The sequence below is a fragment of the Microtus pennsylvanicus genome, chromosome 6 (genome assembly GCF_037038515.1).
Source record: "Microtus pennsylvanicus isolate mMicPen1 chromosome 6, mMicPen1.hap1, whole genome shotgun sequence".
Taxonomy (NCBI): Eukaryota; Metazoa; Chordata; class Mammalia; order Rodentia; family Cricetidae; genus Microtus; species Microtus pennsylvanicus.
This window is the reverse complement of record NC_134584.1, coordinates 72,427,043-72,571,221: the sequence shown is the minus strand read 5'-3', so window position 1 is coordinate 72,571,221 and position 144,179 is coordinate 72,427,043. Positions and strand designations below refer to the sequence as shown.

The following is a 144,179-nucleotide window of genomic DNA, read 5'->3' as shown; positions in this document are numbered from 1 at the left end:
TTTAAGAGTTATTTTTTTAAAGATTTATTTATTTATTTATTATGTAGATAGTGTTCTGGCATGTATGTCCACACACCAGAAGAGGACACCAAATCCCATAATAGATGGTTGTGAGGCACCATGTGCTTGCTGGGAATTGAACTCAGGACCTCTGGAAGAGCAGCCTGTGTTCATAACCTCTGAACCATCTCTCCAGCCCTAAGATTTATTTATTTATTATACATACAGTGCTCTGGCATGTATGACACCAAATCTCATTAGAGATGGTTGTGAGCAACCAGATTGTTGTTGGGAATTGATCTCAGGTCCTCTGAAAGAGCAGTCAGTGCTCTTAACCTCTGAACCATCTCTCCAGACCCCTATCATTTGTGTTTTTTATCATAACCATTCTTACAGGTTTAAGATGGAATCTCAGGTCATTTTGATTTGCATTTCCCTGATGGGTAAGGATGTTGAACATTTCTTTAAGTGTTTCTCAGCCATATGAAGTTCTTCTGTTGAGAATTCTCTTTAGATCTGTACCACATTTCTTAATTGGATTATTTGTTTTTTTATGTCTAGTTTCTTGAGTTCTTTATATATTTTGGAAATCAGCCCTCTGTTGGATATGGATTGGTGAATATCTTTTCCCATTTTGTGGGATGCTGTTTTGTCTTACTGACCATGTCCTTTGCCTTACAGAAGCTTCTCAGTTTCAGTAGGTCCCATTTATTAATTGTCAGTCTCAGTGTCTGTGCTGCTGGTGTTATATTCAGGAAGTTGTTTTCTGTGCCAGTACATTCAAGGTTACTTCCTACTTTTTCTTCTATCAGATTCAGTGTAACTGGATTTATGTTAAGGTCTTTTATCTATTTGGACTTGAGCTTTTTACAAAGTAATAGATATAGATTTATTTGCATTCTTTTACATTCTGACATCCAGTTATGCTAGCACCATTTGTTGAAGATGCTTTCTTTTATCCATTGTATAATTTTGGCTTCTTTGTCAAAAATCTGGCATCCATATGTGTGTGGATTAATATCTGGGTCTTCAATTTGATTCCATTGATCCAGCTGTGTGTTTTTATGACAATACCATGCTGCTTTTATTACTATAAAAATAATATTACTTTTATTACTACTCTATAGTAGTGCTTGAAGTCAGGGACAGTGATGCCTCTGGAAGTTCCTTTATTGTACAGGATTGTTTTAGCTATCGTGGGTTTTATATTTTTCCCTATGAATTTGGATATTTTTCTTTCAAAGTCTGTAAAGAATTGTGTTGAGATTTTAATGGGGATTGCATTAAATCTGTAGATTGTTTTTAGTAAGATGGCAATTTTTACTGTTAATCCTACCGATCCGTGAACATGGGAGATCTTTCCATCTTCTGATATAAGCAAAACAAGCGCCGCTTCAATTCTCCTGTAGCCGACAAGCTTGTTGTTGCCTCATTGCCCCAAAGAAGTCACTAGATTAAAGAATGAGTCAAGAGTAACAGTACATAAGGTTGGGCTGGCACGCTCTCTGTACATCACTAAAGGCCTCTTGTGAAGCAGCCACAAAAGGCATACATAGGTAAATAGTGACAGGTGTTGAGACGTGACTGACCCCAAGGTGTATGTGATCGAACAAGAAGCATGGAGAAAATTCTGCACTGAAGTTTCAGTGAAGTTGGAGTGAGACTCAGCGACGAGGCTAGCAGAACTCAGTCTGATTCTCAGCAAACGCTGCACTGTACAGTAACTGATGGAGGACATTGTTGGGGTGGGGTGCGGTGAGACCCTGCATTTACAGCTCCTTAGTTCCAGAGCTGTGGACACTGTTGGGATGGGGTGGGACCCTGGCTTTTCAGCTCCCCAGTTTCAGAGCTGACGATGTTGTTGGGGTGGGGTGGAACCCTTTGTTTACAGCTCCCCAGTTCCAGGACTGTGGACACTGTTGGGGTGGGGTGGGATGGGACCCTTTATTTATAGCTCCCAGGTTTCAGAGATGCGAACATTGTTGGGATGGGGTGGGACCCTGGTTTTATAGCTTCCCAGTTTCAGAGCTGACGATGTTGTTGGGGTGGGGTGGAACCCTTTGTTTACAGCTCCCCAGTTCCAGGACTGTGGACACTGTTGGGTTGGGGTGGGATGGGACCCTTTATTTATAGCTTCCAGGTTTCAGAGATGCGAACATTGTTGGGATGGGGTGGGACCCTGGTTTTATAGCTTCCCAATTCCAGAGCTGAGGATACTGTTGGGGTGGAATAATGGTAAAAATAAAACAGCGCCATTCCCAGAGTGGTGGCAGTGGGCAGAAGGCAGGAAAAGGAAAAATCCGAAGGACCCTGTGCCCCCAGTCGAATGCACCTCACAGCGTGTGCAGTGCTAGCGCAAGAGGACTGACTCTGGGTCGTCCAGTCACACTTTCAGCTATGGAAAGTAGCAAAGGGCCCAACTGTAGCCATGGAAGTTGTGGTTGGGGGATGGAAGGGGAAAACTCACCACCAAAGCATAGCGGTTGGCGTTCAGGAAGATGGAACACATGGTTGTTGTGGAGAAGGGCAGAGAGCCTCCCGAGTCTCAGGCACCAATGGCACCAATGGCACCAGTGGAATGGTTTGGAAATGAAAGGCTGCAGGTCCCTGAGAGGCTACAGTGGGCAGCAGGCAGCAGGCACGAGACCACTGCAGGCCATGAAGGCAGCCAGGTCCCAGGCAAGGAGCCACATGGTGGGTTAGAGACTGAGATGGATAGCTATGCCATGCAAAGTGAGGTTGGATATTTATTTAGTGGGTTATGGAGGAAAAAGGGAAGAGGGGGAAGGGGTGAAGGGAGAAGTGCAGACTGGGGGGCGGGGAGAAACAGAGATGGGGAAGGAGAGGAGCCATGGCCCATGTTTCTCTCTGGGAGAGAAACAGAAAGGGCAGGACGCTCAGGCTAGAAGCAGAAGGAAGTAGGTGGGGCTTGTCTCTTAAAGGGACAGGACAGACCATTACAGGTGGGGTGGGACCCTGGTTTTACAGCTCCCCAGTTCAGAGCAGCCTGTTGAGATTGCTGTCTGCAGTTCTCCTTCACAATGACCCTCCAGCTCTTAGTCTTCACTCATTTTATAGCCTGTATAACTGTAAACTCCTCAGGACGGTTGTACTCTTTTGTTCATTTAAGGCATTGCTGTATCATAGAGCCAGGGTAGCCCTGAATTCAGACTCCCCCTGTGTCAGCCTCTGAAGTGCCGGAATTATGGATGTGTCTGGTTTCACATCAAGGGATCTTAATACCATACCTGATGCACAGGTGGTGTTAGCAAGGATTGAAGGTGCTTATCAAGTTTTGTCAGCTTCCATCAGGAAGTGGAATCTATTTCTCTTCCTCTGAACCTGGGCTGGTGTATGACAGTCTTGACCAATTAAGTATTCTAATCATTACGTTTCTTACTATTATGGAAAAATACCTGAAAAAAAAAGCAAATTAAAGAGAGAAGGGTTTACTTGGGCACACAGGCCGAGGGTGGAGTACATCATGATGGAAAGGAAGGGCAACAGAAACATGAGACTGCTAGTTATCCTGCATTTGTACTCGGGGAGCGGAGAGACAGTAGCATCCACACGCTGTCTCCTTTGTATTCACTGTGGAATCCCGAACCGAGGCTGGTGCTGCCCACATTTGGGGTGAATCATCCCATCTCAATTTACCCAATCTACAAAATGTATTCTAGACATGCCAAGAGATTTCTCTAATAAGTGATCCTAGATTCTGTTAACAGAATTAACCACCAAAGTATGGTAGAAATGACAGCCTTTTAGCTCTAAGCTTAGTCTTAAAAACAGCTTGTCTCACACGGTTTTCCACCTCCTCTGACTCCCTGATCATCCACACCAACTTCACCGCTGATTTAGACTGGGTGTCTATGGGATTGTATGTGTTCATTGATATCCAGAGGCCTAGGTATCTTCCAGTTGAGGAACACAGGTCCACAGCTGAGAGACGGGAAGCTGCCTGGCATTCCCCGGATGAACCGAAAGCACCCATGCTGGATGAATTGGTCATCATTCAGTTGGTGAAAATGAACTTCCCCGTAGATGCCTGAATAAGTGCAGCCGCCAATCCCTCACCAGAGGACTGTGTGACCACCATTGTCTCTATGGGCTTCTCAACGGATCAGGGTTCAAAAGCTTTGTGGGACACGAATAGTTTAGCATGGGCTATATAGACTAGGGATCTTCAGTCACACTGATAACCTAGATGTAGGAGCTGCCATGGGAACCTCTGAGGTATGCTCAACCAAGTCTGTGCCAGTGGACTGCAAAGTTGGGGATGGTCCTGGGAGGTGTCAGCTCTTTGCCGTCATTGGTCACATGGGCACCTCTGTCATGTGTTCTCACCATGTCTGCCACATCAAGAAAGAAGGCAGATGTGTGATCTACAATAACCAGAATGTGTGTGCTTCCACAAAGCCACCCAAGGACCTGGGCTACAGCTACTGCTGCCAGAGGGTGGTCAGCTAGGAGCCTACCCTCACCCTTTACCACTTCAGGCAGGGGACAGGCCATCTGACGTGAGAGACAGGGACTAAGGAATGGACCTCACTCTGCTAGGCACCCTTTTTCTTTTTGTCCCCAGCAGCAGGAAAGAGCTGGAGGCCATACAATGGCCTCACAAAAAGAAAGAGTACTCAATAGACTTTGGGCACAGGGCAGAGATGGGACAGGAAGGTAACCACTGCCCGTCCCCAACAGGACTTTGCTGATTCCTTCTTCTGCCCCTTGAGTCCACACCACTCTGCTTCTCTGTAATGGCCCTGCCCTACAGTGAGGAGGAATTTTCTTTGTGTGCCCGAGTGTAGCTTCAGGCAGCCTTCCTGGGAGGAACTATTGTGCCTCCCCCGCCCTCCTCCACTCATGTTTGCTCCCATGTAGTTGGGCAAGGAGGGATATGAAGAAACTAGGGATCCCCCCCTTCTTTCCTTTTACCCCCTCTGCCTCTTCCAGGTCCTCTGGGGAAATGCCAAAATATGTAATGGGAATCAAAGGACAATGACAAAAAAAAAAAACTAGAAAAAGAACTTGGTCTCTTAAGACCCTCAACAATTGCAGCTAACCTGCTACGGAGCCTTGCAGGAGGCTTGTAGCTTTCCCCTCTGGGAATCAGTGAGGCAGGTGAAGTCGTTTTGACCCTCCAGACCTCCAGAAGTGTAGGAGCAACATGATGCTTTTGTGTCTGCTTGCAGTTAGGAACCCAGTCAGGCAGTCATGGCTTGCTTGGGTTTCACATACTGTAAGTACAGGTTCTACACAATGCCTTCGTGGGGCTCTTCACAGGAGAAGTGAGAGGCAGGAGAGTGGAACTACCAGCTCTTATCACCCACGTTAGCCAAAATCAGTCCCACTTTAATGTTTTTAATACTATGACCTTCTGTCCTGTTTCTAGATGATCACTTACACATGTAAAACACTAATCCATACTATGAATTACGGGGTTAAAAAATGAGATGTTCACATAAATGTCATGACAGACCCTTCACACATATGCATTAGCTCCAGGGGTTTCTCTGGGTTCCTCTAATACAGCAGTTCTCAACCTATGAGTTGCGACCCCTCCCACCAAGGGTTGAATGACACTTTCACAGAGGCTGCCTAAGACCATAGGAAAACAATTATATTATTTACCTTGTGATTTACAATAGTAGCAAAATCACAGTCATGAACTAACAACAAAAATAGTTTTATGTTTGGAGATCACCACAACATGAGGAACTAAGTTAAAGGGTCACGGTGGAATAGGAAAGTTGCGAATTCTGCTCTAGCAGAAGAGTAAAACAAGACAAGCTGGGCAGTGGCAACAGAGGAAATAGAATAATGGGACAGAGAAGGTATGAAGATGCAGTCCCTGCCCAGTTCTCTCAACAACAAGGTTGTTTCAAATTGAGGTGGGCAGTTAAGAGCCTCGGGCAGACCAGCAGCAGGCAGCCTGATCAGGGGATGCTCTGAAGACAGCATAGCTCAGGCTTGTGACTCAACTGAGGGCAAGTCTTTCGGGTGCAGTCAGGACAGAAACAGCGAAACAGCTGCTGGTCGGGCCACCCTGAGTTAGATGCTCCCACCTGAGATCAGGGGTGTGAGGGTGTGTGTAGCCCTCAGTGAGGTGTGGGTGTGTGTGCGTGTGTATGTGTGCACGCACACACAGAGAGAGAGAGAGAGAGAGAGAGAGAGAGAGAGAGAGAGAGAGAGGGAGAGAGAGAGAGGGAGAGAGGGGGGAAAGAGAGAAAGAGGGGGGGAGAGGGGGAAGAGAGAGAAAGAGGGGGGAGAGAGGGGGAAGAGAGAGGAAAGAGGGGGGAGAGAGAGGGAGAGGGGGAGAGAGAGGGGCATAGAGAGAGAGTGGGGAGAGAGGGGGGAGGGAGGAGAAAGGAGGGAGGGGGAGGGGAGAGAGAGAGAGAGAGAGAGAGAGAGAGAGAGCGGATTCCCTGGATATGAAATGCAGTCCATGTAGTGTTGGTGCTGAGAGGTCCTAGGATGTCAGTGAGCATGGTACCATAGAGCCTTGAGGTCCTAGGATGGCTGTGTCAGTGAGCATGGTACCATAGAGCCTTGAACTGAGGATACTCTGTGTCCTAAATTCTAGGAATATTACCCGCATTCAAAATTTTTCAAGTCTCAGCTTTTCCATTCTTTTTCTGACTCCTATTACCAGGAAGTCGACATTGCTGCTCTCCTCATACGCTGGTTTTCTCTTGTATTTTATCTCTTTTTCTTTCCTTCTCTCTCCCGGGGAAAAAAGTCCCTTACTCCATCTTCCAACTCATGATTTGATTATTTAAGTTCCCTATCATATTTTCCTCCTACATTGTGTTCTTTATTTTAATGGCATCAAAATCTCCGCTTTTCTTGTCTTATTTGCCTTAAATTGCTAACATATTCTTCTCTCTTATTGTCTCTGTTTTGGATCACAGGTAACTTGTGGGCTTTCTTTTAACATATTTTCACTCCTTCAGTATGGAGGAGTTTTGCTCTGTAAGCTAAGGGAGACTTTGGGACTCTTTGGTATTCTGAATCAGGAAGAGAATTTAAGACAGGGATGATGACCAGACATCATGGCTGACATCTCTTCCAATAATGCCACCACTCATTCCTCCTCCTGTGAGGATTTACCTCAGCCTTGTGGAGAAGACCAACAGGCCTGTGCTATGTCGTCAATTGTGAGAACCCATGTTTCTTTCTTGTTTCTATAGACCCTTCAGTTTGGCTTTGAGAGAGCACGCCATAGCCATGTCAGAGAGCTTGTAGGAAGAGGAACTTCTATATAAATGAGTCATTGAGTTCAAATTCTGGGATGATTAGAAGACGAATGACATGGAATGTAGTAATAGGGGTGGCGGGGCTGCATCCCCAACACCCCAGCCACCTGCCCGGCTAGCTTATGCCCCGAAATAATTACACAGACACTGTATTCATTTAAACACCGCTTGGCTCATTTCTACCTAGCCTCTTCTAGGCTAATTCTCACATATTAATTTAGCCCATTTCTAATCATCTGTGTAGCGTCCCTAGGTGCGCTTACCGGGAAGATTCTAGCCTAAGTCCATCCTGGGTCGGAGCTTCATAGCGTGCGTCTTCCCTGGAGCAGGTAGCATGGCATCTCTCTCAAGCGTCTGCTCCGGAGAGGAGAGCTGCGAAGTCTGACCTCACTTCCTCTTCCTCCCAGCGTTCTGTTCTGTTTACTCCTCCCACCTATCTTCTAACCAATGAGGGAGGACCAAGCAGTTTCTTTTTATTTAACCAATGACCTTCCTCCATCAATGGAAAGCAGCCTGGACTGTGGGCTCTAGATGACTTTCATGATCTTGGCCATGAAGTCTCCACTTTACCTCCAGGAACACAAGTCAAGGGCATCTGGAGTCCCTCACTAACTTCCATGACCCCATCTCTTCAGATGCTTGAAGTTTCTGCATCTGCACCAGAGCCTTGCTCAAAACACTGAGGGCCTCTTAACTAGTCAATTACAACATGAGCCACACAGTTAAGAAATGGACAGGAAGTGGGTGTGAGCCCTGGGCTCAGCTTCACAAGGAATGTCTGGATTGGCTGCTACCGCTTTAGGAGTAACTGTTTAGCCATACGACCAGGAGCACGACCTAGAGCTTCAGGTTGCACAGAACAGCCAGTCTGGGAAACAGCACAGCTTTTTCCTGTACCACTATGAAATGTCCCCACTGCCTCCTTCCTCTGAAAAATGGCCAGTTCCTCATCAACAAAAGCCTGCACTGTGTTGTGTTAGGAGTTCGGAATGCAAGTACAAGGCTTAGTACCTAGGCATACATATGTGAGTGTGTGTGTGTTAAACGTTTGAAACAAGCCTTGCAGACAAACATCTGTAAACAATCTACCTTTTAACTGTTTCCTTAAAGAGTTCAGACTTAGGGGGGCTGGAGAGATGGCTCAGAGGTTAAGAGCACTGACTGCTCTTCCAAAGGTCCTGAGTTCAATTCCCAGCAACCACATGGTGGCTCACAACCATCTGTAATGAGATCTAGTGCCTGCAGGCATGAAGGCTGAACACTGTGTACATAATAAATAAATCTTAAAAAAATAAAAGAGTTCAGACTTAGCTGGGCAATGAAGGCATAGTCCTTTAATCCCAACACTCGGGAGGCAGAGGCAGGTGGATCTCTGTGAATTCAAGGCCAACCTGGTTTATAAGACCTAGTTCTAAGATAGGCTCCAAAGCTACCCTCTCTCGAAAAACCAACATATACATATATACATATGGAGAGAGAGAGAGAGAGAGAGAGAGAGAGAGAGAGAGAGAGAGAGAGAGATTGCAAAACATCTAAAGTTGGGGCCAGAGAGATGGCTCAGCAGTTAAGAGCAGTGGCTGCTCTTCCACAGGACCCATATAGCAGCTCACAACTGTCTCTAACTACAGTTCTAGGGAGTTTGATGCCCTCTTCTGGCCTCTGAAGACACTGCATGCACATGGTGCACAGACATAAATGAAGGCAAATACCCCACTCATTTCCTATTGTCCTGGAGAACAGCAGTAGCCAGAAGGTTCTATAATCATCGCCTTTCCACATATTAGGGAAATATATAATATGCGATAATCTTATGACTAAGAATGCTGGTTGCATTGTCCAATGTAGTTTAGTTCCAATGCAGCAGTGTTCAAGGCAATGGCATATGATTTCCTGTAGTAATATGAGTGGCGGGGCTGCGTCCCCAGCACCCTGGCCGCCTGGCTAGCTTATACCCTGAAATAATTACACGGACACTGTATTCTTTTAAACACTGCTTGGCCCATTATATCTAGCCTCTTCTTGGCTAACTCTCGCACCTGGACTAGCCCATTTCCAATCATGTGTGTAGCACCCCAAGGTGCGCTTACCGGGAAGATTCTAGCCTACGTCCATCCTGGGTCTGAGCTTCATGCGTCTGCTTCAGAGAGCAGAGCTATCACCTCTGTCCGGGAGAGGGGAGCATGGCGTCTCTGAGCTCACTTCCTCTTCCTCCCAGCATTCTGTTCTGTTTACTCCTCCCACCTATGTTTTAACCTATCAGGGCCAAGCAGTTTCTTTATTGCTTAACCAATGAAATCAACAGATTGATATATGACACTCCCACATCAATTTCCCACATGATCAATATAAATGGGCTCAAAGGCAATTCCAAAATAGAAGTTCTCAATGGTAGCAACATTGAAATCCTTATGGCCAGGATGATTTCGTGTGTGTGTGTGTGTCTGTGTGTGTGTGTGTGTGTGTGTGTGTGTGTGTGTGTCTGTAAGTATTCATAGGCTTATTCAAAAAGTCAGCATATCCAGAGTATGTTGTGTCTCATGTTTAAGTTAAATTCAAACATGTAAATGACTTCATGGTTTTCTAAGCTGCCCAAACCTAAATAGGCACCTAATAAACACAATCCTAATATAGGTGGTAAAATAAAATCTTTTTTAATTGTCTTTTAATTATTGTGTCTTTCACATCATGTCTCTATATCCTCCCAATCTCACCCATCTCCCCCCCCCAAAAAAAAATCTTATAACTAGAGTTATTCGTAAGCAAAGGAGATGCCAAGCATAGGACTGAAATGTCTTAGACTTTCTACAGCTTCAGAATTCATCATTTCAGAAGACATCCTGGCAGTCTGAATTGTTCTCAGGAGTGAGTAGTCACTGAACACAGCACACTGCTTCCCCGGGGCTTCCCTGACTGAGAGTCCTCAAGCCATATACATGTAGGAGAATGTCATGGTGGAACTCATTACTTTGTACACTTAATACACAATAGCACAAAAGGAAGAAAAAGAAGTGAGACATCTATAAGGCTAGATCGAATATATTTTATTGTTGTCTTAGATTTGCATTATTAATATTTTCTTTTGTTTTTAAAATTTAATTGTATCATTTCTCTCTTACCTTTTCTCCTTCTCATAGGCCCCACGTCTGAAAGCTCAGTTAGTAAAGGCATTTGTTTCAAGCTGAGGACCTGAGTTTGACCCCCGAATCCACATGGTGGAAGGCAGGTTTTCAGCCCTTCAAATTCCCCACATGGACATGAAGGGTGCTCCACCACCCTCCCCAACAACACACATTAAACGAGTACAAAGAAAATCTTTTAAGAATCAACAAAGAGGGCTGGAGAGATGGCTCAGTGGTTAAGAGCATTGCCTGCTCTTCCAAACGTCCTGAGTTCAATTCCCGGCAACCACATGGTGGCTCACAACCATCTGGATTGAGGTCTGGTGCCCTCTTCTGGCCTGCAGACATACATACAGACAGAATATTGTATACATAATAAATAAATAAATATTTAAAAAAATATTTTAAAAAAAGAATCAACGTAGAGAACTCTTTTTAATGTTAACATGCCTTTGAAATCATTAGCTTAAAAAATTAGCAGAATTATGCAGCGTATTTGCGAGGAACTCTTGTTGATAGGCTGTGCCTGAGTGCTGTTTATCTGAGTTCTTTCCTTCTGGGGGCGAGAACTATTTCTTTAGGCACGTGCACTCTTCTTTTCGGCCACTAGGTGGGGCTCCAACCATAACGTCGTTATCTGAGCCCTGAAACCATTTTTGCTGCAAATTTTAGGGCAGGCATCCCTGAACAAGATCACCTACTTGGACAAATCACCTACTGCATAAAACATGTTTTTCTCTCCACCCCTAGAGCTTTCACAGAGCTCCCCGAGCAGAGATGATAGTAAAGAGTTACTTCAATAAGGGAGTATTCCCAAAGCGTTAAGAAAATTAAGACAGGAGGGAATTGGCAATCGGGCCCCGGGTTTCACAGCGGATATCTTCAACAATAATTTAATCCCCCATTCCAGGGGTTGGCCCGCGACGCCATGACCGGGTCAAGCAGACGTCTTCCACAGCCTTCTCTCTACCGGAACGTGACCTACATGTACACTAGAGGGTGTGGAAAAGTGGCGTGGAGTCTGAACAAGACAGTTCTGCACTAGCTCTGCTGTGCCTTGCTTAGCATCCTCCAGATTCCATTTGCCTCATGCATTTGCCAGCCCAGATAACTCGCCCAGAAGGTGGAGGTCCATATGACCCCCGGTCCAAGGCAAAGCTGCGGCTTTCCCATTTCCTAGAAGACTGCCCTTTGTTCCCTTTGTTCTCAAGTCTGAGTCGCATTCCCAGAGAAACACAGGATGGGTTTTTGGGTTTTTGTTTGTTTGTTTGTTTGTTTTGTTTTGTTTTGTTTTGTTTTGAGAGAGAGAGTTCATCTGCCTCTGCCTCCCAAATGCTAGGATTGAAAGTGTGTGCCACCCCACCACCACCCTCGATACTACAAACTGTTCTAAGCTTCAGTCCGATGTGCACACTTGTGTATGTACGCACACACACACCTAGATCATGTGGGTATAGGCCAGAGTATGTGATATATCCCCGCACTCTAAGTGATGCAGAAAAAGAACAAATTTGCAAGAGCCAGCATGGTTAAAAGGCTTTACTGGACTCATTGGTTAAGAGCATTTACTGCATTTGCAGAAGATATAGATTTGATCTCCAGAACCTACGTGGTGGTTCATAACCATGCTGACCTTCTTGGACACCGGGCATGTATGGACACAAGACATGAATGTGCAGGCAGAAAATATTCATGGACATAAAATAAAAGGAATACATCTTGGGGAAAAAGAAAGACTTACTGGAGGTAGCAAGGAACATGATGTTTGACCTTCAAGAGTCTGGTCTGGGGCTCTCAAGCAGTTTCTCCAGGTTCTACAAATCCATGAAAGTACCCAGAAGTCATCCTGAAAACCCACCATGCCCACTTCAACTAAACCAACGCAGACTAATTAATATTAAGGTTCTATGGATACTTTGATTGAACATGAATATAAAATGCTACTCCTTGCTTCTTTTGTTTTGTTTGTTTACTTTGCTTTATTTCCAAGGTTAAGCTAGACCCAAAAACTTCACAGACAGACCGCCAAAGCACAAAGGGACTGCTCAAGGCTATCCATGGCTTGAATTGAGTTCTTTTTTTTAAAAAAAAAATTATATATTTTGTGTTTGGGCACTCTGCCTGCAAATATGTATAAATTACCATGTGAGTGTGTGCCCATGGAGGGCAGCAGAGGGTGTCACCTGGAACTGGGATTACATGACCCCGCTCAGCCACCAAATGGGTGCAGGGAGCCAACCCTGGGTGCTCTGCAAGAGCAAAATGCTGTTAACCACGAAGCCCTACGCCTATTTATTCTTTGTGGCTTTCACATCAGGCATCTCGATCCCATCATCTCCCTGTCCCTTTGTATCCACTTTCTGCCCTTGCAACCACCCCACCAATAAAATTAAATTTAAAAGAAAAAAAAAGAAAAGGAAGAAACTTCATCGTAGATGCTACACTGTGACCCAGTGAGTCACACAGTACACACTCTAACCCATATATCTTTACTGGCAACTGTCCATTGCAGTGAGTCATTGGTCTGGTTTGAGGTCTCTGGTTTCTGCTACACTACAGTGTATACTTGGCCCTCGCTGGGACTCCTCTTGGATATCCTGTTGATGCTCTGTGTCATGGAGATCCTGAAGCTTTGGTCGCAGGTCACAGATGGGGTGCATGTTAGGGTGGGCCAACTCAACCCTTGTTCTGGGCCTGGATGGTTTCTGGGTTGGTCAGCCCACCAGCTCTCCCCAGTCCTCACCACCAGGGGGAGCTCTCCAGCACTGCTCCAGCTAGCTCACCCCTTGCAGTCAGGAGCAAGGACCAGAACCTGTTCTCCTCCCTTCATGCCCTTGAGGCCAGCTCACCCTCACCTAACCACGAGGATCTCGAACAAAGCTGCAGGATCTCCACGACACAGATCATCAACAGATTATCCAAGAGGAGTCCCAGTGAGGGCCAAGTATACACAAGAGTGTAGCTCTACTGTGTAGCCCAGGCTAGGTTCAGCTGGTGAAGGGCAGGGACAGCTCTCACACCGGCCACAGGCAGATGAGGGTGGGGACAGGGGAGGGAGTCTCTCCCTTGCCGATACCACCATATAGCAGATGAGGGGCAGGGCCAGATTTCCCACACTCACATTCTCGGGGCCAGTTCACCCACACTCCCCTGTCTACAGGGTCAGCTCTACTATGCTGCCCAGGTGAGACACAGGGCCCATTCTCCCGAGTGCTACAGTTGGGGCAGGGGGCTGCAGGTGAGGAGGGGAAGGAGGAGAGGGCATCTTTCCCTCACGCATGTCACCACATGGCAGATGAGGAGGGGCAGGACCCACTCTCCCGTCCTCAGCCCTCAGGGCTAGCTCACCCCTGCTACCTCAGTCAGGCTCAGCTCTACTGTACTGCCCCGGTGAAGCGTAGGGTCTGCTCTCCCAAATACTGCAGCCAGCAAGGGACAGGGCCACCTCTGTGCAGCACTGTCCTCTGGTGGTTTCAGGAACCACGGACATCAACACAGACATGAGCCCTGGCAGTGTGGTGGTCTGGCCACTTACCTCATCCGGCTCCTCGCTGCTTTCACCTCTGTCCACAAGACATACCCCCCCCTTTCCCTCCCATACCACAACACACATGTCTCAGGCATGCACGGGGGTCTTTTTGTCCCACTCAGTCCCTGATGGCGCTGGGCATCATGCTTTCTCCTCGGAGCCCCAGGTGGGTCTTCAAACTGAATCTTTTTTTTTAAAGATTTATTTATTTATTATGTATACAGTGTTCTGTCTGTCTGTATGTTTGTAGACCCGAAGAGGGTACCAGATCTCATTATAGATGGTTGTGAGCCACCATGTGGTTGCTGGGAATTGAACTCAGGACCTCAGGAAAAGCAGTTAGTGCTCTTAACCTCTGAGCCATTTCTCCAGCCCCTCAAACTGAATCGTAAGTGCTGAAAAAGGGAGAGCGGAGTGCCCATAGCAGGTAAGTGAACTGAAATCCCCAGGAACAAAAGCCATGTTTGTTAATGAGTCCACAGGCTGGCTGGTTTGAATGTAGTGATTATAGAGAGTTGGAATGCTGCAGATCCGGCTAAATTATCTTGAGCAATCATGCCCACCCCTGTGTCTGACCTAGCATCTGTTGCTGACTGTCACCTGAAACTACACAGATCACCAGCCTCTACCAACCCAAAGACTAAGACCTAGATTGGAGATTCCTCCCCCCCCCTCAGTTTTCTATAACCTGCCTGCCTAACACTAGTGTTTTTGCCAATGTTTTAGATTGGGTTGTTCGTTTGGGCTTTTTTTTTTCTCTCCCTTGTGTCTTGGATGATTTTATGTCAACTTGACAAAAGCTAGAGTCATCTGAAAAGGAGAAGGGGGACTCAAGATCCAGATGTAGGGCATTTTCTTAATTAGTGATGAATGGGGGAGGGCCCAGACTTTTGCAGGTGGTGCCATCCCTTGGCTATCTCTGGGTCTGAAGAAAAAAAAAACAAACAAAAACAAAACAAAAAAGCCAAAACAACAACAACAAACAAACAAAAACCAGGCTGAGCAACTCATGAGCAAGCTCTGCTCCATGGTCTCCGCCTCAGCTCTTGCCTCTCGGTTCCTGTCCTGTTTCAGTTCCTGTCCTGACTTCTTTCGATGATGAACAGTGCTGTGGAAGTGTAAGCCCCAAGTTTCTTTGGTGACAATGTTTCATCACAGCAATAGAAACTCTAACAAAAACAAGTTAGTAGCAGGAGAGTGGGGTATTACTGTGACAGACCTGACCGTGCTATTTGCAGAGGACTGTGGAAGGACTTTGGAACTGTGGGCTAGAAGAGCCATGGAGAGTGAAGACCTCCGTGGTATGTTCTTTAGGAACTTGGAAGATAAGAATGTTGAGAACAGTACTGGCAATGGAGGCCTGGCTTGTGACATTTCAGAAGAAGCCATTTGTTATTCTGAGTTACGACGCTGTGGTTCTGGTTAGCGGGCCTAAGGAATCTGATTGACAGGAGACCTTTATATTACTAGGACAATTGACACTGGTTAGATGAAGCTAAGAAATTAGCAGTGATTGAGAAGAGACCAGCAAGACTGACGTGAAATCTGGGAAGTGCTTCCTCAGAGACATCACACAGAAGCTGTGTTTCAGAAGCAGCTGAGGATGTACCTCACACTGGAAGCTGAACTTTCTAGTGTAAGTCACCCAGGTGGTACTGGCTTTGAAGACATGAAGGTGTCATGGAAAGCAGCTGAGGTTTGGCACTGTGGGAGGCCAAGAGAGGCCATTGTTGAAAGTGTAGCCTCATTGACATCTGAAGGCCCAGGACTGAAGCTGAGGCTTGGCACATGAAGAGAGCCTATGAGAGGCTATCGGTACAGCCCAGTTGCAACAGGAAACCTCAACAGTTTGGAGATTCCAGTACTGTGGGATATCCACCAAGAAGAGCAGCAGCAGCGGAGGGGTTTCACCAAACTTAGAAGACAAGCTGTGTGTGTTGCAGATGTAACTCAAGTCCCTTGGTGGAGCCCAGAAGATTTTGAGTGAATACCAGTCACTGGACGCCGAGTTACTTACATTTTGGGAGTTTGCTTTTGCTCTGACTTCATTGTGTCTGTACCCTGGTTCTCCCTCTTGAAGTATTCAATTTGGTTTTCATTTTACAGGGGCGCACAGTTGAGAGACTGATTTTTTTTAAATATTTATTTATTACGTGTACAGCATCCCTTCCATGTGTGCCTGCAAGCCAAAAGGGGGCGCCAGGTCTCATTATAGATGGCTATAAGCCAACATGTGGTTGCTGGGAATTGAACTCAGGACCTCTGGAAGAGCAGTCAGTGCTCTTAACCACTGAGCCATCACTCCAGCCCGAGAGACTGAATTTTTAAAAGAGTTTCAGGTTTTAAAAGAGACTCTGGGTTTTTTATGTGCATTGGTGTTTTGCTTGTGTGAATGTCTGTATGAGGGTGTAGGATCCCCTAGAACTGGAGTTTTAGACAATTGTGAACTGTCATGTGGGTGCTGGAATTGAACCAAGGTCCTTTGGAAGAGCAGACAGTTCTCTTAACCACTGACCTATTTCTCCAGCCCAGAGATTTTTTTTTCAAAAGACTGAATTTTAAAGTGTTTGAATTTGTGAAAACTTTTAAAGTTTGTAAATTGTTTATGCTATGATGTTGATGTTAATGTGTGATCTTGCGGATGAACAAGAAAGGAATGGTTATAGTTTAACTGACGAGTTTGGGTGTCAAGGTGACAAGGGGTCTATTGACACAAACTAGAGTCATCTGAAAGGGGGAACCTCAACTGAGAAAATGCTTCCCTAGGGCTGGAGAGATGGCTCAGTGGTTAAGAGCACCACCTGCTCATCTAAAGGTCCTGAGTTCAATTCCAAGCAACCACATGGTGGCTTACAACCATCTGTAATGAGATTTGGTGCCTTCTTCTGGCCTGCAGGCATGCATGTAGGCAGAATATGGTATATACAATAAATAGAATAAATCTTTAAAAAACAAGCAAAATCTAATAAAATCTTAACCACTCCCCCCCCCCAAAAAGAAAATGCTTCCCTAAGATTCAGCTATAAAGTATTTTCTTAATTAGATGGAGGAGGGCCCAGCCATGGTAGGTGGTGCTATCCCTGGGCTGGTGGTCCTAGGCTGATGTGGGATTCCCCTCTGTATGCTGTGAATACCATTGGTTAATAAAAAATTGTCTTAGACCTGCACAGGGCAGAATAAAAGTAGGTGGGGAAAACTAAACTGAATGCTGGGAGAAAGAAGGTGGAGTCAGGAGAAGCCATGTATCCACCACCAGGAACAGACGAGCCTGAACCTTACCAGTAAGCCACAGCCATAAGGTGATACATAGATTAATATAAATGAGTTAAATTAAAATGTAAGAGCTAGACAGTAAGAAGCTGGAGCTAACAAGCCAAGCAATGGTTTAATTGATACTGTTTCCGTGTGGTTATTTCGGGAGTCTGGACAGTCACGAGGAGCAAGCCAGTGAGCAGCTCCCCCTATGGCTCTGCATCTGTTCCTGCCTCCACATTGCTGCCCCATTTGAGTTCCCACCCAGGCTTCCTTTGATGATAAACAGTGATATGGAAGTCCTTTCTAAGTGTCTTCAGTCGTGGTGTTCCCACAGCAATAGAAACCCTAAATAAGATACCTTGATAGGCTAGGGAGATAGTTCAGCCATAAAGTACTTGCTGTTCCAGCCTAAGAACCTGAGTTAAGATTCCCCAGCACCCACATAAAATACCTGGTCAGGCAGCTCACACACATTCTAGCACCGCCCTACCTGAATCAGCAGGTCCTGGGATGTGCCCTCCTGACTCCACTACCACGGGCAGCCATAAAGCTCTCAGAGTCAGAGTCTGCCATTTTCTCAGTCATCCTGATCAGCTTATATCCCCAACCTCAAGGGCTTCCTGGCTTTGATGCCATTTCTTTCTCCTTTATTGTGGCTGAAGTGGAAGGAAGGCTCACAGAATCTCACCTTATAAATGGGCACGGCCAGCTGCCATTGCTGTCTGGTAGCTAATGCCAAATTAGAGGGCTTGAAGGTCACTGGGAATGGAACCCTTCTTCATGGACAGTTGTGGGTCTTACTTCCTGTGCCCTAGAAAACCCAGTTTTTCAATGGAACCAGCAACAGTAGTAGATAAGGAAGATGCAAATATGGAAACTGGTCCCCCTTTAATACAAAAACATAGCTATGGATTAGACTAAAGAAGAAGCTGGAGCTAAGAAGGATTTGATGATAACAGCAAGGGGAGGCTAGTTCCGCATGTGGTAAGCATGGCTATTTTTATAGATGTATTATTTTTAAAGTTCTTTTAACTGTGCTCTGTAATGTGATTTCTGGTGGAAAGAATAGGTTCTGAGTTGTGTCTCTGGCCCTGGGTGGAGACACAAGTTAGCTGCCAGTATTAAAAGCTTAGTACAAGCCTATTACATTACATAGCCAGGGCTTACTAGTAAAGGACAAAAGCATACTGCCACACCTCTCCTAAGAGTTAATCCAAGGGGCCCTGCCGATTGCCTAAACAGGAAGGCACACTTGCTCCAGAGACTAGGAAACAGTATAAAGCCTGCCTAGAATGTAGGTTGGGACAATCTGACCATTGTCCTGGGTAACTTCCCGACAGTGTCTTTCTCTGAAATGGCCCCTTTGACCTTTGCCTACTCCTACACCCTATAGTAATCTCTGGCTGCTTTCAAAACTGATCACAAGGACTGGGAAACTGAGGGGAGGCAAAAGCAAGGTCTCAATAACATTACCAAGCTCTGTGGGAAGTACTTTAGAATTTTCACCTTATATCATCGTCTGAGCAGGATCCTGAGGCCCAGAGAGATCAGCGCCTCTTACCTGTCACACAGAATGGCAGCCACAGACTCAGAACAGTCAATCTCGCCATGCTTTTGACTGTCACACACTGGCCACCTGAGGCTTCTGCTGGAGGAAGTCTTTTTCCAGCCTGGATTCTGAAGGTACAAAGGAGTTCCACATTCTTCCAGTTCTCCACCAAGAGAAAAAGAGGGAGCTAAGGATCTAAGGTCTGTCTGTATGGGGCAGAGAAAGTCTCCTGCATAGTGAAAAACACCAAGCTTGTGAATTAGTAACATACCACTCTGATACACAGTGCGTACTGAAACTCAGCCATATACTTTTGAAACCCACATAGCTATGTGACTATAGTCTTAGTATCTGACACACTTACACACACACACACACACACACAGCTATGTGACTATAGTCTTAGTATCTGACACACTTACACACACACACACACATAGCTATGTGACTATAGTCTTAGTATCTGACACACTTACACACACAATGTACACACGCACACATGTACAGGCATACATGCACATGCATTCATACACTGTACACAGAAGAGCTTGTACTAAAGATTTTCTTCATGTACCACCTGAACTAGTACCAAGCAAGAACCATGTCTGTTTTATATAGCTAAGTGATAGGTTCCGTACCCCGATATTAGGTTTCTTCACAGATACAGTAAGCCAAATAAAGCCAAATTAAGAAGACCAGGTTTATTGGATGAAGCACTCTCAGGTGACCTTCCAGTTCCCAAGAGGTGAGACATGGGAAAGGGGTAGGAGAAATCACATCACTGGTCTAGAAGCAGGGCTTAAATACCCTGTGGGCACAGTCTTGAGCTTGAGAAAGGACCCTGTATTTTTAGCAGTCTTTCTGAGGGGGCAGGGTTTGAAGAGGAGGAACTGGAGATCCCAGTTGAACAACCTGACCTTCGTGGATATATAGGCACCAGTTCAAGCCTGGCTACGTCCTGCTAGCAAGGACCAATATGGGGAGGGGGAGTCGGGAGTCAGTGGGCTCATGCTCAGTGGAAGGTGTGGGTAGAGAAGAATTCAGTTAACTGATCTCAGGAATCTGTCTTTTGAGGAAGTGGAGAAGGCAAGTTGCTAGGAGGAAATAAAAAAAAAAGATGATTAACACCGGCCCTATGAACGGGGCTAACCTTGGAAAGAGTGAAGACTGCAGAAAGATGGAACAGAGATGTGCCCTGGTTGTATAAAAGAGACAAGGATGGGTGATCCAGACATGAAAGCAGATATGCCCTTCATTGGCACATTCTGGAAAACCAAAGGGTGGAGGGTCCCAGTTATTGGACAGACCATTTATCCTGGGTAGGCACCAGCTTGAGGCTGGAGAGGTGGTACCAACACAGATGTCCCAGGAGCTGGGGGGATATGGAGTTTCCAGGAGATGGTGAGAGCCTCAGGCACGAGCTCAATGACCCTGGGAGTGAAGCCTGGGCCGTTATCTGTCTGGATAGTCTGTGGCAGACAAATCGAAGGAGAAGTGTTCTCGGAGTACCTGAGCCACCATAGTTGCTGCTTCCCAGGAGGTGGGGAGAGCCTCCTGGAAAGCTCAACTAGAGTTAGGTGATGCTTTTTATAAGTGGGCATGTGGATAAAGTCAACTTGCCAGTCCTCACCCAATTGATGTCCTCAGTGCTAGTTCAAGGGCTGGCGTATCTGGAGGGCCCCTGTGAGTTGACCTCGGCTCATGTCATGCAAGAGGAGTGGATTTGGGCTCAGATATGGGCTCAAAGATGGGTGGGGTCTGCCTCTGTGCAGTCCTGTTAGTGTTGTAAAGAACCTAAAAACAGGGACCAGTAAAATCCGCAGAACTTAAGAACTTCTGAAACTGTAGTCAGTGCTCTATCAGCTTATCAGACTCCACTTATCAATGCTAAAACCCTGAGGCCTGCTTGTCCCTGGCCATGAAGCTGTGAATAAGGCAGAATTGTCTGTACTTTTAACAAGAAACTTAACTAATGAACTAAGGTGCTACCAAGGCGCCTGTAGCCTTGGGGAGCCAGGGGGGAGAGGTGTTAAACCGGGGAAGCTATCAGTATCCTGGTCATCAAACACTATCAGATCTGAGAAGGATAAATTTTACCTCAATAAGCAGAACTGAAACACTTTTCAAATCGATTAAAAGTGAGAGGAGCTTACTGGCTACCTAGACAGGACCCAAGTTTTCTCCATGGTCGTTGGGGACCGAGGTCCCAAGTCAGTACAGTCTTCAGCCGCCAGGCCAAGGAGATCTGATGGACTGTCCTGTGGAGCAGGAATTTGGGGAGACTGGCCTACCCTATCTAGGCTAAGCAGGACCATCAATTCCCCAGTTCCGGCTTGTTCGCAGTCTGGATAGGGTCTTGGCAGCAGTTGAGGTACAAGGCAGTCTTTTCCGCTCTGTAACTGGTTTTGCCACCTTTAAAGCAAACTCCAGGCAGAAGTTCTTCTGTGGTCATCTGTCTTCCTTGGAGGAAATAGTGGTACTTCCAGGAGCTGGCATGTCTCTATCATGAAAACTTTCTCTATTAAATGACATATTGACAGATCTCTGAAGCATTTGAGGATCAGGAGATCATTATCTGTTAGATATAAGCAGGTCGGTACCAAGATGATAGATTTTCTCATACCCCAATAATAGGTTTCTCCGCCTATGCACTAAGCCAGATCAAGCCAAATTAAAAAGATCAGGTTTATTGGGAGACCTTCCAGCCCCCTATAGGTGAGGTGGGGTAAGGGGACAGGAGAAATCACATGGGGGTCAGGGAGATTCACTTAAATTCCCTGTAGGCGTGGTCTTGAGCTTCGGGGAGGAGCCTGAACTTTTGGCAGTCTTTCTTGGGGGCCAGGGTCTGGAGCAGAAGGAGCTGGAGACCTGGGCCAAACACTGAGCACTTCTCAAATGTGTTTCATCAGTGTCCCTTCAGTATCCCTTCAGCATCCCTTCAGCATCCCTTCAGTATCCCTTCAGTATCCCTTCAGCATCCCTTCAGCATCCCTTCAGCATCCCTTCAGCATCCCTTCAGCATCCCTTCAGCATCCCTTCAGTATCCCTTCAGTATCCCTTCAGTATCTTTTCAGCATCCCTTCATTATCCCTTCAGCATCCCTTCAGTATCCCTTCAGTATCCCTTCAGTATCCCTTCAGTATCTTTTCAGCATCCCTTCATTATCCCTTCAGCATCCCTTCAGTATCCCTTCAGCATCCCTTCAGCATCCCTTCAGCATCCCTTCAGTATCTTTTCAGCATCCCTTCATTATCCCTTCAGCATCCCTTCAGTATCCCTTCAGCATCCCTTCAGCATCCCTTCAGCATCCCTTCAGTATCCCTTCAGTATCTTTTCAGCATCCCTTCATTATCCCTTCAGCATCCCTTCAGTATCCCTTCAGCATCCCTTCAGCATCCCTTCAGCATCCCTTCAGCATCCCTTCAGCATCCCTTCAGTATCCCTTCAGTATCCCTTCAGCATCCCTTCAGCATCCCTTCAGTATCCCTTCAGCATCCCTTCAGCATCCCTTCAGCATCCCTTCAGCATCCCTTCAGCATCCCTTCAGCATCCCTTCAGTATCCCTTCAGCATCCCTTCAGTATCCCTCCAGACAGAGACTTCTCAAATGTATCCCTTCAGTATCACTTCAGACAGAGCAACATTCTTACCACTACCCTCCCAAAGGCTGATACTCTTTCCCTTCACACTCTATATTTGCAGTTCCCTGTCTTCAGCCAAGGAATATTTCCTGAGGTTCAAACAACAACAGAAATACATCTTATTTTCTATATATGAGATCATCGTGAGATATTTTTAATGTGCTTTTCAGATTATATCCAGACATATTTAAACATGTAACACTTCTAATATCCTGGGACCCCAATAATCAGAACTGCTGCTTATGTCTGTCACATACTGGACACGTCCAGAGGGCATCTCTCCCATACCTACAGTTAAGAATAAGAGGGAAGCCCCCTATTTCTGCCAGTGGTGCAGTACAGCTTCCTGGAAACACAAATGAGGATTGCATAACTCTCTTCCTCTTTTGAGAAAAGCTTCTCCCAGCCAGTCCCTCTGTTGTGGAGCTGATCATTCTCTAAGTACAACAGAAGCAATTAGCAAAGATGAATAACAACAGGTAGGTGTGTTACCAAGTCAGAATGAGGCCCTGTAGTCCCACATGTTCCTGGATGGTTTTGTCCAAGTGCCCACTTCAAACTTTAGTTATGAGGAAACTGCACAGATGTCAACAGGGCAGCCACCCACTTATTCCTACCAAAGGAATTTCCTTTACTGCTCAGGTCACGAGAAGATAAGGCCCTTGATTCTATTCTTGAACACAAACATAAAGGTGCGGGCAAGCTCCATTGTCCATGGGTTCTCACATTTATGAGTTCAAAATCAAACACAGACCTTCTGGAATGCAAACTTACCCTGCTCTTTTGATCTTACTCCTGAGTTTAAGTCTCTATTAACACCTCTCCCTGGGCTGTAGAGAAGGATTGTTGGGTAAAGTCACTTGCAGAGAAGTTTGATGACCCAAGCTTGATACCTAGAAGCCACATGGTAAAAAGAACTCCCTAAATTGTCCCCTTACCTCCATATGTATGCCCACAGTAAAGATAAAAATTAAATGTCAAAAGATTAATCTTTTGTTAAACTACAACTCTGCTTTAATTTTTTTCAGGAAAAAAATCATCTACATAGCAGAAAGTTCTGAATTTCTTTCTTTTCATTATCCTTTAAATAACACAAGATAGCATTTAATTACATAGTGTTTTCATTGTACTGGATATCTTAAGTAATCTAGATCTAGAGGTAATGGTAGGACAGGTCTAGCTTATATGCAAAGGTCACACCATTTCATATAAAGGAACTCAATTATGTCAGGATTTTTGGGATCCTGGATATTCATCCCCACAGAGACTGAGGTACCATTGTCTGTTCAATGGGATTTGATGGAGAGCCTACAGGTAGTGATGCTGGCGATGTAAAGATGCATCTCTATCCTGTGGTACACAGTCAGGATGATCACCCACATATTTCTAGGACTTGTGAAATTAGCTCTTGAGGTCTCTTTGGGTCACCTAAATTTTCAATGGCTTGTCTCAGAGTTCCCCAATAAGTAATTAATCTATTAAAACCCCCTAGGATGTGATCTCTCATTGCCCTCTGATTTCAATAGCACAGGCTGGTTTCTCTAGCTATCTCTAAAACCACCACTCACTATCTTTCCATGTTCTCTAAATCAACCAACACACACACAGATACACACGCAATTACACACAGTCACACACAAACACACACAGACACACACACAATCACACAGACACACATACAGACACATATATGGTTATACACAGACACACACACAGTCACACACAGTCATACACAGACACACACAGTCATACACAGATACACACAGTCATACACAGACAGACACACACATAGACACCACACAGAGATACATACAGACACACACACAATCACACACAGTCACACACACACACAGAGATACATACTGACACACACAATAACACACAGACACACACATGGGTCACACACAGACACACACACGGGTCACACACAGACATACACACACAATCACACACAGACACACAAAACACACAGTCACACACAGAGATACATACAGACACACACACAATCACACACACACATGGGTCACACACAGACACACACACAGTTCGCTGCTGAATTGTGACTAGAGTGGAAAGCAAACCTCCTGTGACTGGAAATAGGATCTGTGTGCTCTTGGCATATTTGTTAAATGAAATACTTAGTGGCCTTAGGTGCATCAGGGCTACATCTATTCAAGAAAAACAGTTAAGTGAGCAAAACAAGGAAAACACAGGGAGCTGACATGAGGTTGCTAAAGAAAAATAACAAGACATCTTTCTTCCAAAGACACAAAAGAAACTAGTGACAGCTTCATTTGAAAATAGGAATCAACCGTAGGGTGTAGGTTGGCTTGTGTATATTTTCAAACATACAGTTACTTTAAAATACTTCTTAGAGGAAAGAGGGGGAATATATGTCACACATCCAAAAGCATTAGAGAAGAAGTTCCTGGCTGTGCTGGGGGAGTTCAGGAGAAAAAGAGAGGCAGGTATGGAAAGAGAGGGAAAGAAGAAAGGACCCAGTTCCTCCGCATACCTAGCTGCTGGTCCATTCAAAAGCACAAAGAAGTCTTGCTCTTCACTCCCCCACCAAGAAGAGGGAGCAAAGACGCTAAGGTCTATCTGGATGGGGCAGAAACAGCCTCCTGCACAGTGAAGCACACCAATGCAGCACTCTGCTACCCAAGTTCCCATAATGGGGGATTCTCCCAAAGAAAGTGCTAGAGAAAAAAGACAGGTTGTTAAAACCCAATAGGGATGGCTTTCTTGGAAACACGGCGATCATTAAATAACCACCACAAGACAGGTGTTGAGGCAGGAAAGAGGTTAGGCTCAACTCCAAATCAGAAAGGGCAGTTGGGATAGCAATGGATAGCAATGGATAGACAATTACTATGTGGAAACATTAGGAGAAAGAAGAATTTGGGCTAAATTAACCTAACAAGACCCGTGCGGAAGCCAGGCCAGGGTAAACGCACATCACTTGGAAGATGGTGGACGTGAGACAAGTGAGAAGGGGCAGGACCAGGATTCTCTACTAAACTGCATTGGAAAGAATGCACAGATTGACCAAAGTTTGTGCAAGCAAAGAATCTTTTCAGAGTCAAGTGCAAATCTTAGCTGGGTTCGCCATGCTTAGGTGTCTAGATTTCAGATCATAGGGGAGCATCTGTCACCATCAAGTGGCACTTAGAGGTTACGTGTATTAGTGTCCTAAGATTTGGCCATTAACCGTATAACTAAGGCCCTCCTGCCTTGCTATCAGCACAGAAAGTCCACCTTCAAGTGGGGCTTCCCCTGAGAAAGAGGGGTCTTTGTGGAGACTCGGTCTGAAGTGCTTCTAATTTAATTGGCAGAGAGAGGGCAGCTGGTGTCTCAGACTGTCCAGAAGGGTCTCCTGTGTGGCCAGGACAGACAGCTTACATTTTCTCTGTGGGTTCCTTCTCAGCCCATCCTGTCCACACTGTGAATTCTCAGAGTGTTTGAGCTTTTCCTCGCCTATAGGGCCCTCTCTTGCCTATGAGAGTCTTTTAACTGAACCTTATATTAATTCCCTTTTTCATTTTATTTGTTGGTTTGGTTGGGTTTTTGTTGTTGTTCTTCCTCGGTTGGGGGTGGGGGTGGTTGTTTTGCTTTTGTGGTAGAGGTGGTTTATTGGTGATGGTTGTGCTGGAGACCAAACCCATGGTTTTTCTCTTGCCAGGCAAATATTCTAACACTGAACTAAATTCCACCCCACAAACCTTGTGTTCTGTAGAAAAGCAATGAAACATCCAAGTCAGCACACGGGGAATGAGGCTGCAGCTACTGGAAAATGAAGAGGATCTCTGCACACCGAAGGGCTTGCAGCTGCTGTCTCCCCTAGATCAGTGTCCACATCCTAAGTCATCTGAGGCCATTGCTTGGTGCATTAGTAGCTTGGGCTTTTGTTTTACTTGTGCCCATTTTTCTTATATTTTGTCTTAAGTTCTTTGGTCAAGCCATTTCAGATAACAGGTCCACATGTGCACATGTGTCCAGAGGTTGTTTCTCCTCTGGATAAGAAACTTTGTCCCTAAGTGATTCACTTCCGTTCTGCATCTCAGCTCATGATTAAGGAATTTATTTTTGCAACCAGATGTAGCTATGACTTCTGTGATTACGCATCTGCTGTTAGCAAACACAAAAAGAATGTTTGATGCATTGGCAACTTCCTAGTCTAGGCTGTTGGCTTTCTTGTAAAGCTGCCGGCCTCCTGGCGGCAAGGGCCTCATTTAGTTCTGGGACACTTTTCACCTGCTTCCAAAGAAAGCTTTGGACTCTGCCTACCCTTTCTTTCAGTTTTGGGACTTGGATTTCCCACATTCTAGGCAAGCTAAAGACTAAGCTATTTCCAGCCCTATTTTTACAGCATCTCACTGAATTGCCCATGATGACCTTTAACTCATTCTGTAATCTGTGTGAGCCTTGAGTTTGTACTCCGCCACTCCTCCAGGTATCTGGGATTATAGAGCAGCACCACCACGTCCAGCTTTGGCACTGCTTTGTACAAGTTCCTATTTCTTTGTTTCAGCTTTTTTGCTATTGCTACATATATTTAGTTATGTGGTCAAGCAGCTACCAGGCTTTTTGTGGTCCTGGCTTTTCTGTTATAGAGCAGTATTTTCTTTTCTTGCTTTTCAATGTTTGCCAGTGAACCAAATTTCCTATCTTTATTTCTCCTTTAAGGCCTCTATGTTCTGCTTTCACCATTTTCTCCCCGGCTCATTTGATCTCCTTCCTAGGCCGGACCCCACAGTTGCTATTTTAGACACACATAGAAAGCTAGGCTTCCATCCTCTGGGGTTTACATTGTGGCCTCTAGTCCTGCCTGTTTGCAGCCCTGCTGCCTTCTTCCCCTCTAGAAGAGTCCCCTCTGGCTAAGATTCACGCTGCCAGTAGGTCTCTTATTTTCATCCTCCAGTTCTCCAAGTCCTCCTTGTCCTGTTATTCACCTTCCCCACAACTGACTGCTCTCTGTCAAAACAAACAAATGCACAGGTGAGACTCCCTGTGGAAAATCCCTTTTCCTCCATCCTTTTCTATCCCAGAATCTCTTTAAGCTATTGTTCTATTTTGCCCTCTGCTCTGTCAAATTTCCTAAAGACTAATATTGTCAGTTGTGGTAGGACACATCTTTAACTCCAGAAAAGAAAGGGCAGAGGCAAGCAGCTGTCTGTGAATTCAAAACCCACCTGGTCTATCTAGTGAGTTGCAGGCCAGCCAGGGCTACAATAACCAGACTTTGGCTTTAGCCAAACTAGCAAACAAAAAGACTAATCTGAACTGGTTTCTAATTACCCACATCCCCAAATAGTACCTTCAATAAGAAACAAACAAGCAAAAATGAAGTAAAAGGTGCATATGGAAAATATTCAAAGACAGAATGGAAAACACTTCTCCTCCATCTGTCTGTTGGGAACATGTATTAATTGGCTGCTTAGTTTCAGGATTTTAAGTCTCCAGAAAAACATTGATTCTATATATTGTGTGGATATATGTGTGTGTGTGTGTGTGTGTGTGTGTGTGATATTATATACATTCACACATTCCCAAACCATTAAATGTACATAAACAAGGTCACTTTTGTGCATTTCTGTGTTTGTAGGCATGTGTGTGATATATGCACGTGTGTATGCAGCTATATGTGCACCTGTGCAAACATGTGTGCACGGTGTTGGAGTGTTCTCCTCTATCACTCTCCACCTTATTCCTTGAGGCAGGGTCTCTCCTTGACACCAGCTCCAGTGATCAGTCTGCCCCTGCCGCCCCATGCTAGGGCTATTGGCATGTGAGGGACCATGCCTGACATTTTACATAAGATTCAGAACCTGAGCTCTGGCCATTAAACTTGAACAGGTATTTTTAACCACTAAGCCATCCCTCTATCCTCCTACAAAGTTTATTTTATAAATAGATTGCTAAAATTTTTATATCTTAGATAGTGTTCATATTAAGCCTATTTAGATACAATTCATTATTTCTAATGTTTTCAAAGTAGCCAGTCATACAAGATTTGCCCTGACTTGTATAATCAATTCCATACTCATGGATGTTTGGATCAACCTCAAGTTCTAAAGTTGTTTTTAATACCCTTATTACAAACATGGAGAAGCTATGTTTCAAAATTCTTGTTTTATAAAAAGGTCTGTCAGACGTTTAGGCCTGTAGGCCAAAGATGGATGCCCAATATTGCAAAGGAATCTTGTGTGACTGTCCAGGAAGCCAGATGTTTCTGTCATTTCTACAGTTTCGGGAGTTTCTTTCTCTGTACTTACTGTTTACTCAGGTAATATTTTGTTCTTCTTGGGTCTCTAATGGGCATTGAAGACAAGATAGTTATAGTTTTACAGTTTTCCTTGTTACCAAATTCAGAAAAGAAACTTAAGAGATAAAAGTTTATAAGGTGGAGAAAATAAGAGTTGTTGTAAGGAGGGGCAACTTGTTCGACCCAGCCGCTTAGATTCCCAAAATAACCACACAGAAACTGTAGTAATTAAATCACTGCTTGGCTTATTAGCTCTAACTTTTTATTGGCTAGCTTTTACATCTTAATTTAACCCATTTTTATTATTTTATATTTTACCATGAGGCTTGTGGCCTACCAGCAAGGTTCTGCTGTGTCTGTCTCTGTCAGCTCAATGGCTTCTTTCTGACTCTGCTCCTCTTTCTCCCAGCATTCAGTTTAGTTTTTTCCACCTAGCTCTGTTCTACCCTATCAGGTCAAGCCAGTTCCTTTATTAACAAATGGTATTCACAGCATACAGAGGGGAATTCCACATCAAAGAGCTTAAGTTGTTTTTCTAAGACGTTTTAAGGTCTACAAAGATAATTTTAGGAAGGTAATATATGTTATCACAGAAAATGGTTTAGGTATAAAATTTTGGACTAACATAGGATAGATAATAAAGTACTTTCTCTGAGTTTTCCACAAAAAAAAATGAACTGGATATTGTAAATGTAATCCTTACCTGATAATTGTTCTTATTATATATAACTTTACTATGTTAGAATTAAAAACCTTTTCTTTTTATTTAGAAGAAAAGGGGAAAATGTTGTGGGATATTTGTATGCTGTGTGAAGATGTGTTGCAGTGATTGGTGTAATAAAAAGCTGAACAGCCAATAGCTTAGCAGAAGAGATAGGCAGGACTTCAAGGCAGAGAGAGAAGGAGGAAGAAGAGATAAATCTAGGTGCAGGAGAGATGCAGAGATGCCAGAGAACACAGAAAGCAAGCAGGATGTTACAAGGCAAAATATAGATGAATATAAACAGGTTAAGTTATAAGAGCTAGTGGGGCAAGCCTAAACTATAGGCCAAGCTTTCATAATTAATAATAAGTCTCCTTGTCATTTTTTTATGAGCTGGTGGCCCAAAGATAGTCTGTTCATAGGTCTCACAGTGGCAGCCTTACAAGGGATGAGTTTCCCTGAACAAAATTTTGCAGGTCTAAGGAGAAGGCCAAGGTCATCAGTAGTCCAGTCTTCTGGAACGTTCTCATGAATCAAGACGTAGGTAAGATATACCATTAGACTGTTAGACAGCTATAAGACTAGCATAGTGAGGGCAAAAGACAGCTCAAGGCTGTGATTCTTCATGGCAACCACTCACCCCATGAGAAACTCATACTTCTCTAAGCCGTTTTCTCCAGGGTCAGCTGCCTGATGCACCAACCATTGGAAAATGAGATATACTCTCCCTTCTTGTGGGTGATCTCCAACCTTCAAGAATCTTACTTTTTGAGTTTTTCTTAATTGGCAGGACACAAAAGACACAAATTTCAGCGCTCTTTCCCAGGCCAAGTGGGGTAGAAGCATGGGCGAGTGAATTAATGGTCACAGGGTTAGTCCTGTTATATTTTAGTTAGCCAGAGGGAACTCTGACAGTTGATGGTAATTTTCGAGGCAGCATGCAGAATTTACCCTTTCTTGCCCTCATTTTGGCTCCCAATTCTTCAATAAGAAACTCCAATTTGGTATTCCAGGTGATTTTTTTTTAAAAAAAGTTATTTATTGTTCTGTAATGATTAGGGTTTTTTCTTCTTTCCATTCCTTTTCTTTTTCTTCTTTTTTTTTATGAGACAGGGTCTCACTATCTATTTTTGGCTGGCTTTGAACTCACTAAGTACACCAGGCTGGCCTTGAACTCACAGAAATCTGCCTGCCTATGCCTCTTGAATGTTGGAATTAAAGGTATGTGTCCCTGTGCCTGACCGCTCCAGTTTTTAAATATAACTTCACAGTACTTTAATATCTTCTACTAGGTCTTGTCTTATTCTTTGCCAGCTTTTGTAGGTCAAAAATATTTTTCCTAATTTCTGTATGTTAGTTTTTTTGCCTGGATTTGTGTCTGTGAACCACACGCATCTGGTGACAGCAGTGGCCAGAAGATAGACTTGGATCCCCTGGAGCAGGAGTTACAGGTGGTTATGAGACACCACAGGAACTGAACTTAGATTCTCTGGAAGAGCAGTCAGTGGGCCATCTCTCCAACCCTCTTCCAAAGACATTTTGAGGCACTCCATTGAGTTGATATATTATTACTAATTTCGTATTGCTCCTTTGGTGAGTATTATCATTCACGGCAGTATGTGTTGGGTGAGAGACAGACAGACAAGCCATGAAGAGAGAGCTTGGGTATAAGAGTTTATTTAGTGGGTATTGGGAGCAGTATAAGAGTAAGAGGTTAAAAAAAAAGTAAGGGACTATGGAGGGGGCAAGAAGGGAAGAGAGAAGGGGGAACAGAAGAGAAGAGGAAGAAAGAGAAGGAAAAGAGACAGAAGCTGCCTCTCCCTTTGAGCCCTTGTTATGCTGAGAGGAACAAACGCAGGGAGCAACTGCTTTGGACTCATACTGAGATCCACCCCCATGTCTACCACTTCTCTGCTGGCCAGGCTTAGTCTCCTAACCTCCTAGTCCCATGGCCTTGATTTCAGGGTCTTTAGATTTATTGGTAACAGCCCAACCACCAGATAAGATTAGAAAGATCACCAGACATCTCTGAGCCCAGGACTCACCTATTCCCCTTTAGCCAAAACTGCTAGACAAATGTCAGCCAATTAGGGTCCTTAATCCTGGAAATCCCCACACTCCAATCTCTACTATGATTAAAAGCCCTACCTCGACTGGGGCTGGGGCTCTCTGCTCTCAACCGCTGTTGTCAGACAGTCGGAAAGTCCAACCTTAAATTTGAGTAAAGAAGACTCTTTATTTTTACATACAGGACTCAGTCTCCTAGTTGTTTTTTAAGGGACTCCGTTGTTAGACAAAATCTTTAAGAAGAGCCTCTCCGGCGCTCAAAATAACTCCAATTAGACCAGGTTAGACCAAATTAAAAATGTCCACATTTAACCATGTGTTCCTTTTTCCGGCAGGAGCCTAAATAGCCTGTGAGAGTGGTACTGACCCTCCCTGGGGAGGGGTCAGCACTTGGCAGGCTGGGAGTTGGAGTCCAGAGGTGGAGTCCAGCCCAAGGCAACCCCCAGGGGGAGGGTGCCTGAGGTGGAGCTTTCTTCTCCACTGGCGCCCCAAGGATGACAGCCAGGGGCTGGGGTGATGCACCCAACTTAATATTACTCCTGTGATCTGGGCATAACAAAGAATGATTTGCTATACCCAGAACCCCCTTGTTTCTGGTAAACATACCTAGGGAAGCACGCAGCAGTGCGAAGCAACCGCACCTTCCTCCCCGCCCCAGCTCTGATGACTAAGGAGTGTGGAGGAAATGATCAGAATTTCACGTGTGGCTGGTTATCAGCCATTCATCTTTGTTTTTTCCTTGTTGATGAGTCACAGAATCCAGTACTGTTTTAGTAACTAATGGAACCTGTGGTCTACCTCAGGCCTGTCAGAGGTCCTTCTTTGTGCCCTGGGCAGCAGTTAAATGCAGGAAATCACAATAAGTCAAAGCACAGAATAAGCATGGAGTGTCCAGCCACGTACGGGACCTCCATACCCATATCACACTTCCTTGGCCGGAGGCTCAGGTACCATGGGAGGCGCATGTGGGAGGACACGAGGAAAGGTCATCTTCTGAACAGGACCTGACCACTGCACTCATGGACTCTGACTGCACAAAATCAAAGCAGTCAGCATTCCTGCATGGAGCAGGCAGGGGCTCATGAGCTTCCACACCCAGCTGATGGCATATGGGGAAGGGAGAATCAGTTTTCTTCAAGGGTGTGGCCCCTGCTAGGTCCACCACACTCTAGCAAGCCCCACTGCCCCATATGCATGAGTGTGCAAGCAGCAGAAACAGGGGCCCGGGATATACTCATTGTCCAAAAGGGAAAAAAAAGTTGTGAATTTGGGAGAGGGCTAAGAGACAGGGAGTGGGTCTGGAAAGAGCTTCGGGGTGGTTGGAGTGTGTATGATTAAAATACATTGTATGCACATATGAAAACCTCAAGGACTGATAAAAACATTACATTTTTTAAAAAGGAGGAGGAAGAGAAGGAGGAGGGAATCTGCCTTTGGGTATACCATTGTCTTAAGAGTTAATCCAGGAGGAAGCTGGGCAGTGGGGACACACGCCTTTAACCCCAGCACACAGAAGGCAGAGGCAGGTGGATCACTGTGAGGTCAAGGCCAGCCTGGTCTAGCCTTTTCTAAGAAGTGGGTTCTGGGCAGCCAGGATTATTACACAGAGAAACCGTTTCTCAAAAAAAGAACAAACAAACAAACAAACAAACAAAAAAAACAACTGTTTGGTTAAAAGCATCGCCCTGGCACCCCTTTATACAAAGAGTCTAGATTGTTTAGTTAGGGGGCTTCACCCCAGCACCCTGGCATCCATTTTTGGAATGCGGGGCAGAAAGTTCTATTTCAAAGCTCCCTCCCCTGGGAGTTGCCTCAGTCCAAATTCCACCTCCGAGAAAGCCCACCAAAAGGTGACCCCTCCCCATGGAAGGTCAAGACCACTCCCACAGGCTATTTAAACTGCCCCCCAGAGAATGAACGTATGGTCTCTCCTTTTGCCTCTTTCTCTCCATTTTTGGGTGGGCACCCGGGAGTGCTGGCAGCCATTAAACATGGGTGTCTTTTATTTTGGTCTGATTGGGATTAGTGCATCAGCAGAGAGATTGGTCTTTTAACAACAACAAAAACGAAGACAAGTTAACCCAGGAGGCTTTTGAGATGACCAGTGGTTCCCCTAGTGTTACTATTGCTGTGCTGAAACACCGCGGCTACACACGACTTGGGGAGGAAAGAACATGACTTACAGTTCCATGATACTGTTCATCATCACAGAAGTCAGAACAGGAACTCAAGCAGGCTAAGAACCTGGATGAGGAGCTGATGTGGTGGCCATTGAGGAGTGCTGCTTACCGCTTGTTTCTCGTGATTTGCTCAGCCTGCTAAGACTACCAGCCGAGGTGACATGACCTGTTATTCTTTTTTTATTTTTTATTTTTTTTTAATCATGAGTCTTTCATTTTATTTTATTTATTTATTTAATTTTTTTTTTTTTTGGTTTTTTCGAGACAGGGTTTCTCTGTGGTTTTGGAGCCTGTCCTGGAACTAGCTCTTGTAGACCAGGCTGGCCTCGAACTCACAGAGATCCACCTGCCTCTGCCTCCCGAGTGCTGGGATTAAAGGCGTGCGCCACCACCGCCCGGCTTGTTATTCTTTTTTTAAAAAACGCTACAAGATGCTGCAAGATCCCCACTGGCAGTAGGCAGCAGGAATGCTGTAGGTCCCAAATGGTGGCGGCGGGCCATGTGGTGGCAGACAGCGGGCCCTGGGAGCAGCCAGTCCCAGGCAGAGACAGCTGCTGGTCCCAGAGCAGTGGTGGCGGGCCATGTGGCAGCAGGCAGTGGGCCCCAGGCAGAGTAGGCTGCTGGTCCCCGAGCAATGGCTGGTCCCAGGCAGGGAGACACATGGCGGGCAGGCAGAAGACAGAAACATGGATAGACACGACATGCAGGGTGAGGTTGAATGTTTATTCAGGGGGTTATGGAGGAGGAAGGGTGAAGGGGGGGGCAGAGAGGGAGAGAGAGAGAGAGAGAGAGAGAGAGAGAGAGAGAGAGAAGAAGAAGAAGAAGAAGAAGAAGAAGAAGAAGAAGAAGAAGAAGAAGAAGAAGAAGAAGAAGAAGAAGAAGAAGAAGAAGAGAAAGAGACAGAGAAGGGGGAAGCAGAGAAGTGGGGAGAGAGGCAGAAGCGAAGCTGCCTCTCCTAGAGGAAGATGAAAAAGATGACTTTAGCCTGTGCCAAGTTAATGTAAAACTAGCCAGCACATTGGTTAAGAGCACCTGTTGCACTTCCAGAGGATCCAGGTTTCATTCCGAGCACCCACACAGTGACTCATAACCACTGTAATTCCAGTTCCTGGGGATCTGACAACTCTATTGACCTCTGTGGGCACCCAACACACACATGGTCCACATACACACATGAGGCAGGCGAATTACCCATATACATGAAATGAATCTAAAAAAAATCACTTTTAAAGAGTATTCACCCAGTTGGGCAGGTAAATTATTTGGCCAAGATGCCAGCCCCGAGGAAGCTAGGCTCTTCAAGCCATGCTAAAGAAATGAAGAAATAAAGATCTCTTTCATGAGATAATGTACGTTTCATACACCTGCTGGGGTTTCTGAACCACTCAGAAGAGCTCAGTTTTTCTTCTCTATCTCTGTTTAAGTATGCTTTCCTGCACACTGAGGCTTTGCACTTTCTCTAACTGTCCCCTTCTTGCCATGTAGCTGCTTGACTGCTTCCCGCTGCACGTGTTAGGTTTCCATCACCCAGCGCTTTGGCAAAACGTCTAGCCACCCCCAAACGCAGGCACTTCCATGTTTCAGGGCTGCGCATGCGCCATCAAGCACCCACTCTACATAGCCACCTGGAACCCTCGAGCTCTATGTGATGTACGTGCTGCATGGTCACATGATCTATGCGTGATGCAGCTACAGCTACATAAGCCCCTGTGCGCATTGCAGGAAGTTTTGTTTCATAATCTCATATGCCAATCACCTGGTTTTAGTTTCGAGATGAGCAGACTGAGTCTATGAACGGTAACTTGATTTTTTTTTTTCTCTTTTGCTCTTTGGGGGCCCACCATCCAGCTTCCAAATACACAAGGAGACTTTTCCTAACTTATGAATGCCCGGCCTTAGCTTGATTTTTTTCTAGCCAGTTTTCCTTAACTTATAATTAGCTCGTCTACCTTTTGCCTCTGAGCTTTTACCTTTCTCTATTTCTGAGGATCTTTTCTTTCCTTCTTTTGTCTGGCTGTATGGCTGTGTGGCTGGCCACTGACTCCTCCCTCCTCCTTCTTCTCTCGCTCCTCCGTCTTTCTTCCCAGATTTATCGTATTTATTCTCTCCTTGCCAGCCTCGCTTATCCTTTCTCTTGCCTACCTATTGGCCATTCAGCTTTTTATTATAAGAACAATCAGGTGTTTTAGACAGGCAAAGTAACAAAGCTTCACAGAGTTAAACAAATGCAACTAAAAAGAATATAGCACACCTTTGCATCGTTAAACAAATGTTCTACAGCATAAACAAATGTAACACCTCTTCCCTAATATTCCACGACAGTAACCAGATGATACCCTTTGGGATAGCCTACCTCAGCACCGAGGGCTGGAAAAGGAGAGAAGTAAAATCTGTCTTCTCTATTGGAGTCTCCAACAAAGGTATTCCCTATCTAGAAGGCTTTAGATTGTTTCCTATGGTATGGTTGTGTTTGGGACTACTCCCTTCCCACAAGTCAATAGCAATGATAAAACATTTAACTGTTTGGAAACACCCAAAAAGACCTCAGATATGGGGCCTCTAATTTACATGGGAGTCAGAAACCACAGTAGAGCCCAGGGTCATGTCCAAACTGAACCTGAATCTCAGCCATTGTGGCAAGAGAAACAGTCCAAATGTGAGGTGCAGCCGGTGCCCTTAACTGAATTTCAAGTCTTCCAAGTCAAGGGCAGTTTCATTATTCAGTCAGTTTCGGACCTACCTTGCAAAGTTGCTGTGAGGATGAAAATTGCTTTTATTAAATTCTTATCTGTAAGTTTGGCACAGAGCCAGCACTTAGTAAGAGGGTGCTGACTTCAGCAAAGCAGGAGAAGGTGAGGAAATGCTCTGAGGGACTTTTGGGGCAAAGTTAATGATCCTCTGTAGTCAGACCCATGGCCATCCAGGGACCATTCCCCAGAAGGCACAGCCACAGACCCAAACCTTCCTGCATCTGGTAACATGTTAACTCACCAAAGCCTCCAGCAGCATACCTAAAGGGCGGCTGTGGCTAGGAAGTCAGCCGTGGGCACCTCCAGTCTCCGAGGTGCCTCACTGCAGCTCAGCCTGCAGAGTCCAGAATGGTCCTGCAGTGAGCTGGGCAGACTTTGTAAGGTTTGCCCCAAAGCATTCCTGTCACTGCTTAGAGCTCGTCTGTGCTCACTGATTTCCTGGGATTCCTGAGATATAGCCTGACAGCTTACACATAAGTATCCACAGTGGCTCTTTCCCTGCCCAGCTGTTCTCATTGGCACCCTTATATACCTCTATTGTACTGCCCCACATACTTGATTATATCTGTGTCCATTTTCCATGCTTGCATGCCCCACTTCCCTATGCATTCCTAAGGATGAGAGTGTGTATGAGCATCTGTGTGTCTGGTCCAGGGAGACGATTAATAAACATTGACTACATGAGCTCAGGGGTAGACAGAAGAGGACCTGTGTGCATCTGCCCATGTGTGGGGTTCTGAGGCATGAATGAATGCATTCTTCTTGCGGTCCTTAAGAGACTGCAGAGACGGTGGAAAATGATTTTAAAAGAACAATGATGGGGCTGGACAGATGGCTTACAGGGTAAGAGCACTGGTGTGATTGAGGACCCAGGTTTGATTCCCAGCATCCACAGCTTCAACTAAAGTCTGTAATTTCAATTTTATAGATCCCACACCTACTTCTGGCTTCCGTAGGCACCAGACATGGAGGTTGTATGTAAATATACGTGTAGGGAAAGTATCTATACACATAAACATTAAATTAAAAAATTCCCACTGAGCTATGCTAGTCAGGGCAGAGCTTATCGTGTGACCTTAGCTGGGAGGCATTCTAGTAGGAAAGAGGTGTTTGTTCTGGGGTACTTCCCAGAAGAGCTACATTATCTGGATTTGGGACTCACTGGACTAGCGGAAGTTAACTGCAGAGAGAATGGAAATGTGGGGCGCTCTGAGCTTGCGGCGGGAGACGCACTGCACACAGTGGGGCGGGAGATGCACTGCACACAGTGGGGCGGGAGATGCACTGCACACAGTGGGGCGGGAGAGGCACTGCACACAGTGGGGCAGGAGACGCACTGCACACAGTGGGGCGGGAGAGGCACTGCACACAGTGAAGATGCATGTCACAGAGCATAGAAATGGCTCACAGCCCAGGGAGCTGGGAGAAAGCAGAAATGGGGGCCGGGCAGGAGGAATGACAGAACACAGGGAGGGCCAGTCATACAGTGTCTCCACAGGGAATCTGAAAAGGCCCAGAAGACTTCGAGAGCACATGGCAGGGCCAGCATTTCTAGAGACTGTCCAGCAGCACCACAGAGCTGGCTGGGAGGCCCTGTGAGGAGGCGACAGGGGACAGGGCCCCCAAGTAGAGTCAGGTGTTCAGACCCAGGGGAGACCTGGGAGGCAGACCTGGGACAGCTTTGCTGTTTCATGTAGGCAAAAGTAGAGGGCAGGAAAGAAGCCTCCACCTTCCTGCCCTCACCACAGAAGGAAGATAGTATATATAGAGAGGGAAGCAGGCATAGGGGAAACCTAGGTGTAGTCAGATATATATATATATATATATATTGGACTTCCAGCTCATAAATAATGGCACAGAGACTTATTATTAACTATGAGAGCCTGGCCATAGCTCAGGCTTCTGTCTAGCTAGTTCTTATAATTTAAATTAAACCATACTTGAAAATCTATGTTTTTCCATGAGGCCACCCTGCTTCCTCCTGATCTGCCCTCTCCGCTGCCTATACTCTCTTGCCTAACTATAGGTGGTTCAGCTTTTTATTACACTAATCACAGCAATCCATCGTCACAGTGCACACAAATCCCACAACCCCTGGCAGCTTGAACACTAACCCAGGGAGGCTGAGAGGCTGAAGGAGGCTTCAGACGGGGCATCTCAGCTGCTGCATTCCTGAGGCTTGGAAGAGAAGTCCAGGCAAGGAAACCAAATGCAGCATTCATCGTCAGTGACAGCCGGAACCGCACGTGGAGAAGACTCTGCCCCAGGACACCACATGCACAGGTGATGTCCTCAAGAAAGGAGCTAAGCCAGAACATACAGATGTGCCGGAACAAAAAAGCAGACCATGCTGCCCCTAGCACTGGGAAGCGGAGGGCTTCTAGAGGGGGTACTGATCAAAACCGCACCCTGCCAAGCAAGAATGGAGAAAAGCCTGAGAAATGTCCACTCGTGGCCAAATGGGGCCACGATCACTGCGCCGCCGCACATCCTCACAGACCACTAGCTCCTTGTCAGAGCTCTGCACAGGAACCCCGCCTCTTCACAACGGTGCGTGCACTCCCCCTTGTTCCGGAAGAGCCCTTATCTGCTCCTACGCACATACTACCCTCTCTGGGCCCCACCAGCTCCCCGCTGAAACACCTGTGGTTTCTACAGGTCTGCACTGGTCTGTAGAGCCAACCCTGTGGGCCTGCACACCTACACAGCGCAGGAACCTGTGGGCACATTTCCCCCTCACGGAGCCTAAGCCCCAGGTTGGCTGAGATACAGACGAGTACATACGGTAGCCTCTGACTTAGTGACTGTCAAGTTAGAGGTACGGACTGATAAGACAAGATCCCCATCTGGTAGGAGTTTGGAGTTAGGGGTAGCGTGGGACTCCACGTCCCAGGTGACTCCGCAGACAGATTTCTTGGGAGGTTTCATAGTTCTGCACATGCTAACTTCACACTTAGTCTTCTGGGTTAGGCCGGTCTGAACACCAGGTCCAGGATGAGTAAGCAAAGTGAGACGTTTGGGCAAAAGGTGATAAGGAGAGTCAGACTGCCAGGCAATTAGGAAAGACAAGACAAGGAAAACACAGGTGGCGGCTGCTGGCAAAGGTCAGAGGCGAATGTGCAGGAGATGGAAGGTCACCATGGTTCTCAGCCATGGTCTGACAGAGACCAGACCAGTCAGATTCTTAGGAAAGGGAGCTGCAGGAAGGGAAAGACCAGACAGTGCTGAGAAGACAAAGACTCTAAAAACCAGCCTGCACCATGTGCTGATGCCCCAATGTCTTGGAAACAGACAGAGCCCTGCAGACATCTGGGCCTCAAGAGGCCTCTGGGATGGGCCAGCATCTGGAGGCTAAGGGGAAGAAAAAGAAGGGCAGGGTACCGACTTTACCCGGAGCCTTACTCTGGAGTGTGAGAAGCTACTGGCAGGGAGGTCTGCTGGGACAGGGCTGTTCTGAACCACTTCAGTGGCCCCGAATCTGGATATTTGACTGCTATTTTGCCATTTGATTTTGGTAACAATGAGAGTGACAAAGAAAGCGGCCTCCAGCCGTCACTCTTCCTCTCTCTAGTCACAGTGTGCACCTGAGCCACCAGCATGGTGTGGCTCTAGCCGTCCTCCAAGGCACTCTGGTTCTAGTGTGAAACTTGCCGTTTGCTTGGAAAGGTGATCTAGGCCATAGGCGTTTTCTCTTTGAACTGCTTATCTAACTGGGCCCTGCCTCCTGTAGCTCACTGGCTCACTGTGGAAACAAGTCAGGCAGGAAAAGATCCCCATTCTGTGTGGAGCTTGAAGTCAGGGGTTCTGTGGAAATTGCTTTCTTATCTAACTACTGTTCAAAGGTCACCAATGCTAAGGCTGTTGGGGTGGGACAGGTGTGTATCTAAGGCTTAGCTTGCCAGATAGGTCCTGTGCAGAGTACGGTCACAATCTACACTGTTGAAAGGGGCACAGAGTTCGGTATGGCCTCAGTACTGTGCACACACTTGGCAGACTCAGAAGTCCAGGTAGCTTTGCTGCCGTGTTTTTACATGTCAAGATCCAGTTCCACTAACCACACAACACTCACCTTCTAGGCTAAACAAAGCAACCTCCAGGGGCCCAGTCACCTTTCCACCCCACTTCCTATGAAGTGCCAACCATTCCTGAGTGGTTGTGTTTATGTTTTTAAAAACAATCATGTCTTTAAAAAGAGGGAAAAAAAAAGAATTTGCTCTAAGAGGTCCCGGCCTCCTCCCAGAAGCTGGTCAGTGCAGTCTCTGCTACCCTCGAGGGTGACTTAGGTTCATTCCCTGCTATTGGACAGGCATTTCCAAAGGCGGAGAGCACAAAGACAGCCTGGCCTACGCTTTTATGGATTAAACATCGAGTGTGCATTCCTAGGCCTGCTAACTCGAGGCTGGCCCTTTAAAACTGAATCATCCTGCTCGCTAACTCCTCCTCCAAGGAGGTTCCTTTTTAAATGAAAGCTGTGGCTAAGCCACGTTTTACACCCGACCAGGACCTTCTACTGAGCGGTCCTCCTGAGGAAGCTGCAGCCTGCCGGCATGGCTCAGGAATTTGTTAATGGCAAGATCCAGCCTGGCAAGGTGGTCGTGTTCATCAAGCCCACCTGCCCCTACTGCCAGAAGACGCAGGAAATCCTCAGGCAACTGCCTTTCAAACAAGGGCTCCTGGAATTTGTGGATATCACAGCCACCAACAACACCAATGAGATTCAAGATTATTTACAGCAGCTCACTGGAGCGAGAACAGTGAGTGTGTTCAAATGCTAAGAAACGGCTCAAGGGTTGCTGGTTCCTTTCAGAGTGCAGACGTCCGTGCCTTTTCTAGGTCGCCACTACCAGGACGCTGTCCTTCCCAGCATCTAGAGAGCTATGCAGGGTGGGGGAGGAACCTGAGGACAGACACTGGTCAGACAGCAGCAGAGGGACTGTCTTGACAGGGATGTGTGGTGCCTGCTCAGTGGGCTTGGCAGCCAGCTGGAGGCAGTCGGCTGTGCATCTGAAGGCTTTGTTTTAAGCACTATTTTGAGCTGACAGTGTTCATCTGACAAGGCAGGGGGCAGCTGAGAGGCTGGGTGTGACCTTCAGCTTTCTGTTGAGGAACGCGGCAGCAAACACACTTCTTCGCCGTTTGCACTCCCCTCGGTACGGTTTGTGAGCCTTCATTTTCTTTTCTCTAGGCATTATCACCTGGTTTGCTCCTTATCTAGCTCCACCCACTGCTCCACCGTTTGCCCCTTGTGCTGCCTTAATTAGAGGCTATTTCAGGCCTGCTGTTACTCAGGCCCGGTTACCACAGTAGCTTTTGGAATAGTCTGCGAGTTTCTTGCCTTCCTAGGGGGCCCGGCCACACAGCTGGAGTAGCACTTCAGAATCCTGTTGTGCAAATACACTGTGTGGCTCCCTAAGAACCTCCTCTTCCCTCCGAAAAGGCTTGCTTTGTGTCCGGGCTGCTGCTGGGATGCCCAGTCTAGCAGCCTCTGGTGCTGGCACAGTGAGCTTGTCTCACTGTTACTGGAGTGTTGGGGGACAAAGCCTAGGATCTGGCAGCCCCAACAAGCCAAGAACCTTGGCCACCTGCCTCCAATACCAATTAAAGGGACACGTGACAGTGAAAAGCAGAGAAAAGAAACTTATTCAGGGAGGTTTCACTGGGAAGATGAACACCTAAAGATGTCATCCAGTGCTTCCCAAGTCCATAAAGTTCAGGATATGTGTGTGCGTGCGTGCGTGTGTGCGCGTGTGTGTATGGCTTGTATGTCTGCCCACATTTGTGAGACGGGCCAGAAGTTAACTTTGGGTGACTTTTCAGTCACTCTCAATAACCATTTTTTGAGACAGGGTCCTTCACTGAATTTGGAGTTCATAGACTGGGCTGGTAGCCAGAAAGCCCTGAGGGTCCTCCTATCTCAGTCTCCCCAATATTGTGACTTGCACGCAGATTTTTCTGTAGACTGTGGGAGATAAAACTAAGGTCCTCGCTCTCATGGGCAAGCACCTCACCATCTGAGCCGTCTCCCCATCCTAAGACGTAGGTTCATAGCAGGTGGGAGGTGTACAGGCCAGATCAAGGGGAGGTCCCCACCCACCGTTGACTCATTGGTTATCTCAGGTACAGTTGGTCTCGTAAGGACCTCAGAACTGTGAAATCTCTTCCTGCACTGGCTGGCATCAGAACTTCAGCCTTTCGCAGCCCAGGTTTTCCGGGGAAACTAGTTTTGAGGCCCAGTGTTTAGATGGTCAAAGGGAAAGACAGAGTCTCCCCTGATGGCCATCACACCAATTCACTTACATCCCTTCCAGAGGCACATTGTAGGGCAGTGTTGGCAGAAACACTATTTTCTATTTGAGATTTAGTGTGACTTAGAGGGTTTTCTCTGTGACCTAGCTATAAAGCCTTGGAAATTGTCTCATTCAAAAAATCTGTATTCTGGTGCAGACAAAGAGTACGCTATTTTACAGCTATAGGATGAAGTCTTGGAGCAGAGACACAAATAGTGGAAAGAACAGAGAAGTGGGAACACTCCTATAGGCCCATGCAGGAACCTCGCTGGCCAATGGAGTCACCTGGGAACTTTCCAGACAATCCCACACTCACACCACACTCCTATTTGGCCTCCCAAGAGGAGAGGTGGGAGCCGGCCGTCAGTGACAGTGGGAAAGATCTGCAGGTGGTTCCAGCTACAGCAGGATTAGCGAGGACGCTGCCTGCGCAGAGCAGCAACTGTTCTGGAGGAAAACAATCTTCACCTTCCATCTTAACAGATGTTTGCACTGATTTGCAAAGCAACACTTTTGTAGTAGCTTTTTAAGTTTAAAATTTCAAAAAGGGGTGTGCGTGTGTGCATACACATGCGTGTGGTAAATTCACGTGTGTATATGTGAGTGTGTTGGCGACTAGAAGTTGACCTCAGGATGTGTTTTTCAATCACACTCCACATTAGTTTTTTTTGAGGCAGGGTCTTTCACTGAACCAGCACCTTTGCCATTTTGGTTAGGCTGCCAAGCCTGTGAGCCCGTGGGATCCACTTATCTCTGCACCCAACTCCCAGTATTGTGCACTGTTATGCCATGTTTTTCCATGGCTTCTCAGGATTTGAACTCAGGGCCCTCATGCTGACCATTGAGCCATATTCATGATTCTGTATATATCCTCCCCCCAAATAGGTTTTTAGTACAAATCCAAATACATCCTTTTGAGGGAAGCACAAAAGCTTCTAACTCACTACTTCCAGATCCTGTTGGGGTGTGTTTACCTTCTAGGGCAGTGAGAACTTGAGTGTGGTTGGCTATTCAGTCATGCTCCGTGACCTATGGGGAGTGGTACACAGTAGGAGTTCAGTGGGGCTTGACCACAGAAACAGTCTTTGGCAAGACTGGCTTTCTACAGCTCCTACCCTGGTGCTTTTGTCTGCTACTTCTCCAGAGCTCCACCTTTTTCCTTGAGCCTTTGATGGAACTTTCTGCAAATTGCCTTCATTTTTGTGTGAGGAGGCTTAGTTTTTCTTCATGGTCATAGGATGATTTTTCTGGGTAGAAAACATATTTTTCAGCATCTATGTGTCAGACATTTCTGCACAGTGGAAATACAGCCATGAAAAAACTCCTACTTTGTGAAATGTGCACTTTTGTGTGGGAGACAAACAATACAATGAATTGTGTATTTGGGAGGTGGCAATGATATGCTTACCAAGAAAATTAGGAAAGGGGAGACAGGGTGTATGCGGCAGGCTGCTGGTTCAAACGGAACCATAAGGGCCTCACTAAGATGGAGAAAGACAAAGGTAAGGTCTAGCACACCTGCCTTTAGTGTGCTCGAGTGACTGATGTCCCATGCAACTAAGGGGAGGGCATGACAGGGACACTAAGGGTTAGAATAAGAAGGGCTTGATCTGAGGCCCGGAGAAGGCCTCTAATCTCCCAAACACCAGCGTGGGCTGCCCTGCACCGGCGCAGGCTGCTGCTGGAATGTGGCTCCTGGAAGGGCCATTCTGGTCACTAAGGTCATCAGTGCAGAAACTGCTTTCCCCTCAAAGGAGTTGGCAAGTGAATGAGTGTGGCCTGAGAGGATGGAGCTGGGTTACCTCCACGTTCCAACGCAGAAGCAGATAAAAAGAGCCAAATAAGGCAATTTTTAAAAACCTTAGGAGGAATATCAAAGAAGTGAGTTATAAAGTCGTGCAGAGAGGCCTTGGATGCTGTGAGATAGCATTCTTACCCTCTGACAAGTAGCAGAATGGTTTCGTTAAGTTACTACATTCCAAAGACGTTCATATATATGTTCATTGGGTGTGACATTGAGGTGTAGTTAGAAAGAAAATGCCGCTCCTTTTCAGGAGGTGCAGCTTTGCCGGAGTAGTGTGGCCTTGTTAGAGGAAGTGTGTCAATGTGGGGGTGGGCTGTGAGGTCTCTTCTCAAGTTTCACTCAAGTGTCCACTTCCTGTTGCCTGCGAGATGTAGCAGTTCCCCACCATGATGACAGCAACTGAACCTCTGAGCCAGCCACTCCAGTTAAATCTTTTCCTTAGAATAGTTGGCATGGTCATAGTATCTCTTCACAGCAATAAAAAAACCCCAGTTAAGACAGCAAGGTAGGCTAAAGGTAATTCAAGATTGCAAAGTAGGCCCTGAAACACCCACAGTCCACAGGCTTCACCGTCAGGGAAGCTCTAATCAGTCCATCAGCCTCTGCACAAGCAGTTACTTTTACAGAAACAAGAGACTGCCGGAGGGACAGGGTCTGGGCTGAAACTCTCAGAGACAGTCTGAGACCACACAGAATTCAGGTGGGAATGGCAGTCAGAAGAAGGGGCTCACAGTAGGAAACCGGGCCAACAATGGTCAGAAGTGGAGAAGTGGGTGCTGGGAAGATGGCTGCGTGGATAAAGCATTTACCTCACAAGCACACATGAATGGCAGCCTGCTTGTAAACCCAGCATTGGGAGCAAGGACCCTTCCTCATTTTAATAAAAAAAAGAAAAGGTAGACTAATCAAGGAAGACACTCACTGTCAGCTTTTGGGCTCTGTATACACAGGAAGTGAACCCTTGAGTTGCGGAGAATGCTGGGGAGACACACTCCAGGAAAACCCAGAGCTTGGTTTTAGGGTGAAGGTTCTTCCTCCTCTAGCAGCAGCTGAGTCAACTTCCTCCTAGGAGAGGGGTGGGCCAGAGGTTTGAGTGACAAATGTTTTTCTTCCTCCTCCTCACCCGACTGTGGGGGTGGGGCCAGGGTGGAAGGCAATGTTCCTTCTGGCTTCTTGCCAGAGTGTACAGAACCTATCCTAGGGAACAGCCAGACCGTTTCAGGGCCTGTCTCAGGCTGGGAAGTGGACAGGGGAGGGTGTGGTGGGGGTGGGGGGCTCAGTAACCCTGGGAGAAACTGGGGTGTTCTGTGTAGACCAGGGATTTAAAGGTGACTGGGACCTGGGAAATGTTTAGAAATTCAGACTCCTGGAGCTTAGCTCATTTTGTCTGAATCTCAAAATTGGGGGTTGAAAGAAGGAATCTGCCTCTCATTTAACCAGACCTTCCAGGATTCTGAGTCTCAGTCAAGGAGAGAACCAGCCCCCGGGGAGTGATGTTTGTTTTCGAGGCAGTCTTACTACTGGAATGAGCTCAGACCTCCAGCGTAACATTTACCACACAGGCATGGGGGGCACAGTTTAGAGTAAACCCCAGAACCGCATAGGAAAAACCAGTTTGTACCCCCAGCACAGGGGACACAGGCGCAGGAGATCTGTCTCAGTTTTTAAAAACAGAGTGACCCAGGAAGACACCCAGTGTCAGCCTTTGGCTTCTACACACATAGGAAGAACAATGGAGATATACAAAGCTGTAGGAATATAGAAAATCGCTTGACTCTTTTGGAAAATACAGACATTCAAGAGTAAATACACAGTTTCCTTGTTTAAAGCTTGGGTGAATTTTATCTGACAAGTCATCATACTCAACAGAACCACTGGGGTTCTGCTGTTATTGGTATGACCAAGCACCCCCATGGTGAAGATAGGGAAGGAAAAGTCCTTAGACTAGGGGGCCTCCTTTGCTCTGAAGCAATAACCAGCATTCCATGCAATTTTAGGGTTCTTTCTTCATCTTTCTGCACTTTTCTCCTTGGTTAGGGGAAGGAATATTGTGTCACTTCCTTCCCAGAGTCTCCCACAGAGCCCCCTGCCTCCCCTAGCAGCCAGGCCATTTGCCAGAGAGGGTTCTGTGGATTTTCTGATTGTCAGGCAAAGGACAGAGCTCACATAATTTGAATGTGGCATAGGATTTTGGTTTAGTTATTGGCTTCCTAATTTTTAAATCCTGGTTCTCCCTGGGTCCCCTTTTCTATGACACAAACAATCAAGACAAAACACATGACTAGAGTTTATCCACAGTAGTTCAGCCTCTCTGTGCATTCTTCTCGCATTCCGAACAGCTCACTTTGACATTCTATACTTTCTAAGGAAAATAGGATGCTTGGAAAACCATTCTCACTCTGTTGTCCTCCCACCCCCACCCCATCAGGTATGATCCTGTGTTCCCCTCCCCCCATCAGATATGATCCTTTTGTTCAAGGGCCTGTTTTTTCCTGATCACTGGTACCTAAGCAGAGTCCTTTCTTCCTTGTCAGTCAGCCTTCATGTGAGGCTTGGAGATTACGGTGGGGACAGGTCCTCTCTCCTAGGGAGTCCCTTCACCTATCTGATGGCTGTCTTGACAGGGTCCTGTGAAGTGGGAATGACTTGAGAGGAATTGATTCTACAAGTACATTGGTCACATTAGCTAGCCAGCAAGACACAACAAATCAGTGCCTTAGGACCCGGAGCTATAGCGTTCAGATAGTTTGCCCATGGCAAAGGAGTAAAGGAGACTCAAAAGCAGCACAATACTGTCTTCTAGTTGAGGACAGCTCACTTGTGTTTAAATAACAGGGGGGTGCATTACTTAATAAGCATGGATCTACCTTCTAGCTGCACTGAGGAAGAAGAATGCCCTGATTGCTGGGGTTTAGTAGATGGTCTCATGTCGATTGCCTTGGCGGGCCACTTAGTCTAGGGTTAGTAGCCCGCCTGGCAGTTCAGTTATTCCAGGGTCACGGAGAGGCACTACCTGGAAGATATGGGCTAGGAGACAGGAAGAAGGCCATGCAAGGTTTGTCAGAGCCTCCGTTTATTAGGGACGAGATACAACCTTTTATAGGGTAAGGAGTTGGGGGGATGGGCACAGGGTTCTGGGCTCTTGCCGCGTGGTTCACGTTGGTCACATGGTCCTCGTTGATCACGTAGGCAGGAGGTTATCTTCAGTCAGGTCACAGTAGGCCTGGAAGTTACAACTAGGAGATGACACACCTAGTTCTCTAGATAGTTTGGAATGGGGGGTGGGTTCCGCTAACAGATAGCTCTCATTAACAGCCAATTTGGGTGTGGGGTAGGCTCTGTCAATAGAACCATTCTTAACACAATTAGGGGTGTGGGGTTCTCTGCAGACTCCCCAGGGTGATGGTTCCTGTAATGATTTTAGGAGGAAATTGGCTCCTGACAGATCCCCCTTTCTTTTATAAAGACAGGCAGCTATTAAGTGAAGGGCATCAGGTCAGAGTCCAACCAAGGTGTCAGATCTAAAAGAGAAGTGACTGGGACAAGGAGACCCCCTCCTCTCGAATGGTGAAGCAATTTACCTCTCCTGGGAACAGAGGGGTGCCTTATGATTCTTAGGTCTAGTGGGGACCAGGTCTTTATCCCCCTTACCCGTCCTAGGATTCCCAGTATCCTGTCTTAGGTTGGGGGATTTCCTGCCACAAGTCACCCATCCTTGGAGCTCCTCAAATGAAAGGTATCTAGCGAGATTTAAAGTAAACAGATCACAGGTCACCCTGTCTTAGGCCATGTGGAGGGCACTCCTCGTGCCTGGCACCATGCCATGTTGAGCCGGCCAGTACAGCCTCTGTATGGTGTGCTGTTCAGGCGAGGGTCCACACTAACTCCCGTCATTGGGCCCCTGTGTCTATCACTAATGAAAAGACTGTGAGTAGCTCCTCAAACAAAATATAATGATATAATTTTGGGCACCAATAACTCCATCTTCCAGACAAGAAGAAAGGGCATTTTCCAAACCCAGTATTCACCTTTTTATCTGGCCTTAGGTATCCTCCTTCCTAAATGCCTACTCCACAATAAGATTATGAGTGCTGCCTGCCAACAATTAGGGCAGTGTAAAAGGGATCAAAATCTAAATTTTTTAACATATGCATTAAACCCAAACATTTTACAGCGTGTGTCAGACTTTTCCCAACATCTATAAGCAGTTATAAGTATCATTAGATCAATTGCAGTAAGAGCACAATGACATACATTGTTGTCATCAAATACCACCAGTTCCAGTCTCTGAGCAACAGTGACAGGAACCCTAATCTTTCCCCTTCTTAAGTGAAGAAGCATTAATATTTTAATTAAAATGAGTTTTGTGTCCCAAAGATTAAAACTGTCTGATGTTTAGTCTGCATCTTAGTTTCAAAGCAAACCAGAAATCAAACTGCAGAAGGAGCTCAGCATTAGTGCTTTAGGGCAGGTGGGATTCCTGAGTGAGGTGAGCTGGATTCAGCTATCTGAAGCACATCCTGGCACTTATCTCAGGCGGGTCTCCCTGGACTCTCTAGGGGCAGAATTGACACCCTGCAGAGTGGTGTAGTAGGTTCTGTTATCAGGCACTCCTCTCCTTGGGGGCAGGAAAGGCCGGACCAAGGACCTCTCCCCAGTCTCCTCTGGAACTCCTCTGTGGGATGTCCGCAGCCTCGACAGCATCAGATCCAGCTTTTATTTTCTTTCTGTGAAAAAAGCATAAACATATCCTCGACCCCAAATATAAATAGGTCGGGTTTTTTCATAATGCATTGCAAGGGCCTTTCCACCTTGCCTTAGCAAAGGTTAGCTTGGTGTTATTGCGCCAGATCCGTTTGCATCAGGATCTGTTTGCAACTTTTTCTGAGTTGCTTTGAAGGAGCCTTGTTACGCTCCACAATTTTTTTTTTTATTAGCCATATATGTAGCTCTTCCATTGGAAAAGCCATTTGTAAAATTTAGCATAAAATCCTTTAAGGGATTTTTTTTTGCTATAACATTAGCAAAATACAGTTGTGTGAATTGTAGCAATGATCTTGGAAAAGATTATTGTTTTTGCCTTTGAATTGAGCAAACATAATTGTCCAGGAATCAATCTTAAAATTATCAATGAATCTATTGTTTAGTATAAGAAACATTGATCATAGTCAATATTTTGTAAAGCCATTTTCCAGCTTTTATCCTGCCCTTTTGTATGAGACAGGCCACTGTTTTAAATTAAGAGTTTAATATCTTAACTGGCAAAACTGAGAAGGTTTAGCCATAAACAGCATTTTTTATAAAACTCTTGTAGAATAAATTTTACATTTAATATATACACTTGTCATAGCTGAATTATAATTAATATACTGTATTTGTTGATTATTGTATACTTTACCTGTTGATTTATATTTTTTACCTGCTTGAATACGTGTTAGGCAGCTTGTTTAAGCTTTTTATTGGAAACTGTTTTTTGTAAGAATTTTACCTAGCGGCTCAAGGTCTTCCATAAGAATATTATAACTAGGGCTTTAACCATTGTATATCTAATTAAAAGTTTATAAGATATCCTCCTCAAGTTTTAAGTCTGCCTTGCAGATAGGAAAATGAAAAAATGAAGCATTTTTTAACTAATAATGCTGGCCTCATTAGACACCAACATGTAGAAGAATGAAAATAAATCTACATCCATCTCCACGTACAAAACTTAAGTTTAAATGAGCCAAAGGCCTCAGCATATAAAAATTATGTTAAACCTCACAGAGAAAAATTTTTTGAAGCACACTTTGCCACATCTCAAACATAGCCTCAGTGGCATAAACATTTGGAGAAACCATAAATCTCCTGAACTGAGAAACTTTTGTATAACAAGACTATATAGTGGGAAAAGATCTTTACTTATCATAAATCCATTCCAAAAATATATGAAGAACTCAGGAAATTAGTTATTAAAAATTTTAATCCAAAAAAATATTTGTTATAGACCTAAACTGAAAACTCTCAGACGAACTTAAAAATGACTGAGAGACACTTAAAAAATGCTCAAACATAACAACCTTTAGAACTCAGAGAAATGTAAACCAAAACTCCGAGATTTTATCTTATCCTTGTAGAAATGACCAAGATTAAAAATTATTGTTAACAATTTATGCTTAAGAAAATGTGGGTAAAGAAAAAAACTTTTATTGCTGGAAGTGTAAACTGACAGTCACCTTTGGATCACACAAGTATTGAAAAACCTGGATGAACCTGACTCTCCCAGCAGGAAGAGAAGAATCAAAAATCCAGGGCTAGCTGCTTCAGCCGACATTGCCCTAGGAACCAGCTGAAGACAAAACCTTGACCTGGAAAAACAGGTTTTCCAGCTGCAATTATCACAGTAGTTTTAGGAACTAGGGGATTACAACTTTGGGAGTGGTCCCGAGGCAGGAGAGCTGTCCTCCTGCAACCGCCACAGGATTTTTGAAATTTATGAACCTCCTGGACCACTGGGGTGTGGCCCCTTTCCTCAAAAAATTCTTTCTCCTGGTCATTGGGGGTCGAACTCCTCCCCCACCAACCAAGGCCACGTGCGCGACCTCAGCAAGGATGGTCTCCGGGCCCTTGCCATCCAGAGACCCAAGTGAGAGTCTCCCCAGCATTGAGGGACCCTCATTCTGTCTATTTTTTAAAATTAGGCAAATATCTACCTCAAAACTTAGCAATACCCCTTTTGGGCCTAAATACAAAGATGTTTGACCATACCACAAGGACACGTGCTCAGCCATGCCCAGAGCAGAACCATTTTATGATAGCCTAGAATCTGAAAATAACCCAGATGTACCTCTTTTACACCTAGGATAAATGAGACATCATCCTTTTAAATATCCATGAATACCACAACATATCTTGGAGTAATTCCAAGCAAGCAGGACAGACGTTTTGGGTCCTGTCATCTCTGCCTATGAAGGCAGAATTTTTTTTTTTTTTAATTTTTAACCATTATCACTTGTTAGAGCATAACTCTGGCCCTTGATAAATTTAATTAAGAGGACTGAGTCTCAGCATTCCACCTTGAAGCCACACCTAGCAGCAGGAAAGTACCTCAAGCTGAAACAATACAACTCCTACCCAAGAGCGGGCCGTACAAATGGAAAAACTTGTATGATAAGAACTTTAAATCTTGAAAGAACCCTACTTTCTTGCGAAAGCAGAAGAAACATAGCAAAAATGACAATTTCACTGAAAGCAGTTTACAGATTCAGTGTAAATGTCCATTAAAAATTATAGCAACATTCCTCACAGAACTCACAGATTTAATGTAAATGTTCATTAAAATTATAGCAAAACTTTTTACAGAACTCAAAAGAACAATATAGAACTCAAAAGAACAATCCTCAACCTTATACGAAAGAAATAAAAACTCAGGATAGCCTAAACAATTCTAAAAATCCTCTGAATGTATCACAGTCTTTGATTTTAAAACTTTCCTATAGAAACACAGTACTGAAATTAATCTACCTTAGATATAAACTTCCATACCTACAAACTAAAGATTTTTGACCAAGAAGCAAGATTTTTAAAATGGAAAAGAAGCATATTTACTGTCCTAAATGAAGCTGCAACTTTTTGAGTCTAGATTCCTGTATAACAAACCTGCCTGTCAGCTTTTGCTCCATATGGCAGGGGGTTAAAGACATAGGCTCTATAGCCCTAGCAGCCAGCCTGCTTGGCAGGCATAGCTGTGTGGATTGTACCCTAACTTCTCGCATCTCGAGGGACTCCCTTTTGAGTCCACAAGCAAACACATAAAGCAAACATATGAATCTCTGTTTTTGACTCTTACTCCTCTCTCCCTGAGTGATTGATTAAATTTTTGTATGAATTTCTCTTCCCTTGAAAGTCCCATATCTTTTTGGACGACGGTGAGCCTGCGCCTACCTTATCCTGCAGATCTGTCCGAGTTTTACAGCCGCAGAACCTTCTGTTTTCTTCTTGTTGCCCCGGGACTGCGCGTTGTCGTCCGATAGTTGACCGTGCTCCGAGTCACTGGTTCGGGCGCCACTGTCGATTGCCTTGGCGGGCCACTTAGTCTAGGGTTAGTAGCCCGCCTGGCAGTTCAGTTATTCCAGGGTCACGGAGAGGCACTACCTGGAAGATATGGGCTAGGAGACAGGAAGAAGGCCATGCAAGGTTTGTCAGAGCCTCCGTTTATTAGGGACGAGATACAACCTTTTATAGGGTAAGGAGTTGGGGGGATGGGCACAGGGTTCTGGGCTCTTGCCGCGTGGTTCACGTTGGTCACATGGTCCTCGTTGATCACGTAGGCAGGAGGTTATCTTCAGTCAGGTCACAGTAGGCCTGGAAGTTACAACTAGGAGATGACACACCTAGTTCTCTAGATAATTTAGAATGTGGGGTGGGTTCCGCTAACAGATAGCTCTCATTAACAGCCAATTTGGGTGTGGGGTAGGCTCTGTCAATAGAACCATTCTTAACACAATTAGGGGTGTGGGGTTCTCTGCAGACTCCCCAGGGTGATGGTTCCTGTAATGATTTTAGGAGGAAATTGGCTCCTGACAGTCTCAGGTCTTGGGTCTTTCCAACTTCAGAGAAGCCAGAGCATAACCTGGTACTCTTACTGCATCAATAAGAATTTGCACTTGACCTGTGTCTGTAAAGTGAAAAAAAACTGTGAATGCCCAGCTCATCCAACCTGAAACACCTTTTCTTACCTTTTTCCCACGTGTGGCTTAGCATTCAACTCTCCGGGCTGGAGAGATGGCTCAGTGGTTAAGAGCATTGCCTGCTCTTCCAAAGGTTCTGAGTTCAATTCCCGGCAACCACATGGTGGCTCACAACCATCTGGAATGAGGTCTGGTGCCCTCTTCTGGCCTGCAGACATACACACAGACAGAATATTGTATACATAATAAACAAATAAATAAATATCAACTCTCCATGCCTCTGAACTACAACCTAGCCCTAGTAATGTTTTTTTAATGATGACTTCTACTCTTAAGAGTCTTTTAAGACTCTTCGGAAGGTTGTAAAGCCACTTGTGAAGCTTAGCATGTGGACAATGGGGTGGGGGTGGTGATCACACTAGTCACAGGATCCTTAACTGTCCCGATGTGCTCGCTTCTGCAGGTCCCTCGGGTCTTCATAGGCAAAGACTGTATAGGTGGATGCAGTGATCTCATCGCCATGCAGCAGAATGGAGAGCTGATGGCCAGGCTGAAGCAGATCGGAGCTCTGCAGTAATGGAAGGGAGGCAGGTGAGCCTGGGCCAGGGCACTGGAAGACAATGGCTTTCTGCTGCCATTTCCTATTATGCTGTAGGAAGACATTCTGGGGGTGATCTGAGGAACTGAGACAACATTTACTGATGAATCTTACATCCAGAGAGAAATGCTTTCAGTGAACCTTTATTTAACAAATGTATTGTGCTAGACACAGTACTAAACATAAACACACAAAAAGATAACCTGGAACTCCCAGTCCCTAGAGATAGATCACAAACAACTAAATTATTCACTCCTGAAGCACACAGAATAATGAGATGGAAGCGGGGCGGGGCAAGGGGGGTTGCTTGCAGCTAAGGACGGCAGAAGCAGGTCTTTCTCAACAGGGACTGCCTGACAAGGACTCAGCCAACTAAAGATGAAGGATTCCCGAGGGATAGTAGAAAGTAAGATTTAAACGGGACAGTGGGGAAGAAGTAGGAGATGTAGACAGGGTTGCAGCGCAGAGGCCATGAGGGGATGTGCTTAAGTATAAGATGAAATGAGGTCTTTTTGTTTTTTTTTCTAGTGTTTATATGTGATCTAGATCTAGCTGACTTCTCAAATGCCAAATCAGACACCTGAAGTGGAAAACTACAGGGAGATCAACTGATTAGAAAATTGGGGTCTCCTTTTAGGGTTCTTGTCCATACTGAACAATTTCAGAAGAAAAACTTGGCTGGGAACGTTGTAAATCTTGGCAGTTGCCAGAAGGGGAAGTGCTGATGGGAAGAAAGAGCCACATCCTTTGAGCTAAGCCAGCATGGGGTCAGGAAGGAGAGTGAGCAAGGGAGGCTCAGGGTGAGGGAGAGCATGCTTAGAACTGAGACGGAATAATGGAAAAACCAAGCCTTTCTGGGTGATTCAGAAAAACAGGTAGACTGTGGGGTTGCGTGTCTGTAAGAGACTGATAACTAAGAAAGGAAAACAACATCTTAAAAGAATAACTTTAATCCCAGCACTCGGGAGGCAGAGGCAGGTGGATCTCTGTGAGTTCGAGACCAGCCTGGTCTACAGAGCTAGTTCCAGGACAGGCTCCAAAGCCACAGAGAAACCCTGTCTCGAAAAAGCAAAGCAAAAAAAAAAAAAAAAAAAAAAAAAAGAAAAAAAGAATTACTATTCTTTTTATTTCCTTAGCTTGAGGTGGGCCTGCCTTCTTGAAGGGTGGGCAGGCCCAATTCTCTTAACGGAGAAGCCAATGGTGTGTCTCCACTAAGAGGTAGACTCCACTCTTTTGGTTAGTAGGCAACAGCTTTTCCTTAATGGACCTTCATGCTATAGTGTGTAATACCAGGATGCCTTGGGTCTAATGAGTAAGCTCTGTGTCCTCCAGCATTTAGAGTTAGTAAGCTTCCAGGGACACATACACAGAGAGACTCAAGTGTTCCTTTTAAGGAAGAAGAAAGTAATGATTTGTTATTGTTGTGGGTTGTTAGTGTGTTTTTTTGTTTTGTTTTTTAAGAAAGGATTTTTCTGTGTAGCCCTGGCTGTCCTAGAACTCACTCTGTAGACCAGGCTTGCCTCGAACTCACAGAGATCCGCCTGCCTCTGCCTCTGCCTCTTGAGTGCTGGGATTAAAGGTGTGTGCCACCACTGCCCAGTGAAAGTAAAGTAATGATTCTTTAACATAAAAGATCTTTGAGAGGCTGCATGACTCACAGATCAGTAATTTATCCTTTCGACAAGTCCTATATGTTGATTGCAGTGGTCACTCAGGATAGGAATGGAAGGAAGGAGGTCTCTCTCTAGGCCTCAAATAGTCTATGTCAATATACGTCTTTGGATCCCTGTTTGCAGCATCACAACTGGTGAGCACTGTCTGTTCAGGGTAACTTTCTGCACTCACAGAGTTCTAAATCACTGAAACCTACTTAGTGACACCCATTGACTTCCATTCTAGAACACGTTTAGCAGGTCAGGCTGAGGTTAAGAACAAAACAAAGAAAATGCCATTTCCCTAGCCCCCTGTGCTAGCGTGGGTGACAGTGTTCACGGCTGTAGCCCTGGGCTAGCGTGGGTGACAGTGTTCACGGCTGTAGCCCTGTGCTAGCGTGGGTGATAGTGTTCACGGCTGTAGTCCTGGGCTAGCGTGGGTGATAGTGTTCACGGCTGTAGCCCTGTGCTAGCGTGGGTGATAGTGTTCACGGCTGTAGCCCTGTGCTTAGCGTGGGTGACAGTCTTCACGGCTGTAGTCCTGTGCTAGCATGGGTGACAGTGTTCATGGCTGTAGTCCTGGGCTAGCGTGGGTGACAGTGTTCACGGCTGTAGTCCTGGGCTAGCGTGGGTAACAGTCTTCACGCTGTAGTCCTGTGCTAGCGTGGGTAACAGTGTTCACGGCTGTAGTCCTGTGCTAGCGTGGGTGACAGTGTTCACGGCTGTAGTCCTGGGCTAGCGTGGGTGACAGTGTTCACGGCTGTAGCCCTGTGCTAGCGTGGGTGACAGTGTTCACGGCTGTAGTCCTGGGCTAGCGTGGGTGACAGTGTTCACGGCTGTAGTCCTGGGCTAGCGTGGGTGACAGTGTTCACGGCTGTAGTCCTGTGCTAGCGTGGGTGACAGTGTTCACGGCTGTAGTCCTGTGCTAGCGTGGGCGACAGTCTTCACGGCTGTAGTCCTGTGCTAGCGTGGGTGACAGTGTTCACGGCTGTAGCCCTGTGCTAGCGTGGGTGACAGTGTTCACGGCTGTAGTCCTGTGCTAGCGTGGGTGACAGTGTTCACGGCTGTAGTCCTGTGCTAGCGTGGGTGATAGTGTTCACGGCTGTAGTCCTGTGCTAGCGTGGGTGACAGTGTTCACGGCTGTAGTCCTGTGCTAGCGTGGGTGACAGTGTTCACGGCTGTAGTCCTGTGCTAGCGTGGGTGACAGTGTTCACGGCTGTAGTCCTGGGCTAGCGTGGGTGACAGTGTTCACGGCTGTAGTCCTGTGCTAGCGTGGGTGACAGTGTTCACGGCTGTAGTCCTGGGCTAGCGTGGGTGACAGTGTTCACGGCTGTAGCCCTGTGCTAGCGTGGGTGATAGTGTTCACGGCTGTAGTCCTGTGCTAGCGTGGGTGATAGTGTTCACGGCTGTAGTCCTGTGCTAGCGTGGGTGACAGTGTTCACGGCTGTAGCCCTGTGCTAGCGTGGGTGACAGTGTTCACGGCTGTAGTCCTGTGCTAGCGTGGGTGACAGTCTTCACGGCTGTAGCCCTGTGCTAGCGTGGGTGATAGTGTTCACGGCTGTAGTCCTGTGCTAGCGTGGGTGACAGTGTTCACGGCTGTAGTCCTGGGCTAGCGTGGGTGATAGTGTTCACGGCTGTAGCCCTGTGCTAGCGTGGGTGACAGTGTTCACGGCTGTAGTCTGTGCTAGCGTGGGTGATAGTGTTCACGGCTGTAGTCTGTGCTAGCGTGGGTGACAGTGTTCACGGCTGTAGTCTGTGCTAGCGTGGGTGACAGTGTTCACGGCTGTAGTCTGTGCTAGCGTGGGTGATAGTGTTCACGGCTGTAGTCTGTGCTAGCGTGGGTGACAGTGTTCACGGCTGTAGCCCTGTGCTAGCGTGGGTGACAGTGTTCACGGCTGTAGTCTGTGCTAGCGTGGGTGACAGTGTTCACGGCTGTAGTCTGTGCTAGCGTGGGTGACAGTGTTCACGGCTGTAGTCCTGGGCTAGCGTGGGTGATAGTGTTCACGGCTGTAGCCCTGTGCTAGCGTGGGTGACAGTGTTCACGGCTGTAGTCCTGGGCTAGCGTGGGTGACAGTGTTCACGGCTGTAGCCCTGTGCTAGCGTGGGTGACAGTGTTCACGGCTGTAGTCCTGGGCTAGCGTGGGTGACAGTGTTCACGGCTGTAGTCCTGGGCTAGCGTGGGCGACAGTGTTCACGGCTGTAGTCCTGGGCTAGCGTGGGCGACAGTGTTCACGGCTGTAGCCCTGTGCTAGCGTGGGTGATAGTGTTCACGGCTGTAGTCCTGGGCTAGCGTGGGCGACAGTGTTCACGGCTGTAGTCCTGTGCTAGCGTGGGTGACAGTGTTCACGGCTGTAGTCCTGGGCTAGCGTGGGTAACAGTGTTCACGGCTGTAGCCCTGTGCTAGCGTGGGTGATAGTGTTCACGGCTGTAGTCCTGGGCTAGCGTGGGTGACAGTGTTCACGGCTGTAGTCCTGGGCTAGCGTGGGCGACAGTGTTCACGGCTGTAGCCCTGTGCTAGCGTGGGTGACAGTGTTCACGGCTGTAGCCCTGTGCTAGCGTGGGTGACAGTGTTCACGGCTGTAGCCCTGTGCTAGCGTGGGTGATAGTGTTCACGGCTGTAGTCCTGGGCTAGCGTGGGTGACAGTGTTCACGGCTGTAGCCCTGGGCTAGCGTGGGTGACAGTGTTCACGGCTGTAGCCCTGGGCTAGCGTGGGTGACAGTGTTCACGGCTGTAGCCCTGTGCTAGCGTGGGTGATAGTGTTCACGGCTGTAGTCCTGTGCTAGCGTGGGTGATAGTGTTCACGGCTGTAGTCCTGGGCTAGCGTGGGTGACAGTGTTCACGGCTGTAGCCCTGTGCTAGCGTGGGTGATAGTGTTCACGGCTGTAGTCCTGGGCTAGCGTGGGTGATAGTGTTCACGGCTGTAGTCCTGTGCTAGCGTGGGTGACAGTGTTCACGGCTGTAGCCCTGTGCTAGCGTGGGTGATAGTGTTCACGGCTGTAGTCCTGGGCTAGCGTGGGTGATAGTGTTCACGGCTGTAGTCCTGGGCTAGCGTGGGTGACAGTGTTCACGGCTGTAGCCCTGTGCTAGCGTGGGTGATAGTGTTCACGGCTGTAGTCCTGGGCTAGCGTGGGTGATAGTGTTCACGGCTGTAGTCCTGGGCTAGCGTGGGTGACAGTGTTCACGGCTGTAGCCCTGGGCTAGCGTGGGTGACAGTGTTCACGGCTGTAGCCCTGTGCTAGCGTGGGTGATAGTGTTCACGGCTGTAGTCCTGGGCTAGCGTGGGTGATAGTGTTCACGGCTGTAGTCCTGTGCTAGCGTGGGTGACAGTGTTCACGGCTGTAGCCCTGGGCTAGCGTGGGTGACAGTGTTCACGGCTGTAGCCTATCGTTCTTTCCCCTGTCCTGTGCTGTTCCTGTTTTCCTGGCAACTCCTGCCCAAGGCCACCTGTAGTAGGTGTGTCAAGATGACTAGAGTGTTGTGCTGTGGGAAGGGAGGCTGAGTTACTTATGACGTGGAATCTAGTTCTTTGTCTCTTTCCCGCCACAGACTCCGTGCTGACAGCGCCAGTGCCAATGCCAAGAACTGACCTGCACCACAAACACGGCAGTATTTCCTGGTGACTGGGATTTTGAACAAAAACAGCTTTTCTTTTTTTCTCCGTGCTGAAAATGATTACAATTTCCTTTTAACCCTGCAGCCAAAAAATTTAGCAGACCACACTAGTTAAATCATGAATTCTTCATGTGCCACCATGTCTCTACCTCTAAGCCTTCTCAGCCAAGTTTATACAAATCTCCCGTGAATCTGTTCCTGCTTCTCTGCTAGTACTGGTCCATTGAAATAATTCTGTAAAACTTGGCTTTATAAAGGCTTTATTAAACCAATGACTATTGTGAACTTGTTTTCAGGTCCCATACATGCATCTCCTCCCCATCCCAACCCCCTTCTTCAGCCGTCACTGCTGAGTCGGTGTGCTCAATCTTGCCCTCTTCCAGAACTCACAGAAGGTAGTGCACATTGTCCAAGGATGCTCTTTGAGAAATCAGATGAAGAAGCTATGACCACACTACCAGACTGCAGAGCAAAGGCTGCAGTCAGCACTGTCTGTAAAGATGATTGCCCAGAAAATCCCAAGTAGCTGGTTGTTGATCTGAGTTAGACTACCAGGAAAATTAAATATGAAATGCAAATGGCAAAACATTGCTTCCAAGAATGTCTGTAAAAAAGAAAAAAAGAATGTCTGTGAAGTCACTTTCGAAACTGTCCTAAATAATTCCTCCCACCCCACACCTTGATGTCTTGCAATGATCTAAATGCTGTGGAACTGCAGGCTGTCTCTGTCTCCAGTGAGAAGAGCCCATTCCTAATAAAGATGTACCTGGAAATGACTAATGATTTCTCCTGAGTTGCGTTCTATGTTCTCAAGCTTTTAGGGGTGGTGGGACAACGCAGTGGCTCACAACACCTGCTCCTAGGCTGAGTCCTAGCCCTGGGCTCCATGCAGTAGAAGGAGAGAACTGGCTCTGAACATTTCACTTCCACACTCAGTGTGGCACACAGGCGCTTCCTAAAATAGATTTAATGGTGTGTAGTTATGTGTGTCTGCATATGGTTACGTGCGTGTGACTGCAGGTACCGCTGGAGGCCAGAGGTGTCCGGTTCCCCACAGCTGGAGTTACAGGCAGTTGTTAGCTGTCAGACTGGATGCTGAGAGCTAAAACTGGACCCTCTGCAGCAGCAGTAGGCTCTCTCAGCCAGGGAGCCATCTAATCTTTTTTTTTTAAGTGAAAAATATTTAAATATAGTGCCACCTATAGCCAACTGGATAGTGTTTAGGACCCAGTAATTGCTCTATTCCTATTTTATACCTGGTAGCCTGCTGTTGCCTCTTTCCCCTTGTGGGCCCCAACTCTCCCTGTACCCATGATTGCTAGTTGTCAGGATCCACGCTGGACACCATCAATTTCTGGGGAGACTGTAGCAAAGAACTCTGCTGGACTCTTAAGAGGCACACTTTGTGTGTGGCAGCAGAAGCCTCCACAAAACCAAGGGACCCTTGGCCCTCATCCTCACGCAAGCGAATAAGGTGAGCAACAGGTTTTACAGTGCTTCAGAGGTCATGTCCATGTCCCCAGCTCCTGTGTGAAGGTACGACCCCATACCTAATGGGCTGTCCCCCTGGCCAGGTGAATTTCTCTGCCTACAAATAAGGAGAGGAAAAACCACACAAGAAGAATCAGAAGTCTGAGGGGTAGGAAGGGTCCCCATTAGTTAGCATGATTTTAGTATGGGGACTCTCTTCTATGATTTTCTTGGCCAGGGGAAATTAAATCTGTGAAATTAAAATCTTTGGGAAAGAGGTGTCCTTAGAGATATTGAAAGGGTCACAAGACACTAAATTTTCATCCACGGTTTTATACATCGTGGTCTTTCCACACATTTTTCCATACTTTATGAAAAGTGAGCAATTGATTTACCCAATCACTTTTTTCCCTGGCTTATGTATGATATCAACAGCAGAGAATGAAGCAAACCCACTTAGAGTATCATGACCCCGTGCACACAGTTATCACTTCGACATCTTTAATTTGCGAAAGTCCCAGTGTCTTAGGATCTGAACTAGAAGAGGAGCACAGGAGGTGAATGACTCCAAACAGTGTCTTCCAGACACAGCAGGACTGATGCACATGTGAATTCGCAGACACAGGGCCTGCTGATGGGGTCCCAGCACTGAGTGGGGGAAGAGGGCACAGGGTCCTACAAAGAAGCTGTCTGCAGTGTATAGCTGCTAGCAAAGGGAAAAGGATTTGTTCCAATGGAGTGTCACTGAGTAGAACAGCTGTACTCTGGAGAGGCCCCGCGCTCAAGAGTAGTTGGCCAAAACAAAATAAACCTCCATTTTTTTTTTTTGCCATTGATTTTTTGTTTGTTTGTTTTGGCTTTTGTTTTAGGTGGGTTTTTCTTTTTTGAATGAGAGAGAAATAACATGAATCGTGTATATAGGGAGGTTGGAAAGATCTGGGAGGAGGTGGGGGAGAGAAAAACATGATATATTGTATGAAAAAAATGTAAACTTTACCGTACGTGTATGGGTGTTGCCTACATGTATGTCTATGCACTACATGTGTACAGTGCCTGTGGAAGCCAGGACAGGGCATCAGGGCATTAGATCCCTGGGACTGGTGTTACAGATGGATGTTAGATACCATATTAGGAAAATGAATCTCAGTTTTCTGGAAAGTAGCCAATGCTCTTAATTGTCAAGTCATCTTTCCAGTTTCCCACTTTAAAATTTATTATTAAATTATGACTGTTTTCATTCATGCATGGATGTGCACCATGAGCAGGCCTAAAAAGGATGTCAGGTCCCCTGGTAATGGGGTTACCATAACCACAGATGGTAATGATGATGGCTGTGAGCCCCCATGTGGATGCTGGGAACTGAACCTGGGTCCTCTCTGAGAGCACTAAGTTCTCTTTACTGCTGAGCTTATCTCTCTAGCCTAGGGATGACTGGTGACCTTGGAGTCAGTTTTGTAAGCTAAGGCAGAGCATATCCCAGCTACATACCCATTCTTCATCATCTTCCTCCCCATGAAGACAGCAGGCCAGCACCCTTACTTCATAAAGGATGTCACCTACTTCAGAGTTAGTTCAATGACTGTGCACTGGGGCACAAGATTTCTTACAATTCCTACAGAACAGCTGAATATTTATTGAATATCCAGAGACAATAAAATGATAGGTAACTGAGACAAACAAGTATGAGCTAGTACCAAATCCTATCAGAGGAAAGCATGTATCTACATCCATTTTAATTTTATGATAAACTTGAAGTAAAAGTAATACCTTGAGTTCCTCATGCAAGTTCAGTAAATTCCCCCATGAAAAGTAACAATATCAAAACTAATAATTGTTTAAATGTCAATAGATACTATGAACTATTGCCTGTATATTTTATGAGCTCCATGTCATCACCCAAAACATTAAAACTCTCTTTGAACTCCTTTAAAAACCCATGTACCCCATTAAAGAAAACCAGCAATTGATCAAAATGTAGAGTTGTGGTATCCAGTACCAGCAGGCACATCTACAGTACACTCCTGTGATGTGGGAGTTTCCTCTGTGTGCTTTGATTACCACTAATGAATAAAGAAACTGCCTTGACCTGTTGATAGGGCAGAACTTAGGTAGGTGAAGAAAAGTAGACAGAATGCTGAGAGGAAGAAGGCAGAGTCAGGGAGCCGTCATGGAGTCACCAGAAATAGACATGCTGAAACTTTGCTGGTAGGCCATGACCTCATGGTGATATACAGATTAATATAAATGGGTTAAATTAAGATATAAGAGTTAGCCAATGAGAAGGTAGAGCTAATGGGCCAAGCAGTGATTTAATTAATACAGCTTCTGTGTGGTTATTTTAAGGCTAAGTTGGCCGGGAACTAACCAACAGATTAGTACTAATATGGCCAACTATAATCCATGTAAAAGCCTGAGAGAGCTTGAAAAAGAATTCTAGACACAAAAGAACAGAGTTTAATACAGTTTCTTGGTAGCCACAAACTTTTTTTTCTAGATGGACTTGTGGTGAGTAAGGTTCCGCAGGGCACAGTAAAACTGCGTGACTTCTTTTAAAAAAAAAACAGTGGCTTTCTGATTCACCAGCATGAATGGCTCTGGCTCTATTGGGAGGTTAAGCTATTGCGCATTTAAGTGGGGTTTGTGGGTAGCGTATTGCAAGTTACTTGGTGGCAGCATGAGCCAACCAGTTATCAGAGTTAAGGTGGTGAGGATGGCTCCTGTCTGGCAGTCTCAGACACTAATGGACTTCCACCATGTTGGACTGTGCAAAGCAAGCAGGCACTGCCATATTTCCCCTAGCAATGGCCCAGCTTAAGTTTAAAGAAGCATTTATTATTTTAAAAGCAAAAGCACTCCCAGATAGTAAAGAATTATATATATGCAATAAAGACAAATCTAGATGGAAAAAGGTCTAAATGAGTCATAGTGTTGGATAAATGTATGTAGGCTTGGGAGAGAGATGAAAAAGGAGTATAGTCATAAAGTTAATTCTTTTTAAAAAAGGGTAAAGTTTTTAAAGAGACAAGGTACAGAGAGTCATAGATTAAAAGAAGAAAAATAAGCCATGCAAAAATGGTAAATTCACAGAGAGTCTGGATTATGTGTATTATTGTGTTATCTTTGAATTTTATGAATTTTTTCACTGTGAAAGAGCTAAGTACAGAAAGACATTTAATTGTCTGGGCTGCTAAGCTAAACCAGCATGTATATTATAAAGGTATCTTGTCTTTAGAATTTAGATCTAAGGATATATTGCTTTGGAAAAGAGGTTTCTCTTTTGTTTCCACAGAAGATGAGAACCTGTGAAATTCTTCTAAACCAATGTGGTTTGATATACCAAGACCCCCTGAAAGGTTATCGAGAACACCCCACAGAAAATTACCTCACCCAACTGATGACTGAGATGAACCTAGCACACAAGATAAATCATGAAAGACCTGATTAATAGTGCCTCCAAACGGCAGGAAGCAGTATGGACAGAACTATGCCCATATTCCCAAATATTGTTTATAATTGTTTGTTTACATTTAGAGAGTGATATTATATAGATATGAATATTTTGCTTTGGTATGGATCTTGGTTTATTGGTACAAATTTAAGGTCAATTTTGTTATATGTATATGTGTTTCTGACCTTGATTAAGGTATTGTGTTTGTGTAGCTCATTTAAAAGTATAATGTATAATTAAGAAATATAAGTTAATAGATACTCATCTATAATAGTTAAGCTTGTAGTCTTGTTAGATTTTCTAGATGTATAGAGATATATTTCAGTTATATAGGTATTCTTCAAATCTTTCAGAGACCTTCAAATATGGCATTTAAAACGTTTTAAGAGCTTAAGACTTATCATGACAATGAGACACATCTGCTCCTGGCAGCACCAATACTTCAAGAGGAAGATGGGCATTGAAGAGGCTCCTTATGGAGTTTGTTAGATGTTTCTGAGGAAAATATTAGAAGATATTACAGATGATGAACACCAGTCATTCGGGCTGTATAAGGATACAAAGCAACTGATAAACATTCAGAGGTACCAACAGCCCTACCTTTAAAATGGTTAACTGAAAAACCAATATGGGTTAAGCAGTGGCCTCTAGCTAAGAAAACGTTGCAGGCTTTAGAACAGCTGGTACAAGAGCAACTAGATGCTAAACATATAGAAGAATCTACCAGCCCTGGTAATTCTCCTGAATTTGTTGCTAAAAAGAAATCTGGAAAATGGAGAATGGTGACTGATCTAAGGGCTATCAACAAGGTTATTCAACCTATGGACCCTCTACAATCTGGAATTCCTCTGCCTTCTCTGTTACCAAAGGAATGGCCTCTCATAGTTATTGATTTAAAGGATTGTTTCTTCACTATACCTTTACAAGAAAAGGATAGAGAAAAGTTTGCCTTCACAATGCCTACTTATAATAATTCTCAGCCTACTAGGAGATATCTATGGACTATCCTCCCACAGGAATGCTCAATAGCCCCACCCTGTGCCAATACTTTGTCAGCCAGCCATTGGAAATAATTTGTAAGCAATTTCTTAAGTCAATATTATATAATATTATATGGACGATATTTTGTTATCTGATTCAAATACAGATACTTTAGACAGAATGTTTAAAGAAGGTAAGGAAGTCTTGCCTAAATGGGAATTACAAATTTCTCCTGAAAAAAATTCAAAGAGGAGATTCTGTTAATTACCTAGGTTACAGAATAGGCTTGCACAATATTAGAACACAAAAGGCACATATTGGGAGAGACCAGTTGCAGACTCTTAATGACTTTCAAAGATTATTAGGAGACAACTCCAGTCTACGGCCAGCTGTTGGGATAACAGCTGATCTAATAATTCATTTAAACAAAACCTTAGATGGTGATAAAGACTTGAATAGTCCCAGAGAATTGATAGCTAAAGTAGAAAAAAAAGTGACTATTGTTGAGGAGAAATTACAGGAGGCACATGTGGATAGGGTTAATCCAAACTTTAATTTTATTCTAGTCATATTGCTTTCCAGAATTTCTCCTATAGGAATTTTAATGCACAGGGAAGATATTTTCTTGGAATGGATCTTTTTACCACATAAACCAAGTAAAAAATTAAAAACTTATGTGTAAAAAGTCTATGAATTAATTATAAAAGGTAAATTGAGACTTCATCAATTAGCAGGTATAGACCTAGAAGAGATCATAGTGCCTTTTATTGCTGATGAAATAAAAAAAAAGTTATAGGAAGACAATGAACCATGGCAAAGGGCTTGTGCTCATTTTTGGGAGAAATTAATAGCAATTATCCCAAAAGCAATAGACTTAACCTTATAAAGAGAACTTCTAGGATTCTTCCCCAAATGGGAATACGTGATGCACCAATAACTAGAGTCTGTGCATTTTCTACTGATGCAAATAAAACAGGAAAGGCGGGTTACAAATCAGAAGAATTAAGTAAGGTGGAACAAAGCCCTTATAATTTTGTCCAGGAGGCAGAATTATATGCTATTCTTATGGTACTAAGGAATTTTAAAGAACCTCTCAATATAGTTAGATTCACAATATGCAGAAAGAGTTGTCTTGCATATTGAAACTGCTGAATTTATACCAGATGATACAGAATTGACTTCTTTACTCATCCAGGTGTAAGACATAATCAAGAATAGGCTTTGTCCAATATACATAACACACATCTGATCTCATACAGGTCTGCCAGGTCCTCTAGCACAAGGTAATGCACAAATTGATCAATTATTGGTTGGAAGTGTGTTTCAGGCCTCTGAATTTCATAAAAAACATCATGTCAATAGCAAAGGTTTAAAGAAAGAGTTTTCTATTACATGGCAACAAGCTAAGGAGATTATAAAGAGATGTCCTACTTGATCTTTCTATAATCAAGCACCATTGCCTGCAGGGCATAACACAAAGGGTACTCAAAGGAATGAGATCTTGCAGTTGGATGTGTTCCACTTTACATAATTTGGAAAATTAAAATATGTACACCACACCATAGGTTTTCAATGGGCAACTGCCTTGAGCTCAGAAAAGGTTGATTCAGGAATCACACATTTATTAGAAGTTATGGCCATCATGGGTATACCTGCACAAATAAAGACAGCTACAAATAAAGTTCAGCATATGTTTCTAAGAAAATGAAACACTTTTTTGCTTATTATAATATAAAGCACATTACAGGTATACCAAATAATCCTACAGGTTAGGCAGTTATACAAAGGTCAAACCATACTATAAAGGATATGCTGAACAAACAGAAAGAGATGGAAAATACCCCCAGAAATAGATTGCATAATGCTTTATTAACCTTGAATTTCCTTAATGCTAATGAGAAAGGAACAGTAGCAGCAGAGAGACATTGGATAATGGAAAAAAAACTTCTGAATTGAATCAGCCAGTGATGGAGGTGAGTCTTGTATCTTATCTGTTGCTTTCATTGGTTAACTAATAAAGAAAACTGCTTGGCCTAATAGGACAGAAAATTAGGTAGGCGGAGTAAACAAAACAGAATGCTGGGAGAAAGAAGCCGAGTCAGGCAGTCGCCATGATTCTCCCACTCCAGACAGACGCAGGTTAAGATCTTTCCTGGTAAGCCAGCTCATGGTGCTATACAGAATATTAGAAATGGGTTAGATCAATATGTAAGAGCTAGCCAATAAGAGGCTGAAACTAATGGGCCAGACAGTGTTTAAAAGAATACAGTTTCCACATAATTATTTCGGGTGTAAAGCTAGCCATGAGGGCAGCCGGATGCCAGGGATGCAGCTCCTTCAACAAGCCAGTATATTTCAAGGATGTGTTGACCTCACAATGGAAACCAGGAGATGTACTACGTTGAGGAAGGATTTTCACTCTTGTTTCCACAGGAGAAAAAAATTATGGATACCATCAAAATTAATAAAGATTCACTTTGAAAAGGAGAAACCTCTTGAAAAAAAATGCTACCTCATCTAAAACGGTGACAATCATTCAGGTGGTAAGTAAAGCTCATAAGGGTTAGGGCAGGATTCTTCTCTTATCTGTACAGAAAAATACACATCATCAAAAATTCAAGAGACCCAGGATGTTTGAATTCTTACAGAAGAAGAATTAACTATCCACTAAGGAGCATCTAGGAAACAGAATATGGTTTATGAATCTAGGTATGGGTTACACTTACATTTACCCACACACACAAAGACACACATACACACATTAATATATTCAGCTGGTTTTGGAGTTGGACAATGGCTCTATACTTCTCTAAATCCAAGCTTGTTGTTAAAAGGAACATTCAGAGTTTCTGTCTTATATCAAGAGCCATCTGGTATGGGACAGAAGAAAGATTTTAGGAAAAATTTTACTTTCTCCATGTCTACTTTGTCTATATCATATTCTTCATTGAATGTATGTTTATATGAATGATGTTTAAGTTTTTCACAATGAACATAGATTTTTTTCCTACAGATCCTTTTCCTCCAGTAATCTTTGAAGTTCCCAGGAAGAAAATGGGGCCCCACAGCAATAACTCCACCTAGTTGAGATGACATCACGATGCTGACAGCACTATTATAAGACCACTTTTTTGAGGGGGGAGAATGGCAGATGCTGAAATGGTGCACCTTCTCATGACATTCTGGCCAGAACTCCAAATAAAAACTTTGAAAAAAAAAGGGCTGGAGAGATCCCTCTGTGGTTAAGAGCACTGACTGCTCTTCCAGAGGACCCCGGTTCAATTCCCAGAACCTACACGGCAGCTCACAACTGTCTGAAAATGCAGTTCCACAAGATCTAATACCTCACACAAATGTACATAAAAAATAAAGTTAAATAAATCATTAAAAAAACAAAAAACCCTATCTACCCTATCTATCAACTGCTCAGAAATTGTTTGCAACTATACTAGACAGTAATTTTGAAACTTAACCATCACTTTAATTTTGCAGGATCCCATTAAAGAGAACATCTCCCCCATGACAATGGGGGGGATAGTAATAGTGGGTAATAGAGTGAATACTCATGAGCTATTATTTATGGATAATTTACATTGGTATAGTTTTTGTATGTTGATACAAGTTCAAATTATATCTGTTACTTTTGTTTACATTTGTATACCTGTGAAAAGTTATTTTGTAAGATTGTATATATGCATGTTTTTACCTTGGTATAGGACATGTTGTATATTGATACAACTTTTATGATATATTTTAATATTGCATTATATATTACTCCTACCTCTGATCAAAATACTTACCTATTGCTTACATTTTAAGGTCACTGTCCTCATTTGTTGCACATTTATTTACAGATTATTTAATATTCTGAAATGAAGTTTTAGTCTTTAAGTTATTCAGGTATTAATTATTATATGTCAATATTGTTCATGTTTGTTGTACATACAGTCACATCAATTAGGTTATTTAGATATATAGAGATTGTATTCTGTCTAGATAGGGAATCTTCAACCACTTCAAGGATCTATAGAACATGGCATTTAAATAACTTAGGGTTGTGTTGACATGAGACATGATTGCTTCTGACAACACCAATCTATTCCTGAGAGAATGTTGAGCACTGAAGACATTCCACTTGGAGCTTGTTTTCTTCTTAGCAAGACTGGCCTTTGGGCAAGGAATTTCTTTTTTTTTCATTTTTTTAAATTTATTTATTTATTAAAGATTTCTGTCTCTTCCCCTCCCCCAATTAAGTCCTCTCCCCCTTCTCCAATTAAGTCCCCTCCCCCTCCTCAGCCCAAAAAGCAATCAGGGTTCCCTGTCTTGTGGGAAGTCCAAGGAACCCCCACCTCCATCCAGGTCTAGCAAGTTGAGCATCCAAACTGCCTAGGCTCCCACAAAGCCAGTGCGTGCAGTAGGATCAGAAACCCATTGCCATTGTTCTTGAGTTCTCAGTAGTCCTCATTGTCAGCTATGTTCAGAGAGTCTGGTTTTATCCCAGGCTTTTCCAGACCCAGGCCAGCTGGCCTTGGTGAGTTCCCAGTAGAACATCCCCATTGTCTCAGTGTGTGGGGCAAGGAATTTCTTATGCCTCAACCACTGACAAGTTACATAGTATCTGGAAATGGATAAGCAGGACTGTCAAATCTTGCCAAGACAAGACTTTGGGTGATTGCTCACATAGTTAATTGTCTCCATTATATATTGCTCATTTTGGAAGCTACTTGATTGTACTTCCTGCCTGCTCAAGTAATATTATCTCCCTCCTCAGACCTTTGATGGGGTTGAAGATTAGATAGTCATAGGTACTGTACTCTTATGAACTAGCCAAACCATTTCCTATTATAAGACTTAGACTCCATAGACTAGAATGTTTTTTAAAACATTTAGCATATGTCCCTTGCTTAATATTGTTTATTCTGGTTGTAATTCTAATTACACTTGATATCTGTTCATAATGTGTATAATGTATATAGTTTTGTATCAGGTTTGGAACTCGCTTATTTAAACAAAAGGGGGAGGTGCTGTGGGAGCACATTCTGCTCCTTCAGCCAATAGCCTTTAAAATACCAGCCCACTTGGGCGTGGTCTCTTTTGCTTTAAAAAGCAGCAGTAGCCATGTGCTTGCTCTCTTGCTTCTGGCTCCCGCTTCCAGCTGCTAGACTCTGTTCCTGGTCATGCAGAGGGCTGTTGTCTAGGACAGTGATCTGTAAGTTTTACCCCTTGAATAAATAATCCTTTTATTAATCATAATTCCAAACTGGTGTGGGATTGTTTTATGACTTATGCCTTCACAGGACCTGTGGCTCCTCCCAGCTCTCCCAGCATCACTCAGGACCTGTGGCTCCTCCCAGCTCTCCCAGCATCACTCAGCACCCGAGGCTCCTCCCAGCTCTCCCAGCATCACTCAGGACCTGAGGCTCCTCCCAGCTCTCCCAGCATCACTCAGGACCCGAGGCTCCTCCCAGCTCTCCCAGCATCACTCAGGACCTGTAGCTCTTCCAAGAACTTCTCATCCTGCCCCCTACTCCAAACCTCCCAGGGGCAGCAGACTCCTCACTCTACCTCACAGCCTGATTCCTATATAATTCAGCCATTTTGACTAAGCTGGTCTCTTGGCCTCTGGGCCTGGGACTGTCCCTTGGTTGTGGCTCCTCTCTTGCTCTCCCTCCCCCCCTTTCCTCTCATGGTCCAGTTTAGTCTGCCAGCCATATTCGGCCTTAACTCTTCCTTCTGGCATCTTTCTTTCCTACAGGTACAATAAAGACCTTCCCCACACTTTAGGAGTAGTCATGTCCTTTTTTTATTTCATTTTTCCATCCACATGCAAATAACATTATATAGACTAAGCGGGCTATATTTATATATTTATGGATACACACAAGTGTTAAAGAAAAAGAGGTCATGAATTTGAAAGAAAGCAAAGGAGGGGGTATATGGGATGGTTTGGAGGGAGAAAAAGGAAGGGTGAATTGATGTACTTACATTATATTATATACTATAACCATGAAAATTATTTTAAAACAATGCATATAACTGACATTTCAGCACACCTATAATCTCAGCTTTCAGAAAGCAGAGGCAGATAGATCTCTGTGAGTTCCATGCCAGCCAAGACTATATAGCAAAACCTTGTCTCAAAAAAATAAAAAGATAGAAAGAAAAAGAACAAAGCATCTAGAACCCAGGTGTGATGGTATATGCCTATAATCTCAGCACTTAAGAAGCAGAAGAACGAGGATCACAAGTTCAAGCCCAGCATGGTCTACATATCAAGTTTCAGGCCACTCAGGGCTATACAACAAGACTGCCTCAAATACAGAACACCTAGCTTAAAAGACTAGTTTTGAGGCTTTTCTTGGGGCTGGAGAGATATTTCAATAATCAAGAGTGTTTACTGTACTTTCAGAGGATCCAAGTTTGATTCCCAGCACCCATATGGTGGCTTACAACCACTTGTATAACTCAGGTTCCAGGGAATCTGACATCATCTTCTGGCCTCCATAGCCTCCTGTATGTATGTGGTGGCCATAAACTCATCCTAGTATAGACACTCATGCAGGCATGCATGCACACGTGTGCATACACACACACACACACACACATCAAATACACCCAAGAAAGAGAACTTTCTGGACTTCATTTTACATTAGTAGAGAATCTGGGACAGAAATGTAAAAGAATGATCTCTCAGAATGAATCCAACGACACCATGAGAATGGATATTGAAAGGTCCGAGAACACCATGAAGGGAGTCCGCGGGAGACTGCGTGTGCTTCACCTACACAACCATGAGGGATCTGCAGAGTTGCTCCAGTAGCAACGCTATAGGGAAGTTAGGTCTTTGGTCAATTGCTCTTGGGGCAGAATCAAAAAAACAAATGATAGGAGAAACTTGTGTCTAGGGGTCAAGGTTAGGCTGATGGTAGAGGTTAGGGTGAGCCATTCTGACTGGGGCAGAATGGTGAGCAAGGAGAGGCCTAGGGGAATAGGCTGCTCCCAGAGCTGCAGACCCGAGAACTGTCACTGATTGCTTCCCAACTTTTCAAATTCTGGTTCATGAATCATAGCAATGCCTGGAAGTGTATCATAAATGCACACTCTTTAGACATACCCTGGATAACAAAACACAACTCAGACCAAAGCCCAGCAGCCCATGTTTTTTAATAAGTGTTCAGAGGGCCGTCCTTGGCATTCCTGCTGTGAGAGCAAGGCCGAGTGATCCACTGAGACTTTGGAGAGTAAATTATTAAGCCAGTTTTTTACTGAGCTGTTCGGTCTGCTGTAGAGAACAACCTCACAGTGCTACAGAAACAGTAATTCTCTTGCAGTTCTGGAGCTCACAAATCTGAATGTCAATGTGTTACTGGGCTGGCTCCTTCTGCAGGCTCTCAAGTCCATTTTCCTGCTGCCTTAGTTTCCCAGGCTGTCCTTATGCCTTGGTTCATGTATCTTTGTCTTCGGCAGCAGGCAGCACCTCTAAATTTTCTATCACCTGTGTCTCCTCCCCAGATCTACTGCTTCCTACTTTCAAGGGCCTGGTCAGGATAATTCCTTCATCTTAAAGTCCTTAATCATCAGCGAATCCCCCATGAAAAGTAACAAAAGTTAACTCTGATGCGGGGTGTGGACATCTTTGCAAGGCTGCTATTCTGGTCGCTACAGGAAGTAATGGGAGCAGTCTATGGGACAGATGATGTACACATTTCACCTGCTTGTGTTCATGCAAATAATAACCATGCTAGTCAACTTTGCATTGCTGTGAGGCACGCAAGATTAACTTGGTTCATGTTTCCAGTCCAGGGGCACCTGGTTTTGTTGCTTTGGGCCTGTGTTGAAAGCTGCTTACCTCACAGAGGGCTAGAAACAGACACAAAGCACCTTGGCCCCAACAGACTCTTCAGGGATATGTCCCCAGTGACTAGCTTCTTCCCTCGGTGCCCCTTCTCCTTTGTTTCCACCACTTTCCAAACTTTACTTTTCATACTATTTGAACTTTGCCCCCAAGCAAATCGATGAGCTCTTGTGCAATATGAATACACACACAATGGAAGATAGCGGGGACGAGACTGTGCAATGTGAATACACACACAATGAAAGATAGCGGGGACGAGACTGTGCCCTGTTGTGCGCCCTCACGCCATGTCAGCGAGTGATCCCCTGGCTCCCTAGAGTGCTAGAAGCTATAGATACTAGGAGCAAAAAGAGCATTTTAGTGTGGCTCAGGTAGTAAGGCAAGAAGAAACAGGACTTGGTCTGGATAAGAACGAGCAAGTCAACAGATAAGGGGCTAAACTCGGCCTCCGGAAAAGTATTAAAGTAAGCGTGTAACAGACTGTGGGCACAATTACATGATGCTTTCTTAAATGGGAATAAGTAGGAGGACTAGATGCTTCACACATACACTGCAACGCTGATTGTTGTTGAACACCAAACCATAAGTAAATATAGGCAGCAGTTGTGTAGTATGTAGGATGGATGTAGTATGCAGTTGTGTAGTAGGATCTATGTATGTAGTATGTAATATGCAGTTGTGTAGTAGGTAGGATGTATGTATGTAATATGTAGTATGTAGTTGTGTAGTATGTATGTAGTATGTAATATGCAGTTGTGTAGTAGGATCTATGTATGTAATATGTAGTATGTAGTTGTGTAGTATGTATGTATGTAGTATGCAGTTGTGTAGTATGTATGTATGTAGTATGCAGTTGTGTAGTATGTAGGATGTATGTAATATGTAGTATGCAGTTGTGTAGTATGTATGTATGTAGTATGTAGTATGCAGTTGTGTAGTATGTAGGATGTTTTCTCCATTTGTTATGTTCCATAAACCATTTTCCATCTCCTCATCCCATCTTCCTGCCTGACTTACAGAGCAGTCCAGAAGCCAGAGGTGTCTTAGGGTCATTTACGCATGCCCTGTAGCCCCCCGGTGGCTCTTCATGAGGCATGTTTCCATTCTGTATCTTGTATTCATGGGAAACGTCACCTTGACTAGCTATTATTCCTGGCAGAGCAGAGAGCCAAGTGTCTTCATCTGCAAGTCTGTGGTTACTGTCCATTCTGCTCAATCTGGCCTTTTCAGAGGCAGCGGGGCTCAAATTGGCACAATAATCACTATAGACATAATATATGATTATGCCTGGCCTTTGTGTGAGCAAGGACTAGGGAGATAAATCAAGACATGGGCTTGGACCTCAAGAAGCAGCCACATAGAGACCACTGACAAACATACCTAGGAACGTAGGTTCTACAACAAAGGCACAACAAGTGGCCAAGGAAAGACACATGTAGAAGTAATGGATTCTGGGAGATTCACAGAACACAAGAGAAATGCTGTTTAAATTGAGTTATCTTAGATATGCAAGATTTTGCATTAGGGAATAACCACCTAGTCCAAGGCACAGAAAGAGGATGAAGTATATAGAGAACCTAATGAACAAGCCAAGGTATCAGGATGGGACACATTTTCTGCTTGGGAGAGCAGTATCAGGCAGAGAAGGTAGGCCTGGCTTACCAAAGCCCTTGCTGGGAAGGTGTATACCAGGCCTTCTATAGGCCATAGAGACCTTGTAGGAATTTGTGTTCCTAGATCAGGTTTCTGATAGGAGCACAACATCATAGGTACTGTAGGGCCCTTGGTGAGCTCAGCAGGCTTTTCAGGCAGTTCTTCCGCAGAGGGCCTTCAACACACACTACACAACATGGCCTCATGCTTGGCTGCTATTCTTTCCTCCATCTGGGTTCCTCAGGCCTAGTGAGCTGTTCATTCCTCTACTACACAGAACAGCTCTCCACCCCATAAACTCTTGGGCTCGGTTCGTGCTCGAACCTGCATGTTCCGTGTTAAATGATTCTAGGAAGCTGTTTTATCCTTTAAGCAGATATGAGAGGTGGCACGGTCTTCTCACCTCAGCTCACATCTACAAGAACAACAGCAGCAATGCTCAGAACTTTCTACATAATAGGAATTGTCTATAAAACATAACTGTGCTTGAGAAATTCAATATTCCCCAAATCATTTCAGCATTGTATATCCAAAGTAGGCATAACCACGAACACTTTGTTACACCTGTTTTTGTAAAAAATGGTTTATTTGTTATAAAACATTAAATACTAAAGCTAAAAACATATAAATTCAGGTCAGGTTATATTAAAATACATACATACCCTTTGCAAAATCTGATTAAAAGTTGAATTAAACAAGATGCTTTAAATAAAATAATTATTGAAGACATATTAAACCTAATTGGTTATATCAGTGTAGTATCATTTGTAAAATTACAGTTAAAAAATTTGGCCATCTTGGAAGTCAAATCCATCTGATTCCTCAGTCTTCCAGGATCCTGACGAAGCCCCAGTACGGCTTGCACAGGGGTGGGCTTCAGTCTCCAGCCAGTGCTCTCTCTTAGAATCTAGTCCCCTGTGGTAGAACAGGGAGAAAGTAGCCAGCAGCATACAAGGGATTGCTTAATATGACGCAAACCTGGCCCTGAAGGAAGGGGCCTTATTTCTACTACACAGTATCCTCTAACTAAAATGCGTGGTAAATATATTGAAGCAGAAAATTTGCATACAGCCATCTAAAATAATCCTTTGAGTGGGAAACAACCCTGAAAGCCAGCATGAATTTAGCCATGATCATTTTAAGTATTTGAAACTTGTTGTTACTTTCAATTGGGTGAATTCCATAGTACTGAGGGGTCTGTATTCAAATGTGCTTAAGAATTCACTTCTGTTCTGCCCCAGCCACTGTCACAGGTAGTGGGGAAACCTCTAGAAAAAACACTCGAGACCACCCGTTTCCAAATTCGGTTCCCACTCCGGAGAGCGCCCTAGTTAAATGTTAACATAGTATTTCTGAGAAAATGCTTTGTTTCTCAACTCCTATTTTTCAATTTCCTAAGCTTTTAGAATTTTAATTGCTGTGATTAGCACAGAGGGTGAGTATATGCATTCAAGTATCAAAGGGCTACCATTGGATCTACAATGACAAAGGACCTTCTAGGTACCGCTACATTAACTGTTCTTTACAATGCTAAGCCACCAAGTGGGACTTGCCAATAGGTGTGTAACTTAAAATGCAAAAACCAAAACGCATTCTAATAATCTTCACTGACACAGCACAATTAAAATGAGTCCTCTCGGGGATCTAGCTCCAGGAGCTCTTTCCCCTTTACTCTAACAGTATTGCTATGCAGAAGAGGGTCTTCTGGATGTCACCCTAACACTACAGGGTGAGACTGCTGAATCAAACTTTTGAAAAGTTGGAAAAATATGTATATTAAAATCGCTGGAAACTAGGACAATAGAGCCCAGCACTAAATTACAGATGCCATGATGTTAGCACTGCACAGCAATCTGTATTTTCCATGCCCAAGCTGTGCGCATCTTGCAGAATCATTTCTGCAAACACGCAATATAAGAGAACTAGTTGGCCTTCCCAGCCCACACTGTCTCTCCATTTTTTAAACCTTCTTAGGTGGCTTTGCTATTTCATACCAGATGGCCTTTCAGTCCCTGGAAAGAACTCAATTCAAGCCACTGGCATCCTAATCTTAACAGATACATTTAAAAGAAAGAATACTTCAGCTTTTGTACCCAAGTCTCTAGAAGGCATTTTTTCCTGTGATTATCTCTAAAACTTTATTTAGTCAGGCTACTCACTCACTCTTATCAACTTCCTGGCTTTACATATTGATCAAGAAAGTACTGTTCTGGGATAGAGCAAGAAGTTAGTGTCCCAAAGTCAGCCGAAAGCATGTCTTCCTGCCAGAAGAGGTCGCTGTGGAGGCACTAGGCGGAGCAAGCCTCCCAAAGGGGGCCTCTCCACTCTGCTCTCCCAGCGTCCACAAATCTGCTGGGCACTCTTGGAGTGAGGTTTGAATAAGAAAAGAGCATTTTAATTACCTCATCTAGCCTTGATGCAGGCAAGGAGCCCAGTCCTACCTCAACTTGATGGCCATGCTTTCTTTGTTCAAGCCCACGGGAGGCCTGTCCCTTTCTGAAGGGAGACAGAGGAGTGGATGAGAGGGGGTAGATGGGAGATGAGGGAGGGAGTAGGAGATTAGGAGGGAGAGGAAAATGTGGTTGATATGTAAAATAGGTGAAAAAATGATTAAATAAAATAAAATTTTTTAAAAAGGCATTTTTTTAGCCAGGCATGGTGGCATATGCCTTTAATCTCAGCACTCCAGAGGCAGAGGCAGGCAGATTTCTGTAGGTTCAAGGCCAGCCTAATCTACAAAGCAAGTTCTAGGATAGCCAGGGCTGTTACACAGAGAAACCCTGTGGTGTGAGAGAGAGAGAGAGAGAGAGAGAGAGAGAGAGAGAGAGAGAGAGAGAGAGAGAGAGCGCATTTTCCCTCAATACGAATTTTGGGGAGCCAGTGCAAAGTGAAAATATGGAAGCCTTCTTTCAAACATTTTTAGGAATTCAACAGTGTACTAGCAGAGCCTAAACAAGTGCCAGGCCTTTCTAAGTGTGGGAGCTGCAGAATCCAGAAGGTTGCACAGCAATAACTGCTCGCCCTGACTGGGTTTGTGGGAGCTGCAGGATCCAGAAGGTTGCACAGCAGTAACTGCTAGCCCTGACTGGGTTTGTGGGAGCTGCAGAATCCAGAAGGTTGCACAGCAGTAACTGCTCGCCCTGACTGGGTTTGTGGGAGCTGCAGAATCCAGAAGGTTGCACAGCAGTAACTGCTAGCCCTGACTGGGTTTGTGGGAGCTGCAGAGTCCAGAAGGTTGCACAGCAGTAACTGCTCGCCCTGACTGGGTTTGTGGGAGCTGCAGAATCCAGAAGGTTGCACAGCAGTAACTGCTCGCCCTGACTGGGTTTGTGGGAGCTGCAGAATCCAGAAGGTTGCACAGCAGTAACTGCTAGCCCTGACTGGGTTTGTGGGAGCTGCAGAATCCAGAAGGTTGCACAGCAGTAACTGCTAGCCCTGACTGGGTTTGTGGGAGCTGCAGAATCCAGAAGGTTGCACAGCAGTAACTGCTAGCCCTGACTGGGTTTGTGGGAGCTGCAGAATCCAGAAGGTTGCACAGCAGTAACTGCTAGCCCTGACTGGGTTTGTGGGAGCTGCAGAATCCAGAAGGTTGCACAGCAGTAACTGCTAGCCCTGACTGGGTTTGTGGGAGCTGCAGAATCCAGAAGGTTGCACAGCAGTAACTGCTAGCCCTGACTGGGTTAGCCAATCGGCAAGCAGATGTGGTTGCATGGACCAGACAGGCAGATGTTCTTCATTATATCGATTCAAACACGCCTACCGAACTGGAACCAGCTGGTGTGTGACTGACGGATGGCAAATTCCTATTCCTAAAACTTCACGATGCACTGGACAGCGCTCCCCCAAATTCACAGTTACACTTGGCTTTTAAATGGCCCTTATTTTAGCAATCAGTCAGACATGATGAAATTTTTGTATTTATCCTAGATGATATTTTTAAAATTAAACATCTCTTAATGAGGAGAGGTTTAATGCTATTAAAGCAACGGGGCAACCTAGAGGAGAAGCCACTGTCCAGGAGATTTATGTTCTGGGCGAAGCATTAAAGTCTGTGCTCCCTTTTAAGACCTCCGCAGCCTTCAAAGCTAATAAGAAGCTATATGGTGTTTTTAAAATACCATACTGATTCAATTATAAGAATTTTACTGGAACCCAAAGGTACCCATTCTTCATAACAGTAAAAAAGTATGTCTATACACAAAAGCTCAGGTCACATGACTAAACAGCGACATTTTCGGGAGTGGATATACTTCCTGTACTCTGCCAGCTGCTTCAAGTATATGTTTGATGGCCATCTGTGCTTCTCAACAAAACTTCGTTCTTCCACTGAAATTTTAAAGGGAAAAAAGTTAATTACATATATATTTTTTTGTCAAAATGAAATACAAACATTTGATTGTTACGTGACAGAGGGGTTTAGTCTCTTATATCCCCCACCCTTCCCACAGCCTTCCAGAATGGGTCAGAATCTGGATAACTGCAGCCGTCAGGATTTATAGCACTATGTGGTTAATGCTGACATGCACTGCTCCAGGAGGTGGGATTTCACTGCTTCCCTTTTCTCTTTCAATACAACGTTTGCTTTCACTGGAGATAACAAATCCATCTTTCTTTGTGGATAAGCTGACCTTTCACACTCTATAAACTTGTCCTGACTCTACTTCCCCTCCAGTGCAGGCACCAGCTAATCTACTCATTCCCCTCGGGATTCCCTACTCCGGAGTCTACCGCACCGCGAGTTCCTGGTCTTCTGGCTTGCTCCTCTAGCCTCCCTGTACACCATGCGCTCTGGACCCACTTCCATAGAAACCTGACTTCAGTCCAGGCCCGCACCCTACGCTCAGCTCCACCCACAGTCTATGAATCTGTGACTTGCTGGGCTTGAATTTCTGAGCTTCCCATTTCCTATAAATGTTGGCTCCACCGGTAGGGAGACGCCTACCAAATGCTTAGTCAGCATTTATGAATTTCACTGTTGAAACCCCAGGCTTCATCCTGCCTCAGGCACACCTAGGACTTTAAACATTTATGGGTCTGGGATCCCTCCCTTCAGTTCGCATTTCCACTTCATTGTACTTAGTTTGATTCCTCCACCTGCTGTTCAGCTTCATGGGCACGTGGATTAACAATGACCTAGTTATAAGATCTAAATGACAGTAAAAAGGCTGCTTGCTCAGGGGAGTCCTTCATTGCTTCATGAGGAAGCAAAGGTGAATGACGTGGCCTAGTAATGACAGAACTCCAAACAGCGTGTGGTGGCATACGCCTTTAATCCCAGCAGTTGGGGAGAACAGGCAGGCAGTTTTTGTGAGTTCTAAGCCAGCCTGGTGAACACGGTGACTTCCAGGACAGCCATGGCTACAGAGTGAGACCCTGTCTCAAACACAAACAAACAAACTCAAAATCAAAACAACAAAACTAGAACCCCAGAAAAAAGTGACTGCAGATGAGCTTTGGCAGCCAGTAAAAACAGCACCGAAACACTGCTTCATAAAACATGGACCCAAACAAACACTGCTTCATAAAACATGGACCCAAACACTGCTTCATAAAACATACCACAATACTTAGCTAAGTTAAACCTATCATGAGAAAAGGGAATTCACAAACATCAAGGGTCAAATTTTCCTGTATGTTGCTATATATCTTCTGAAGTGTCTAGTGTAGGACCGGAGAGATGGCTCAGAGGTTGAGAGAGAGCACTTCCTGCTCTTCAAGAGTACCCACATGGCGGATGTCTGTAAATCCAAGATCTGACACTCTCAGACAGACAGACAGACATGCAGACAAATCACCAATCCACATAAAATAAAAATAAATACATTATATAAAAAACCTGTGTGTTTAACCCTAAGGTGGAATGAGCCAATTTCTAAATAACTTTGGAGAAGAAAAGTTTCACCAAGCACTTGGAAGGCAGAGGCCGCAAGGTTAGGAGTTCAAACCTCTGCTATAAAGCAAAGCATGAGCTGTTGATGAGAAAAGTAAAGATGAAAACAAAGGAAAAGAGTGCTGTCGAGAGAAAACAATCAGAAAACTCTAGTGAGACCTGGAGAGCTTCCAAAGCCGACAGCTGACGCTCCACAGGGGAGCTGTAAAGGGGATGACAGGAGCTGCCAAACCCCAAGCAGGTGGGAAGGGTTCTGGGTATACAATCACCACTGAGAGGGGGGGAAAGACTCTAGCCCTTTGGAGAGGACATGTCCCCTTTGGAGTGGGCAGCCACTTCTTAGTTCCAGGCTTTCCCAGAAGCAAGGCAGACCCAGGGTATCCAACTCTTTTAGATTTTCCCCTGAAGACTCGTGGCTGAAAAAAATAAACCCTGGTAGACTTGACTGGAGTCAGCGGTTGCCAGTTCATAACTACTGATTCAGCATATTTCATAATTCTCTGCATGCTCAGAAATCTGATGCCCTCTTCTGGCCTCCAGGGGTACTGCATTCAAGTCAGGCACTTGTATATGTAGTAAAACACACATAAAATAAATAAATCTAGTTTTAAACATATCTGGCTGAGTATATACAGTCAAAGACAGCTGATATGACCTTCACTGACTTGTAAATGTCTCCAGAGACAGCCTAGTTCACTACTCAGGTCATGCAGGAGGGAAAGAGCACAGGTGGCAGTGGGGTTCAGGAAAGCTGCTGGGATTCTCAGAACTTTGGACATCCTCTTCTGGTATAGCTCGAGTTGTTTGCTGGGATTCTCAGAACTTTGGACATCCTCTTCTGGTATAGCTCGAGTTGTTCACTGGGATTCTCAGGACTTCGGACATCCTCTTCTGGTATAGCTCGAGTTGTTTGCTGGGATTCTCAGGACTTCGGACATCCTCTTCTGGTATAGCTCGAGTTGTTCGCTGGGATTCTCAGGACTTCGGACATCCTCTTCTGGTATAGCTCGAGTTGTTTGCTGGGATTCTCAGGACTTCGGACATCCTCTTCTGGTATAGCTCGAGTTGTTCGCTGGGATTCTCAGGACTTTGGACATCCTCTTCTGGTATAGCTCGAGTTGTTCACTGGGATTCTCAGGACTTTGGACATCCTCTTCTGGTATAACTCGAGTTGTTCACTGGGATTCTCAGGACTTCAGACATCCCCTTCTGGTATAGCTCGAGTTGTTCGCTGGGATTCTCAGGACTTCAGACATCCCCTTCTGGTATAGCTCGAGTTGTTCGCTGGGATTCTCAGGACTTCAGACATCCTCTTCTGGTATAGCTCGAGTTGTTCGCTGGGATTCTCAGGACTTCGGACATCCTCTTCTGGTATAGCTCGAGTTGTTCGCTGGGATTCTCAGGACTTCGGACATCCTCTTCTGGTATAGCTCGAGTTGTTCGCTGGGATTCTCAGGACTTCTGACATCCTCTTCTGGTATATCTCGAGCTGTTAGCTGTCGAAATGCTTGTGGTCTGTCCTGTTCTCTTCCTCTGTCTTTTCGGGATCGCCTGTCTTTCTCTGCCTTGCATGTTCTCTTGGAGGAACTGTATCTGAGTTTTCCCAGTGGAGGGACTATATCTGATTTTTCCCAGTCCTGAAACTGGTCTCGTTGTTTCTAAATTTCTCCTCATTGTCACCAAAGCAGCCACTCTAATCCCAGCTCTCCTCTCCTGCCCCACAGGGGTGACTCCTACTCTAACCTTGTCACCTCACATACATTTTACTCGTCTACTACCCACATACACTCTCTTTTATTCTGAGTTTAATGGTCAGTTTCTTCTCCCTAAAGCAGGGTGGAAACTGTATGATCATTGGTATAAATCTTGTCTTGTATGTAAAGGATTTCAGTTCTGTGGGACTTAAGGAAAATAAAACACAAGAGATCAGCCTGCTGCCCTGCTCCAACAGGGACTAATAAACCCCCAGCATTTCCCAGCCTCTCTCTGTCTCTCTTTGTCTCTCTCTCTTCCTTTCCACACAAACACCAACTGGGCAAGAGAGTGACCTGGTTGTAGGAGGCCCTAGGAGTACTTTACTGCTGAGAGGCAGTGTTCACGGCACACTGTAGTGGTGTGTCATTTGTATTTTAATAAACAAAGCTTGCCTGAAGATCAGAGAGGAAGACAGCCACACTGGCCAGCCACACAGACCCGGCAATGGTGGCACACATCTCTCATCCCAGTAGCCACACTAGTTCACCATAGACACCCAATGGTAGTGGAGCACGCCTTTAAATCCAGCACCAGAGAGGAATATAAACCGAGATGAGACAGGAACTAGGTCTCTTTTCAGTCTGAGGATTTCTTCGAGGTACGAGCTCTCTAGTGGCTTGACTGCTTTGCTTTTCTGATCCTCAGGTTGAACCCCAATATCTGTCTCTGGATGTTTATTAACCGTGCTACAACACAATTTTCCCTGTGTTATCTAGAGGTCCCACATTCAAGCACCCCACAACTCTGCAGAAGTACAGTGAGTGCCTGCAGGGGAAAGGGAAAGGCACGGGCTCCCCACATGGTTTCTGAAGGTTCTGGGGATTATGAAGAGTCCTTGAAACCCTGCATTGAGTTCTGCTGGCTAAATGAACTGAGTAGTTCCTGGGAAAGTTTCATGGTTTTAAAGAATATGGGAGCCAGTGAGATGTTAAAATGACTCCATGGCAGTGAAAACCAGTCTGTGGTTTGTATATCTTCAGTAATTGGCCGTAAGATTGTCATATTTAATGACTGAAAACTAAAAGTGTCCCACATATAAAACAGAAACAAAATTATGCTTATTGCACAGAAGAGAAATTATGCCATGTTTGGGCTCTTTTGTTTCTTGTCTGAATTTCAGAGGTTGAGGTGGATTCTCTTGATAATTTTTTACAAGAACAAAGACAGCCAAGGGAGAGTGCCAGAGGGCTGCCCCTGTCTCTGTTTTGAAAGGAAGAGTAGAAACCGAGCTGCTGCTCTGCATCTTCTGAGATGCAGAGGGTCTGTCTTCAATGTCATCACCAGGGGCTCTGCCTGAGGGCTGGAGGGAAAGGGACACAGGGAGAAGTCAGCGTCTATTTGGTTCTTGATGAGAAAGGAAAGGCTTTCACGGGAGCATCTTGCACTGGAGTGCAGATAGAGATGCCACAGAGGAGACCACACATTACCCAGAACCAGACTTCCATGCTCTTTACTGGGCTCAGGCAAAGCTCTGACAGGTTATTGGAAGGGAGACCTTGGCGTGAGCTAATTTTGGCTTCAGAGCTCAGCCTCTGGGGCCTTGAGTCAGTTACACACCCCTGCAGTCTGTTGGCTCAGTGTCCTGGATGCTCTTATCAAAAGTAAGGGAAGCACACTCCATTAACCGTAGCTAAAATTGCAGCCCACCCACCTTTTATGCAAAGTACCTAATCTTAGACTTGCTGTGGTCTGCCTGAATAAGAATCATGGAAGAATTGACCGTGGTGTAAAGAGCTGTTTAGAACTACTCCAAATTGAGTCTGTTCTTGGTTCAGATATGCACATCTGCCACACATCCTCACCAGAACCACGAAGCTTTCGCTTTGCTGCTTTCCGGCCAGGATGTACTATCCTCCCTCACACCAGGAGCAACAATAAGCCTACTTAACAGGGTTTGGTCCCAGCAATAGAAAACTGAGATATATGTTTGCATTCATTGCCATAATTAGTAAATTTATACTTGAAACACTAAAGGTCCATTACTCATTTTCACTTTTTTCTGACTCTGTTGGTCTCATTGCCCACTCTGATGAACACTCCACCTTTGTGCTCTTTCCTATTACACAGTTCTAGGAATCTCACCCTGTGATTGGTCGCTATGTGGTCTAGACTGGCCTTGAACTCAGGGTCCTATTGCCTCTTCTTTCCAAGTGCAGGGATTACATACTCGCACTACCATGCCTGGCTGACTCATCTAATCCTTACCATTTACTTTACTTTAAAATTATAGTATAATTACTTTCAGTTGGCAAGATGCGTAATATTTGGTCAATAAAAAAACTTATTACAAAGTTCCTATGTAGATATATACATATAGATTCTCTAAGTATTAAAGATGACATATTATAATAACAATCGATATTTGTATTTCTACGAAAAAAAGCAGTTTAAACTTATATCATTTAAATTTTGCTGCTGACTGACTTAAGTAAAAACTAAGGTCTCATTTATCACAGTCAAATGGCACCTGAGGACACTCTTCACCACCCTAACTCTCCTACCAGAAAAAAAACAATTAAAAATGAATGAGTACTGTAAGATAATCATTGGAACACTTCTTGTGTAACAGGTCAGACTGCTCACACAACACAGATGATTGTAGGTGAAAGTGTCTCAATCACACAGCAGAACCGAAAGGACGTGTAGGACACTGCATTTGTGTTTTTATGTCAAAGCAACTGCCTTTTATTAATTATATCTCGAACCTCAAAGGCCATACCATTTTCTTTTCAAAGCAGAAATTAGCAGTCTACCTGAAAGGTCTTGAAATTCAGGCTTCTGGCTGAATATGAGGTAGTTGGTGGCGATGAAGTGAAGCAGCCACGTAGAAAGGCAATCAGAGTGGTGAAACTACAAGAAAATGAAAAGGGAACGATATTACAATCTGCTCTGCTCATGGGAGAAATCGGAGCCCACACCCACGGGTGTGTGCCTGTAAGCACTGCAGTGTTTGGTAACTGTGGCCCCAGAGAGGAGACTGGAGCACTATTAACAAAAAGAAAAGCATTTAAAATTCTGCAAACTGTAAAAAAAAAAAAAAAAAAAAAGCAAGGTTAGCAAAAGGGTAATAGATAAGGAAATCTAATAGTGCATGTTTATCGATTACATTCTTACTTAGTATTTTCTAAATTTTTCTACAAAGAAATGTAAAACAATAGCTTTATCATTAAAAAAAAAAGAATATAGTAAATTCATGTTGGGAAAATCTTTATCATCTGCCTTCTGGAAACTGTCCCAATAAACGATATGGCTGCTCATAAAAAAAAAAATACTGATAAGGTTAGCTCGTCCAGCAAAACAGCCAAGTCACCAGAATCCAGCCAGTCTGCCAGAGCGACAGGCTGCACCTGCCCCCAGTAAACACTGAGGTTCTTAATGCTTCAATGTAAACTTTTTTTTCTTTCTTTTTTTTTTTTTTTTAGTTTTTCGAGACAGGGTTTCTCTGTAGCTTTGGAGCCTGTCCTGGAACTAGCTCTTATAGACCAGGCTGGCCTAGAACTCACAGAGATCCGCCTGCCTCTGCCTCCCGAGTTCAATGTAAACTTTTAACACAAGGTCATCACTAAGCACAATCCTATCTCAGACAGAGCTGAGCATTTGCTCCTAGGGTCATTGCTATGTGGAACTGGATCTCTGTGTAATTCTTCTACTTCTGAGTTCTAAGAGCTGCTAATTGAGGAAGACTAAGAGCAGTCTGGCTGCTGACAGAATCTCCTGGGGTCAACCCAGACATGCACTGGTCTAGCCAACCATCAATCTGGACTACAGTAACTCGATGACAGGCAATTTGGGTCAAGTTCTCTGTGATCGTCATTGTGGTATATACCTAGACGTGGGCAGCTTAGTGGCACTAAGTACAAACAGTACCGTAATCCATCTCCAGATGATTCCATCATCCAAAATTAAACATATTTGCTTAACACAAATAACTTTCTTTAGATTATGCTGTTTTACTTTTTGACACAAGAAATCTGACTACAGTAGGTACATGCTATAAGAGAAACCATAACATTCCACATACACATATGCCACATTAGGTTTATCCATTCTTCCTCAGATGGTCTTTTAGGATGCTTTCCTTTTAGCTAAAGGTAGTCTTTTAAGAACACTAAAAAAATTACGTAAGCAAAAAGCAATGCTAAATTGGAAAGAATTTAATTCTAATTCCATATCTTACAGAACAAACCCAAGGATGATCTTACAAAAAGTTGTATTTTAAATTAGAATAATTCTTGACATGTAGATTCACAGTTACCTATTCTTCTCAGTACTCAGAAGTTGTGAACTGAAAGGGATTTCACAGCCAATTCCTTATCACATTTTAGTAATTTCTTCTCTGTCTTTTAGCAGATAAAACAAGTAATGCCCAGGGATAGAGTAAAAACCCATAGCTGTGTTAATGGAAGCTACCAGACAACTGACAAAGCAGGCGACCTGGAACAGGAAGGCCAGGGAACAGCCTAAGGGGGAAAAGCTGGCTAAGAAAACTTCCTTCAAATGCACAACCTGAGGTATTATATATATTATACAATATATATTAAGGTCTCTAGGCAAAAAAAATGGAAGGCACCTCATTGTAAAATTAGAGTTTTGGCCTGGCATGCTGCCCTATGCCATTTACCCCAGTATTCAGGAAGCAGAGGCAGGAGGATGTCTCTGAGTCCAAGGACAGCCTAGTCTACATAGAAATTTCCATGCCAAGCAAGGATATTTCTCAAAAAACAAATCAACAACAACAAAAAAATAAAATTAGTGTTTGCGAAATGCATGTGCTATCCTATGATAAAGGGTTTAAACTAAAATAAAATTTCAGAAAATAAGACAAAGAAGCCAACTGGGGAAGCACACGTCTCTGGTACAGTAGATGACAGAATGGATGATGGATGAAAATATAGGCCCCTCGGTAGAGAGCAGGGCTGAGCATAGGGAGGGGCACTGCAACCGTTCTCCTATACCGGAGGACGAGCCATGTGATGGGAAATTTAGATCCGAAGAGCTACTGGGGAGCTTAACTCTGCGAAGACAAGAACCGGGAGGACATACCGAATTCTGTACAAACTGGGAATCTCAAACCTTCCAAGAGGAAGCTGGTGTGTTTCTGTTGTTATGCTAAACACTTACGACAATCATATTACAAACAGGGAAGGTACAGCTCTAGAAGTTTCCATCCACAGCTGGTTAGCCTCTTTCCTTTGGACCTGCAGGAGCAGAACGAGGCAAGCATCCTAGGCAGAGAAAAGTTGTCTCCTCAGGCAGGGATGGAAATGAGAGGAGGAGGGGTTTCCTACAATCCCCTTCAAGGGCACAACACACACACACACACTTAATAGTAAAAAACAAAAAACAAAAAAAAAACATTTTATAAAAGGTCTTAAGAAACAAAACTTGGGTTGGAGAGATGACTTAGTGGTTAAGAGCAGCAGCTGCTCTTGCAGAGGACTCAGATTTGGTTCCCAGCGTCCAAAGGGCCACGTAGGAGTCTCTGTAACTCTAGTACCAGGGCCCCTGAAGCCTTCTTTGGCCTCTGTGGGCACCAGACATATATGTGATATACAGGTACACATGCAGATAAAACACCCATACACATATAATAAAATAAACATTTTTTTAGGTTTGAACAGAAACAATAAAATTTAGGGTAGATATGATAAACTTTCAAACCTCAGACGGAAAACTAAAGAGCGTCAGCAGCTTGATGTGGGATTCCTCTTCATATGCTGTGAATATATTCTATTACCATTGGTTAATAAAGAAGCTATTTTGCCCAATGGCAGGGCCGAATAGACCTAGGCAGGAAAACTAAACTGAACACAGGGAGAAAAAAGGCAGATTTGGAGATGCCACATAGCTCCCGAAGGAGAAAGACACTGGAAACTTACTGGTAGGCCACAGCCTTGTGGTGATACATAGATTAATAGAAATGGGTTAATTTAAGATATATGAACTACTAGGAATATGCCTAAGCTATTGGTTAAACAGTGTTATAGTTAATAGAGTTTTTGTGTGATTATTCGGGTCTTGGCAGCTGGGAAATTAAAGTGCAGCCTCCCTGTACAACAGCTAGTACTGGGGAAGACAACTCGGAAGGCCTTGTTGACAGAAAAGTAAACACATGGGCAACTGTGGAAGGTGCCTTAAGCCAGTAAGAAGTGACCACATGGGATGCTCTCCTGCCTACTCACAAATAGGGCTCTTAGCAGAGTCTGAAGAGGATCCACTAAAAACAAACAGAGCTCGGCTAGTAGCGGGAAGCCCTGGGCTCCATCTCCAGCAGGGGCACAGTCAGAACCCCAGTACTCCAGAGGTAGAGGCAGAAGAACTGTGAATTCAAGATCATTCTTGGGGTTGGCCTGGGATAAGTGAGTCCCTGTTTCCAAATAAATTAAATAAAATAAAAATAAAGGAATTCAGGATGCAGACATGCTAACAAGAGGGAAATTTGTTCAAGGTCAATATAAGTACACGAGCGAAAGATAAGGGTTACTTGATTTTTTAAATTTGTTTTTAATATATAATATTAAATTAACATTAATTAATATTAATCATAAATTTTGATTATGACAGAAATGAAGTATAAAATAGTTAAAATGCTCAGATGCTTTGGCTAAATGCCTTGTATACCCAGAAATATATATAATGATTAACGACTTTGCTTCAGCCTGGAGGCAAGCTTTCAGCTGACAAGAGTCTGTGCTTTGTTCCGTCATGTGGCTCCAGCTCAGCATGAACAGTGAAGCCAGACAGGATTTTTGGATATCCCATTCTAGAGTGGTAGATCAAAGATCACCTGTGGGGAAGACCTAGAAGGTGCAGCTTAGGTAGGGCACATTTATGATAAGCTAAGGCCACCTGCAGTTTCAGCACTGGGGAAAATGGGCAATAACTCAGATGGAGGATCCATCAGAGCCAGCTTCTCTCATGAGTGAATGAGTGTATGCTGGGATTTAGACTAGACTCTTATCTGAAGGTCTGAGGGGCAGATTTCAACACACAGTTCTTCTTTATGTACAGACCTGGTCTGTCTTCTTCCATATTCTAGAGTCTTTTAAAAAAATTAATTCCTATATATGTGCTCTCTCATGCACACACACGTGGGCGCACACACATACACGAGTGTTTCCTGCATGTATGTATGTGCACCTTATTTGTGCCTGTGGACGATTGTGAGCCATCCTGTGGGTGCAGGGGACCGAGCCCAGATCCTCTGCAAGAACAGCAAAAGCTCCTAACTGCTGAGCTACCTCTCCGGTCCCCATATTCTCTAGTCTTTCTAACCACAGCTTCTCACAACAGATTTGTGCAAATTGAATGTGTTTTCTAGAATTTGTAGTATCTACTTCTGAACAGAGAGGTGCTGGGCATAGAAGGGGCCAGGAGCCAGTGCAGTGACTCCCAATCTTACACTTTAAATTTCGCTCGATTCCTAACACATCAAGACATGCCAGCCAACTCAACCAATGCTGCCACCATACGACCTAGCGGTGAAAACATGCTCATGAGATGAATGAATAGATGAAGTAGTAGCTCCAGTCACCACATCATCCGGTATATACAGCCTGGTCCTGTATTCTCCTACAGTCACCACGTCATCCGGTATATACAGCCTCGTCCTGTATTCTCCTACAGTCACCACGTCATCTGGTATATACAGCCTCGTCCTGTATTCTCCTACAGTCACCACGTCATCCGGTATATACAGCCTCGTCCTGTATTCTCCTACAGTCACTATGTCATCCGGTATATACAGCCTCGTCCTGTATTCTCCTACAGTCACCACGTCATCCGGCATATACAGCCTCGTCCTGTATTCTCCTACAGTCACCACGTCATCCGGTATATACAGCCTCGTCCTGTATTCTCCTACAGTCACCACGTCATCCGGTATATACAGCCTCGTCCTGTATTCTCCTACAGTCACCACGTCATCCGGTATATACAGCCTCGTCCTGTATTCTCCTACAGTCACCACGTCATCCGGTATATACAGCCTGGTTCTGTATTCTCCTACAGTCACCACGTCATCCGGTATATACAGCCTGGTCCTGTATTCTCCTACAGTCACCACGTCATCCGGTATATACAGCCTCGTCCTGTATTCTCCTACAGTCACCACGTCATCCGGTATATACAGCCTGGTCCTGTATTCTCCTACAGTCACCACGTCATCCGGTATATACAGCCTCGTCCTGTATTCTCCTACAGTCACCACGTCATCCGGTATATACAGCCTGGTTCTGTATTCTCCTACAGTCACCACGTCATCCGGTATATACAGCCTCGTCCTGTATTCTCCTACAGTCACCACGTCATCCGGTATATACAGCCTCGTCCTGTATTCTCCTACAGTCACCACGTCATCCGGTATATACAGCCTCGTCCTGTATTCTCCTACAGTCACCACGTCATCCGGTATATACAGCCTGGTTCTGTATTCTCCTACAGTCACCACGTCATCCGGTATATACAGCCTCGTCCTGTATTCTCCTACAGTCACCACGTCATCCGGTATATACAGCCTCGTCCTGTATTCTCCTACAGTCACCACGTCATCCGGTATATACAGCCTCGTCCTGTATTCTCCTACAGTCACCACGTCATCCGGCATATACAGCCTCGTCCTGTATTCTCCTACAGTCACCACGTCATCCGGTATATACAGCCTCGTCCTGTTCTCCTTCCCCAGTAATGCTAAGAAGTGATTTGTGGGGGAAGAAAATTCTATTTCCTGTAATTTTAATGTAAAAAAGCACAGCCACTCTCAAGTAACTGGGATTATGACCACTATTGAAAAAAAAATTTATATAAACGTAATTTCTAACCCAATGAATGCTTCCAAATTACTTCACCATAAAAACTGGTGCAAAGAAACTGTAGCTTCCTTTCGTCACACTTTAAAATGCATACTAGTCTTCACATAGCTGCTAAAACACAGAAAACAAAGTAGTATATGTATATTTTAAATGATTCGGCCCTCCTTTCACTGACGCCCCGCCCCACCCTCCACACATGGCCCAACCACCTTGGCCTTTTTGAGCAGATCCACAATATCAAGGTTCATGGACGCCAGCTCCCTGCTGGGCATGCTCTGCAGCTGTGTGATTATGAACAGCTCACAGATGTGCTGCAGTCTGGAGACCTGGTACATCTCAGCACAGATGAGGAGACACATGGCCTGGAAAATGCCAGCTGGTGGAAAAGAGGAGACAGGGGATGGTTAGACTACGACCGCTTTCAGGGACAGCATGGCTGTGCACAGTTTTCTTCCATGCTCACACCTGGACTTGGGAGGCTTGGGCAGCTGCTCTGTGAGGCTGGAGTCAGTCTGGTCTACACAGTGAGTTCCAGCCTAGCAAGAACTACAGCAGCAGCAGCAACAACAACAAACCCCAATCACACACGCGCGCACACACACACACACACACACACACACACACACACACACACACACCCTGCTCTAAAACATGCAGACAGTTATCCTTCAGTGTGGACTAGGATTTCAAGGAAGAGTCCATTAGCACAGTCCTTGTACATTTTGTAAATAATTAAGTTTTCATACTCCAAAGAGAATCTCATCCCCAGATCTCTAGAGAAGGATTCCAATAACTGCCCTTAACCAACATATAGAGCTAGCTAATGAAATTTTTCTTTTTTGAGACAAGATCTTACTGTGTAACTCTGGCTGGGCTGGAACTCACTGTGTAGACCAGGCTTGCCTTGAGTGCCAAGAAATCTGCCTGCCTCTGCATCCCAAGTGTGTGCATTAAGAGCTAAACTTTTCTATTAGTTACACTAAATCTCATTGTATCCTCTTTATCCACCTCTATCACAACTCTAGGCTCTCACAACTCCTTACACAGTCAAGAATGACCTTCAGCTTCTGATCTAGCTGCCTCTCCCCCCTGCATGCTGGAATCACAGGTGTGTACAATTATGCCCAACATAATTGTGTGGATCAAATCCAGGGCTTCCTGATGCTAGGTAAGCACACTACCATTTGAGCTACATCTTCACTTCTAACTTTTGTTTCTTTGCTTTAGTCCCTAGTCTTGCAATTTTGTTTCACTATTGCAAAATTTTTAAAAAACCTAGAATTTTAAATGTGTGTGTGTACAAGAATAGGGTATCTGTGTGTGTACATGCCTATGGTATCTGTATATGTGCATGCATACAGTATCTGTTTGTATGTGTATGCATGCATATGCTATCTGTGTGTGCAAACATATGTCATCTGTGTATGGGCATGCATATGCTGTGTGTGAGTATGCATATGCTATGTGTGTGTGCATGCATGTTATCTCTGTGTGTGCATATGCATATGTCCTCTGTGTGTGGTCATGTATATGCTATCTCTGTGTGTGGGCATGTATATGCTATCTCTGTGTGGGGGCATGCATATGTTATCTGTGTGTGAGCATGCATATATTATCTGTGTGTGGGCATGCATATGCTATCTGTGTGTGCATGCATATGCTATCTTTGTGTGTGGGCATGCATATGTTATCTGTGTGTGGGCATGCGTATGCTATCTGTGTGTGCATGCATATGCTATCTCTGTGTGTTCATGCATATGTTATCTGTGTGTGGGCATGCATATGTTTTCTGTGTGGGGGCATGTATATGCTATCTGTGTGTGGGCATGCATATGTTATCTGTGTGTGGGCATGCATATGTTATTTTGTGTGGTCATGTATATGCTATCTGTGTGTGTGCATGCATATGTTATCTGTGTGTGTGCATTTGATATCTATTTGTATGTGTCTGTGGAGGACCATGGTTGATGCTAGGTGTCTTCCTGCATTGCTGGCCACTCTATATTGAGGCAGGCTCACTAACAGTTTAGCCTGCTACCCAGTTTTCTCGGGGATTCCTATGGGGATTCCCTCTCTCCACTTTCCACAGTGCTGGGATTACAGCAGGGCTCCCATGCCTACCCCCTTCTGTTCTGGAGATGAGAGTTACACACACTTGCCATCAAGCACTTCACTTGATGAGCAATCTGTTAAGTCCCATTTTAAACACTAACAATTTAGTGCCATTTACTTATTTCACATGTATGGGGGAGGGGTGTCATGCCACAGTGCCCACCTATGTGGAGGTCAGAGGACAGCTTTCAGGGGTCAGGTCTCTGCTTCCCCATGTGGGTCCCAGGGATCAAACTCAAGCTGTCAGAGTTTGATAACCTGGCCCCATTTTAAATACTGAGGTACTCAGTTCGGTGGTATGAAGCACCCCACACTACAGTGTATTCATTCATTCATTCATTCTCCAGAACATCCATGTAGCAGCAACTCCCCACCTGCGCTCTCGTCCACCACTGAAGTCACAGTTAAGGTTTAGGGCTGTGCATACGGGTAAGTTGTAGAGTGCTTGCCCAGTTTTAGTTCCCAATTTGGCACAATCTAGAATCATGTGGGAAGTCTCCACTAGGGGTGTCTGGATCCGGCTGGTGTGTTGTTAGCATCTCTATGGGGAAGAACCTGGAGTGTTTTCATGGAGGTGGGAAGACTCGCCCACTGTGGGCAGCACTGTCCCCTAGGCTTCGGTCCTGGACTGCATCAGAGTAGGAAAATGAGCTGAGTAGAAAGAATGAATACATCTATTTCTCTCTGCTCCTGATCATGGATGTTATATGATTAGCTGCCCCAACCTCCTGCCGCCTTAACTTTCCTGAATGGACTTCAGTCAGAATTGTTAACTAAAGTAAATGCTTTCTCCCGTAAGTTACTTTCCGTCAGAGTAGTTTCATCACAGCTGCAGAAATAAGAGAAGAACAGTACATTTATAACTTTTACTGTGAATAAATCTTTTACTAAAATATTGAAAAATGAAACTGGATTTAAAAAAAATTTGAGCATGCTACTAAATAATGCAATCACCAAAACAATTTGGAGATACCACCTTGATTTGTCCTAATGCATTAGTACAGTTGCATATTTATTTATTTAGGTTTTTAAAACAGGGTCTCTCTGTGTAGTCCTGACTATCTTGAATTCATTGTGTAGACCAACTTGGCCTCAAACTCAGAAATTCAGCCACCTCTGTCTCCCGAGTGCTGGGATTAAAGATGGGTGCATTTAAGAAAAATAGTGGTTAAAATTTTTATTAATTATCCAGTTCCCAGTACTGAGAAAAATAATATTTATTTCCCATAAGAATCAATGCTTTCATTTTCACCAAGCAAAAATAACAAGCCAGTCCTTATTAATATTGGTAGTAACAACTCCAAAACAGCTAACTTGGAGACTGAGACAATTTGATGATAGAAGTAATTTTCTCTTTTGGAAACTCTATACCCTTTCATATAGGACTCAAAATCTATTTAAACAAATATAGGAAATTTTTTAATTCTAAAAATTAAAGCAACGAGTCTAAAGGGAGGTATAGTCTAAAAGGTGTGTTTTGTTTTTCTTTCCATAGGGCTGGCTGCTGGCTAGCTTTTGGGACCAAGGGCATGTGTGGCGCTCATTCCTGCTGTGTTTGAGGAGGCCGCCATCTGGTGGCAGAATGGGAGAAAGCCCTCCAAGGACTTCGACATGTACCACACTTCATTAACTACTAACATTATAATGTGTGCTGGTCAAAGACAGTCTTTGGTTAGTGAATTTAGAAACAGATCCTATAGTCTGCCAGAATCCTAAACATTTCAGTAAAGTTAGAGATACCAATTTTAGGGGAATCTGGTTTTGAAAGTCAGTCACAGTCTTTAAAAGCCCTCATCCCCAGATCTGGAGGACCACAGGAGTTCACACTAACAAAAGTCCTGAAAACCATTTCAGCCAGACGTGAGGATCACGAAAGCTACTGTCTATCCCTTTTCTTGTTGAAGAGGTAGGGCTCCCAAACTCTAAGAGCAGCCATTAGGTACCCCAAACACCTCGATTCTCAGTGTCTAGATTAACCAATAGCCTGCTGTTAGCACGAGCTACTGACCCCTGCTCTTTCATTTGAATTAACTAGAATGCAACACTCTCCCTACATCACCCCAAAGCTGCTCAGCAAATGCCGTGATACTGACTAATAGACCTTAAACAAAACAGGTTTCCTAGGCAGCGAACTACCAAGGTGAGTGAAAAGGAAGAATCACGAGATATTACCTTATAACACACACGCGTACCTGGGCAACAAGAGTCTGTGTATAAGTATTCTAAAAACGACAAGAAAGTCTCTTTGGAAACGCCGTACACTGGAATCAGGACACTCTTGGCTTCCATGTAATTACCATTAAACATGGCTGCCATCACCTCACACCGCGCCACCAAGATGGCCCTGTGGGCTGGCACAGCTGTTCCTGGAAGGTGAGAGAGGAAAACAAAATCAAGGAAATGCTGCAGAGCTAATAGTGTTTCCCAGCTGGAGTGCCACTGCCCGTGACAGCCCAAATTGCAGTGCAGAATCACACCCGGCAGACAGGGGGCGCTGCCTCAGAGGTTCACAGCGGCTGAGAAACGCAGAGTTCAAAACTTGCCTTTGAACCCAATAATTTACAGATCAGACAAACATTTGTTACTTTAGATTTCCTAAAGACCAAAGAACTGAAATATAAATTTTGCTTTGTGTGTGCATGTATGTGTATACGTGTGTGTATATGTGTTTTAAATATTTATTATGTAAAGTGTTCTGTCTGCATGTATTCCTGCAGGCCAGAAGAGGGCACCAAATCTCACTATAGACGGCTGTGAGCCACCGTGGGGTAGCAGGGAATTGAACTCAGGATGTCTGGAAGAGCAGCCAGTGTTCTTAACCTCTGAGCCTCTCCGGTCCACTTTGTGCTTTTAGAACAAAGCATTTATCCATCCCGGTTGGCTTGAAATACGCCACCTGTGCCCTGTGTGACAAAACTCACAGACTGCCTTGGTCTGGCTTCCCCACATGAGAAATGGGAATGGCAGAAGTAAACAAGAAGTGGTCCAAGACTCACGGGGGAGGGCACTTCTAGACCTTAGGACCATCTGTCACAAGGCCACATTCTTCTCTAGAATAGTCACGGTTTGTGAGGTTCTCCAACCTCTCTAAATCCAAGCAAAGTGCTCCTTGTCCTAGGAAGAAAAGAGGTCCATCTAAACTCACAGATGTTTCCCGAAGCCAATATTTCCTCAGACTCACATATCAATCACGGATACTGCCAGTTGAGTCCATGGGTTGGCACTGTGATTTGCCTAGTCACCTCAACGAGGAGCATGGAAACAGCTGGAGAGCATCCTACTCCTACCAGCAAACTCCATCCGTCCACCGCCTTTTCTTCTTTGCCACAACCCTCCCAGCCAGTGTAACAGGATCATCTACCAAAAGGAACAGCTTCCAAACTTAAGGGATGCTGGATAGATGTGTAGAGACCAATTAAGAAGGAATTCAAATTGGCATTGCAATTTGACTTATGATTTTTAATGTGGGATTCCCCTCTGTTAGCTGTGAATGTGTTTTATTACCATTGGTTAATAAAGAAGCTGCTTGGGCCTATGACAGTCCAGAATAGAGTAAGGTGGGAATTTTAAGCAGAGATAGAGGAGAAATGAAGGCAGAGTCAGGGAGATGTGATCCAGCTGCTGAAGGAGAAAGATGCCTACCGATAGGCCACAGCATTGTGGTGATACATAGATTAATAAAAATGGGTTAATTTAAGATGTAAGAGTTAGTTAATATAAAGCCTAAGTTAATAGGCCAAGCAGTATTTGAATTAATACAGTTTCTGTGTGATTATTTCGGGTTTGGGCAGCTGGGAACGAACAAGCAGTCTCTGACTACAGATTTTAGGGCTTAAACTATTTCAAGATAAACAGAGCATCATTTGGAAAACGAGAGCATTGCTTAAACACATTGGATGGCCTGTCATTTGAGTTAAGCAGATGAATTAGGGTGAAAACTATCAAGTGGGCAGTAGGCAGGAACTGATTTCATAAGCAGGGCTTGACATTGTAACAGAGCTTTCTGTTGATAATGATACAAGATAATGTTGAAACTGTAACCAGCTTCAGCCTGAGCAGCCCTTGGAACCTGCTCCCTTTGCTCCCCAGTATGGAACAACAGGTACAGAAGACAGGTGTGGTGCAGATGTGGCGTAGGAGGAAATGTATGACGACCCTATGTGACGAGAAGAATGTAGTATGGAAAGCCACGGGACTTTCGGCTAAGGGAATACGATCTCACAACCCTTTAGAGAACTGTTTTGGTGTTGTGAAAATGTAACACGATACCCAATTACAGATGTGGGTTTTTTTTTTTGCCATTGTTGTTTGTTTCATTCAGTTTGTGGTGTGTGTGGGCGCCTGTGGAGGACAGAAGACAGCTTCAGATCCTCTGAACGTCTTCATTGGTGCTGGGGACCAAGCAGGGTCCTCTTGAAGAACAGCGGGTGCTGCTGCTGATGCCACCCCTCAGGCTCCTAGTTACCAGTTTTAAGCAGTATATTTATACAAACACTAAAAGAATGTAATACAACATTTATATAATAAACGGCAATTGATTGCAGGTAAAGAATTGTGTAATTGTATAGAAGACATATCCATTTTGTGTTTTAATTTCAGAAAACTTTTCTAAGAAAAAGATCAAGGCTGAATCAATTACAAACCAGCTTTTTCCCACTTTACATAGGTCATCAACTGTCAGGAGCCGTGTCCTCCTAAAATCATTACAGGAACCATCACCCTGGGGAGTCTGCAGATCTGTCAGGAGCCGTTTCCTCCTAGGATTATTGCAGGAACCATCGCCCTGGGGAGTCTGCAGAGAACCCCACACCCCTAATTGTGTTAGGAATCGTTCTATTGACAGAGCCTACCCCACACCCAAATTGGCTGTTAATGGAGAGCTATCTGTTAGCGGAACCCGCCCCACATTCCAAACTATCTAGAGAACTAGGTGTGTCAACTCGTGGCTTCCTGGCCTACGTGACCTGACCGAAGGTAACCTCCTGGACCAACGTGAACGACGTGGCAAGATTCCATGCCCCCGCCCCCATCCCAAGCCAAACTCCTTACCCTATATAAGCTGTACCCCATCTCTAATAAACGGAGACTTTGACAGGAACCCCGGCTTAGCCTCATTCCCCTCTCTTAGCCCATTATCTTCCAGATAGTGCCTCTCCGGGACCCTGGAATAACTGACTGCAGGGTGGGTTACAACCCCTAGACTGAGTAACCCACCCAAAGTGGTTTACAATCAACAATCTCTTTGATTGAGTGTTGAATTAAAATGTATTTGTTTCCCCCTGAGTATCATTTCAGACTTCAACAGTGACATTTAGGAATGATGCTTTGTTTCATTCTGGGAAAGAAAACAGACAAGTTCATCTCAAGAGAGATTTAACACGTACTGTGAATGTGGTTTTGTTAAAGAGTGTTGCATGGAGTCAAATGTAAAGGAACCCTAACTCTCTACATCACACCTGCATGTTTTCCAAAACTAACTTAGAACTGTTTTATCTTTATATATGACTTCATATTACACAAATAATGCTCCATGTCAGGGGTTTACATTCCACGCTCACTCCAGGCAATTGTGGCTGTTGGCCTATAGCTTCGGTCCAACAGGAAATCTTCCTAGAACCCACCAGTTTCAGCTGGCCCTGCACCGGGAGAGGAATGGAGTTTACATTTCCGTCTCTGTTAGTCCTTGTGGGCATAATTGGACCCCTGTAACCACTCGTCACGTGGAAATCTGAGTCTCCATTTATGGGCCAGAAGACAGCAGTGTTTCACATTTTGAACTGAAATGTCTGTTAAAATGCCAAGGTCACTTTTCAAACTCTACCTGCATCTTCTCTCCCGGTAGTTCTGGTCAACTGTAAAGGGCCAGAAACCCAAAGAAACATGCAACATCTATAAAGCGTCCATCCAGACACGAATGCCAGCAATGTCCTTTCAGTGTCTCACTACTGCCTCAGCTAAGTGCAGCAACGCTTCGGTTCTGGACCTGAGTGTTCCAATGCCCCCCATTCTTTATCTGAAAACGTCAAGAGGTGATGTCCAACTGGAGTGAAGGAACCAAAGACTGACTGCTAGTATTGCATGAAAAATTATTATACCTCAATAAACACTAATCTTATCCCTACATTATCTTTCTCATTACTTCTTAGATCTGTGCTAAAAATGCTGAAGTAACATCTGGCTATCACCAACACTCAATGTGACTTTTTCAGAATATGTTTTGCACTGTAAATATTTTAGGTAAGATATGTAGTGAAAAAAGTCACATGTTTAACTAAGATTTCACTATAACATATAAAAAGTTTTATACCTAAGATTTAAGGAGAGTTGTTATCCAGCTATTACTCAAAGGATCTGTCTTAGTTTCAATATAAATTAATTTATATATAAGAATGTTTTCCCTTCCTCATTTTGGTATGAAACATTTAAATTAGTGATTAACCACAAAGTTGGATACATATTCACACTGCACACAGCCACTTCCATGAAAACAAAATAACACGCTAAACAAAGAAATGAACGAATGAAACCAAGAACCATTCAACAGGACCGAGAGATGTTTCTGCTCATAAAGTGCTTCTTGTGAAAGCTCAAGACCTGAGCACAAACCCTACAGACAAAATAAAACAAGTGGACTTTGTAGCACAAGCCTGCCATCCTACCAGGGCCGGGGAGGTGGCAACAGAAAGAACTCTGGGGGACAATTTCCCAGTGGACCTACCCTAAGCAAGTCCCGGGTCCCAGTGAAAGAACTTGTCTCAAAAAAGCAAGATGCCAGAAAATAGAAACAACCTAAAGACCCTACAACTGACAAACGGATAATGAAAATGAGGTGCATCTACACTATGGGATACTACTCAGCTGTGGAGAAAGCTGAAGCCATGGACTCTGCAGGTAAATGGAAGGAACTAGAAAAGACCATACTGAGCAAGGTAATCCAGACCGAGAAGGACAAACACCGCATGCTGTCTTTCAGTGGAGGCTCCAACTCCGAATCTTCAGATGCGAACACATAGCCTGTAGTTACTATAGAAACCAAGAAAATAAAGCTGGATTGTTGTCAAGACAGGGGGGCTGCTTGTTAGAGGGAAATGGAAAAGTGGAGGATCTTTAGGAAATGGGAGGGAGGTGAATACAGAAACAGGAAGGAGATGGGTAAAATTACAATAAGGTTCTGAAGAAGCCATAAGAAATCATACTGTTATTTAACCAAAACAGAAAGAAAGAAACCTCTAATACATGCGATTCTGTGTATAAATGTACATATATAGTCTTCATAAACTTTTCTCATCTGTCTGAGGGTGCTCCCCCCAAGAACCAAAGATCATCTAACAAACCCCAATGCCAGACATGAGAAGCCCTCTTCTGAGCTGTTGGCCAGGACACACAGCCTACACAGCCTCCGAAAACACACAGCCTACTATTGCATCATGCAAGCTTCCGAGGGAGGGAGGCAGCCAAGAGTCTCACCCAGCTATGAGGCCTATGAGCCACGGCAATGACCAGCACGACACAGTGACCCTAATAGTGCAGTAGTGGGTGTATACCTCGAGAAAACAATTCTCTAATTGGATTTAAAACCTGACCAACAAGAAAGAAACCATGCCTGGTACTGGAAACCTAGCTAACCACTCAGGACTGGAGGAAAATCTACAACCACTAATTTACTAAAGCAGCACAATCCCTAACAATAATCTATAAACATTTATCATTATACCTACAGATACGTGTAGTTCCTCATCAAGGGAACGTCTCCAGCGGATAAAGAGTAGTACACAAACACAACCAATCAAAATATACAAATTAAATTCTATACTGAAAATAAAAAACAAAATAAAACAAACAAGCAAAAACCAAAGTGAGGATTATGAGATGGGTCAGTGGGGAGAGGGTTTGCCATCAACCCTAACAACCTGCGCTCATTCCGTGGAGCCCATAGAGCAGGAGGAAAGAGGCAATTCCCACACGTTGTCTTCTGACCTCCACATGACTGCCAGGGCATGCACACCACACACCCCAAAGTAGTTAGTTAATTAATTAATAAGAAATAAATGTAACTTTCAAAAAGGGGAGTGGCCTGAAGTTGTGTACAGATATGCACATCATCAGATGTGACACAGCCAGAGCCCTCGCACACGTGGGTGAGCGGCCAGGGGCTGGCGGAGAGGGTCGGGAAGGGACACAGCAGAAGAAAAGCAAGGGATTAAACGGGGAATCTCTATTTTCCTTCAAAGCCCTGCACAGCAGGTTACACTGACATAACATAAAACGTGGGGCCAATTCCTCCTATGCTAACAGTAAGTAGCAATAATGTCTGCTATGCAAACATGGGAGCTGTTCCAGTGCAGCGAAAGAGCAAGGCGGGAATGGAGCTGGAGAGACAGATGGCTCACTGGCCAGAGCTCTGGTTCCCAGCACCCACACGTCACAAATGGCTGTCATTCTAGTCCCATGGGGTCTGATGCTCTTCTAGCTTCTACAGGCCTAGAGTTCAGCGAAACTTCAACTAAAGAGATGTAGGCTATTTAAGGGGAAAAAAGGGGAACAGCCAAAAATGACTAGAATCTGACCATACCTTAAGAAATGAATTTCATGGCCAGGTGTGGTGGTGCGCGCCTTTAATTCTAGCATGTGGGAGGTAGAAGCAGGCAGATCTCTGTACGTTCAAGGCCAGTTTGATCTATAGTGTGAGAGTTCCAAAAGAGCCAGAGCTACAAAGTGAGACCCTGTCATAAATACATATACACTACATACGTACATACAACAAAAGCATGCCAGGCTAACTGTATTGTGTGTGACATCACTGTGCAGGTGGCAAGAAGTGGACTCACCCTGGCCCCTGGACTGCAGGCGAGCAGCGTCCTGGAGACCCACAATGTGCAACCTTCTTACCACACGGGTCTTGAAAGGCATTTCAGAACATCCCTCAGCCCAGATGCAGGAACAATGCTTGTATGTTTACCACACACACGTCAGATAATCCCACAACACGTTTAACCCCTAACAAAAAGCCTACCCCACGTTGTCGTGTGACCCCAGGACTTCTGGAAGTTCATCTTTCAGAGTCTGCTCAGCATAAAATTCATCAACTGTACATCACAGATGTGGCTCAAGGTCAGACCTCGGCCACCAATTAGAGGTCACGTGTGCAAGAGCATCGGTTACCCTCCTCCAGAACACAGACACTGTTATTCTCGCTTTCACAGAAGGACTTGGTAAAGGTAGGGATACTTTTTAATTTATAGGCTAAAGTTTTTCTTAGCAGTGGACATCGTGCTATCATTTGGAATGTGAAGCTTCTTAGCCAGCTATCCTGGTGTTTCTCTGGTGTCTAGAACACCCAGGCACTCCCCACAAATGCCTTCATCAACAGCATTCCCCTAGGAGTAAATTCTGTGATTCCCACTGGCTGCTCCTCTAAGAAGCCTTTTCCCACCTACAGAGAGACACCTGGGACTCTTCATGTTGGCAAACAATGTGAGCGTACCACCACCAGGGTCTGGTTAGTCAGCTGCAGGTCTTCTAACCTGATGAGAGCATTGCAGATGAGCCTATGGCTGTTGAGTGGCTCCCTCCCTCACCAGTAAGTTTTAAATGTATCTCAAGGTCACCCTAACTCTCCCACTTTCAGAGTCCCAGACTCACACTGCATTTGGTGCTGCCAATAAAACTTTGGGAAAAAAATTCAATTCACTAGTTTTATTGACATACGACCAAAATTAAAAGTAAGGAGATTCTTTCTGGGGAAAGATTAAAAAATAAAGGCTATGCTAGCTGCCACGTATTTGCAAACAACTCCTCTTATCCTTGCATAATTGAAGGTATCTGACAACTCATCTTTAAGAATTTGCATTTAATCTATTAAAGTGACAGAATTATACATGCAAGTAATCTGCCCTGGGCTTCCAGGATAGCTCTTTATTAAAGATGCGTAGCATTACTTCCCCATAGAGAGAAGTGTAATCCAGGTGCTCTGGTGATAAGAATCCTCACAGTATTTCGAGACACACTCAGCAATAACTGTGGGTGCCTGATGTAGGTCAGACAATTTTTTTAAAAACTGAATAAACAAAGCAAGAGATAATGTGCTTTTATGATAGATGGCTTCAGATGAATCAGAAAACAGGATCATAAAGAAATATACAAATTAAAATGAAAAATGACACACTAAACATCATTCCATGCCCTGCAGATCCTGAAAAGTAGATGAAGTATATGGAGGGAAAAACCAAATATAAAATGACTTTCTTAAAACTAAGACGGTATTACTTCATGTTCACATCACTTCATGTCCTGCAACAGAAAGCACTAATTCCTCCATCTCAAGTATAGAAAGCTGAACGAGAATGCGAGGGGAACAAGAAAAAAATCAAAACCATAAAATGCACTCTGTATGAGCTGAGCCACACCTTGTATTTCGAAGACAACATCAGCAAGCATTGGTTTATTGAGGAAAAACTTGAGCGATGTATTATAGAACCACAGAGGCTTTCTGGCTTGGTAGGTCTTGCAATTCCTCAGGCAATTGATCTATGAGGATAAAACAGACATGTAGGAAGCTGTTTAGTATGATTTGATAGCACACATGGAAAACTGCAGGTAAGAAATCTCAGCTGCCTTCTCACGATGGCACCTCCAACCACATCTGTGAAGGGTGCTCCCCTCAAGCACTATGTCTGCTGCCTGCTTCACGATGGCACCTCCAACCACATCTGTGAAGGGTGCTCCCCTCAAGCACTATGTCTGCTGGCTGGCAGGTGAGCAGCAGCAGGCCAGCAGCAGGTCACTGAGCACACAGCACAGCAACTGACTAGGTGGTGGCCAGGGATCCTGACTCCCTGAGAGCCACTAATACAACACGAATAAATCTTTATTTCTTTATCACATAAGTTCTCTTATGGCCTAGCAGGTCATTGTTTTCTCCTAAAGAAAGAACATTTAAAAAAATCTCAGAGTGGTGAATTTAGATTTGAATACAATTTTCTAATGATAACTATCTTTTGTTTGTTTTTATTGTTGTTGCTGGTGTGTTTGCGTGTGTGTTTGCATGTGCATGCGTGCGTGTGTGTGTGTGTGTGTGTGTGTGTTAGCAGAGGCAACTGGAACCTAAAGACAGTCCCTGGGACTCCGCCCACATCACATGACCTGTCCCAGCACACCTGCTAGCCCAGCTCCCACAGTGCCTCCGCCCACCTCAGCTTCAGCACTGGGTTAATTTGCTGAGGTCTCTCCAGACAACCCCTGGTGGTCACTATCCGACAGGCCCACGGCCCCTCTTTCCTCGCCTCCATCCTTTTCTTTTGTATTTTCTCTAACTTTCCTTTACAATGAAATGAAACAAATCTTAACAGCATTTTCAAGTAGAGCTGCCCAAATTAGGCTACAATCTTAAATTGTATGGCCACAATCCCTCAGTTGGAATGATTTAGTTATGGCTCTATTTGAAATTATTTTTACTTTTTTTTAAAGACAGTTTCTTTGTGTGATTCTGTCTTGGAACTAGAACTAGCTTTGCAGACCAGGCTGGCCTCAAACTTAGAGATCCGCCTGCCTCTGCCTCCCAGAGTACTAAGATTAAAGGTGTGCACCACCACCGCCTGGCTGTTTACTTACTCTTGGTGACTCCATCAGTTTCCTGGTTGTATTTCTGACCAGCTAGGGAAATGAGGAGCCTTTATTCTTCAGAAGTCACAAAGCCCACTCCAGCAAGAAGAATAAGTGATACCTAATTGTCTACCTTGGGCTAATCTACTTTGGAGGTAAGTTTCCAAAATTTTGTGAAGGAGGAAAATGATACAATCCTCTTGACAAGGTGTAGAAGGAGCTGCGGGCAGGCCTGCTTTTTGTCCCTCCCAGCTCCCGCATGACTAGCTTTACCCAAAATAATTACACGGAAACTGTATTCTTTTAAACACTGCTTGGCCCATTAGCTCTAGCCTCTTCTTGGCTAACTCTCGTATCTTGACTAACCCATTTCTAATAATCTGTGTAGCACCACAAGGTGGTGGCTTACCGGAAAAGATTCAGCATGTCTGACCTGGCCGCTGGCTCCATCACATCTGCCCCCACTTCCCTTCTTCCCAGCATTCTGTTCTATCTACTCCACCCACCTATGTTCTGACCTATCAGGCCAAGCAGTTTCTTTATTAATTAACCAATGAAAGCAATAGTTAGACAGATGACCTTCCCACATCAACAAGGAAAAAGAAAACCCAGTTCAGCATGAAATCCAGAAGCAAGACAGAAGGGCAGAAAGCAACAAAGGACCTGCTCCTCCAGTTGAAGATCTCAGCACTGCGCCGCAACACCCACTGGAGGAGTGATGGGGGAGTGTCATATATCAATCTGTTGATTTCCTTGGTTAAGCAATAAAGAAACTGCTAGGCCCATTGGATAGGCCCACCCTTAGGTGGGTGGAGTAAACAGAACAGAATGCCGGGAGGAAGAGGAAGTGAGGTCAGACTCCGCAGCTCTCCTCTGAGGAGCAGACGCAGGAGAGACGCCATGCTACCTGCTCCAGGGAAGACGCACACCATGCCCCAGCTCCGACCCAGGATGGACTTAGGCTAGAATCTTCCCGGTAAGCGCACCTAGGGGCGCTACACAGATGATTAGAAATGGGCCAGAGCAGTGTTTAAAAGAATACAGTGTCCGTGTAATTATTTCGGGCCATAAGCTAGCCGGGCAGGGCAGGTGGCTGGGGTGTTTGGGGACGCAACCCCGCCGCCGCCCCTATTACTACAAATGACGCCCAGACGTGTGGCTAACTGAGTCCACAGAAAGCCTGAGAAAGCTTGGAAAAGAATAGAGTAAAGCATGTTTCTTATGGCAATTTCTTGGGTCTGCTCTGCTTGCTAGAGGCAAGCAAGTGCTCTCATATAAGAGAGGCTTCCTGACTCAGCTTTAGCTGCAAAGCCTGCAGCTCATTAAGAGGTCTTGCCACGAAACACTTAAACAGTGTTGATGAAAAGCTGAACACATGCTTTTCGGTTTACAGCCGTAGCAGGAAAAAAGCTGTGCCGTTTAAAAATGCCGGCTTTCTGGGCCATCCTGCCAGGGCAAACTCTGACTGTTTGAGGCAGGAGGGCCGGCTACAGAGAGAGGACTTGAGTGTTGTCTGTTGTAGTTCGCTGGCTGGCAGGGACCTTGAAATGCTATAAACATGGCTGCAGCCTGTACATCAGCCATGAGGCTGGAAAGCTAAGGAATGGGCTGGATCCAGCCGGCAAAGCCACGCCTTTAGTCCTACTGATATTGCTCAGTAATTTAAAGGCTCTTGTGGTCAGAAAAAGAGAGATATACAGTAAAGAGAGATTCAAAGACAAAGAAAATTTCTGAATGGTTTAAAGTGTGTTAAAAATATATGCAAGCTGAAAGTTAAAGTTCTTAAAGCAAAAAACAAAAAAAGGAAGAGAGTTGTTGTGTGTCTTAGTACACACCCTTAATCCCAACACTTGGGAGGCAGAGGGAGATAGACCTCTGTGACTTCAAGGTGTGGTAGCACATGCCTTTAATCCCAGTGCCTAGAAGGCAGAGACGAACAGATCTCTGTGAGTTCAAGGTGTAGTAGCAAACACCTTTAATCCCAATGCCTGGGAGGCAGAGACAGGCGGATCTCCGAGAGTTCAAAGACAGCCTGGTCTACAGATATACGCTCAAAAAGCAAAAAGTTAACCTAGGAATGTCACAGCTTAGATTCTTAAGCGCCTAGTGATTTAAAGGTGCAAATCAAAAGTGCTCCTAGATAGTAAAAAATTGCAGATTCACAATAGGACAGATTCAGACCACTGAATGAATCACACTGTTGGATGAATGTACGTAGGCTTGGGAGAGAGAAGAAAAAGAATATAGAGAATAAAGTTAATGGTTAAAAAAAAAATGGTAAAGTCTTTAAAGAGACAGAATAAAGTAAAGTGATAGAGTAAAAATAAGCCGCGTAAAGATGAAAAATTCACAGAGAGTCTGGATTCTTTGTATTATTGTGTTTTCTTTAAAATATTTGACTGTGAAGGAGCTAAGTACAGAGAGACATTTCATTACATGGGCTGCCAAGCTAAACCAGAATGGATATAAGGGTATGATTTCAGAATTTGGATCTAAGGATATGATGCTTTGGAAAAGAGATTCTTCTTTTGTTTTCACAGAGGATGAGACTCTATGGATTTCTTCTATTCCGATTTGGTATGATGGACCACGTCCTCCTGAAGGGTTGCTGTGAACATCTTCAGAAAATTGCTTTGCTCAACTGCCAACTGAGATGAAACTAGCACACAGGTTATACCATGAAAGACCTAATTAACGACGCCCCCATTCAGCAGGAAGCAGTTTGGAGAGAAAAAACTGCGCCCATGTTCCCAAATTATTGTTTATAAATGTTCTTTTACATTTAAAGGGGGAAATGATATAGGTATGAATAATTTGCATTGGTATGGAATTTAAGGTCAATTTTGTTATATGTATAAATGTTTCTGATGTAACTTTTACTTGATAACTGTTTTGTTATATGTAATTTTACTATGTTAAAGTTAAAGGCTTTCTTTTTTGTTTAAACAGAAAAAGGGGAAGTGATGGGGGAGTGTCATATATCAATCTGTTGATTTCCTTGGTTAAGCAATAAAGAAACTGCTAGGCCCATTGGATAGGCCCACCCTTAGGTGGGTGGAGTAAACAGAACAGAATGCCGGGAGGAAGAGGAAGTGAGGTCAGACTCCGCAGCTCTCCTCTGAGGAGCAGACGCAGGAGAGACGCCATGCTACCTGCTCCAGGGAAGACGCACACCATGCCCCAGCTCCGACCCAGGATGGACTTAGGCTAGAATCTTCCCGGTAAGCGCACCTAGGGGCGCTACACAGATGATTAGAAATGGGCCAGAGCAGTGTTTAAAAGAATACAGTGTCCGTGTAATTATTTCGGGCCATAAGCTAGCCGGGCAGGGCAGGTGGCTGGGGTGTTTGGGGACGCAACCCCGCCGCCGCTCATATTACTACAGAGGAGCTGGTGTTTAGCATGCAAGTGACTGGCACGTGTAGAGAGTGGCCGCCAAAACCCAGCGTGGAAGTAGAGAGCTAGCAGGGCCTTGGGGTATATCTTGTTTTATGTGCAGTCTGAAAGAAAAGGCTAACTGCTCAAAACTGCAGTAACAATTCGTGGCATACTCACAATTTAAATCGACACTCCCATCTGCCAACACAGTGTTACATTCCTATGACACACTTGAGAGACAGAAAGTATTTAGCGTGGGAGCAGCCTCCCACCTGTGCAGGGAAATCAGTTCAGGGTCATGGAATTAAATAGTCCAGCCTTCTCATCACTGGTCCGAGTTGATATTACTCTCGGTACCACAAAGGGCCAAGTGCCAGATCAGACCCAAGGAAAAGATGGGTTCGAACACCAGCAAGACTCTGAACATTCCATGTAGATAAGGGTTCTAAACCTGCGCATCACGGATCTTATAGAGATATTCACTATGTATGAAGTATGTGTGTGAGAGAGATGGAGAGAGAGACATTCCCCCGGTTCATCAACTCATCAGATGTTCTGCGTAAAGAGAATCCAGGCATTTGTGCATCCTTTTTTACAGGACTGTTCAGCCGAGTTAGGTTGAAAGAGAGCTATTCTGATTCCTGTAAGGCTGCTCAGCCAGGGATTACCTGCTGCACTGAGTTACCACACCCCTTAATTCTGTGTTTCTCTGTTAATTTCTTTTCTCAACCAAGGAAAATTAAGAACCTTCCTGAAAAGCTAGTACAAGCCAGGTGTGGTTGTACAGATGTAATCCCAGCACCAGGGAAGCTAAAGTAGAAAGCAACCAGTCTGAAGCTAGTCTGGGCTACACAGAGAGCTTGAAGCCAGTCAGGGCTACAAAGAGTTTGAAGCTGGCCTGACTATATAATGAGTCACTGCAACAACAACAACAAAAACCCAGAAAGTGTGGGGAGGGGCAGAGAAATGGCTCAGTGAGCAAAGTCACCTTCTGTCTGTATAACCCTGGAGCCCACACAGTAGAAGGAAGAACCCACTCCTACAGACTGTCCTCTCAGCTCCACGTGTGCTCCTGGGCACACACAACTGTGTACACAACTTTTAAACATGAGAAGAAATGAAAACTAATACAGTTAATACTTTTCAACTATTGACTTTAAATGTTATTAATGTTCAGTTATCTGTTAAATAAAGGAATATTTGCCTTATATTTTGCTAAGCATTGTGCTTAGCTGAACCTTATTTTATCTACTGCAGCCAGTTGGCTTATCACAGACTCTGAAAGAATACACTGGCTAGACTGTGCAACACAGTTGTCTTAAAGTTTTACAAATCTACTTTTAAAACTTTTACAGACTCTGTATAATCTAAATCACTGCAGTTTTATTGTCTTACAACTTCAGTATTTTTATAACCTTGAACCCAGTTTGTAATTTTGAACATGCACTCAAGAGACTCCTCAACTGCCCATTTGGTTAAATATATCGCTCAGAACTCTTTAAAAGTTTACGGGAACAGCCCTACTCCCCAAGACTCCTGGAAAATCACATGGTGTGAGGATGGGTACCTCCTGGAGGCAGCTGCAGCTGCAGGAGGCTAGCAGTTCTCATTCCCAACATGGGCTATGTGTTCCCAGGGCCCCAGTGGGCTGCTGTGAAAGCAGAATTCACAAGTGAACATTTCAAAGGCATGAGTCACGCCTAATTTAATCCTTACGTAAAGTAAAATCTTAGTAAGAAATACATACATTTCTGTTTAAAACATTTAAATAGAAACATATACACGAAAAAAGCATTTCTATTTATGAATTATTTAACTTTGCTAATGACTCACTGTTATAGTATCAAAATGAATCTGTTATAATTCAGAGTCAAAGTGATTTACCTTTCCTGGTGTTTTTAAAAGGCATTTCACTTTCTCGATTACATCGGAAACATCCCCTGAGTCGTTCAGCTTCCTCCTGATGTCTTCTTCCAGCTCTTCCCACTGAAAAGCACCTGGAAGGAACCACATGTCAGGAAGTCCTATGTGAGTAGGAGGTATGAAAAGCTTCTAGATTACAAACGCTTCCTTCTTCTGTATTTAGTTTCTCTGGAGCAAACATATCTTTTTATGATTGAAGTGTGTATTTAACAAGTTAGTTTGACTTCCTCTAATCCAATGGTTCTCAACCTGTGGGTCATGACCCCTTTGGGGTCCAACAACCCTTTCACAGGGGTCGTCCAAGACAATCAGAAAACACAGATATTTACATAATGATTTATAACAGGAGTAAAATTACAGTTAGGAAATAACAACGAAAATAATTTTAATGGTTGGGGGGTCACCACAACATGAGGAACTGTACTGAAGGCCACGCATTAGGAAGGTTGAGAGCCACTGCTCGGAACAGGCTTCCTCCTTGACAGCCACAAGTTCTGCAGCAGGTGTTCAGCTGGCAGCACCGGCCAGGATGAGTTTCCGTGAAAAGTGATCTGCTTTCAGGAAGACGGTCAGTATGGCTGTTCCCACACTGAATGCCTTCACCACTAATGGAGAGTGAAGGCCTCCCCTGGTCTGGAAAGCTGCCCTGCAGACACACATTCACTCTGAGGCTCAGGTGATACGTCTACCCTGGAACTCTCCAAAACTAACCTGAGAAAGGCAGTGAGGGGGTTTTCTGACACACTCATCCCCAGAGCCCATAGCGGCAGCAGACCTTTTCTGAGCATCGCCTCCATCCTGGTCACCTGCAAAGCTGCTCTTCTGCCCCTCACTCCTGCCCACCGCCTTTTCTCCAAAAGATTATCTTTAACCAAAATGCCCTCTCCTTGGCCTAAGCACTTTCCTGCCCAACCTCCCTGCTTCCAAAGACCTTTGATCCTTGGGATCATCCTATTATTCAAGCTAAAATTTAAAAATTATTATTTCTGCTCATGATGTTCCAAGGAGTCTTAGTTACTGTTCTACTGCTGTGAAGACCAAGGCAACACTTACAAAAGAAAGTGTTTAACTAGGGGTTTACCTACAGTTTCAGAGGCTTAGTTCCTTATCATCGTGGTGGGCAACATGGCAGTATGCATGGTGCTGGACAAAGAGCTGAGAACTACATCCTGACCTGCAGTCAGGCAGGCAAAGAAAGAGAAGCCTGGGCCTGGTGTGGCTTTGGAAACTCCAAATCCCATGCCCACTGACACACTTCCTTCAACAAGGCCACACCTCCTAATCCTTCTAATCCTTTCAAACATGTCCACTCCCTGGTGACTATGCATTCAAATATATGAGCCTATGGAGGCCATTCTAATTCACTCCATCACCCTCACCCTTCCATGACTTACAGGAGGTCAAACTCCTAAAAACCAAATTAAAACAATATACCACGGACAGGCAGGTAAGGAGGTCCCCCTTTCAGCTTTATCTGCCATTAACACTTGGGTGACTGCAAGGAAGTCATCCCGCCTGTCTGGGGGGTGATCAGGACCCTTTGGCATCTGCTCCTAATCTTGCCCTGGTGCATTCCTGCCTATCTCCATCACTCTGCAGATGCCCTCATGATTGAGACTGAGGACTGAGCAAGGCATATAACTCACATTTTAATCCAATGAGATCAGTCAACTTCTGCCAGTGAGAACCAAAACTGACTCGAAGATCCTGACCTATAGGCTCTCAAACCCTGAATCTCAGGGTCCCTGGAACTTGTTTCTTAATTTTTTTTTAAAAAAAAGATTGGTTTATTTTTATGTGTATGAATATTTGGCTACATGTTTGTAAGTGAATTACATGTGTGCAGTGCTTGAAGAAACAAAATGAGGGTGTTAGATCCCCTAGAACTGTAGTTAGTCCATTGCTAGCCATCACGTGGGTCCTGGGAATGGAACCTAGGTCTTCTGCAAGTGCCCTTCACCACCAAGCCGTCTCTCCTGTCCAGGCGTGTCAGCATTCCTGAGCGCTCTCGCCTCTTCTCTCTCTCACTCCAGTTCGGGGGCATTTTACATTTTCATCCTTTCATCTCTCCCTTTTTATATCGGTGATTTTTACTGGTCACACATAGTCTTCGAACCGTCTTACAAATTCTTTGGATCATCTTTCCAAAAAACCTCCCATGCACACATAAGACAAAAGATCTGTATAAAAATGTCAGGACCCCTGTATTCAAAGGTGATTGTGTGGTGCGTATCCCTAGTCATTGATACCACAGGGAGAGGATGCCAAAAAGGTTTCCCCTGTATTTGGAAGGTTCATTCTTTCCTGTCCTTGCTAAATCTTGGTGCTTCTGAACACAGTTTTCTTCTCACAGCCTCTTAGTCTCTTGGCTGCTGACACCAGGCTCTGAGTGTCCTCTGCCAGTGCTGGGCAGTGTCCTCTGGGACTTGTAGACAGAGGTGTTTGTGTTGCTAGAGACCGCACAGCAAGACACTACACAGAGCAAAGCTGGGGCTGCAGCAGGCTCAGAGCATCACGAGATAGCTGATCACTCTGCTTAGTAACTAGCTCAGGCATGGGTGATCCTGACACCAATGCCTCAGAGGGCTATACGCTAGGCCCATGCCCACCCGCTAATCGCCTGGACTGACTACAGAGAGAAGAGGTTTTCCCACTGAATCTGTAGCTAACTTTTCTGCCACCTCCCTAACCCCTGAGCAATAATTCTCATATATAAAAGAAGAAACAAAAATGCCAGGACTATCAAATGCCTTAGAAACCAATGGAGCCCAGACTGCACCTCCATCCTAGCTGGGCATCATACTGTCCTGAATAAGAAGAGTTTGTTAGACTTTCTGGAGCTAGGGTTCCAGACACTGGCGTCTTTCAAAGCCCCCAGAGCTCTACTGTACTCTGAGTGCTACTGTTGAGTGCATTCTTACTTTAAAAATTCCAGCCAGCCTACAAACCACAATCCCAGAGAACTTAGACAACAATGAGGACACTAAGAGAGACTTACATAGATCTAATGTACATGGGAAGTAGAAAGTATAAAAAGACAAGATCTCCTGAGTAAATTGGGAGCATGGGGACCTTGAGGGAGGACTGAAGTGGGGGGTAGGGGAGAGGCAGGGAGGGGAGCAGAGAAAAATGTAGAGCTCAATAAATATCAATAAAAAATACTAAAAAATAAAAAATTAAAATCCCAAACATTATCAACATCCAGATAGTGGCACACAGCCTACAGCAGGCATAGCTTTCTTTGTCTACCCTCATCTATACTGAAGGAGAACACAGTTACAATATCGGTACTAACTTTCAATATTGTGGAGTAAACCTTACATCTAGCTAATAATAGTAAAATGATGTTAACCAAAGAACATCTACACACTACCTCCATTCACAGAACTACCTGAAAGCAAGCAAGCATCGAGTAATCTGAATAACGGGCAAACCCGAGGGGCCGCTCCGCTGGTCGAAAACAGACTAGGCGAGAGCCAGAAACCAAGACAAATTCCTAAAGGCACAAAAGCGAGCAGGCTGCTTTCGTAGCTAGAAATACTAATCACCTTATCTTTGACACCCTAACTGCCAATAAAACAGCCATCCTGAGACTAGGCCTTCCTTTCCGCGGTGACGATGTTTAAGATGAGATCCACCCCTGAACAATGTTTTCGGGATCCAGGGATTCAGCATTGCCAACAATAGGCACGGTGCCATGAGGCTGGACCTGTAGCAGCTCCTCATCTTGCACTGTTCACTGCGGTTTCCCAAGGATAATTTCTCAAGTCCCTCAGCAGTTTACGTAGTCTGTTGAAGAGCACAGCGCATTCAGGTACCCTACGCTGTTTTCTGTTGCACAGGAAAGAGCATGCGCAAAATTGCGAGTATTGGAGAGAACCCCAGGCAAAGTGAACCCGAAGGCTAGCCCACCTGCTCACCTGCATGCGGAATTCTAGGTCACCTTAGGTCCACCTCAAAGCTGCATTCTCGAGTCTCTTACAAATATTTCAATTTCTAACCATTCGAGATCACGTGACTTAGGAATTTTCAAGTCAAGCTATCAAGTATTGTAAGAATGCTACAAGCGTATGCTGCTTCAGGGTAACTCCCCGAACACAGAAACTGCGGCTCTCATTCTGCTGTCAGCCCTGGTCCGCAGGCATTACTTACCAAACGTTAACACTTCTTATGCATCGGAAGGTTAACATACACCTGGACTGTATCTAAGAAGTTATTCAAAACATTTTAAGAGGAAAACAAACTGAAGGCTCATATGTGAGTATAAAATGCTAACCGGACTTTGATATAGTGACTTCTAACACCAAGCCAAAACATCTACATAGCCCAATTCCCAGAGGCAAAAAGCAAGTCTGGCATCATTTAGAAAGAACCTTTGTGGTCTGCTTGACTAATTTTTAAAGGGCAGAATACAGGTTTATTGTAGCTTTTGAGCCCCTGTTTATGCAAGCTGTACCATGGAGTTCTGCCCTTGCTTAGCAGCCCCATTGCCATACACAAACCACGGCTGTCCTCCAATGTCCCTGACAAATGCTGTGACCTGTGGACTGTGAAGAAACCAATATGCAGTGGGTCTGGAAACCTGCGCTCTGTGCAGAGACTTGAAAATGTCTCAGATCTTCTAGGCCTTATTGAAGATCCTATGATACATGTAGCTTTAAGATTTTTTGTTTCACTTTGTGTACATATATGTGTGTGTGTGTGTGTGTGTGTGTGTGTGTGTGCATGCGTGTGTTTCTCTGTAGCTCTGGTGCCTATCCTGGAACTAGCTCTTGTAGACCAGGCTGGCCTCAAACTCACGCCTGCCTCTGCCTCTGCCTCCCAAGTGCTGGGATTAAAGGCGTGTGCCACTACCGCCCCGCCAAAAAACAATATTTTTTAAAAGCACTAATCTATTAACAAATGAGAACCTAACAGAGAAAACAAACAAGAGTGATACTCAGATATTTTGTCTGGGCAATGGCATCTGTGTTTGTTTGTTTTTCTTGTAATGAAAATACATGTGCAATGGTGGCTTTAGCATCTTCTAAAATGGAACTTAGGCTTCCTTTTGCTCAGTTCAGATTTATCATTTGTACATAATTAAAGAATGATTGATAAGAACTTGCAGATCCAGCTATTCTTCCTCTCCACCTGCACCGGGTTCCTTCTACCTCAGGCCAAGATCAAACCACCCTATCTCGTGCCTGCCTGAGACACAGGAGACCAGAGCAGCAGTGCAGAAGTGGAGAAGCTCTGAGCTGGCCGAGGAGCTCACTTTCCTGACATTGCATAGCCTCTGCTGTGCCTAGGCACCCCATTTCCTTGCTCCCGGCCCAGTCTCTCAACTGAAATCTAAGCCCCGTTTCACAAGCTGTGGCCCAAGCCCAGTATCAAACACCTGCTGGGAACAAAGCTCACGCTGCACTCCACCCCAATCACACCACCAGAATCTGGACACTTCGGTGACCTCTGACCTGTCTACATGAGGAAAGGTCTCAATGCCGGCCTCCCTGATGGAGCTTCCCCACTGAATTCCTGTCTTTCCCACTCTACTTCAAGCTCCCTCCATCCCAACCACACGTGAGGCTTCAAAAGGCCAGCCTGAGCACACAAAGAATAGCATCATAGCTTCCAGAAACCGCAGCAACAATTCCCCCAAGCCCTGCTGGCCCCATCTTCTCCTCTGTGATCCATGTCCTAGGAAAGGACCCCTGGTCCCCAGAAGACAGCAAATAAGGACTGCATGTTTACCAGAGCAAACATGCAGGCAAATAAAACCTCTTTGCAGTAGGCTCTGAGGGAATTCCCCCATTCAGAAAGCTGTCCTAGGTAGCTGGCAGGGGAAGGGGTGGAGGTACACAGAGAACCTTTTCTTTTCTTTGCCTTTTGTCCACTGGCCTGCATTCCCCCATCTCTATTGAGCTGACTTTACAGTGTACAAAGCATCCTAGGAGAATGGCCGGCAGGTTCAGTCTCTGGGTACTGGACCTGTTTTAGAGCTACAGTATTAAAGAAGGCATAAATAACTCAGAGTGCTCGTGTGCCCTCCAGGATCAAATGGATGTTATGGGAAGGCTGCTGAATAATTCATAGAATTTCAACAGTAAACTCACTGGAAAGTCAAACACCTCCGTCAGTGTTGCTTAGACATGTCATTACAACCATTTTTCTTAACATGCAAACATCTTAACTGTTTTAGACTTAGTATAAATTCTGAGCTGTGAAATCCAAGTTTAAACACTAAAATTTGTAGACCTAGAAGAAATCATGAACTTGATGGCTCCAGCTACTTGAACCTGCTCTCCAAGGCCGCTGAAACACACTGTTAATCTCCCACACTGAAAACAGTAGGCCCTATGGGGCCGCACTTGTGAATTTCCAGAATCACTATTCCCTAAGCACTACCATGTTATTCTCACTTTTCCAGCAAAACTCAACTACGGCAATTCTTTTAAAAAACATAGTTAACTTTTAACCACCTAGTTTCTTTGGGTTGAATAATTTTTCACTGCATACATATCCCATTTTCAGTTTGCTCATTAATCCCTTGCTGACATTTGGGTCACATTCACCATTTTACTCGTGGTGTACAATGCTTCTATGAGCACGGCTGTACAGCTCTTCTTTGACACCTGCCTTCAGTCACTTAGGTATATACCAAGAAGCGAAGTGCTATGTTATGTGGGAATTCTGTTTTTAAGTTTCTAACAACTGCTGTGTTCTTTCCAATGCATTAAAAATGACTAAATGACAACCTGCATGACCCCGAAGATATGGCAAATGAAATAAACCATCCGAGGCACACAGAGTAGTCAAAACCACAGAGAGTGCAGCGGCTGCCCGGGGCTTGCCGCGATTTAATGGGGACATACTTTCAATTTTCAAAATAAAGAAATGCAGAGATAATGCAAATAACTGTATTCTATAAATGCATCTGCTATCATTGGATTGTACACTTAAAAAGGGCTAAAATAGCAAATGTATGCTATGTGATTTTGCCATTAAGGCAAATAAACTTGTCAAAAAGACAAAAAAACTTGAACTAATTTCTACATATAAAGTAAATACTACATTTCATGTATAAGTATCACCTCAGATGTCAAGGGCTAAGATAAATGTAAAATTAACCCAGACCCTCACAGACTTCCAGGGAGCTTGAGAGAGCAGAAGGGCCCGGAAGAGTCGGCCAAGGTACCTGAATAAATGAAGCGCAGAATATCGGACAAACACGAGCAGAAGAGCGCGTCCTTCACGACGACTCGCAGCGGCGGGTTGCTGGGAGATTCCTGGCTAGCACCTGGACGCACAGCATCTCTGTTGATGGCGAAGAGGTCCCGGGTCATCCGGACGATGCTGGGATCCTGAATGTCGGTAGGGCTCTTCACATTGAACAGCAGCATGAAAACGTGGCTCACCGCGCAGAGAACAATCTTGTGGGCCTGCGCGACGCCCGTCACTTCCGGGTGGTAAAACACCACGTCCACACACTGGCAGCAGGACAGCAAGTTGTTCAAGTCGGAGTGGTAGTGCGATGCTTCGGCTTTCAAGACAGGCATCTTTTCTGTTTCCGGGGGACAATGAAGATAATAACCTATTTTTATGTCTACGGGCCCAGAGATGGGATTCTGCAAAGAACCAATACTTGCCCGTTTGCTTAAATCTACAAATCACTGATTTTGTACAGTTTAACCTAAGAGCACATGAACTAGTCCATCAGGGATTACCGAAGCAAATTTTACAGAACGCACATGAATACGACATTTCATTTTGTACTGAAGATGAAAACCTAATGACTTGAGCAATAAAGTAACATTTCTCATTATTTTTGTGGCTCAAAACAAACACTCTCCCAGGTACAGGCCTTTAGTATGGGGGCTGGGAGTCAGCATTCTTCTGATTTAAAAAAAAATTGAACTAAGTTCTGAAGAGCTTACTCAAATCCTCAGCATCTGATGAGGAGTGGAGGCCAAGGGGGACCACTTAACACCAGCAAATTCCCATGCCTTCATAAATTGCAATGACTCTAACTACTCTATTGTCTGACATCATCCTAACAATTTTACTTTGATTCCTGTTTTTTTTTTTTTTCTTCTAGTGAAATGATCTCCCTCACCAATCAGCCAGTGGCTCTTCACTTAACATACCTCAGCCATGGTGGTGACTGCAATCCATGGCCTCCTACACAGAACATGCCCTTAGATTTCCCATGACTAGTTTGATCCTGCTGAAGAGAGAGCTTTCCATGAGCCCAGAATATATATCCTCAGCTCATGTCCTCCCCAGAAAACCTGACCTTGTTGACAAACCTGAGCAGAGGGATGTAAGGGAAAGACTGCCCATGCATGGCGTCCCAAGCAAGTGAGTCAACTCCTTCAGCAATAGGAATCCTTTATATGGACGAGGCTTGGGAGCTGGGTCTGGGACCAGGTTCCCTGCAGTGCACCCCAGGCCACCCTATCTCACAGGACCCCAAATGCTAAGTCCCAGAGCCCAGCGCTAATCCTTAGAAGCATTCCACCCCAAAGACACCTGCGGGCAGTCACGCTGCGTCCTGTTTTATTTAGAGCTCGGCTAAACTAAAAGACACATGAAACAGTCCTGTAAACAACACATAGGCTATCTCTGCTGCCCACACACTGCTGGGGACCTGATATACTATATTACCCAGACCCCCAAAGAAGCCACTTGGGGAGTTTCTATCAGTGTCAAACAGTGTTGGGTGTTTGGTTCGCTCCTTTGGATCAGTGAGAACAATTAGCTGTCTCCACTATTTGTTCTTTTCGCCTTGAAGGTATTTAGGCCCCAGAATTTACCACATCAGACCTTATCTGAACCTTATCTGAAACTGGAAGCCATTCCTCAGTTCTAACTTGTGTTCCCTTGGTTGACATCTACATTGATTCAACAGCTAGTTCTCCGGTGCCTACTTAAAGGTGCTTTTTCTTTTTGACAAATAGGAATTTCTCACATTTATGGAATACACACTGGTTATTTATACAATGTGCATCTCATCATCATTTCTTTGTATTTGATGCTTTCAAACCCATCTTTTCCATGTCTTCATAAAACACAATAAATTATCATAATAAACTGTAGTTAGCTGGGCAGTGGTGGCACACCTTTAACCTCAGCACTTTCGTGGCAGAGGCAGGAGAATCTAAGTAAGTTGGGCGCCAGCATGGTCTACAAAGTGAATTCCAGGACAGCCAGGACTGCTATACAGGGAAACCCCGTCTCAAAAACCAAACCAAAACAAAAGTGATAGAAAACTATAGTCATGATTCTATGACATCAAGTATCTATTATTTTTAGAAATAATATCGAAGACAAACTGACCCAACAGATAACAGATTCCATGATTATATCATAAACCATGTAAAATGTTTTGATGAGTGTGATTTTCTTTTTATATTTAAACTCTGTAGCACAAATGACAGTGCACACACACATTCCTTCATTCATCCTGCAGTAATTAACTCTATCATCCTGCTTTATCACTAGACACGAAGGCGCAGACACAGGTACATGTGCACACCAGCTGAATCCTTTAAAAGGTGAGTTGCAAGCATCAGACGACTGTGAGAACACTGGCTTAGTAATCATGATAGGTGAGAAAATTAACAATAAACCTACAACCTCATCTTGCTTTCAGTTCATATTAAGATTTCACCAAGTGTCCCAAGATTGTCTTTTAGATGACTTTTTGCACAGCACCCAGTTACGACTGGCATGGCCTTTTGTAGCTACCTGTCAGTCTTTTATCTGCACGGTGCCTCTCTGCCACATGCTAAGAATCTATAGGATCAAACTTGACGTCAGCACTTTCTCAGCAGTGTGGTTTGACTACCACCTGCTCTAGTGTCAGTTGAGAAAGTCCTGGCCCTTGTCCCAGGTTCACTGGGAATGTCGAACGGCCCTGCGCATGCTCGGATTGATCTATGAGGAATGTCCTAAGGTCTGCACACCTGGCTGTTCAAGTTGAGGCGGTCTAATTCCGTGAAAGGAGTTGGTCATTTTCTTTTTCCTCATTTTTTCACTTGTCTTCTGATTTAAGGCTTGAATCATAAAATACTCCAACTGAAACATGAATCAAAGCAGAATTAAATCCAGCACAATTATATCTGACATGACGATTTGTATTCCAGATCACATCTGCAAATGGTTTCGATGTCAGTGCCAATACTAACAAACATGTGCAAACAATTTTTAATATTAAAAATATATATTTAGATGGATTGACTTGTTTTGTCTGGGGCTCATGGGCTAGCTAACTTTGCCACTGGTGAGCTGCAGCCCACCGAGACCTTGGCTCACAAAGAGAAGTGGATGGCACCTTAAGCAACACTCAAAAGTGACCTCTGAATGACCGCTGGCTTCTACACACGGCACGTGTGTCCCCCACAATGCTGCACATGGTGAAGCACGGGGACCTCTGGGTAACACTAACCAGCCAGCCTAGCTTACTTGGCATGTGCTAGGTCAGTGAGCATCCCTGTACCTAAAAAAGGGGAGCAGTGTCCTCTGGCCTTCACATGTAAGTAGGTACCCATGCCCACATGCAGACATAGGGGTGCATGTATGTGCATGGACGCACACACACAGACACAGACACACTAACAAGATTACTATAAACTTGTGTAGGTTTGTATCAGAACATGTGATTTTGACGTACACAAGGACCCATTTTGAAAGATTCTAAAAATCTTAACAGATGATTAAAAATGTTTCATTTGGATAGAGAATTTTATAATTTTACACTGATTAAGCCTATGCCACTTAACTCTCATTGTGTTTCTCAAGATTAAAGCAAATGATGCTTATGAAATGAAAGCACTCACTGATGCCCTGGAACGTAGCTCAGCAGCAGCCTGCACAGGAGCACTCATTGATGCCCTGGAGCATAGCTCAGCAGCAGCCTGCACAGGAGCTCACAGGCTCTCCACTTACCACTCCTCCGAAATACTTTCCGATGTAGAAGTCATCAAGGCTGTGCAGCTCCAGGTAGGTAGCTCCCAGTTCTTTGGCAAGTTGGATCCCTTCTGTGGTACTAACACAGCTCCCTCGGTCTGAGGTACACAGGGGGCATGTACAAGGTAATTCTTCTGAGGACAGGAATGCAAAAACAGAGAGCTTTTAAATTAAACGGAAAAAAGGGCAGTACGACCATTAAGGGATAGATTCACTATATACTAGACTCTCAATAAATAGTGTAAGTGTGGGGGAAAGTCCTTGGATGAACCAGCAGTGGCCGTGAGGAGAACAAGTGCTTCAGAAGTCGGTGAGTGGCTGTCAACCAGCCAGCGACAACTGACTCAATGTAGTTACACAACCACAACATCACATCACTAGCCCGTTAGATCAAACATAACCATCATGACAACAGAGGGCTGGGTCTTCTTCTGTCATAAATTTCCTGTTAAGTAGGTTACCAAGTCTGATTAAATTTTATACTTTTATTTTAATAGAATTCCCAATTAACATGAATTTTAAAGTTGTAGGCTGCCACACTTCTACCACCTCATAAATTTCATATCATATGCATTTGTGTGTGTGTGTGTGTGTGTGACAGTCCTGGTTGTCCTGGAACTCGCTCTGTAAACCAGGCCAGCCTCAACTCACAGAGGTCCACCTGCCTCTGCCTCCCAAGTGCTGGGATGAAAGGTGTGTGCCACCACCGCCAGTATCAAATGCATTCTTAATGCTATCATTTAATTCTGAAACATTTTATCTGAAGATTTATTTTTATTCTATGTCTGGGTGTTTTGCCTGCATGAAATCTGAGTTCCATGTAAGTGTCAGGTACCAGCAGAAGTCAGAAGACACACTGGATCACCTGGAACTAGAATTACGGATGGTGAGGAGCCACGACGTAGGTGCTGGGAAAGGAGTCCAGGTCCTCTGGAAGGGTAGCCAGTGCTCTTACCTGCTGAGCCGTCTCCCCAGCCCCTAAAACATTCTTCCTTAGTAATCAAATCAAATCAAAATTTGAAGACTAAAAAGTATTTAATAAGAAAGCAAAATTTTTAGGATTCATGTGTTTACAACAGGAAAAGTGTGACTTATGGCATCTTTACACTCTTCCTACGGCCCAAAATATATATTCAGCTCCATAGTCATCAGTCAGCTTTGCTCTGTCTCAGGAATAAACATCAGATACGCCATATTCAATGTGATCAAGAAAGGGATGTTGTTTACCAGTTGGTGTCCCTGGGAAGTACAATCTAAGATGGAGAATGGTGCAGGAGGCATTGCTTGGTGACGGTCCTAGTTAGGGATAGTGATGAAACACCATGACCATAAACAACTTGCAGAGGAAAGTGTTTAATTCATTCACCCTTCTGTAAAACAGTTCATGAAAAGAAATCAAGACAGGAACTCAAACAGGGCAGGAACCTGGAGGCAGGAGCCGATGCAGAGGCCATAAAGAGGACCTGCTAACTGGCTTGCCCCCCCTAGCTTGCTCAGTCTGCTTTCTTTTTTAAGATTTATTTATTTATTATGTATACAGTGTTCTGCCTACATGTTGCTATGGCTGCATGCTGGAAAAGGGCACAAGATCTCATTACAGATGGTTGCGAGCCACCATGTAGTTGCTGAGAATTGAACTCAGAACTTCTGGAAGAGCAGCCAGTGCTCTTAACCTCTGAGTTATCTTTAGAGCCCTCAGTTGGTGTGGGAAGTTCTTCTGTATATGTGCTGCTTTTATTGGTTAATAGATGAAGCTGCTTTGGCCTATAGCGGGGCAGAATAAAGTAAGATGGGAATTCCAAGCAGATAAAGGAAGAAAGAAGTGGAGTCAGGGGGATGCCATGGAGATGCCATGCAGTCACTGAAGGAGACAGACCCCCAGCACCTTACCAGTAAACCATGAGCCTCATGGTGAATATAACAGAAATGGGTTCATTCAAGATGTAAGAGTTAGTTAATAAGAAGGCTAAGGTAATATGCCAAGCAGTGCTTTAATTAATAGAGTTTCCGTGTGGTTATTTTGGGTTCAGGCAGCCAGGAAATGAACAAGCAGCCTCTGCCTACACTCAGTCTGCTTTTTAATAGAAGCCAGGGCCATCTTCCCAGGGATGGCACCATCCACAAAGGGCTGGGCCCTCCCCCGTCAATCATTAGTTAAGTTAACGCCCTACAGGCTTGCCTACAGCTCCATCATTTTCTTAGTCCTTCCTCTTGGATGATTGTATCTTCTGTCAAGCTGACCAAAGTAGCCAGCGCAGAGGCTCTAGGAACAGCTCTTCTCAGGAGTGAGAAAAACAGGTCTGAGTACTGGAAAGACTTCCATAATAGTGCAGTTGTACCTTAGATCTCATTAGATCCTTCCAGTTCTCTGGAGGTTAGCCTTTCAGAGTTTTTCCCACTTGAAGGAAGGTAGCTGAGCCTCTGTGTCCTACCCCTACTGTGTAATTAGATGAGGACTGCATTCTTTGAGAGGAGATTGCCTTGGGCAAGGCAGCTCCTCCCTGTGGAGACGCCTGAAGGACACTGTGTGTGGCCTCAGCCAACAAGACCACAACTGAGGCAGTGAGTGGAAGAGACAGGAAAGAGCATCGGAGCCATTCCCCTGGGCAGCACACACGTGTTTCCCAGTTACTGTGCACAGAGGAAGCATGTGTGTGCGTGTATGGGTTGTTGGCCACCACATATGAATGAGCCAGAAGATCATTTTCTATAGTCACTTCTCTCCTTCCACCATGTGGGTTCCAGGGATTGAACTCAGGTTCTCAGTCTTGGCAGCAAACACCTTTACAAACTAAGTTATATCATTTTAAAATTCAGAAACCAAGGAACCTTTAGTCCCAGCACTCAGGAGGCCGAGTCACGGAAATCTCTGTGAGTCTGAGACCAACCTAGTCTACATAGTGGGTTCCAGGACAGTTACACATGGACACCCTGTCACAAGAAAATAAATAAGGAAGGAAGGAAGGAAGGAAGGAAATAAATACAATAAAGTTCAGAAACCATGTACTTTTATCTGAATTTTACAGAGAAGGAAACTGCAGCTCAAATCTGCTAAGTATCTTAGCCTTGGAGAGCAGAGAAGGAAAACAGAAAAATGTCATTGGCTTCGCCTGATACATAAACATAAATGTGGCATATCCAAAAGCAGAATAAAAAAGTTTGAACAGAGATTACCAGTTTCCAAAATACAGCAATTAGAAACATTGTTAAGCCAGGCTTCTTAAACTGCCATACATTCTAGTCTGAGTGTACTTTTTCTAAGACTGTTTCAGTTTGTAGCAAGCTGTCTATGTAGCATTTAGGCTGCCTTGAGAAAGAACAATGGACGTTTCTCATTCTTTACAAGACCTTTGTGAACAGTGCCTTGATTTTTCTGAAGACAGAGGCCTTCTTACATCTACAAAGGTCCCTGTGGCTGAAAGGGATGTGTAGGCAGATCACGTTATGAAGTTGTCAGAGTCTCAAGAGGGCAGTGAACCTGATGTTCAAGAATGGCTAACAATCAAACTCTGAGGGAAAGTAATTTTTATTTGAAGCCAGTAGCATGCAGTCTACCTGTTTTCCACATCACATAGACATATTCTTCCACTCACTCAGAAAAAAGGGAAACTGTCATGTAGGCAGCTATCAGTTGGTTAGTTACATGTTTTCTGGATCCCAAAGGATGTCTTTCCTAATTGAGATACTCTAGATTCTCTTCTGAGCCAGTCCTGTATTTCCCCACACCAAACAATTTTAGTTAACTTAAGAGGATTCAAAATAACATTCATGTTTTTGTTTATTTTGAGAAAGGATCTCATATACCTCTGGTTGTCGTGGACCACACTATGTAGACCAGGTTGGCCCTGAATTCACAATGATCCTCCTGCCTCATGGCTACAGTAGCTCTGGGAATCAGAGTTAGTACTGTCTTTATCGCTGTCCCCAACACACACACACACACACACACACACACACACACGTCTTAAGATATTATCATAAAGTGTCTATTCGTTCTTGTAAAAAAAAAACAAACATAATTTTGCATCAAAATAAATGGTATTTCTTTCAAAGTAGTGGCATTGAGGGTAGGGTGCTCTTACAATGTTGTCATTGTTTGAAAGTTTTAGAAATTCTTTTGAAAAATTCTAGCAGAGCAACATATGAAGCTTTCGGAGCAATAAAAATAACTTGTGCGGCGGGGCGGGGGAAGATAACTTGAAAAGTAGGATGCCATCTTCTGAAATTTATAATTATGAATGCATCCTAGGGCCATTGTGAAGTATTTTCACTGTGTACTAAAACCCAAAGATTTGTGTTGAGGATATAGCTTGGTGGTTAAGAGTGCATGTTAATCCTTAAAATGTGGCATACACCTGTAACCCCAGGAATGGTGAGGTGAAGGCAGGAGGATTATAAATTCAATGTCATTCTTGTTTATATAATGAGTTCAAGATCAGAATGTCTCAAAGAAACAAACAGAGAGTCCAGAATGTTTTCAGAACCAAGTACAATGATAACCACATTGCCAAGTTTGTCACAAAAGAAAAAGGAAGGAAGGAAGAAGAAAGAAGTGAAGGAAGGAAGGAAAGGAGAAAAAAGAAAGGAAGAAAGAAAGAAAGAAAGAAAGAAGTAAAGAAAGGAAGGTAATAGGGTCAAACACAACTGTGCCTATCCCTGCCTTTTAGAAGCTGAAATATGGGGTTAGAAAATTCAAGATAAGGCTAAGCTACATAGCAAGCCCTATCTCAAACAAACTAATGCATGTATACTTAAATACACACACAGCAAGACCCAGTCTCAAACAAACACATGCATGTATGTACACACAGACACACACTGAAAGAGATAGGACTGCTTTGCGGAATAAGCTCCAACAAGACCCCCAAGAGAATTAGCGAAGTTACCCAGCTGAGTGAAATGTGTTGTGGGGGATGAAGTGGAAGGGAGCAATACAGCCCTTGAGTGAGCAGCCAGATTTAGCTCTATAATTAACGTGCAATCACATCTTTAGCCAATTCATTCCATGATTTTAAAGAAAATTATTTTCTTCATTTAGATTACTTATAAACCTATTTCATTCATTGAAAACTATTACCTACTACCAAGAGGGAGAGAAAGCTGAACTGACTAAGGTGGATGTGACTGCAAACATTTGAAACACAGTGAACACTAAAATAAAGGAACACAGAGTTGCTGTAGGAACAGAGGGGACCGCGCATTGGGGTGGAGGGTGTACAGCAAAGGCAAGGGCTCAATGGAAAGAATGAATTCGCTGTGCAGTTATAGAAGGGGCACTGCAATCGGAGTGGACCACAACTGCAGAAGGGTGGGCCAGGACAAGAAGAAAACACATTTCCACTTTTGAAAAAGATCTTTGTATAACTTTTATTTATGTGTGTGTGTGCGCGCGCGCACTCGAGTGATGTGCATGAGTGAATGCGTGTGTGGGAGGTGCACAAATGTGTGTGTGCACGAGTGAATGTGTGTGGGAGGTGCACAAATGTGTGTGCACGTGATGTGCACGTGTGTGTGGGTGATGTGCACAAATGTGTGTGTGCGTGCAATGTGCATGAGTGAATGTGTGTGTGATGTGCACGTGTGTGCACGTGATGTGCACAAGTGTATGTGTGTAGGCATGCGTGATGTGCACCTGTGAATGTGTGTGTGATGTGCATGAATGTGTGTGTGCATGATGTGCACCTGTGTGTGTGTGTGTGTGTGATGTGCGCACATGTGTGTCTGTGTGTGTGTGTGTGTGGCCTATGGAACCTGGAAGAAGCTGCTGGATCCTCTGGAGTCCAAGCAGTTGTTTTGGACATCAAATCCGGGTCCTCTGAAAGGGCAGTGGGTGTTCTTCACCACTGAGCTATCTCTCCATTTTTACAACCTGAAGATGGCAACTTGAGCCCAAACCACACAAGTGACTAAATAAAAGGGAGGCTGTCAGAGGAGAGAAGGAAGGAAAGGAGGAGGAGGGGGAGAGGTGACAGAGAGGACCAAGCATACTGCGACATTAAAATGAAGTGAGATGACGTCAGGTCTGGCATTAGGAGGGCCTGGCAGGACAGCACTGAACTAAAGCTGAGTGTGACACAGTACAGGTGACCTTCACATACTGGAGTGATGTCCAGAGTGTTCACAACTCCAACATCGGAAGCAGGAAGCAGAGGACTAAAGGCAACGGCTGGCAGCTGGCCCAAGCGCACTGGTGGGAGGAAGCAGATAGCCCCCATGGAGCCCACGGGCACCTGCTTCCACCCCAGCCACAGACAGCCGCTGGGCAGAGCAAAAGAAGGAATCAATCCAGCTTGGAAAATGAAGTGCAAAAGTAAACAAAGAATTTCCTACCATTTCAGCTATATTCTGAAACAAAACCTCACCAAACAGACTTACAAAGACTAAAGAAAACCCAATAACATTCAACCAACGAGAACAACTATAATGAATTAAGTATTTTCAATAAGTCAATAAGAAGAAATTGGAAATGAACCATTGAGAGATTTTAGATACAAAAATATTGAAATTAAAATTTAATCAAATAAAGTAGCAGAAAAACTTTTACATACACCAGAGAAAAGAGACCAAGATGAAAGCAATATAAGCGAATGCTGTACTCGAAATGTTTGGGAGGCCGATGCAAGAAGACCACAAGTTCAAGCCAGTCTGGGCTACAGTGTGAGATGCTACCAAAAAGAGGAAACAAGGATTCTACAACAGAAAATAAGAAAGCTAAGAGCATCAGGAGAGATCCAGAATTACCAACATCAACTATAAAGAGCCATAAAGAGAAAAATGCTGGGCTGCTGGTAGCTGAAGCCAGAAGGCAAGTGACCCTTGAAGACCAAGGAAAAGCATGAGGTTCTTCAAGCAATCCAAAGTGACTGTTACAGAAAACGGGAATTGTGTCTGACATGTTCAAGAAGTAGTCAGAAGCAGATCACGAAAACCTTTGCATTTCAGATAAGAAGTTTACAACTCAAAGTTACTCCTGTGAATACAGACTCTGGATAAGAAGGAAAGCACTAACAGGAAGCGCTGGTTCAAACCAGATGTCATCTCTGGCTTCCCTGGAAGAACCTGCAGTGGTGTGCACCCCAGAACTCACCTGCGCATGTCTGAGCATCATCCTTACGAAAAGGTATCTGAGCTGCGAGAGCAAGGTCTAAGCATTTGTTGTCTTCTAGGAGGTAAGGTGCTGAAAACTGACAGGAGCTAGCCAAATAAGATGCCTTCTTAGATATGGATCATATGTTGCACAGAGAAAAGACCATAAAATGATGAACTTTAAAAACAAGTCCTTATTAATCATAAGAATTGGGAGGGGCAGAGAAAAGCGGAAGCTACTTATAGAGGAAAACCAACCAACCACAGAGGAGGGACGAAAGCTCACACTAGAGCAAGCACTGTGCAGCATCAGAAGGGAGTATATAAAATAATGGGCTGAATTCTTTTAGAATGTCCTTGTCGTGAAGTCTTCCTCCACCAAGCAAAAAAAGAAATTGGGGACCAAGTGTGGATTAAGCACTAGAAAGACAGGATAACTAAACAGTATTTATGTCTTGAATTGAAAAAACCAACTGTAAATCACATAATTGGAACAAGGAAGAAAATGCAAATGTAGGTATTTTAAACAGTGCAGTAGATAACAATATGCTATGTTCTGGAGTGATCGCCACAGTATGGGCCAAAAGTGAATAATAGCCTTATTCTTATGATGGGATATTGAGCAGTCAGGAGTGAAAACAAAAATCCCACGTTACAATGTAGTCTCCAATGGTTTAGAAGAGAAAATGGGTGTATGTGTGCTTGCATGCCGTGTGTGTGTGATTTATAAATTCTATAATTCAATGTTTACTTCTTGCCAATTTTCTTAGTTCCTAGACTGTAAAGCACACACTGTTCTGCTCTGACTTGTGTTCTGACATGACTACCCTGAGTTTATTCCAGAAAGAACATGAGGCCAGAGGTCAGTCCACCATGAACCTTAAGCTTCAAGGTCTTCATAGTTTCTTCAAAAATCCATGGGAGAAAGCTCAACAATGTATTCTCGCACACAGTTACACACTACTGTCAAATTGGCGAAGCAAAACATGATTTGATTAAAATCACTGTCTCTGCCGGGTAGTGCATGCTTTTAATCCCAGCACTTGGAAGGCAGAGGTAGGTGGATTTCTGAGTTCGAGGCCAGCCTGGTCTACGGAAAGAGTTCCAGGACAGCCAGGGCTGGACAGAGAAACCCTGTCTTGAAACACCAAATCCAAACAATCAAAACTGTCTCTCTCCACTCTCAAGTTTGTACTGAATGAGGCCAGACTGAAGGAGCCATCTGTGTTCTGGATGCCACAAGTGAATTATCCTCAGGTTCAGAGAGCTGTCGCTCACGGTCTGAGGCACCAACTGTCCTGCTGCTGGAGGGACCACAGTGCAGACATGACATGAGGTCACAACTGAGCTGAAATAGGACACAGCATAGGTTCAGGGTTCTGGGACCAGAGAGTGAAGAAATAAGAAAAGACAAAAACTAATTATCACTCTCTTCTCTCTACAGGAAATATTACAAAGTAATTCATATGAAGATATCACCAAAGACTTTACAACCCAAAAGACAAAAGAATTTAAAAAATAAAGATAAATAAAGAAGTGGTAAGTTCCTCAAGACCTAGCTATACGAATTTTAGGCATATACCCCAAAATTTTGCAATCATGTCACAGGGACACTTGCTCAACTGTGTTCATGGCAGCTTTAAGTCAGAAGGTTGAAACAACCTTGATGCCCCTCAACTGAAGAATGGATAAGGAAAATGTGGTACTTTGACACAATGGAGTACTAGTCAGCTGTAAAAAAATAATGACCTCATGAAATTTGCAGACAAATGGACGGAACTGGAAAAAAATCATTCTGAGTGAGGTAAGCCAGACCCAGAAAGACAAGCACTGCATGTACTCACTCATAGGTAGTTATACAGGATAGGATAACCAACCTACAGTCCACAGCCCCAAAGAGCCTAGATGAGAAGGGGCCCATAGAGGGATGCATGGATTTCCCTGGGAAGAGGAAGTAGAAAAAGATCTGGGTAAACTGGGGGCGGAGATTGGGGGATGGTGGGATGGGAACTACAGGGAGCAGGTTGGAGTCAGGATGGAGGGGAGAGAAATAAAAGAGACATCTTGACAGGAAGAGCATTTTGGATTTAAAGAGAAACCTGGTGCCAGGGAAACCCCAAGAAACCCACAAGGATGACCCCCAACTAAGACTCCTAGCAATGGTGGAGAGGGTGCCTGAACTGGCCATCTACTGTAAGCAGATTGGTGACTTCCCTAGTTGCCATCAGAGAGACTCTCTCCAGTAACTGATGGGAACAGAGGCAGAGATCCACAGACAAGCACTGCGCTGCTCTCCGAGAGTTCAGAGAAGGAAAGCAGTGAGGGATTTTACCAGCCAGGGCGTTCATGATGGACAAACCCACAAAGACACCTGACCTGAGATCACAGTAGCTCATGGACTCTGGACCAACATGCATGGGACCGACCAAGCCTCCTGCATGTGTGCAGCAATCATGTAACTTGGTCTCTTAGTAAGGCAGTGAGAGCAGTACCTCTCCCTGGAGCTTAGGTGGCTTTGGTAACTAACCTGTTCCCCATGCTGGATTACCTGGTCCCACCCCGGCCTAAGGGGAGGAGCTCGGTGCTGCCTCAACTTGATGTGCCCTGCTTTGCACCAGCCCACAGGAGGCCTGTCTCTTCCTGAATGGAAGCGGAGGGGAGTCGATGGGAAAGAGAGGGTACAGCTGGGAGGAGAGGAGGGAGGGAAACTGGTTGGTATGGAAAATAAATGAAAATATGTTATTTAAATAAATTTGTTAAAAAAGGAGTGGTAAGCTATTAAGTAGAAACATCTTTTAGACATTTGTAGCATTTGGCAGCTTTGTCACGTTTGAAATTTGTTGTATTCTTTGTGCATTTATAAATAAATATCTGTTTGTTTCCATTTGTTTGCCTGAATGTGTGGATGTAAAATTGTACAAATCTGTGCACTTCCAAATACCTGCGACTTACCCTTTCAGAAACCCAAAAATGCCACCATGAAAGATTAAATGAGGTCCTAGAGAAATGGCTTGGCAGCTAAGAGCACTTGCTGTTCCTCCAGAAGGCCAGGTGCAGCTCCCAGCACCCACACTAGGCAATGTGAGGGGATCGGATACCCTCTTCTGGCCTTGGAGAGAACTGCATGGGAAATGCAGACATAAACCCATGCAGGCACACATACACACATAAATAAAGAAGAAAAAAAATCACCAAAACTTTTTTTTAAAAAAGGATTAAAAGACGAAGAATTGACACCAAATAGGGATGGCAACAATGCAATGAGTTTGAGATTTACCTAGCATAAAATCAAACAAGGTACTTAGCTTACTGAATGTGCTTGCTGTGAGAGAAAGAGGTGGGGAGGGGACCAGAGGAGAGGGCAGAGGGCAGAAAAGCCAGGAAACAGTGGCTGTAGTGGGGGGGGGGGGGGGGGAGTTTGGATGATTGCAGAGAGAACTGTTACTAAATGAAACAAATTTGACACTGTAGGGCTCCCTATAAAGAACTTCAAACAAAATCAACAGGAAAGAAAGCCCCAGAGGCTGGCTGGAGGACTGAAGCCCCAGGCAGCCCAAGAACTAAGGAAACTCTTTCAAGAATCATGAACAAAAGCCAGGCAGTGGTGGCGCATGCCTTAAATCCCAGCACTTGGGAGGCAGAAGCAGGTGGATCTCTATGAGTTTGAGACCAGCCTGGTCTACAGAGCTAGTTCCAGGACAGGATCCAAAACCACAGAGAAACCCTGTCTCAAAAAACCAAAAAATAAAAAAAAAGAATCATGAACAGGAAAATAGTTAGAGAAGACCTCCTAAGAAAGTGAGGTCAAGGGTGGGCTAAGACCGGCCCTCTGCTTCAGCAATCCACTCCAAGGAACAATCCAATTATCAAAAGGACAGTGGAGACATAGTTGATGGCACATTCATACAATGGCATAACATACAGAGATTAAATGAGGAGGCAATATATACACACTCCGACTGTGCAGCTCTGTGCCGAGTTCAAGAACAGGTGTGACTAATGTCAGAAGCCAGAACAACAGCTCTCGACACGGAGGCTGTAATCACCTGGTGTAGCTGCCTCGGGAAGCCTTCTGACGCACCGCAAACATTCTACACCCTCCTCCATGACATAGACATTAAGTAAGTAAGACATTAAGCTGTACTGTCAGTTTAGCCAATCATATGTTCCCTACTGTGCTGGCTAGTTTGCTGTCAACCTGATACCAGCCAGAGATATTTTGGAAGAGGAAACTGCAAATGAGAAAATGCCCTACCAGACTGTCCTGTGAGCAAACCTGTGTGTGGTGCATCTCCTGGGTTGAAGATTGATGTGGGAGGGCACAGCTGTTCCTGTGGGCAGTGCCACCCCTGGGCTGGTGGTCTTGGTTCTATAAGAGAGCAGGCTGAGCAAGTCATGAAGAGCAAGCCGGTAAGCAGCTCTCCTTCCTGGCCTCCACTTCAGTTCCCGCCTCCAGGTCCCTGCTCTGCTTGAGTTACTGTGGGGAGTTTTCTCAGTAATGGCCTTTTCCCTGGAAGCATTAACAGTCCCCATGTTGCTTTTGGTCATTTTGTTTTATCACAGCAATGGAAACCTAAGACAATTTTCTATGCCTTAACAATAATAATAAAAGTTGTTTAAAAAAAAGAATTAAAATGTAAAGACAGCCTTACTAAGGAAATAACCCTGAGCAAACTTACAAAATGCTACGAAATCAAAACAAGTCCTGAGTTGGCCCTGATATCTGATGATCACAGCAGCAAAGGCCGGGGCAGCAGGAACCCAGGATCCTACTAAGCGGGTGGTAATAAGTAGCCCTTTCCTGGGGCAGTGCTGTCAAGTGTCTCCACCTCAGACCCTGCTCACATGCCACATCTTTTCATGGATAACCTATCCTTGCCCGTCAAATGGACCTTAAAAGAGATGAATATGGCTCAAAGTGTCAAAAGAACACAGTTACTAATGGAGCAACTTAAGGGAAGATTTACACCCAAAGCGCACTGGGTATATTTGAGAGCCTCTCCTCTGACACCTGATTACTGTATAGAATAATGAGGTGACAACTGTTCGTTTTGACTTTCAAAATAAAACTGTATTAATCATTAGTAAACGTAGTTTTGTAAACACTGCGTGCTCATCATAAGAGGAAATCGTGCACTTACCATGTTGCCTGGTCCCAACAGCTGCAATGATCACTGGAACTGAGTTTGATGCTCGTTTAATCACTGGAATATAATTATCCTTTACTTCATGGAATGAAAACTTGTCATTTACATTGTATTTTATCACAACGATGTCAGCACCCCCAATTAGGTTTCGGGAGGTGTACCAATCACTGTCAAAAATGTCCTAAACAAAAATGCAAACATCACCTTTTAGTTTCTTTATCTTCAAATCAATTCTCAAACTAATTGCCAGATTAGTTATAAGATACTGTCTAAATGTTTAGTGTATGTTAGTCTTGAGAAGGCATGCAAACGTATTTTTGAATGCTATGGGGGTTTTAATGAGAACGGCCCCCAGAGAAACTGAATGCTGGGCTTCCAGTTGGTGGAACTGTTCAGGAAGGATTGGGAGGTGTGGCCCTATTGAAAGGTGAGTAACTGGGAGGAGGGAAGGCAGGCTTCGAGGTTTCAAAAATCTAGGCCATTCTCAGCTAGCCTTCTCACTGCCTTGTACCTGTGAATCAGACGTAAGCTCTTAGCTACTGACCCAGCCCCATGTCTGCCTTCCTCTGCCACATTCCCCACCTGGTGATCATGGACTTACCCTATGGACCTGTGAGCCCCAATAAATGTTTTCTTTTATAAATTATCTTGGTTATGGTAATAGGAAAATAATAGCAGGAAAATAACTAAGACAAAAGGGTAACCACATAAAATTTAATATGTCTGATGCCTGATAATCTATTTAAAACACTTTTTCTTCACTACCCTAAACAACTATACCTAGTAAGACCCCATAGCTACAGCATTTGTTTGATGAAATGAGCAACCTCTGTCCACTCTATTTTGAAGTTATGCTGATTTTAGTCACTTGCAGTTCCAAAGCTGTAACACTGTGCAGTCAAGGTCAGAAGCTTTCCTGTGACCCAGATAGACACTGTGGGGTTTCTGTGTGTTTTCACACTGTGAATCTTGTATTCCTTTTACCTTACACACATTTGAAGAAATTAGTATATAATCTTTAACTTTATATTTGTATAGTACCCATTTGAGCATGGAGAAAATATGACTCTGTAAGACACATTGTACATTACAAGGTGTTAATTGTAAAGGCCTCTGTTTGCATTTTATGTATTGAGCTCATATACTCAAAATTCAGGACAAAACTGTTCAGAAATTCTTACTATAAGACTATAATTAATATTCATATTTAGAACTAGAATCATATGTAATTTATTATGGAACTTAGTTCTATGATAATATCTGCAAAGTTTTGTGAAAATAGCATATAAAGAAAATGCCATCTTAATTTCACTGCCAAATATGCACAAAAAGTTTTCTTATTAAATTCTAGTTAATGATTAATCATTTCTTTCATGTGGCCTTTTTCTAAGACATAATCAAGTTAGGCAACTGTTGGGTTACAGAATCTTACACTTTGGTATGTGAGCCCAAAAGGAGGTTAAAAGTGTTCAAATCAGCAGGCAAGCGAGACCCATGTGGCAGAGCTGTGAGGCTATGACAGACATGCCCTTGTGGGGAGACGAGCCCTTGTCCCATTTCCAGACCCTCAGCTGCCCATCTCTCAGCAAGCTTATTCAGAATGAGAGCTGCACTGCAGAACTTTAAACAGAGATGTATCGTCCAAACCAGAATGGATATAGCATTTGAAAGGAGTTCAAAACAACAGAGACAGAAAGGAAACTGAATGGTCAGTGGCGAAGGCAAAGGGCTGAGTGCGGGTTCTGCTACAGTGTTAGGGTGAGGGGAGAACTGAGGACATGGACCCCAAATCACAAACGCCCGTTGGTCCCAACTGTATCTACAAACACTCTGGTTCAGGATATGCAGAGGCAGCACAGCGTGGAAGCTGAAGGATCACAGAACAATAGAAGAGTCCGGCACATGGGATTCAAAACCAGTCCAGAGAACAAGTTAGAAATCATTTTTTTCACATTCCAAATAGTTCAGAATTCCAGAGTTATTGGAGAGGCAAAACATTGGCGAAAGGAGGATTTGGGTATTATTCATTTCCTCTGTGGCATTGAGGATAAAACATAAACACTTTTATTTGTAATGCAATCCACAGCTGCAAACTGTACAAGAAAATATGAAGGCATCATCTCACAGTTTATCTTTTATTCATCTGTTCATCTGCAGGCTTTTGAGACAGGATCCCAGCGTGTCCCGCACTCACAACCCTCTCTCCTCTTCCCAGTTGCTGGGATTGTAGGCACAAGCCAGGATGCCCAGCTAACCTGCTTTGGAACATACTTCTAACAGACAGAAAAACAACATAATATGACTACAAAAGAGAGAGGTAGGCAGAACTAAGCTATGAACTTCATCTAATCATTTGAATTATGTTTACTTAAAAAGCTTCAAGTACACAGAGACAGCAAAGAGGCGTAGCAGGAGTAGCAAGCTACAGAACGCAACTCTGGGAGGGGAATACTTCCAGCTTCCTTCCAACTCCAAGGCAGCGGCGACGTTTCTTTTTAAGTTGTCACAGCTCCACTGGTTTCTAGAAATCTAGAGGAAATCCATTTGTCCCACCCCTTGTAAGGCAGTTCCAGCATTTTACTGGGACGTTATGCAACAGCAAACTTGGAGCTACACTGGAGAATCAGATTCGTCTTTACAAAAACAAAAACCCGAGTTCCTACAAGGAAACAAGGACTTCATCCTATTCGACTAGTGTGTGCACTGAAAATCCTGCGTTGGTATAAACCTTGACTGACGAGAGCACCTCTCCCATGTTTAATGCGAGCGACATATAACTACACTAAAGCTATAATGTGCACTTTATTACAGCAGCCAGCACTCTTGAGACTTTACCCTTCAGCACCTCACCAGGAGACGGGAAAACAAGTCTGAGAGAAGGTGAAAATGTACACACACACACTATACATACACACACACACACAAATCAGGGCTCTGAGATCAGTTCCTTTTGTTGTCAAAAGTGCTGTGTTTGATATTCTGATTCAGCACGTCTGCCAATGCCAGCTGATTGGTTAAACCAATGTTCATACTTCTGGCAGAATTTACTTATTATGTTCAAGAGGAAAAAGCAGCAGCTCAGGAAAAACTCTACATACGTAACTCACTATGTCTGAAGACACATCCTAGTATGGGAAATGGTACCTGGTGACAAACTTGGTATCACAGACTGTGAGCACACAAAGCGAGAATTCCCTTAGCACGCTATAACAGTCAGCAAGACTACAAAGCGTATTTAATCCATTCTGAAGATTTTTGTTTTATCTATTTTATTTTTATAAAATGAGTACTTCTTTGCTAAGTGGACAAACACAGGAAGTAAAGGGTTAACTTGAAACTAGGAGAAATAATCCCAATATCCCAAGCCATCTTATTTTATTTTCTCTGTATTTATTTCCTCAATCCACTAAATGTTCATTCAACAGTATGCTGAACAAGGAATACTTTCAGGCTAGAAGCTCTTTCGTAGTAAAGGGCCCAGACAGAGTAAACGTGCTAGCACAGACATCAGCCCACATGCCCTCGCCAGTGGCTTCTTCTGATAACATCATTGCTGCCATACCTGGAGGCTAAGTCCATTCTTTTAATTGAAAAGTCTACTTAAAATTTATTTTAGCACATTAATATCCATCTCCAGTCAAAGAGAGTCTTCCACAATAGGAAAATATGCTCAAGAAAATTTCCTCAGTACATTCTACATACTTCTGTTCCAAAGTATTCTATTTCCCCTTAGCTCTGATTCATTTCTTTAAAAAAAAAAAAACTGCCCGTTTAATGAAAGAATCTCACATAAATTATGCCCTTACAAGACCCAAAAGTTTCATATGTATTATCTTTAACTGAAACACATACAACTACAATATTAGCAATGAACTACAGGTTTAAAAATAAGCGAAAACATTTGAAATATAGTGTCACTGTGTTGTGAAGATATCTGCAAGTCAAGGAGCTGACTCCTTTGTCCTTTCGTCACATTTCTTTCATTCAACGATCATAAACATGAAGAAAATTTAAAGTGCTAAGAAACATTAATGATACTTCTAATTTATTAATCACTAAAAACAGTGGCTAATGCAGGAGTATTTGCATCATTAAAAACTAACCCCCCCGCCCGCCCCCGAGGTTAGAAGTCTACAAATGAGCCGTTTAAAATTAGTTCTTACACTCCGTCCTTTCTCCCTTTTTTCCATACTATTTCTGACCTCTCCCGGAAAAGAGTATTTTTGCCTATGTTGGGCGGTAAAGGACGGTATTTATAGCACACAGGTCCCTATCCTCCACAGGGTGGAACTTCGTGACCCTGTCCCTTGGTGTTAGCATAGTCAACTCTCAGCTGTCTACGTGCAGAACCGTAACTGCGCTACATTCCCCTGGGACTTTCTACCCTACAGACGTGTTTTGTGACAGGGCTGCTCCACCACCTCCATACTGAAACAAAGGAAGAGATTTGCCAAAAATGTTAACTAAAATAAAATAAAAAAAATAACCGCTCGCCAGGCAGTCAGGAAAATAGGAAACGAGGGGAGGAAGGATCCAAACGACAGGCTCCTTTGGCCTGCGCACCGCGCAGCCGCTGCCCCTTACCCAGACGGGACAGTCGTGCACCACCAGCTTGACGTTCCCGAACGCACTGGCCTGGTACTCGGTGAACACCGGGCGCGCGACCGTGTTGGCCGCGTTCAGCAACAAGCTGCTCTCGTCCCCCGAAACCAGCGGGCTTCTCCCCAGGTAGGTGCGGATGAGCCCCGACGGCCGGTTATCCTGGTGGAACGTGTCGCCCTCGTTCCCCAGCGCCACGATGTGGATGGACCTGCAGGGCCGAGAGGGGCGCGGTGAGCGGGTGGGCACAGCCAGGGCGCGTGGCACGTCCGGGACCCGGACGGTGGCAGGACGGCGACGCGTACGTACATGATCGCGGCTGGCAGGGCGGCTTCTCACCGCAGGCAGCTCATCCCCGGCCGCGGCCCTCGCGCGCCTGCACCGCGGTGCTGCCGACGCAGAGCAGAGCCGGCCCGGCGCGGGCGGCCAGCGGGGGCGCGGGCAGCGCTGCGGATCCCCGGTCGCCGCCCCTGGTCTCCGCGCCTCCGCCCCGGCTCCGCCTCCGCCCCGCGGTGACCGGGCCCAGCACGTGTCCCCCCCGCCGGGAGTCCGCCGCGCCGGGGAGCGAGCTGCCCGCCGAGCCCTCCTTGCTGTGCCCGGGAGGCGGCCGCGGGACACAAAGGAGCGGTGGTCGCGGGGACGACGCCGGAGCCCGGGAGCTGCCGCCGCCAATCCGCCTGCAGCAAGTTTGCTCAACTCGGAAGACTGAAACCCGAGCCGGGAGCGGGGGAGGGGCAGCCTGGCCCCGCCGGGGACCAGAGGAGAGCCGGGCTAGGGGGCAGCCCCTTGCAGATCCCGCGGTCCTGTGTCCACGCTGGCCCTCACCGAAAGTGTGTTATCGTTTTGTCAGTGGTCAACATGTTCTACAGCGGTTTTGTAAAATCCTATTTGTGAAGAAAAAAAATAAAGGCAACATTCATGAAGCTGCAGAAAGAGTTCTTTGTTCACGCACCAATTAATTTGCGGATATAGCTTTGGAAAGGTCATTTACTATTGCAAGCTATATTTGGCATACTTTAACCAAAACTGCGGAATTTGAAGTGTCAGGATTTTTAATGTGATTTTTTTTATATAAAAGAAAGTTCTAGCAGTCTATTTGGATTCTTTTTAGCACACATTCCAGTTACATTATTTAATAATAGCTCACTAAAAAATAAGGATCGTGTTAATATAAAGATACTTTAGATTCTTTCATGATGACACGCAGAAATAAAGCGTGTGGATGCCCCTTTTAAGGGCCTAAGACTACCTCCAATAGAAAACACTGTGAGAGACTGCTAAAGATAGGACAGGCCAGGGCTTATCCTGGGGCTCCTCCATAACATTCTCCCAAACACCTCACACACAGTTAAAAGGGTTCTTGCTTGTCTTTTTAGTTATTTGCTCTGCTTTGAAATTGGGCTTTTTTCTGTTTCTCAATGGGCCTGTTCTGAGAGACAGGAGGTATCTGAAGGGGTCCTGGGAAGACGGAGGTAAGTTAGTGGCATCTGGAGTGTCAACAGCTTTTTATTGGGAACCAGCATCGCACGGCTGAGCAGAGCACTAGTTTCCTGTCCACAGGGAGGACTGGACAGGAGACGCGAACTCCTTTTTGTTCCCTGAGATGGCTCTGCCTGTGCTGCCCGGGCTAGTTTCTACTTTAGCCTTCCCGCTCTATGTCATATATTTCTATGCTCAGAAGGTCACCAACCTGCTCTACACAGGGACTCCAGAACAGCCAGAGTCACATAGTGAAACCCTGTCTCAAATAATTAAATAAGTCCCCTTTGTACCCAAGTACAGTTTCTTTTAGTTTCTGACAATAACCACCCTGAAAGATTCAAATGTGCTGAGCACGTTTCCTGCTGAACTACAGAAAACATAATTTCTCACCATTCCCCTCCAGTGACCCACCAGTCAAACATAGACACTAGAGTAGATAAATAGACAAAGAATGATGGTTAAATATGATGAACTCTTAAAAAATGTCTTCTCGCTATATTGTCCAGGCTGACCTAGAACTCTAGGGCTTACTAAGCAGTCTTCCTATATCAAATTTCTAGAATTGCTTAGGCCATAGATGTTTAATGAATTACGAATTGGCTTTGGTAAATGAAGGTAAAGTTGTCTTGTCCTATACCATGGGTGACCCTAAGGACATCGTGCTACACAAATAAACCAGTATGAAAGGAGGAGTGCTCAATCATTCCAGCTATGACTTACCTAAAGCTGCTGTGGAATAACTCTTCCGTACACTGTGAAGACATGTTGCTCTCGTGTTTAATAAAAAGCTGACTGGCTAATGGCTAGGCAGGATTTTTGGGACAGAGAATGTTGGGAAGAAGGACAGAGTCAGAGAAGACAAGAGGAGATGCAGAGCAAGAAGGATGGGAAGTGCATACATGAGGTAAAGGAGCCTCGGGGCAGCACATAGATTAATAGAAATGGGTCAATTTAAGTTACAATAGCTAGCTAAAAGCAAGCCAAAGCTACCAGCTGAGAATTTGTTATTAATATTAAGTCTCTGTGTGGTTATTTGGGAGAAGCTGCCAGGACACAAAGAAATTGCAGCTACAGAAAGTAGCCAAGGTCTTAGGGATAGGAAGTGGGACAGAGTATCAGGAGCTGGGGAAAGAAAGGAAGTTATTCATGGGTGTAGAGTTACAGTTTGGGAAGATGGAAAAGCTATAGAAATCAGTTTTACAACAAAGTGCACATAGCTAATGTGGCTTGTACCGATCACTAAATCATGATTAAGATAGTAATTTTTCTGTTGTTACTTAAACCACAATACAAAACGCATAAGAACACACAAAAAAGATACCAGATAGAACTGGAAGGTGAAAAGAGGGGAGACGGCATTCCTTTTCTCCTCCCCTTTTCAGTGCTTTAACCAGGCCAGGTAGACACGGGAGAGAGTAAAATGGTAAGAAACACAGGGCTTACTCCATGCTCTGGGGGAAGCTAGGTCTGACAATATCTCCTAGATTCTCAATGTATTTATTCTCCACATAATATACTCAATCTTTTTGGAAATGTGTTCGGTCCTTGATAATTCTGATATAAGCCCATGTGCTCAATAGTTAATAGTGGTATATTTGACGGATTAAAAGTTGAATGAATGCCTAGTTCTGTGCTAAGGATCGTTAGGGAGAAGTCCAGAATAAACAACATCTTAAAAGACAAGGGAAACTTGGGTAGATTTGGAGGAAGAGGATGAAAGGGAAGGAATTTAGGAAGAACTGGATGGCATGGAAACACGCAAGGTGGTGTTCTGAGAGCAGAGGAGAAGTGATTGCTGCTTCAGGCCAGCAGAAAACCGAGCAGGGAAGTCAGATGCGGTGCTACTCCGACTACAGGCTAGGCATCCCAGTGAAGCCCCTCTCTGAGGAAGTGTCCTGGCTGTAGTGAAGACATTCTAAAGAAGTATTCGTACCCTTCCCTTTGGCAAAGAATTTCTCCCAGGAATCTTTCTGGGAAAAGGAAAGGCTAAAGTGCTGACCAGACGAGAAACTTGTCACCAGGAAGAAATTTCACAAGTTCAGACTACTTGTGAGTCAAGCTTTTGCTAGAGACTGGAACTGAGGCAATGCTGACAGGGAGGAGCCCACTCTGGGATCTATGTGTACAACCCTTGCCCCCTCTTTAAACATGAACCTCGTGCCTGGGCCTAAAGATGGACTTCGGGAGTTACTAGACCTCTTTCTTTATTAACGTTCCTAGAATGGTCACAGTGAACAAACCATTCTCTGCTTTTCAGCATTACTTGTCTGTCTACTTTGCCTTCTCGGGTCTGGTTTCTGAGCCTGTGTTAGAGCTGCCAATGCCGAGGCTTTGTTCCTAACAGCTGCGGTAACACCCTTCTCTCCGTGGGACATGACTGCTAGGCTTTGTTCCTAACAGCTGCAGTAACACCCTTCTCTCCATGGGACATGACTGCTAGATGCTCACCAAACCCATTTTCACTTCTAAAATAAATGATTTAATTTTCTAAACTCCTTGGATATATGTTCAGCCATGTGATTCACCCTCACCAATGGCATATAACCCTGATGAACAACTAAGAAAAGGTTTGCTTGCTGGGCAGTGGTGGCGCATGCCTTTAATCAAGAGACAGAAACAGGTGGATCTCCGTGAGTTTGAGGCCAGCCTGGTCTACAGAGCTAGTTCTAGAACAATCAAGGCTACACAAAGAAACCCTATCTTGAAAAACAAAAAGAAAAGAAAAACAAGGTATGCCCCTGTAAAGGGGTGGGGGAGTGTACCTCCACTAGACACCAGAAACTATCAAATAAAGGCCCAGTGTCAAGTATGGGTAACCCAGTTTTGAGTTGTGGTCAATAGGTTTCCATAGACCTCCCCAGTCATTATAGCCTATGGCCATTCCTCTTAGTTACAATCCCAAACTTGATGGTAAGACCCTATTTCTAAAGACACCACATGCATGAGTCATGGATATGGAGAAACTAAGCTAGTACTAAGCCTCAGAAGTTTTGTTCCCATGGGGTAGCTTTCAGGACACTGGAAAAGAAAAATGCACACACTGGGAGAAAAAAATCACCAACAGCCTTGCACAGCAACCTGGGGACCTGGGGAGCTACAATAATGGCCGACCTGGCGAAACTCATCCACTGATAAAATAGTGAGATGGGTGTCTTAAGAGTAATCAGCTGCTTTCTGGTGGGTTTAAAACCCTATGTACGAGATGCTACTGATGCCTGGAACCAGTAACAAGGCCAAAGCTGGTGGCTAGCTAGGTCATAGGCCTAGGAGAGCAGAGTACTGTTTATTCTGCTAAACAGATGTGACCAACTGCCCCTTAGTTCTTCTCTTTATACCCATAGATCAGTATATCTCAACCCTCATCAGAGAAGCTTATTTTTACAGTAGATAACAACACAGAGATTCACAAAAGAGCAACATTCAGAGACTAAGAGACTGTAGATTGCTCAGCTCTAAATGGAACGTCTATGTCACACTCCTTCACCCACAATTCAGAAGTCATCATAGAAGTGGAGTGAGAAAGATGGTAAGAGAGAGGGAGTAGATGACTGTAGCAAGACGTCAGAGGTGGCACACAGCCGTCACACACGTGACCTCAGCGGAGCTGGGACTGTGTGCACACCACCAAGCTAGTGACAATATCCGTGTGGATGGGAGAAGGGGTTCATGAAGTACCTCTCCCGTCTGAAGAGCCCTGAGAGGCGGCCCGAGTTCCAGCAGATGGTCCTACCCTGTGCAGTCAATAGGAAGAGAACTCAGCAAGTATGAGGAGAAGAGTTAGAGAACATGAAGGTGCAGGGGTGAAGTTGGCACGGAGAGGGAAGGGGGTAGATTTGATCTAAACACATATGCATGTCTGAATATTATGTAAAATAGCCTAAATACAAAACAACGAAAACTTACTTTAAAAATACACACACAAAAGAAAAGGCATGTTTTCTCCACTTTCTTTGTTCTTCCATCTGCCAATCTGCTGAAGCTAGCTCAGCCTTGAAGCCACGTGTTTATAAAGATCTTGGCACCAGTGTGGCCCTTGTGGCAGAGCCTCCTCACAGCATGCATTGCACTGTGCTACGAGTGGGAAATAGATCTTTCTTGAGTTTAGTCAGACATTTTGAGGTCAATTGCTACAGTAGCTGCTGATACTTGTCTTGACTAACAGAATGTCACAGATGGTCCATTTCCTGACATCTTACAGATACTTTCTGTACTTATATTAAGATCAATTTTTGGTTGCTATTTCTCTTTTATTTAAAATTTTTATTTAGTGTATGTTTTGTAGTTTTTATTACTACCTTTTAAAAATAAGATGGTTACAAGAATGAATTGAAACAAGTTGTAACACATTACATTATCATGTATCTCCAACTTTAAGGTCCCTGGGACCACACAGGAAGGGCTTCCATCCCAAACAACATTGTCTCCTTTTACAAGGGCTGAGACCTCCTCATTCTGCATCTGCTTTGCTAGGAGATGTAACATACTACATACGAGACAGCTCAGGGATCTGGTCCCAGCCCCAGGTTGTAAATATTACTGTAAGGTTGGGGAGTTTCTTGAAAGCAAGCTGTTGCCCGAGGGAAGCAAGTGTTCTGTGTCAGGCATGCAGAGCTAGGCTGGCCATAAAATTTTCCAGTGTGTTTTGGGGAGCTAGGTTTGTGCAGGGGGCTGGGGCCTCAGAAGGCAGGGGGACTGAGGCTTCATCTTACAGAAGTGCACCAAAACAACCTCACTGCTGTCTCTCCCTTAAATAGGGCTGCCTTCTGTTCATTCCATCAAATAGAACTGTTTTTTACACACACTTCTAAGGGAGAGGAGTTAAGCTGCAGTAATATTGAGTGCAGGGAAAGGTACTGGAACCTGCTTGATCCTTCGGTGGGCTGGGTGCAGGCGTGGGGGCTGTTGTAAGGCAAGGGCAGGACAGGTGGGCAAGGAGGACACTTGCCTTGGCCTTTCAACATAGAGCATCCCTTCACCGTTTCGGTATCTAGCTAAGGGGCTTTCAAACAGTCTAGTACACAAAACAAGAACAAACCCAAGCACAACTGGCATAATCTCCCTCTGGCCCCCTACGCACGGTTTCTCTGTGTAGCTCAGGCTGCCCTG

The 144,179-nt window shown here is 44.5% G+C and overlaps 2 protein-coding genes and 1 non-coding gene across 3 annotated transcripts; 2 read left to right on the top strand and 1 right to left on the bottom strand.

Annotated features, from left to right (window-relative positions):
• Positions 1-40,789: 40,789 nt before the first annotated feature.
• Positions 40,790-59,709, top strand: Glrx (glutaredoxin). Its single transcript, XM_075976440.1, has 3 exons — positions 40,790-41,067; positions 53,534-53,661; positions 58,868-59,709. Exons 1-2 carry the CDS (start codon positions 40,861-40,863, stop codon positions 53,645-53,647), a joined length of 321 nt encoding a protein of 106 aa, XP_075832555.1. The 5' UTR covers positions 40,790-40,860; the 3' UTR covers positions 53,648-53,661; positions 58,868-59,709.
• Positions 59,710-74,902: 15,193 nt separating this feature from the next.
• On the bottom strand, positions 74,903-138,038 carry Rhobtb3 (Rho related BTB domain containing 3). The gene is made up of 13 exons (XM_075976439.1): positions 137,901-138,038; positions 137,577-137,802; positions 132,987-133,173; positions 120,739-120,893; positions 119,757-119,868; positions 116,987-117,352; positions 109,771-109,883; positions 103,314-103,434; positions 95,100-95,273; positions 91,005-91,171; positions 84,739-84,835; positions 77,958-78,666; positions 74,903-77,543 (listed from the first exon to the last, which is right to left on the bottom strand). Coding segments are annotated over exons 1-12 (1,836 nt in total). The 5' UTR covers positions 137,903-138,038; the 3' UTR covers positions 74,903-77,543; positions 77,958-78,550.
• LOC142853207 (small nucleolar RNA SNORA71) lies at positions 112,010-112,145 on the top strand. The gene has a single exon (XR_012911128.1). It is a non-coding gene; the product is annotated as a small nucleolar RNA SNORA71 (small nucleolar RNA).
• Positions 138,039-144,179: the final 6,141 nt, after the last annotated feature.

Bases quoted from the DNA above. Each gene is read 5' to 3' on its own strand.
- Glrx (XM_075976440.1), top strand. From the start codon at position 40,861: ATGGCTCAGGAATTTGTTAATGGCAAGATCCAGCCTGGCAAGGTGGTC. The intron at 41,068-53,533 runs GTGAGTGTGTTC...TCGCTTCTGCAG, and splicing joins AGCTCACTGGAGCGAGAACA to GTCCCTCGGGTCTTCATAGG.
- Rhobtb3 (XM_075976439.1), bottom strand. The intron at 120,894-132,986 runs GTAAGTGCACGA...TCCTGTCCTCAG, and splicing joins TGTTGGGACCAGGCAACATG to AAGAATTACCTTGTACATGC. The intron at 103,435-109,770 runs GTAAATCACTTT...TTATCCTCATAG, and splicing joins TTTTAAAAACACCAGGAAAG to ATCAATTGCCTGAGGAATTG.